The sequence below is a fragment of the Ictidomys tridecemlineatus genome, chromosome 1 (genome assembly GCF_052094955.1).
Source record: "Ictidomys tridecemlineatus isolate mIctTri1 chromosome 1, mIctTri1.hap1, whole genome shotgun sequence".
In the NCBI taxonomy this organism is placed as follows: Eukaryota; Metazoa; Chordata; class Mammalia; order Rodentia; family Sciuridae; genus Ictidomys; species Ictidomys tridecemlineatus.
Window position 1 is genome coordinate 31,665,336 of NC_135477.1, and position 127,163 is coordinate 31,792,498.

Sequence of the window (127,163 nt, forward strand, 5' to 3'; positions counted from 1 at the left end):
TTTGTCTATATGTTCAGAGAAGTAACCCTTTATTACATTGATCCTTCATTCTCTAGTTTCAATCTCTATTTCATTTATTCTTAGTCCTTATTATTTCTTTTCTTATGCTCACTTTGGAATTGGGTTTCTCCTTGTTTTTCTAATCTGTGACATACATCATTATGTTATTTACTAGAGATCTGTTTTTCTAGTTTAGGCACTTATAACTATAACCCTCCCTGCTTTTGATGTGTCCAAGGGTTCTGATAGATTCTGTTTCCATATCCATTTGTTTCTATGAATTTTTTAATCTCCCCTGGTTTCTTCAATAACCACTGCCTCACTGTGCCTACCATTATGAGAACCAAATTGGATCTTGGGTCTCGTATTTTCTTACCTATACTGCACAAAAGAAATTTGAGAACTGACCCAGAAATCAATTATGTATTTTATTAAGAACATGCATGGGATAGATGGTTCTGACAGATCATATTCTAAATGACCATGATGTTTTACACTGATAATGTATCAATAACTCAGCATTAGATCCATGTTATTACTTGGGGTGGTCAATACCAGTATTACAGAACACAGGAAAGAGCAGGTATATCTGTACAATGAACAGAAAGGAAAAAAAAAAAACTCTATAAAGGAAGATGTGTGCTCCCTTACTGTCTAGAATGGGGAGATGCAGAGGAGAGGTCAAGAATGCATCACAGATGGGGAAAGGATGTGGACGATGCCCTGGGGGAAGGGACTGCAGACAAGAGCACAGCAGCAGCCACATGGTCTGCTCTGTTTCACACAGGAATGAAGCAGAGCTTGTATAGGGGAGGAAGAGAGGCAAATCCATTAGCTACTGGGGTGGTATCAAGTTCCTTTGGGTCAATTTGAGATTTCAGATGAAAGTGCTGTAAAATGGTAGTCAGAAATAAAAACAGCTCCATGCGGGCCAGGCTCTCTCCCACACACATCCGTTTTCCTGTGACAAACAAAAAACACAATATGCTTATGTGTCATTTGGACAGTGACAAGCACTGTGCTTCTTATGTAAAAATGAGAAAATAAACAAACATTTAATGAATGATTGAATGTTTGGATGGACAAATGGAAAAAGAGCAGACACTTATTGTCCATCTTAACAAATATTTCATTCAGACAGTATTTTTGGAAGTATCAGCTTTGTGACAAACACTTTATTTAGAATTCCTACACTGGAATGATACTTTTTGAATTTGAAGTTTCTAAGTATATTTTTTCTGAAAAGAACTCTGTTACTTGTATTTTCTATTCCCATTCTGATGATCCATGACCTTGCCCTCATTCTTCAACCCTCTAATCTCACCTCTAACAGAATCTTTTGGAATCTCCAAAGAACCATGAAAGTTTATCTTTTATATCATGCTAATCTTCTTGTATAAAACTCAATTTCCCTTCATTCCATTCAGGACACAAGTGGAAATTCATGTCCTCTTTACACTCTTTATGATCCCCTCAAGCACTAAAATCTTTGCCCTCAACATCATTCTCATGCTCTTTTGGAACCATGAAACACCTGGAATCATTGTTTTCCATGTCCATCTTAATTTTCTAACCTGTTGAAATGTGAGACTTGAAGAGTGGTTCCTTGACTTATCATCATGGGATGTACAGTGCAAGATATAAGACAGACATCTAGAGTCATGGAATCAAGGAAGGAGAGTCCATGAGCAAAGAATCAGTAAACACATTGCAAATGGGAGATTCAATAGTCAAGACACATAACCATAACTGGAGGAAGAGCAGGATGCTCTGTGGTCATTGTAGGGTCTCTTCCCTCATCCCCAATTCTTCCATAAGCTCATGGTTATCAGGCAATTTCTGATATCCCTGACTGAGAACAAAAGGTCTTCTGTGGTGATTCATTGCTTCCTTAAAAATGTCCTGCCTTTTCTTTTCCCCATTATTTGTGACTCTTTTCAATCAGCTCAAACATAATTAATTATGAAGACACAAACTCCATTTAAAATCCTCAAGTGCAATATTATAGTCCAACATCCTGGAAGCCTATCCTGGTAAGCCAGCCAACCCAGAAATCTTCCCTACCTCAGCGCACTAAGCACACCAGAGTACAATCATTTATTCACTAAGCTGCTTCCCTAGAGGCCCTTTGCTATGTGATCTCATGCTTTTGGAGACTACCATCACCACAGCGGAACAAGAGGGGTGTTGAGCAACAACATTTAGAAACCAACCAGCATCATGGAGTGAGATGCCTTTCACTTAGTGGGTGAGGAATATTTAAATGAGATTGACCTTACAGAAGAAAAGCTTAGCAGGGAGAGTGCATTGGTAACACAATGGGGCTCTGCTCATGTAAAGAACAAATGTTCTAACACCACACAAGGCACCAGGTAAGAAGTAGCTGATCTCAAATATTTCTCTTACCTGATGAGAAAGGCATGAAGTAGTCACTTTTCTTCAAGTTGCCATGCTCATCCAGAAAGTGCCCAGGGTCAAATATCTCTGGGTGGGGGAATTCTTGGTTGTCCTGGAGCACTGATGTCAGTGAGGCCCATATGGCTGTGCCCTGGAAATAACAAAGACAAATCAATTAAAGCAGGAATTCAGGAGCTGAAAGGCACAATGGAAATTACTTAGCTCAATCTGCTGGTCTGAAAAATGGAAACTGTGTCCCAAAACAAGCAGTGACATTTTCAGAGAGAGTAACCATATGACAAAACTACATAAAGCAAAAGGGAATAAAATCAGCAATATCATTTTACAATGCCTTCCGTCTGAATATCAGTTCAAGCAAGGAGCATCAATCAAAGCTAGAATAGTTAGGTGAGTGATTTCATAAGCAGGATGTTTACATAGTCCTGAAGGACCATGATGTGATGTCTATCACTTACTTACAAGAGCAGAAGCTCTGTAATGGAGAGATCTGTTGGATACCACCTTCTTTCCTGAGAAAATTAGCATAAGCTATATTGAATAAGTGACATGATGTGTTCCCACCTCACCATGTGATTCAGTGACACTTTCATTGACATTTATTTTGTTTTATTCCCAAATTCACAATGAGAATCTAATCCCTAGGAAACTACCATACAAAGCCAGCCTCAGGAATGTTTGATTTCTGTCCTGGATTCCTTGGTAAGGCGAACATGATGAAAGGAAACAAACAAGTACAGGAAAGGGAACTACTAACCCTGATTACGGGAGAGTAAATAGAAAAGATAATCACATTACATGTCTGTTCTTTAACTGGACACTAAATTGTATAAGAAAAATCTACAAGGAGATTGTAAAATTAAGGGCTAATTTAAACATAGGCTTCTGTTAGTATTATAGTGTGAATGATGTCTGAGTATAAATGCAATGACTACTGTGTAGGAGAAAATCATCATTCTTTGAAATGACTTGAGGCACCAGTCTATAAGTAAATAGCTTAATGGACAGATATTAAAGTATAAATACACTTCTAAATTTTATTTAGATTCCAATTTTTTAAAAAAAAAATGTACCAGTGGAAAAAATTCAATCCCCTAATATTTAAAAAAAAAAAAAACCACAAAAGCATTTGCCTAGCCTGAACAAGGCCCTGGCTGGGTTCAATCCCAGAACCACAAAAATAAATAAATAAATAAATAAATCATGTATCAATTTGCTTTTAAAATTCTTTCTTTAAGCATAGTTAAAGTAGTGATATATGACAAGGTTTTCTCATGATGCATGTGGATACATGTTTAGAAAAAGTTGTTTGAACATATAGAAATTTACAAATAAAAAAATGAAGCAGAATAATACCACCATAAGCAAAAGATAAAAGAAAAACTGAACAATTAACTAAGAGCTAAACAAAACAACTTTTACAAAAAGACAAGGTAAAATCTTTGAGAACTGGTTTTTGCAAATTCTCTTCAGATAGGACATAAATCCACAAATTGACCTCATATGAATATAGAGTGTCTAATGGAACAGTATGTCTCATAAGAGGGTTGAACAACAAAGTCCATAAAATGCAGCCTGCCATGTGTTTTCATATAACTAGTGAGCAAAGAATGTTTAAATTGAAAGAAAAAGAAGAATATTTTACATGAAAAAAATATTTGTGAATTTATTATTTCAGTTTCCATAACATTGAACTTGGTCATGTTCTATAGAATGCTCTATAGATGGCCTATAACTGCTTCCATGTTACAATGTTAACAGAATCCTGGTATCCTGCAAAGTCAATATTGGCTGTAGACAATTACAAAAGGAAGTTAGTCAACTCTATTAAAGTGTTATCTCAACTGACATCAGTGATTTCAGCCTGTGGAAGAAAAAATAATTTATCTAATTGGAAAATGGCAACTAAGGATTGAAAAATTTTATATCAGACTGTTCCAAGAAGAGCATAAATGGACCATTCTCTTGAGGCTACAGTTGTATAAACTTCAAAGATACAATCCATATCATAACCTGCCAAGCAGTGAGCTGAATGGGATCATCAAGCAGGCCCACAAGGCAGATGCTTTGTTGGATAAGGAGGACTGACAATCCCTGATTCGTCAGTCTATTACCCATTTAGTTGCACAAAAGGAGGCAATCAACTTTCATTAATTTTATCCTCTCATCCCAATAAGAAATTAATGCCATCTCCTCTTTGTTTCCCTGCTAGAAAAAGAGTAAGTTCAGGTCCTAATCCTTACACTTAATACAAGAGCAAGTCCCATGACCTTCCATCCCCTGAAGCCATCAGTCTTCTCCCTAAGACAGCCTTTATAGGTGCAACCTAACGAATCTTACCAGATTTTTCCAATGAAAAGACAATTCTTATTTGTATTATTTTAAATATAATAGTGATATTTTCTAACCTCAAATTTTTTTAAGAGAGAGAGAGAGAGAGAGAGAATTTTAATATTTATTTTTTTAGTTTTCAGCCGACACAACATCTTTGTTTGTATGTGGTGCTGAGATCGAACCCAAGCTGCACGCATGCCAGGTGAGTGAGCTACCGCTTGAGCCACATCCCCAGTCCTGACCTCAAATTTTAAAATCTATTTTGTAACAGCAAGTAGGTTTTCTGGGTGAACACAGAAAGCAGGTGGTAGAAAGAATGTTAGCGATTCACAGATAAAAATCATCTCAAGACTTCAGATGTGGATGCTGGAAATGAGGCCCAGTGGTAGAATGTTGCCTGGTGTGTGCAAGGTTCTGTATTTGATCCCCTGTGTGGATAGATAGAGAGATAGATAGACAGATAGACAGAAAGATAGATAGATAGATAGATGTATTCCATCAATGGGAGACAGAGAGGAAAGGAAATGGCATAATTTTTATTATGTTCACATGCTGTCCTACTAAAGATGAGAAAAGGAAGAGTTACAACCTTCTTTCCATTTATGGGAAAGAAATTAACACTTTCTGGAAGAATATAAGCTCTGAAATTTTACCATTTTTCCCCTTGTGATGCCCGATTCTTCACCAAAAAAAGATTTGGCATTTCAAGCATATGACATAGTGGCCATCAGAAGGAAGAAACATACTTACTTCAAGGAACATTTCTCACATATTTTTATGCAGCCAGCACTATCTTGGTATCTATTATCAATGAAATTTTTTGGAGGAAAAATTATTGACAAAAAATCTGTTATAAGCACTGAAGACATGAAAACATGTGATAGGTCAAATCCAGCTCTGTGTATGTATTTGCAATTTGTATATTTACTGCAGAAAATCCATTCAATATCATATAATGTATCCCCCAGATGCTGAAAATCAATTTGTGTATACACATTCCTGACCAAAGTTTATATGAAATTAAGGGAAGAAAATTTCCCTATTTGAAAAAGAACATCTACCACATTGTATGTAAAACAAGCTTCTCTGCAATGAGATAGTAAGCCTCTAACCATTCCTGTAGATAAGAAATAAAACAAGAATGACTGCAATCATGTGTTCTGTTCAATGTGATGGAGAAATCCTATAAAGGTCAGTAATGCAATAAAGAGAAATTAATGATATAAAAACAGGAAATACATCAAATGGACTCAGATAAGAGGATAAAAAACACTGACATTTCAAATGTATCTCAGACAAACCATTGGCAATTACTAGGAAAGTTATTAAGTTTACTAGATGTAACATCATCACAATGATAAAATCAAATATAATCCCACACACCAGTTAGAAAGAAGAGGCAAAGATGTGTTTAAATGACATAGCATGAACAAAAATATTTATTTTACAGGAAAAAATAACAAAATATTTATGAGCCACTGAACTGAAAAAAACATGACTGAGAATATTAAATGAAGCAAAAATAAATTGAGAACATTATCATGAATTTAAAGAATCAACAGGTCAAGATATCAATTCTTACTTAATTTTCTATAGGTTTATTGTTCTCATGAGGAAAACCTAAGAAATTACTTGGGGAATTAACAAACTAGTTTTTTAATCAGAAATTGAATGCAAAACTACTTCACTACTGAGATACATCCTCAGCCATTTTTTATTTTATATTTTGAGTCAGAGTGTATCTAAGTTACTTAGAGCCTTGCTAAATTGCCAAGACTGGCTTAGAACCTGCACTCCTCCTGCCTCAGACTCCTAAGCTACATGAGCCACCACACCTGTGACAACAAAATTTTTAACCTTGGTATGGAAATGCAAGACATTTAATAATGGCAAAAACAATGTTTAAAATGTAAAACCAATTTAGAAGGCTCACATGGCCAGATACAGCCACCTCTTAGAAAGCTTTATACCCAAACTAGAAACTGCACACAGGTCATTAAGTAGCCAAATGTTTTGCAACTTGTCTCATCCTGTATGTTAGAGAATTACAATCCTGCTATGGATTTGGGACCAGGAAGAACACTGAGGCGCAGCCCAGAACAAACAAGCTTACCTTGGGAATGAGGTAATTTCTGAATTTAACGTCACAAGTCACTGCATGGGGCAGGTTGACTGGAAGGAGATCAATGTATCTCTGGATCTCATACAACACAGCATCTGTGTAGGGCATGCGGCTTCTGTCCTGCATGCAGGGACTGCGGTGTCTGCCAATCACACACTGAATCTCTTCCTGGACTTTAGCTGTTAAGACACAAAAAAAGAAATGAGGGGATAGGAGAGAAAGGGCACGTTTGTCATAGCAACTGAGTATCATGAGAAGCAGGACAAAGATGTCCCCAACAGCATTATGAATACAAATGATATGCCCAGAGGCACACTTACATATATAAACAGTGCCACTACTGTGTGTATATACACACAAACACACACACACACACACACTTCATTAAACTACATTTTAAAGTAGATAGAAGCAGAGAAAGTAAAGAAAATAAAAAATAGGACCACACTTATGAATTAACATCCCACAGAATTAATATAAGTAGAACTAAATAATATTTTCAAAAAATGTAACAGAATATAAACACATCAAGGACTTACACTTCTGGCAGAAAGAAAATGGGAATCAAATATTAAATTTACATGAAAATAATTTATGTTTAATATAAAGTACAATAGATTGATATATATGTATGAAGGTTTTGTATGGGAGCAATTTGCAGTGGAACTCTCGTCATATTCCCACATCTTTTTTTTAAATACTTTTTTTAGTTATTGACGGACTATTATTTTACTCATTTATTTATATGTGGTGCAGAGAATCAAACCCAGTGCCTCACACATGTCAGGCAAGCGCTCTACAAATGAGCCAAATCCCAGCTCTATCCTCCCACATCTTAGCCACAGACACTCAGCACTCTACCACCTTGTTCTGAAATTTAAAGTCATATTCAAATAATGATTCTCTATTTCTTGTGTGTGCATTATTACACAACACTTAATGATTTCCAGGTATGTGGAAATGAGAGTTTGCATAGCTCAATGAGTTAAGCACAAAATTGGGAAAGGACACACACACACACACACACACACACACACACACATACACACACGATTGCCCACCAGACTCTATTCACAAGGATATATTAGACTGCAATTTTTGCTTATATCAACATCCATAAGGTACCACCTTCTGATAGTATACATATACTATCTGTTATATGAAAGTATGATTATGTTACATTGTTGGTGCTTTCTTGGTCTTCTCAAAGTTGCTCTATGTGAGCTCATCATTTTCCAATTTTGAGTTAGGATTATTCAAGATGCTCAGGTAGATGTTTTATACTGCAGGTATCATTGTCCAGCTGTTGGAAACCTCAGACTATTCCTCACATCCCTTTGGCTCCTGAGTTCTCTCCTGTGCTCTGCATCATCCACCTTCATGCTGAAGGCTGCTTCCTAGGTCCAGCACCCAGCAGTCTCCCCAACACTCTCATCCCATTCCTGGAGCCCATGGCTTCCTGACTTATAGACATTTAGATGCCACATTCTCCAGTAATTTTCTGAGATATAGGGGTAATGGTATAACATTTTCGCAAATGTGTAGGTCTGAAATACACCTATTCTATGAAATAACAAGATATTAGTTACTTGTAAGAATTCTGGTGCTGCCCTGGTGTTTCACATAAGTCATGGGATATTTCTCTGAATGTTGTAATGAATTCTTCATCCCTTGTGATATGCAATGCTACAACCCTGTGTTTTGGGTGAATGCTTTTATTTCACTCTCTCTGATGGATGATTGGAAGAATTTTCTGCAAAGATGGCAAATGATGAAAGTCTTTACTCCACAGTTCTTCCCTCTCTTGAGAGGACATGACTTTTCTGATGTTGAAGGAAGAGCTCAGATTCTCCAAAGTTTCCTTTCAGCCCCACACCTCAATCTTTCTTTGCCACTACATAAGGACCCTTAGGAAATGGATTCTCAGGCTCAATATGTTCCCTTGCAGTTCTTTGCCTGCATATAAAATATTTGTCACCTGATGAGTGAAGATGTGAAAAGAATGGTTTACTGCTATTAGCTGACAAGGGATTTGCCTGAGCAGAAAAGCCTCCCTTTTCAACCTCACTCTCCCTTCATTGATTCCTGTTATTTCCAAACAAGAGAATCTTGTTGGAATTTTTAGAACAGAGTTTGCTTTTCTTTCTTCATAAGTTTTCCTCTTCTAATATTCAGGTTACCAGACCATCCTCCTTTTAGATTCCATCACCACCCTTGAATCTGCCTTCTATGATTTAGAAACTTGGTGAAGAGTATATAAAGTGTTTATTGTTCCCGTCCTCTCTGGCTTGAAAGAGAATGAGTCTAACAATTAATTGTGTTGCCATCCTATTAGTGGAATCCTCACACAATACTCAAAAAAAAGTATGCTTATTGCTACTGCAGGAACAAAATTCCTTTAAAAGTGATTTTAAAGTGGTATTGATAAAACATAAAATTTTTGACATCCTCTGAAGAAAGGTTCTTACTCCATGAAACACAAGTTTTATGGAAGCAGTCTGTTGAAACGATGAATTAAAAAATTAGGAACAGATCTGACAAAATTAAAATACCTTTCTGACATATATACATGAATAGAATACTTCCAAGTGAGGAATCATCTCAGGAAGCTTCATTACATTCTAGGATTTCCACCAAGGCTTCAAGAAGGAGTTTCCTTTTCCCTACCCCAGAATTAGAATTAGCAAAATTAGGAGAGGCATCTTCAAGTCTTTATCTGCTGAACCAAGTGGTATTTAGGGATACAAAGAGGAGACATTCCCATGCCGGTGGATGCTGGCTCCACCACCACAAATCACCTCCAATGAAATGCAGACACTGCACCAGGGTTCCACTGCCTCTCCTACTGCCATGCTCTCTTCGCTTTCTCAGCCCTCCTCCTGATCACACTTGGTGGCAGAGAAAACTAAACAGTGAAGCTTCTCTAAGACAAACAAGTGAGGACCAAGCACTTCTTCCCAACATCTCTCTCAGTTCACTTGCTTGTCATCTGTGTTCATACCTGTGACCTGTGGGTGCTTCAGCAGGAGCAGGAGAGCATATCTCAGTGTTGTGCTTGTTGTCTCTGTGCCAGCACCAAACAAATCAGAGGCAGCATATACCAAGTTGTCATACGTATACTCCAACCCTTGATTGTCCTTTTCCTAGGAATGATTTGATACTGTTACATGTCATGTCATTTGCCAATGGATGAAAATACAGTGAACCACATTAACTCATAATATTGTAAAGTTGGCCACCACAGACCCTGAAGCATGCAGAACTACAAGCATTAACTGGTTGTTATGGCAGAGACTCTATATCCCTTGACCCAAACTTCATTTCCTACACTCTATTTCCTACCTGAGATTCTTTGCAGTGTGATCCATGAGCTGTGTAACATGTTTATTTCCCCAAAACAGAAGGAGCATGTCGGGTGGCTCTCACCCTGGACGTGGAGGCTTAATCATAAAAGTGAAAGCCCCAATCATAAATAGGGAGTCAAAAATGAAAGGCTTTTTTATTTGTATTACAGAAAGTAGGTGAATGAGTACTACATCGTGGTAGATGTTATAAATCTGAACAGGAGTTTTCAGTTCTTTTCTGTCAAAAATTGAAAAAGTCTCAATACAACCCACAATTTTCATGAAGTACAAATTATGAGAACAGCATGGCAGCAAATCCAAGAAGTTATCAGAGGGAAAGAGAACAAATTTACCAAGATAGGATGGGCCATCACTAATGTAATGAATAAGGGAGAGAACAGATATAATGGTCTAGGGGACAAGAATAAGAATGCACTAATTGAAAAGACACTAAACCATAAAGACAAGAAGTTGAGACATTAATTGTCCAAATGGGATATATGACAGCGAAGGGGTAATGAGATGCCAAGGATAAAGTTTTGGACTAAAAAGATTATAAAAATGAATTGAAAACATCATAGCTGTTTAAATACTGAGTAAAGGGGATCATTATTATAAAAAATACATTATTTGACAGCTAGCTCCAGGGCCAGCATGGTACATTCATAATCTCTATGTGGCTGTGTTATGCTTCACATATGTAATTAACACCATCAAAACAAACTAATCTCTTTCAACACACACACTGGGTAACCAAACTCAGTGTATGTCTTGGAAATACCTACTTCATATTGAGCCTGTCAAGTCAAAGTTCATCAAGTAAGTCTCAAGTTATCGGTCATAGACCAATGTTAACTGGTGTGCTCTAAAACCAATGTTAATGTTTCTATCACCTAAGATGAATTTGGAGAGTTAATTTGATAGGCACATATGAAATCACAATTAGCCTTGTTTATATAAACCATATAGAAAACTCTTTTTTTAATACTTATATTCATTTTTTTCTACATTTTTATTTATTTTTATATGGTGCTGAGGATAGGACCCAGTGCCTCACATGTGCAGGGCAGATGCTCTTCCGCTGAGCTATAGCTCCAGTCCCTAGAAAATTGTTTTAAAACTACATAAATAGGCACACATTCCATGCTACACAATCAAATATTAACATTGTTATGGAAGTATTACTTAGTGATGTCACAAACATCATAGATCAGAACATCCCGGAACTGGCATTTCCAAGAAAGCAACTGTCAACCTCACGTAACCCATTTAAAGAAACTTCTAGGGAGCTGTGGAGTCTAGGCAAAGATCTTCATCATCCAGCAAGAGTTGATAAAAAAAAAAAGTGTCTGAAAAATTACAGTAAATTTGCATTTCAAATAGAAGCTGACACTCCCTATTCCCCAATTCTGGGACAAACAGTTGTGGGCATAGTGTAGTGTGTTTCTGTGCAGCCTGCTTGTTCCTCACCAAAACTAGGAACAGGTTCTTTCAGTAATCAGTGTTGCATCTTTTGATTGTTGATGGTCCACACTGAGCCTGGCCACTGCTTCAAACATTATGGGCTCCAGAGACATCCCCACTGCCAATACATGAAGAATTTAAACAATGATTTCCTCTTGTTTACTTATTGGATCACAGGACTTAGGGAAATCACCATCAGCCTTCTTTTACTGCTTCTGACATAACAGAAAAATGTGATTAATTGTCTCCAGAAATATAGATTTAGCAAAAATTATTTGGAACAACTATCAAGTAAATTAATTTCTGTAGCCTTCATCATGCTATTCAGCAATTGCTATAACAGAAAAATGCTCTTGATTAATGAGTCCACCAATTGCAATGGTAAATTCCAATCCTCAACAATAAATTACAAAAATTTTTTATTCACATCCTCTACTGACTTCCTTAATTCATACAGCTGTTTTTCTACATTTTCTTGGTATTTACTAATCAAATTATAGTCATTCATTTTATTTATTTATTAAATATTTCATCCAATTTAGTATCTTTGGGGTCAGTAGCTAGTGAATTATGAACTTTTTGAGCTATGTGTTATCTTGTATTTTCATATATCTTGTATTCCTGTGTTGTTGTAGGCATCTGTTCAAGTGGATTGATTTACCACTCTTATGTATAGGCCTTTTTAAGGCACAGTCTTCTCTTGCCAAAGTGTCCTGGACTTCTTGAGATTCAGACCCCCTCACAGTTGGGATATAAACAAACTTTATGTTAATTCACTGCTTTTGCTGTAGAAATGAATTTCTATGAGTGGGACCTAAAGGCCCACCATTAGCTGTTCCTACTTAGGGCTATTACTGGTTTTTCTCTTCTATTTATTGTAATATACTAGAGATGAACTCTGGTTATTCATGCATACAGGAAGGTGCCTTTTCATCATCAGGTTTAGTTCACCAGCAGAATTTCTATCCCATAAATTTCTACTTCCCTGTAGATTACCATCATCTCACAGTAAAGAGGGAAACAAACATAGCAATAATCAAAGCAAAAGCAGACAGTAGTAAAATTGGTGCCTGCTGTCTCTCTATAGAGTAAATGATGCTGAAGAGAGATGCTGAAAAAATGGTCAGTCTTGAAAATTCAAACATTGTTAAAGAAAAGAAAAGAAGTATCCAGGACCAGAATATACAAAAACTCTGGAACAACACTAAGAAACCAAATTTAAGAATCATTAGAATTGAAGAGGAGTGAGAACTGTGGGCTAATGGAATTGATAGCCTTTTCAGGTACATAATAACAGAAATTTTTCCTAATGAAGAGAGCAAGATGGCCATCAAGACACAGGATACATTAGGAAACCAAAATATACAAGATTGAAAAAAGAAACTCTCCACAAAACATTATAATGAAAATACCTATCATATAGACCAAGGATAGAATGTTAAAAACACTCAAGAAAAAAAAATTATGTCACATGTAGAAGAAAGGCAATCAGAGTTACTTTGAATTTCTGAGGCCACACTCTAAAATACAGAAGGACTTGGAATGATGTGTTCCAAGTGCCTGAGAGAAAATAACCGTCAACCAATATTGCTACATTTAGGGAAACTATCCAGCAGAATTTTAGCAGAACAAAAACCTTCTGAGATAAGCAGAAACTAAAAAAATTAATGACTACTAAGCTGTTACTAGTGAAAATACAGAAAGAAATACTATACAAAAAAATCCAAGTCTCACAAAAGAATAAATTTCATTTGAAGATATGCTAAGCAAATGTGGAAAAGAACCAAATTAAACATTATAAATAAAGCAAAATTCCAGCAATGAATAATCAACTCTATACAATAATATTCAATGTAAATGGTCTCAACTCCCCTAATTAAAACACATAGGATGCCAGAATGGATTTTTTAAAAAATATCAAATTATATATGATTTGCAAGAGACTCCAATTATAGGCAAAGACATTCACAGGCTGAATGTAAAAAGATGGAAATACCATGTAAATAGAGCCTGAAACATGCAGAAATTGCTATTCTCATATACAGCATCAGAGAATTGAGTGTCATGTGTTTTCAGTCATATGTGAAAGCTACATGGAAAAAGGAAAACATGTTATGGTGGGATCTCATGAAAATGGAAGAGATATCAGTAGAGTAGAGGAAAGTGATCATGGGGAGGGAAGAGGGGAGGAAAAGGGGAAATACTGGGGAATGTTATTGGCCAAATCATAATGTTATACTGTGTGCATGTGCATATATGAAAAAATGAATCCCACCATTAAATACAACATTATGCAACAATAAAATATGGGAGAAAATAAAAAGCAAAAGATCATTAGATAATAAACCAAGGCCATATTAAGAAATAATTAACATTATTAATAATAACTACATGGTTTAATAGAAAATATGCTCCGATACTCTTTGATGTCTATGTAGTTCTTTGAATTTCTATAATAAAGAAATATGCAAAATAAACAACTCTTTTTTTAAAAAACTGGGAACATATTTAAGATATAGATTGTGACTAATAACAAGAAAAAAGAGATGAGTTTGCATGGGAGTAGACTATCTCTATGCAATTTGAAGCTTAGAATTAACTCAACCTGGACTATTAACATTGACTATGTTAAGAGAAAACCACATGGTAAATAATAAGAAAAAAATTAGAAACAAAGAAAAAGAGAGGAAATTTAAAAGTTTCAATAGAAAAATGTTGATCAGTTAAGACATTATTAAAAATATGTAATGCTATTGTGCACATGCATATCCATCCATCAATAGAGCTCAACATGTATGAGGTAAACATTGACAAATGAGAGAAACTAGAAGAATATGCATTCTTCTCAAGAGAACATAAACCCTTCTATTCTCCAGGAAAGTCCTGGTGGTGGGACATACACAATTCTCGATAAATTTTAAAAACACAAAATCATAGAAAGGATCTTCCATAATCACAATAGAATGCAACTAGAATTCAAGGAGAGAAGGGAAATCTTCCATTACACAATATGCTATTCTACAACTAATGGATTAAGTAGGGAATCACTAGGACAACTAGATAGGACTGAGATGCAAAGGAAACAAAATACAACACAACTAAACACTGGCACGAAGCAAAAAAACAATTCTTAGTGGGAAACTTAGAGGGACAGAACTTACAATGAAAGGGAAGACAAGAGCTCAAGTACAATGTAACTTCTCAACCTGGGACTAGGAAGATAAGAGCAGGCTGAATGGAAAGCCCAAAGAAATGAAAAACAGAGTGGGAAAACAGCTGAACACTCACTCAAACCAAATACTGCTTCTCAGAAACTGTAGGCAAATTTCCCAAATTATTAGCTGGACTAAGCACAAATAAAGAGAAGACACCAACCACTAAATTCAGACATGATAGCAGGAAACTACTGATTTTATACAAATAAATATGGCAACAAGAGATTACCTTAAATTACTGTGCAACAGCAAATAAGAAATCTGAAAAACAGAAAAATTTAATAGAAACACAAATTACAGACACTGATTCAAGGTCAGTATGCAAAATGTGATCAACTGCAACAACTTAACATAGACAATTTGTAATCAAAATCCTCCCAAGAGAAAGGTGGATTTTTGTGATATACTGGTGAATTCTATCAAAAATTTTAATCATAGTATGGACACTAGTAAAAAAAACAAGCACTCAGCCACACAAAAGAGCAAAATGGTGATACTTGCTACAACTTAGATGAGTCTCCAATGCATTATATAGAATAAAAGAAGCCAGAAACAAAAGTTTGCATGTGCCACAAGTTCTTTCATTATTTATCCATGATAGGCAGATCCATGCAGACAGAAATCAGAGTGCAGGGATGTGGAAGAGTGGTGTGTTCATTTGATGATGCATATACATTTGATAAAAAATGAATAGGTTTTGAAAACTGGATACAGATACAATCACAGAACACAGAAAAGCCATAAATACCAATAAAGTTAACATCAAGAAAGTTCACTGTATGGTATGTTAATTTCATCTCAATTTTCTAAATGACAATGATGAAACACAAATTTATTACAATTCATGTCAGAATTCCACACTGGTTTTTGGTGAAACTGACAATCTCATCTTGAAATTGATATGGAAATTCAAGGAACCTAGAATTGCCTAAAAGTCCTGAACACCAACAACACAGTTGGAGAACTCACATTCCTATTTCAAAACATGAAACACAGAAATACTGAAGGGGACAAGATGTCAGGATGGTGAACCTCCTGGCATAGGGTGGACATATCCATCATGGAGCAGCATGAAAGTCCACATACAAAGCCTCACATTTATAGACAACTGATCGTTGACAGGGTGCCAACGAAATTCAATGGGAATAAATAACCTTTTAACTCATGCTGCAGTGACAACCCATTCCTGCTTGCAGGGTCCCTGACAGACACCATCTCTAACTCTGTGTTCTATGTGACTTCATTTAAAGCTGCATTCAACAAGGCCTCTCTCGTCTCTGCAGCTACTCTTGCCCACACCACCACCTACAAGACTCAACCCATCTGCAATTTGCTCTGCTGTCCATGCTGCACATGTCAAGGTCTGCTTCAGTCCACAGGACATGCAGGTGGTGTACCTGGGGTAAGCTGCTCCTTTCCATGTCCTCAAAGCTGTGCAGTGATGAACTCCATCCTCATGTCATGGCATGGTATTTTATATGTTATAGCTTGACTGGAAATTCTCTCTTCGGCAGCCACATCCTTCCTTTTGTTTCATTATTAATTTGTGTCATCTCTTCTTTCTTTGAGTCAGTCTAACTGACAATTTGTGTATTTATTAACACTCTCAAAAACCTAGGTGTGCATTCTTTCTCCTCACATAGATTTTTATCTAAAGAATAGAGTCAGCATATTCTAATTATTTAATAATTGCATGTTTTCCATGATGCTTCCTGGAGATTCATGATACACTGAGTCATCAAAGTGCTTCAGAATCACTATTGTCCTGATCATGTAACATTTCTACAAATGTAAAAGGGTTCAGAAAACCACAACATAATCAAGGAATCAAAAAACTAGGCTGATGGCAACATTGTACCTGAGCCATTTTTATCAGGAAACAGTCAATGAAGTCTCGAGGATCATTAACATCCAGGGATTCTTCATGTTCTTTTACTTTCTCCAATATATAATTTATCATATAATCAATATTTTTGGATAAAATGTGATGACTCCCTGGCAGATAATCAATGAGAGCAGGGAAATTATTGTAGACCTAGAAGAGAAAACAATAATATATTTATAAAAAAGAACCTAATTAACACATAGGTGACATGTTGCCAGCTCTCATGAGAAATTATTGCTCTATATGTAAATAAAATTTGCCTCTATCTTGAGGTGTCATTGTTACTGAAAAATATATAATTCAATCATTCTTATAGAATGATTTATGGGAGAATTTTCTTACTGGAGCATCACAAGGGATAATCATTCCTGAAATTTAAAAACTTCTTTATTCTAAAACTTAATTTTATACAACTTCACTTCTTTACTACATCAATTTTCCCCAAAACATGAAATATGACAGCATGAATTAATGTGATTCACATTCCATAGATAACAAAAGACATTAAGGGATATGGGAAACATTGATTTAGAACACAACATTAGTCCCTGTTTTTTTATTTCTATCAACCAGCTTCAGATGATGAATGAGGTGGCCCAAAAAAACATGGAGCTCAACTGTCCTCTAGATCAGTCTCCTCTAACCTTTTTAGCTAGGATAGCAGCTGCACATCAAAACCCCTACCCCACTCAGTGATTCCTCAAAGTTTCATTGTCCCTATTATTCTCTTTACTTGCAGAAAATATACTTTTTCTGAATTGAGATATTCCTGCCATGTTTGGATGAAAAGTCCTCCAAGTGTTGATTGATGGGCGGGCCTTGTGGGCAATGGGAGCTTTCAAAAAGTCCTAGATGTCCACGGAGTGGCATGGTCATCCCTTTGGCAGTCACCAAGAGCGTTACAAAAACAAGGCTTTTGATACGTAAAGAAATATCCACTCACTGGAGTGGGCTAAAACCCAACTCTATACATGCACCTTAATATTTCTGCATGCCAAATAAAGAATTCAAAAGCTTTCTCAGATATTTGCTCCATGGCTCTAGGCAAGACAGTACAATCCAAGCAATCACATCACCTCAAGCACCATATACTATTTTGGATGTCTCTAAAGAAAAAAGACTAAAGTGTTTCTAAGGCAGAATGGATCTTGGCCTCACTTGCGCCCATGCAGAGCTCATAATCCTGACGTTTTCATTTAACTTTTTCACCAAGGTGAGAAAAACTGGATCTTGGTAGTCAAACCGGTTCTTGAAAATAATGGAGCAGATCACATTGCAAGGAGCACAGCCCAGGATGAAGGTGGGATCACAGGGTGAGCCTAAAGAATTGGAAATGAGTCAAAATACATTCTATGATCATGTATAAATTAAAAGAACAACTATCAAAAAAATTAATAAAAATATTTCAATAAAAAATAATTGGAAATGATTTTAAAATATTTTTAAAATTGGCTGTTATACCTTGTTGCCTAAATAAATGAGTTTAATATACTCAGGTCATATCCACTGCCTTGACTTATACACTTTATACTGAAACATTCTGCTATTTGGGAAGATAAAGACTTATCTTTCTGGGGCTGGGGTTGTGGCTCCATGGTAGAGTGTTCGCCTAGCATTTAGGAGGCACTGGGTTCGATGCTCAGCACCACATAAAGATAAAATAAAGATATTTTGTCCACATAAAACTAAAAAATAAATATTAAAAAAAGACTTAACTTTCTACTTAACAAGTCCAGCATCCAGAGCAGAAACCCAGGTATATACTATGTACACATTTTAAACAGTATATTGTACACAGAGCAACTGACAGCAAAATATTCACATGCATTAAAACAAAGAATTCCCAAGTGCAATAGTACATGCCTGTACTTCCAGAGGTGTTGAAAGATGAGGGAGGAGGATTGCAAGTTTGAGGCCAGCCTCAGCAACTTAGTGAGGCTCTAAGGACTTAACAAGGCCCTAAGAATTAGCAAGACCCTGTTTCAAAGTAAAACATGAAAGGGGCTGGAGATATGGTTCACTGGTAAAGTGCCCCAGGTTCAATCTTCAGTACCAAAAAGAACAAAGAATCACTTTTACCTAACTCTGAGTAGGCCCTGAAAACCTAACATGTTAAATAATGGAGTTTACAATACTTAGTTCACATCCATTGCTTTTCCTTACACTTCTTTAGCCCTTGGGGTTTTCTGGACTGAGTATTGAACCCAAGGGCACTTTAGCACTGAACTATGTCCCCAACCCTTTTTTTCTTTTATATTTTTAGACAGGGTCTTGCCAAGTTTCTTAGGGTCTCCCTAACTTGCTGAGGCTGGCCTTGAACTAGCCATCATCCTGTCTCAGCCTTTCAAGTCACTGCCATTACAAGCTTGCCCAACCGTGCCCAGCCAAGGAATAATTCTTAAAGTCAAAACACCATCTTAAACATAATAATTCAAGTATTCAGAACATCATCACATCTGTCTGTAAAGCCTATGGAAAATACAGCAATTAGACAGATAAGGAGGCTATACTGTGGGCCTGGAAACTTTTTTATGTGTAATGAATGGAAGAAAGAATTCTGTGTTGAACCAGTGGAGAGGAACTAAAGTGGGATTGTGGGTGAGTTCATGCATATAAAGGGAAAAAATGAGAAAAGTATAATGTGTGTGATCTTTGAGAAGAAAGTGTAATATCAATAAGTGGGTTGGATTTCTTTGCTAAAATAAACAACTTTTATTCAAAATATAAACCCCAGGTAAGGCAATCAGAAATGTAAAACTAATATACACATATTATTTCTCATTTAAAAGTTTAAAAAGTGAATGTTACTGTGGCTCAGTGGTAGAGCACTTGCATAGCATGTGTGAGGCACTGGGTTCTATTCTCAGAACTGCACATATATACATAAAATAAAGGTCTATCAAAATTAAAAAAGAAAGAAAGAAAAGAATGGTATATTTTAATCTTTTTGAAATCTGTCCATCTCATACATTAAGTATATTATTTTATAGGAAATGAAATCAAAATATAGGATGTGTTCCTTTTGTGGGGAATCTGTAAGATAAATTGCTATAATCAAATAATAGGTATCAATTTATATGTATGAGCTCGCAAATTCATACCTGTGGACCTTAAATAAGGGAGACAAGAATAAAGGCCACTTTGAAAAAATAGGAGGGCATTTGAAAAATAGAAAAAGTTTCTGTTAGATCCTGTGTGCAACCATCGTTAAATATTGCAGGGCTCTAAACTTTTAGAAATGTGATATTTTCATCCATGTAGGTGGAAGGTAACTTGCAAAGTCTTGGAAATTTGGAGTGTGTATACATGTGTGTCATGCACTGGTAAAATTGAATTTTTAATCTTTTCTTCCATTTCATTTGAAACAAAAAATGTGAAAACAAGGTCATTTGGTATCCAAGCTGATAATCACATTCATGATGACAGACACTTCACAGGTGAGTAGAGTTGGCAGTAGGAGGAAAATAAGGACCATAATTTCTAACACCAAATAAAAGGAACGGGGAAGAAACAAATGGAAAACTGAAAATAGAGTAAACATTCTATTAGGAGAGACTATGTAAGGAGACACTGATAGTCTTCAAAATCTAGTTAAAGAAATCATTTTATAAATGTCTGTGTTATTTGTAGAAGTACAGATATTTAACCAAAGTATGTAAATCAAAACCCTAAATATAGGTAAGAAGATGCAGTTTGTGATTATTTATAAAAAATCATTCTGTATTTAGAGAGAAATAATTGATGAGAATTTTTTGAAGAAAAAGCTAATCAATTAAAAACATACATTACACCATGACTGGCCAAAGCTGCAGCCTGGACCTGGAAGAAATCCTGAGCCATGTTGGTGAAGCTGCTCACACAAGTGTCGTCCAACTTAAGGAAAGCAGATGGCAAAGAGCTGGGATTCCGTGAAGGAGTGGTGGAGTCACTGCTTCCCCATCACTAACCAAGTGTTTTCTACTGGCATGATAGGGAATACGTTGCCCTCATTTACACTAAGGGAAAACACTTCTCCTTAACTCTTCAGAGAAGAAAAAAATACTCACATACTAAGTTCATAATTTCTGATTGGAAAGAAAAATAAAAATATTCAGAACAGAAACAGATCAAAAGAACTTTTACTCCCCAACTGCAGGCCAAAGCACATCACTACCCAGGCAACATTGATAAACAAACATGTCCTGTCCCTTTTTAAAACCATCCCTGTCCCACATGGGGTCACAACCAAGGCCCATCATGAGAGCTCTCACTCAACTGAAATGCTTCCAAGAAAGTCACTAGAGAAGAGGGCACTCTGTTAAGGTCAGTGACACAAACAGGCACCCACCATTGGTTTTCCTCAACTCCTCCACAAGGCAGCGGGCTTCCTCTTGAACACGGTCCTCAATGCTTCTCTTCCCCATCCCAAAATTCCTCAGGGTCATGAGGGAGAAGCGTCTTAACTCCTTCCATGTCTTTCCATTGCTAAAAATGATACCTATCAGTAGAGGAAAGAGATTAGAAGGGAGACCCAACAAGGCAGAGGAGCTACTAGGGGACACCACAGGGATGGCCAAGCTCTGCCTCAGGAGCCCTTCTGGTCTCTTTTCTTCACGCTGCTCATCCCAATGAACACTGCACAATACACACACACACACACACACACACACACACGTGCACTTACCAATGTTTTTCTTACTTCTTTTAAAAATTGGGATAGAGTCTCTTCCAGCAAATTCCTCCCCATGATCAACCAGGGCTTCCTTCACAGCTTCATATCCATGCAACACCACAATGGGCTTCATGCCCAAATACAGAGTGAACACAGGGCCATAGACTTTTGACAACTGGAAATGGGGAAAAAATGCAAATATTAACAAACCAAATCACTACCTAAACCATGCATCATGCTGATTCTGGCTGATATCATTATCATCATTTTATGGTTTTATTCTACCCCACAGAGATGGAAATATTTCTGCATTTCATATGTAAATGATTGATAGCTGCCATTGTTGGATGACTTCTGATGTACTACACAATTTCAAGGCTTTTCATACACAGATTAAAATTTATCCTCACATCAATGCATTCAGCAGTCTTATTTGCCCTGTTTCATTAACAAAGAAAATGAGATCAGTGAATGCAAATTCATTTCCACTGTTCCGAGCTAAGATAAGAGAACAAAATTGGAATATCACTGAATCAACATTTGATGCTCAAGCACTTTATCGCATCCCTCTGCCCACCTTGGAATCAATACTGAAGAGACTGCCCAGGATCACCTTCAAAGCTCTTTCCAGAAGACGCTGATAGCCCTATGGTGACCCCCTAGAAATTTGTATTTTTAAGTTAGCACGCTTGATCCTAATGCCCAGCCATGGTTGGGGTCTGCAGCTATTACACAGAGTACACAGTGCAGAGGCAGAAACAAGACATGAACATCCACTGGAAGAACCATTTCTTCTACCCTTCTCCATTCCCAGCCCCAGGCAAAGAATTTCTGCAGCAACCAAAAGATTCTGATATCATTAATTGGACACTGACTCATTGTGTCTCTTTCATTCCCTTTACTGTATGTGACCTCATGCTATTGCAGAAATCCTTACGCTATTTCTTTGCTTTCAGGCATAATTGTTGATTCTGCAGAAAAGTTCTATATTCATAGCAATCCTGTATAAAACATGGAGCTAATGTGGCACATGACATCAAGGTTTACAGGGAATATTTTCTTTTACAATCATCTGTTTAAATAGTGTGCCTCCAGAAGTATACTATTTTTATAACCAGGGGTCAACTGACTTGCCTTCACAAGTAACTGAAGAAGCACAAAGCATACTTACATGCCTTAAGGATTTGCTGATGTCCTTAACATCTATCTGCAGGATATTTCCAATAATTGGGAGAGGAGTTGGGCCAGGAGGGAGCTTCCCCCTCCCTGATCTGTGTCTCCAGACTGAGAGGAGAAGCAGACAGGAGACACCAAGAACCAGGGCCACCACTGGATCCATTGGAGTCTTCTCTTCCTACTGAGATAACTGTGACCTTGCTATCCAAACTTTTATGGTCTCCTGCTAATCCAATATGTAACTCTTTGACACATAAACAAACAGTAAGCTGAGTGGACTTTCATCTCTCTAGAGGAGGCTTTCTTCCAATAACAGATAAAACAGAAAATATTGATATTTCTTGTTTTCTAGAAAGCACCCTGAAGATTATGATTTAAATGTACTAGGTTGCTGTCCAGTTATCAGCTAGTAGAAAAAAGAAAGAACAAATATTTTCATGTGCTGCTATGATTGATAAATACTTATGCTAATAATTTTGTGCAAGAAAATTACTTGTCATGCTAAATTGACACACTTCAGGCCAATTCGGAATCTATGACTTTGAGGAATTCAGTATATTCCATGACTTGTATGTTTTGAAAACATACAGTTGGAGATGCAGTGTCCAGGATAGGACAAAGACACAGAGACTGCTCGTGGTAGACCTGAGCCTAGGAACTACCATCAGTGCATCTTGCACCCTTCCCCAGAGGGAGAAATTCACTTCTTATATACTGGTGGAAGGAATTAAAATTAGTAAGGACATTATAGAGAACAGTATAGAGGTTTCTCGAAACCAAAACCCCCCCCAAAAAACAAAAATACTTGATCTACTGCTGTAAAATGTAGATATCTCACCTGTGAGTAAACATAAAAGGAAATGAAATCAGCATATGAAGAGATGTTTATCACATGCCCATGTTTATTATGGAACTACCTGCAATAGCTAAGATAAGAAATCAATTTAGACTCCCACTGTCAGATAACAGATAAGGAAAATATGGCATAGATACACATTCTAATATTATAGAGACATAAAACAGAATGAAATAGTGTCCTTTGCAGCACAATAGATGGAAGGAGGGAAGACATTTTATTCAGTGAAATAACTAGACACAGAAAGATAAGGACTGCATGTTTTCTCATGTGTGGAAGCTAAAGAAAATTGACTGGAAATTAGGATCCTAGTTAATACAGGCTGCCAAATGAATGGGAGAAGGGTTGATAAGAACAAACTGCATTTCATCAACACACCCTGGATGTGTGCATAGAAATATCACAATGAAACCCATTAAGATGGACCACCAATATGTTAATCAAAGAGCAAAAGAAAAAAGACATTCACTTCTACTGTGTTCACCAACATTTCCTGATTGTGCATCAAGGTTCAGTATTTCATGATTCGTCATAATCACTGACTTTCAAAGTAAACATGAATTCTGTTAATAATTATACAAATGATTGACTAAATAGGGATCAAAACAGTTCAGTTTTATGACCTGCAGAATATGGCAGGATCCCAAGTCATGGCAGGGCATGACTACCTGCAAGGCAAAACAAGTAGTAGTCTGTTGCTTGACCTACAGAGCTCTGAACTCTAAAAAGAATCTGATTGACTTATTTTGGGTAAAAACACCTCAGTTGCTTTTGTCCCAGGAATCACTTTATTCCTAAGAGGTGTGTGTCCCTGATCACCCCTTCTTCTCCTGTTGGCCTGACAATACTGTCTGGCCCTTTCAATTGATAGATGAAAGAATACACAATAATTAAAAGATACACGAGTTCTCTGAGATCAAGAGTGTGAATGTTACTTTTAAGCAATGAGGAACAATCAGTGACCAAGTGAGATGAAGTGTCACTAATGCAGCAGTGCAAGATCTTCTCTCAGAATCCTGGTTTTCCAGCTCCCCAGTGATTTCCTACTTCCCATGGCACACAATTCTCAACCAGTCCAAATACTCAGGAGGGTATCAGCAGGAAGCCCTCAGGATTCATAGTATACAAACCTCAACTTTGCCAGAATTGTGGATTAGAATGTGTTCTTTTTAATTAACAAAATTTAACTTCTAAAGAAGTTTAGTAACAGCAAACCTAAATGTAAAGTTCCTAGGCACACCCTGCTCACATCTACTCACAGCTCCTCCCACAATTAGGGAGCCTCAGGAGGGTGGTTCATTAGATACAGTCAAACCAACATGGACACTCACAGATCATAGACTACATAGGGTTGACTCTTTGTCCTGCACATTCTGTGGGGTTTGACTAATGTACACTAACATGTAACCACTAGTGTACTGTCACGCAGATTACATTCGCTGTCCTAAAAGTCCTCTTTGCTCTCTCTATTCATCCCTTCCTAGCCTACAAGCTCTTGGCAACAAATGGTCATTTCAGTCTTACCATAATGTGGCATTTTCCAGAATGTTACATATTGGGAATCCTACAATATGCAGCCTTTTTTGTTTGGATTCTTTCAATTACTAATATGCAAAGAATCCTTCATGGGTTTTTTCATGCTTTCAGAATTCATTTCACTTTAACACAAATAAGATTGTATTGTAAATTTACCACCATTTGTTTGTACATCAATCTATTGAAAGACTTCTTGCTGACTTCTGCTTTTTGTCAGTGATGAATCAAAATGCTTTATACACACATTTGCAGATTGTTGTGAGAACCCAAGTCTTCAATTCATTTGGATAATTACAGAGAGCACAACTGCTGGATCACATGGTAGATGTGACTACTAAAATGTCTTTCAAAGTCTCATCACCATGGCTGGAGGAGGTGGGTCACTGGTGATGTGCCCTGGAATCATGAGCTGAGCAACTTTCCTCCACTGGACCCTTCCCCCATCATCTGCTGCCTTGGCAAGACTCAAAGTAATGCAGTCAGCCATCTATGGACTGGGACATCCAAAATTGTGAGCCCCAAATAAACTTTCCCTCTTCCAATTTGTTCATGTCAGCTATTTTAGTTAACAAAAGTTAACTAAAACACACCAACAGTGATTAATAGTCCCCATTAAACCAAATCCTTGCCAACTTTTTAGTTTGATCAGTGGTTTGGTTTTAGCCATTCTATCTATGTGGAGTCTCATCTTGTTTTCAGTTTGTATCAGGGGATGGTGTACGATATTTAAGCATTTTTTCACGTGCTTATTTGCCTTTGAATGTCATCTTTGTTCAGATGTCCCTTCAGATGGTTGTGCCCAATTCTACTTGGGTTGTTCAATTCCATAATATTCCATTTTGAGAGTTCTTTGTATATTTAGAATAATGGTCCTTTCTCAGAGATGTCATTTACAAATGTTACTTCTAATGGATGGCTTGTCATCTCATTTCTTTGGTTATATCTTTTGCAAAATAGAAGTGTTCATTAATTAAAAGTAATTAAACAGTTCCTCCTTTTATGGACAGTGTTTCTGTTGTGTTTTAAAAGCTATTTTCTGAACAAGGGCATCTCGATTTTCTCCAAATTTTATAGTTTTGTGCCTTATGTGTAGATTTACATTCCATCTATGGTGACTTATCCTTCCTGGTGGGTCTTAGGTCTCCAACTAGATTCACCCTTTCATATGTGAATTTCCAGTTGTTCCAGTCACCCTTATTGAAAAACATCTGTCTTCTTCATTATATTGCCTTTGGGTTTTTTTGTTTTGTTTTGTTTTGTTTTGTTTTGTTTGTTTGTTTGTTTGTTTGTTTTTGTGAAACCCCAGTTGATTGTATTTATATATTTTAAGCCTTCTGTTCTGAACATCAATTGTCTACTCTTACACCAATATCATACTGTTGGGTCTCTGTGGGATCTGCACCTATCTTTCTTTCCTTTTCCTCTCTTGCTTCCACATAGGAAAGAAAACATACAACCTTTTAACCTTCTGACTTTGACTCATTCTGCTTCACATAATGATCTCTAGTTCCATCCACTTTCCTTCAAATGACATAATTCCAGTTTTCTTTATGACTGAATAAAAGTCCATTGTATATAATATACATATCATATACATATGTATATAAAATGCCACATTTTCTTTATCCATTCATCCACTGATGAACACCTGTGCTTGTTCTATAGTTTGACTATTATAAATTTTGTTGCTATAAACATGGGTATGCATATATAACTGTAGTATTATGACCTTAATTCTTCAGTATAAATACTGAGAAATGGTATAGCTGGGTCATATGATTGCTCCATATCTAGCCTTTTGAGAAAACACTATATGGATTTCCACAGTGGTTGTACTAATGATCTTTGTACTAATGATCTGTTGTACTATGATCTGTGGGGCTATTTTAAACTATATATATATATATATATATATATATATATATATATATGCACAAATATAATAGATAGATAGATATACATTCCTATTCATTCTTTTCTAAGGGAGAGAGAGAAATTTTTAATATTAATTTCTCAGTTTTTTGGTGGACACAACGCCTTTATTTTTTATTTTTATGTGGTGCTGGGGATAGAACCCAGTGCCCCGCACATGCCAGGCAAGCATGCTACCACTTGAGCCACATCCCCAGCCCTGCTAATCATTCTTTTTGCAAGGAATTGCATTTCTGTTCAGTATATACCTATGAGAAAATGCTAACTAGATACATGTTCCCTTTCAGTAAATTATGCCTGAGAAATGTAAAAATGGTTGAATCAATTTATAATTTTTTCTGACAATGCCACTTGCTTCACATTCTGGTCAACATTTTGTGTGTGTTTTTAAATTTTGATCATTCTGTTAGATTATAACAATTATATCTTATGGAAATTTTAATTTGTATTTTCATAAACCCTAATGATGCTTAGCACTTTTTGAGATGTCCTTTGGAAATATCAACTCTTTGTGAAAGACTATTGTATTTATATTTATAAATATCCACAATTAGTTTCCTTTGGTGTGTGTGGAAGTGGGGGGCGGGGTCTTGGGATTGAAGCCAAGGCCTTGTGCAGGTGAGACAATCACTCTAACATCTGAGCTCTATTCCCAGCCTGGTTTCCTTTTTTTAAAACTTTATTTAGTTAATTATATTTATGTGGTGCTGAGGATTGAACCCAGTGCCTCACACATGCTAGGCAAGCGCTCTACCACTAAGCCACAACTTCATCAACCCCGGCTTCCTTTTCTAACAACCACAAGTATTTAGAAAATGTTCTAGTATGTACAGAATTGTTTTACTTTGAAACATTTGAAATGGAAAAAGTGTCATTATATGGATTTTTCTGGCAGAAATACATAAGCTGAATTGAATAATTAGGCAACATCCAACAAGCTCAAAGGAAGGGGTATTTTATAAATATTGGGTCTAGGCTCTAAGATTGTCAAGGTCATGGTAAATTGGAAATATTTTAGTATGTATTTCCTAAAAACAAGACAATTTTTCTACATAACAACAATCAAGCCACCAGAATATAAAAATTAATATTGATGAACTGAGACTTACTAAACCTTATTCTCTTTGGTGTTTTATCAGTAAATCCCAGATTTTTTTATATCCAATGAAAGTTCATTTCAGAATCCAGAATCACATGGTACAACTGTGTGTCCTGTCTCTTCAGTTAACTTCAGTCTAGAACACTTCCTCAATCTTTCCTTGACTCCCATGACCTTGACAATCTAAGAGCCTAGACCCAATGTTTATAAAAGGCCCCTTCCTTTGAGCTTGTTGGATGTTGCCTATCATTCAATTCAGCTTATGCATTTCTGCCACACAGGTCCATATAATGCCACTTTTTTCCCCTCTATAGGTGACAATTTTGATTAGTTTCATTACAAATGATGTTCATCTGATTACTAAGAACGGAGAGGGAGATCCAAGATGGTGAACTTGAGGGAGGCTGCAATCCTTTTTGCTCCATAACTGGGGTTTCAAGCAGAGGAAATTCTGCTTCTCTGCAAGGCAGCCATTGCAGCCCACTGATTCCCGACTGTTTGCCCCCCCCCCGTTCATCTACGCAATTGGCCACACTCTACAAGCATGTTGCCTGCCTTTTGAGCACAAATCCTGACTGATCACTGCCTATCATCAGCCATTCGCCCACCTCTTGCCTGCTCATCACACAACAACTGATATCCACTCACAGATCGCCTGCCATTAGCCTACAGATTGTCTGCTCCCCACTACCTCCTGATGCCTGGAAGTCCATTGTCACAGTACCCACAGGTTTGGTTACATGTCCCCTGCCATCTTGGGATACCCACAAAGGCCTGAAGGTTTGCCGCCACCACTGCCACATCTCAGGGCATGGCCACCTCAGTTTAGGGACACCAGCCAGGGCCTGGAGATATATTCTTGGGGTACCTGCTGGTCTGGTTGCACCTGAGATTTTTCTGCTGGTTGTGCTAGTGGCTGCCATCTGGCTGCCTCTTTGCAGGGTCCCTCCTTTGTGTGAGCACATCCCTAGTAGTCTCTCTGCAAGTTGAAAAGGCAGTGAGATCTTGGGACCACAGCAAGTCAGAGCCTAGGGAATCTGAAGCCCAAGTTCATTAGATTGCATCTGGGTTTGTGTGGGCCAGTCTGGTTCTAGCAAGCCCATAGAATGCCAAAGACTAGGAGCAGTTCCCCCAAGGTGAGCACAGGTTGGTGAAACTGGAAAAAAACTGGGCTGTCTCCAGCTCAGTGAGTACTGAAGTGCACAGGGATGGGGCTGTCTACAATGGGTTAGAAAACTGGAAGAGTGTGTGAGATAATCTTGCTATCAGCTCACTCAACCAACTGGTCTGGCAGCCACCAGACTGGAGCTACCATCAAACTTCACACAACCCAGGGGAGAAGGGAAGCTGAGAAAATTTTTGAAAGCCGATGGAAACTACCTTTCAATTTTCTATTGAGACATTCCTTTTTGTTTCTTTTCACCTCTCACAACTCTACCATCTTTGATTCCAAATATTTTTATGCATCAATTTATTGAAGAGTGGGATGTCTGAATAGTACATGGCAGTTTTGTTGTGATCCTTTTTTTTCTTTTTTCTTTTTTTTTTTTAATCTGCACAGTAAAGTTACATGGGAATGCACAAACCCTTCCTGAACACGCTCTAGTCCCACGTTGCTGGAGAAGGTCACAATGAGAAGGGTGCTTCCCAGAACAAAAACCAACAATAGTCCCTTGAATCAACACAGAAACTTAGTCAATTCATATCTTCTTTAGGGCCACTGGGCTGGAACTCACACCAACCAATGTGAGGGAGATAAAATGTAGAACACCTACGTTCTAAAGAGATTACTTGCAAAACCCTGGACACTTGAGACACCAAGTTTTCTGGGATTCGAATACAATCTCAGTCCCTATCTTAAAGAATTATTTTCCTTAGAACAAAAGAACATCTAGTCACAAAATGGGAGAGCCATCTGCCTTCTAACAAGTGTGGACTTTTACAAATAAAGCTCGTTTTAATTATAATAATCAGCAAATATTAATTGTATAAAATAGTGGGTTTCCAACATATATATAAGGTACTTTGATAATATTTATCCTCCATATTTCCTTCTTCTTCCCAGTTGTGTCCTTTCCCTTCCCTAATAACACCCCATAACTTTCATGATATCTTTTTATTTTTTATAGATTCCACATAAAAGAGAAGACATGTAATATATGTCTTTCTAAAGTCTGGATCATTTTATTCAAAATAAGATTCTCCAGTTCCATCATTTTTTTTCCTAAATGTATGGAAGTCCATGGTTTCTATCTTCTTTTTGACAGAATAATTATCCATTGTGTTTGTATACCACATTTTCTTTATCTATTCATCTACTGATGGGTGTCTAGGCTAATTCCATAATGGCTATTGTGACTCGTTCCCCAATAAATGTGGGTGAGCAAGTATCTCTATAGTATGCTGACTTTGACTCCTTGGATACAGTCACACTGGTATAGCTGGCACCTACATTAGATCCACTTTCAAACTTTTAAGGAATATTCATACTGTTTTCCACATTGGCTGGACTTATTTATATTCCTAACATCAGTTTATAAAGTTTCATTTTTCCCTTCATCCTTTGCAAGATTGTTTTTTCCTTGATTATAACCATTCTACCGGGGTGAGATGAACTCTCAATTTTGTTTTTATTTCCATTTCTCCAGTGCTTAAAGATGCTGAACCTTTTTTAAAAATATGCATATTGGATATGTATACTTCTTTTGTAAGGAGATTGCCCAGCTCTTCTCATTCATTAATGAATTAATTGGTTATTTTGATTATATTTTTGAGTTCAATGATTATTCGGAAAGTACTCGTCCCTTGAAGAATAAGCTGACTGGCCCTAGAGCAGATTATGCTTAGTGAAGCTAGCCAATCCCTAAAAAACAAATACCAAATGTCTTCTTTGATATAATGAGAACAACTATGAACAGAGCAAGGAGGAAGAACAGGAAGAAAAGATTAACATTAAATAGAGACATGAGATGGGAGGGAAAGGGAGAGAAAAGGGAAATTGCATGGAAATGAAGGGAGACCCTCATTGCTATACAAAATTACATATAAGAGGCTGTGAGGGGAATGGGAAAATAAACAAGGAGAGAAAAGAATTACAGTAGATGGGGTAGAGAGAGAACATGTGAGGGAACGGGAGGGGGGATAGTAGGGGATAGGAAAGGTAGCAGAATACAACAATTACTAATGGGGCATTATGTAAAATTGTGGATGTGTATCCAATGTGATTCTGCAATCTGCATTTGGGGTAAAATTGGGAGTTCATAACCCACTTCAATCTAATGTATGAAATATGATATGTCAAGAGCTTTGTAATGTTGTGAACAACCAATAAAAAAAATAAAATAAAATAAAATTAGTGTCTAGTAAAAAAAAAAAAAAAGAATAAGCTGACTAATGTATTCTCCCAGGGCTGGGGTTGTGGCTCAGAGGTAGCATGCATGAGGCTGGATTTGATCCTCAGCATCACATAAAAATATGCAAATAAAATAAAGGTATCCTGTCCATCTACAACTACAAAAAAAATTTTATTAAATTTCTTCTCCCATGTGTAAATTGTCTCTCCACTTTCTTGGTTGTTTCCTTTGCTGCCAGAAACTTTTGAATTTGATGTAAAACCATTATTAATCCTTAGTATAATTTATTAAGCTATTGGAGTAGATGGCAGGAAACTGTGGCATCTTCCCACATATTAAAGTATTTCCACTACATTTTACTCAAGTAATTTAAAGTTTCAGGTCTTCCATTAAGGTCTTTGAATCCTATTTAGCTGACTTTTCTGCAGGGTGAGAGATAGGGATCCAATTTCAATCTTTTCTATATGGAAGTCTGTCTGCCCCAGCAAACTTTCCTGAAGAGGCTGTCATTTCTCCAATGTATAATATTAGCTGCTTTGTAGAAAATAAGATAACTGTAGATGAATGAGGTTATTCCTCATTCCTCTGTTGTATTCTATAGGTCTATGTGTATAGTTTTATGCCGATATAATGATGTCTTATCACAGTGTTTGTACAGTGTAATTTGAAGTCATGTATTTTGATGCCTCAAACATTCCTCCTTTTTCCCAGAATTCCATTGGCAATTTGGGGTCTTTTATACTTCCATATAAATTTTTTAGTTCTGTGAAAAATACCATTAGCATTTTAATTGATATTGCAGTGAATCCATAGATTGCTTTTGGAAGTTTGGCTATTTTAATAACCAAATCTTCCTAACCATGAATATTGGATATATTCCCATCCTCTTGTGTCTTCTGTTTCTTTCTTCAGTATTTGGTCATTTTCGTTGTACTGGTCATTCATCTCCTTTGTTATCTTTATTTTGAGGTTCTTATTTGATTTTTGTTTGTTTGTTTTTATGAGTCCAATTTTATTGGAATCACTTTTTTTGATGCTCAGTGAGTTTATTGTTAGTGTAAAAGAAAGCAATTGACCTGGTATGTTGGTTTTCATTCCTGCAACATAGGTAAAGTTCTCAGTTCCCAGAGATTTTTGATAGACTCTTCAGATTATCCTAGGTATAGAAGTATATCATCTAAAAGCATGGATAGTGTTATTTCATACTTTTCTATTTGTATACATTTTATTACTCTCTCTGCCTGATTGCTCTGTCTAAGGTGTCCAGGATTCTATGGAATAAAAACAATGAGAGTATACACCCTGTTTTTTATTTTTAAACATTTTCTTCAATTTTATCTTACTTATGTTTTATTTTATTCTTTTTAGTTATGATACAATACCAGGATATACCTTGATATAATCACAAAAGCATAGAACCCAACCCAATCCAATTCTGTCACCCAGCACAGCACCTCCAGCCCCCACTCCCCTCCTTCCAATCCATCTATCATACTTCATCATCATAGCAACTGGGCAATCTTGTGAAAGGAAACTTAAAAGAGACACAGAGACAAGACCAGAGAGCGGAAAGATGGCAGAATTGCAAAGAGGCCAAACTGCAGAGCTTTATTTATATCAATAGGTTACTTTAGGTCATTAGTGTCATAACTACATTATTGTTTGGTGTTCCTCTATTCCCAGGAGCTGAATGTCTGAAATCAAAGTCTAGGCTGATAAGACTCTAACCAAGAGTCTCTTCATGAAGAAAATGACATAGCAACTAGATACTACACCTGTATTAGTTATCTTACTAGCTTCTAGGAGAAGCTGCCAAACATTCCAAGCATGGGAAACAGAGTGCCAGAAACCCACTGAGAGTTTACTCACCAAAGGAACACTTCCCTGTATATTTCCACAGATAGAATCCCTAAAATCTTGTCCTGCACCTTTGCACAGAAAGTTCCCAGAGCAGCACAACCACAGGCATTCAAAGACCATAATCCAAGTCACGCCTCTCCACATCTCTCCCTTTTTATTATTTAAATATAACTGATGCATCTCTACTCTGAAGTGAAGGAACTTGTATCAGATGAGCTTGCAGCTGACTGTGAGAACAGAACACAGAATTAAGAGCAAAAAATAAGTCCTAAGAGATTCCATGCAGCATGTTTTAGCCTGTTTTATGAATTGAAACCATTCAGGTCATTTAACAGGTTTTTCTTTAAAACTGGCAGGAAATAACTTGGGAATCTTACTTTTTGTATGACTTGGATGTAATTGTGCATTTGTAAGAGATCTAAACTAACATTGTTATGATTCCAAACTCCTAATAGATGCATCTCTATCTCTTCTCAGTTCCATTAGGATCTATGTCATGGAAGAGGTGTTACACAAATAAACTGGCAAGTGACATGGCATTGTAATTGTTGTCCTACCTAAAGACTTTATATCTGATCATCCAAGCCAACTATAGTAACCTGTAAAGCATTCAACTTAGCTTCAAGTTTATTATCAATAGACTCCAGATCTCAGAAGGCTTTTAAAGTATTTTGTGCCAAAGGGTTACTTATAGGGAGCACTATATACCCATTTCCTTCTCTTTTTTAAATGTAAAAAAAATCAGTTACATGTCCCTTGTTCCAGTCTCATTCTCACTTCTGAGTAGGAAACTCTTATGGCTATAAGGGGAAATGAGCGATGACTGTTTTGGCTGCTTCAGGCTGAGAGGAGGTAAAGTGGGGAAGACAGTTTGGGTTTTCCTTTTAGGAATGTTTTGGCCAGTCGAGGGATATATGGTGAAAGTCTGGTTCAGAAAAAAAAAAACAGGCTGTAAAGTCATCTGTGAGGTGAGTGCTTCTATGAGAGAAACAAGAAGACATGAGTACGAGAATGAGATAAATACAAAATAAATAAATATAAAAATGACAAAGGGACCAGCAATTTTTTACCAGATGGGCAACAGCTTAGAAATTAGACTTCTGAGAGGCACTAACAGAAAATAGTCATAAAGTTTAAAATGATAATACAAATGAAATTAACAAGATAAAACTCATATTGAATTTTATAATAACTATGACCCGAGAAATATAACTTTTATGATTCCAAATCTTTACTTTAAACTTTAGTTTGAAGAAAACCAGAGTGGAAAAATGTCCCTTTAAGAACTTTATTATAAAAGATTTGTATACTTGGAAGATATGAACACATTTAGTATTCTAAGAGGCCAGTATCAACACCACAATTACACTGATGTTTTTAAATTTACCAAGTTTAGCTTTTAAAGAAAAATTTAGACTCCAAGCCAACTATAGTAGCCTGTAAGGCATTCAACTTATCTTCAAATTTATTATCAATAGACTCCTGATCTCAGAGGACTCTTAAGGTATTTTGTGCCAAAGTGTTAGTGATGGGGAGCACATAATAGAGTATAATACTCTAAAATAACAGTTGTTGTTTAACTAGAATTGTACAAACCCTAATTCCCTTAAGACTACTTTTTCTAAATCATAAAACTTTACAGACATAAGAAATTATCTTGATAGATAAAAACAGATTAATGTTTTAAGAAATCCTTATCATTTTAACACACAGAGGATTAAACTTTAGTTTATATCAAACATTAATATTAGACTTGGGAAAAACCTTGGATAACTTTAACTGATTGTGCTATTTATATATAGCCAATTTAGTTGCACACAAACCTTTTGAAATTTACGCTCTACAAATGTTACGTAAAATACGAAGACATTTTACAACTTTTTACTTTACATTTTACTTTACCGCACAAAAGACTTTCTTATCCAGAAACATTTCTTTTTCCTTCTACTTTCCATATTAAAAATCTTTCTACACCTAGAGCTTTCCTTATATCTCTTTTCTAGCTCTTGACCCCTCTTTTAAATTTACATTTTAAAACAGTCCTTATGAAACTTCTGAGTTTAGACAAATTACTCTACTTTAATAAAATGGAATATTTTGTTTTTTATGGTACCTTAATTAAAACCTAATTGAAATTTTTGAACTCTTTGTATATAAAATTATACCTGGTAGAATCTTAATTCTTAGTACACTTGTTTTACTGAAGACACAGAAAAAAATCAATATAAACCTTTTTTAACTTACTGATTTATGAAAACTCATATAATGTTTAAATATATTCCCCTGTGGAATTTTCAGATGTCTCCTCTTTAACAAACACATGTATAAAGATTGATTCCATCTACTGTAATCTAATTTACTAATTTTAACTGTAAAATCCAGGATATCAGACCAGTGTAGTTAACAGTATAAGCCATCAATTCGCTATTGAAGAAAAAAACTAGGAACAATCAATATTACATTTTAGACATTTTACAGAAACCAACACTTTATTGTCTGACCACTTAGAAAAACTTGAGTTAGTAATTTTAAAAACATCTTTACTCTCATCGGTTTACCTAATTTAAATTGAACTTCTTTTTTTTAAGTCACATGGTATTTGAATCATTTTCTTATTTAAATTTTAATTTATGAATGCTCATTTATCTATATGCCAATTTTGATACAATGTGCATGATAAATGGACACAAGCACATATGTAGAAACAACAATACAATACACAGGTGTACACACATACACAAAACAGACATGAAACAAATACCTTGTAGCTTTTTGTAGGTAGATTCCTACAGGTAGGAGGCAACAGGTAGACCCCCACCGGTAGGAGGTTTATTAAAACCTCTATTAGATATGACCTTTAAGAAATTAAAAGGGAGCCTATCAGACTTTTACAGTATGTCTTAAATATAGGGCGATCCTCTATACTTGGAAATATTAGGTGTAAAGCCTGACAGCTGTGGCAGACACAGAAATCAAATGTTCAGTTGGCCACTTATCTCCAGTAGCTATCAGACTTATTCCCAACACCACCATGTCAGTTACCATTTAGGATTTAGTGAAAAGAGATTTCCCAATGAATTTAAGAATCAACTCTTGAAAAGTTAGCCTCTGAACAAAGACAGAGTGCAAAATTCTCTATAGTTAGATACAGGACTGATTGGGAAAATATACTAATTTAGGCATGAAGGATCAAATGTGAATTCACCATAAAACCATGAGCTCAAAAATGTACAATTTTAGAAAAAAAGATGTTTAAAAAAAAAAAAGAAGACACAGCCATTAATTATTCTAGTAAAGGAAGATGCAGAACATCTTTATCAGATCAGAGTGTACTTTGGCATCAGATTACAGTCAATCCTGATATTTAAAGAATGTGAAAGAATTGAAATCCTCAAGTAAAGAAGACTTGTATATATGAGATCTTCCCATTTTTCTCCCTGTGATATAGTATTTATGGAGGAATTCAATAAGAAAGCAGAATGGTAGAGAGTGAGAGGAGATAGAGCCAGCCATTTAGGCCCCACAGCAATTGAATCTAAAAGTGACACTTTTTTTCTTTGGCCTCAAACAGGTTTTGAATCATTGCCTCTTCAATTTACATTTCAAATGCAATCCCAGGAGAGATAGATATCTGGAAGAAGCTAAGAAGTAAGGAGAGCTGCTGTCTTGAGCTTGAGAGGAAAACCTCATGCATAGAGCATTTTAGCCATTTTTTTCTATTGCAAAACCAATATCTTAAGGTGTGGTGCTATAGTTTATGTTTTCTCTGGAGACCCCTTTTTGCTTCTTTGTTTTCATTCTTTGAGATTTAAACATTACTTTAAGCATTTGTACACAAAGTTTCCTCTCTTTGGAACCTATAGGTATAGCTATACACTTGAAGTCCTTACCTTTCTTTAACTGATGTGATTCCTCAGGAGTGTACCCTCACCTAATCCATAAAGTTCCCCCTGTGTCCTGCTCGCGAGCCAAATGCCACAACCTACATGGCTGAACTTTAGAGTATGGCAAAGGGCAATGGGAGACGAAGAAAAACAAACAGACACTTAGAGAGAAATCTAGAAACACATGGGACACCATACTATGATGGAGAACCAATGACCCGTACCTAGCTCAACAGGTTTGTTATATAGGTTTTATCATCAAAAGGCTCTCTGTGGAAAAGTTTCCTCAAAGGAGGCAGGCTTACAGGTCAAAGCACTCACAATCAATTACAATTATCTTGCTATGCTTATGATTCTCTATCTCTGGCAGCTGGTGTCTGAACTTAGAGTCAAGACTCATAGTCCCATGCCTTGCAAAGAATTTCCTCAGGCAAGGCATCGCCATAGCAACTGGGCAAACTTGTCCTGCTTCATCACACAGAAATTTCCTACAGCAGTGTAGCTATAGCACAGAGGCAGTCAAAGTCCATGATCCAAATCACTGTTCTCCTTCTGTAATTAGGTTTTTGTCATGAATGTATGCAGAATTTTTAAAAATATATATTTTCTAGTTGGTGATATATCTTTTTTTTATTCATTTATCTGTATGTGATGCTGAGAATTGAACCCAGTGGTGCACCCTTATGAGGCAAGCACTCCACCATTAAGCCATAACACCAGCCCCTGTATGCAGGATTTTATTGATGGAATTTACTGCATCAGTGAAATAATCCTGAGATTTTTACCCTTGATTCAATTTATGTGGTATATTACATTTATCAATTTGCCAAGGTTAGCAAAACATATGTCCCCGGAATGAAGTCAACATGATCATGGTACATGACTTTTTAATATAATGTTGAATTGGACATATAAGTATTGTAATGAGGATACTGGTCTCTGTGTTCCTCAAGGATATTGGTTTAGAGTTTGTGCATTTGTATACAAAGTGTGCTTGTGTTTATGTGCACACAAGCCATCACATTTGATGAGAGAATAATAATAGAATTATAGAATGAGTTTGGAAGCATTCCTTCCTTTTCTCTTTAAGGAATAGTTTTAGGACAATTGTACTTCTTTTAAAGTCTAGGAAAACTGAATTGTGAGTCTATCTGCATTTATTTCTTCTTCAATATCCTTGCTTTTTATTGATATATTTAGGCTTCTTAAAATTTCTTGGTTCCACTTTGGTAGGTCTTATGATTAGAACTTTCCACATTATCCAATCTACGGACATATAATCTGTCAAAACATTCCATCATGATCCTCCAGATTTCTGTGGTATCTGTTATAATATGCCTTAATTATGTTTGATGTAAGTAAAATTGGTTATCCCCTTTCTTTTGGTTAGTTTGGCTAAAGGTTCCTCAATTTTGTCTATCTGTTCAGAAAAGAACCATTTATTGCATTAATCCTTCATACTCTGTTTTCAATCTCTATTTCATTTATTTCTTGTCAAATCTTATTATTCCTTTTCTTATGCTCACTTTGGAATGGGGTTTCTCCTTGTTTTTCTAATTCGTGACATACATCATTATGTTATTTACTGGAGATCTGTTTTTCTAGTGTAGGCACTTATAACTATAACCCTCCCTCTTAAGCCTGTTTTGATGTGTCCCAAGGGTTCTGATAGATTCTGTTTCCATATTCATTTGTTTCTATGAATTTTTTAATCTCCCCCGGTTTCTTCAATGACCACTGCCTCACTGTACCTACCATTATGAGAACCAAATTGAATCTTGGGACTCTATTTTCTTACCAATACTGCACAAAAGAAGAGAAACTTGAGAACTGACCCAGAAATCAATTATGTATTTTATTAAGAACATGCATGGGATAGATAGTTCTGACAGATCATATTCTAAATGACCATGATGTTTTACACTGATAATGTATCAATAACTCAGCATTAGATCCATGTTATTACTTGGGGTGATCAATACAAATATTATAGAACACAGGAAAGAGTGGGTATATCTGTACAATGAACAGAAAGAAAAAAACTCTATAAAGGAAGATGTGTGCTCCCTTACTCTCTAGAATCGGGAGATGCAGAGGAGAGGTCAAGAATGCATCACAGATGGGGAAAGGATGTGGACGATGCCCTGGGGGAAGGGACTGCAGACAAGAGCACAGCAGCAGCCACATGGTCTGCTCTGTTTCACACAGGAATGAAGCAGAGCTTGTATAGGGGAGGAAGAGAGGCAAATCCATTAGCTACTGGGGTGGTATCCAGTTCCTTTGAGTCAACCTGAGATTTCAGATGAAAGTGCTGTAAAATGGTAGTCAGAAATAAAAACAGCTCCATGCGGGCCAGGCTCTCTCCCACACACATCCGTTTTCCTGTGACAAACAAAAAACACAATATGCTTATGTGTCATTTGGACAGTGACAAGCACTGTGCTTCTTATATAAAAATGAGAATATAAATAAACATTTAATGAATTATTGAATGTTTGGATGGACAAATGGAAAAAGAGCAGACACTTTTTGTCCATCTTAACAAATATTTCATTCAAACAGTATTTTTGGAAGTATCAGCTTTGTGACAAACACTTTATTTAGAATTCCTACACTGGAATGACACTTTTGAATTTGAAGTTTCTAAGTATATTTTTTTAAATAACTCTGTTACTTGTATTTTCTATTCCCATTCTGATGTTCCATGACCTTGCCTTCATTCTTCAACCCTCTATTCTCACCTCTAACAGAATCTTTTGGAATCTCCAAGAACCATGAATGTTCATCTTGTACATCACGCTAATCTTCTTGTATAAGACACAAGTTCCCTTCATTCCATTCAGGACACAAGTGGAAATTCATGTCCTCTTTACACTCTTTATGATCCCCTCAAGCACTTAAATCTTGCCCTCTTTGATATCCTCAACATAATACTCATGCTCTTTTGGAACCATGAAACACCTGGAATCATAGTTTTCCATGTCCATCTTAATTTTCTAACCTGTTAAAATGTGAGACTTGAAGAGTGGTTCCTTGACTTATCATCATGGGATGTACAGTGCAAGATATAAGGCAGACATCTAGAGTCATGGAATCAAGGAAGGAGAGTCCATGAGCAAAGAATCAGTAAACACATTGCAGATGGGAGATTCAATAGCCAAGACACATAACCATAACTGAAGGAAGAGCAGGATGCTCTGTGGTCATTGTAGGGTCTCTTCCCTCATCCCCAATTCTTCCATAAGCTCGTGGTTATCACGCAATTTCTGACATTCCTGACTGAGAACAAAAGGTCTTCTGTGGTGGTTCATTGCTTCCTTAAAAATGTCCTGCCTTTTCTTTTCTCCATTCTATGTGACTCTTTTGAGTCAGCTCAAACATCATTAATTATGAAGACACAAAGTCCATTATAAACCTCAAGTGGAATATTATATTACAACATCCTGGAAGCCTATCCTGGTAAGCCAGCCAACCCAGAAATCTCCCCTACCTCAGCACACTAAGCACACCAGAGTACAATCAGTTATTCACTAAGCTGCTTCCCTAGAGGCCCTTTGCTATGTGATCTCATCCTTGTGGAGACTACCATCACCACAGCGGAACAAGAGGGGTGTTGTAACATATAACATATAACAACATTTAGAAACCAACCAGCATCATGGAGTGAGATGCCTTTCACTTAGTGGGTGAGGAATATTTAAATGAGATTGACCTTACAGAAGAAAAGCTTAGCAGGGAGAGTACATTGGTAACACAATGGGGCTCTGCTCATGTAAAGAACAAATGTTCTAACACCACACGAGGCACCAGGTAAGAAGTAGCTGATCCCAATTATTTTTCTTACCTGATGAGAAAGGCATGAAGTAGTCACTTTTCTTCAAGTTGCCATGCTCATCCAGAAAGTGCCCAGGGTCGAATATCTCTGGGTGGGGGAATTCTTGGTTGTCATGGAGCACTGATGTCAGTGAGGCCCATATGGCTGTGCCCTAGAAATAACAAAGAGATCAATTAAAGCAGGAATTCAGGAGCTGAAAGGCACAATGGAAATTACTTAGCTCAATCTGCTGGTCTGAAAAATGGAAACTGTGTCCCAAAACAAGCAGTGACATTTTCAGAGAGAGTAACCATATGACAAAACTACATAAAGCAAAAGGGAATAAAATCAACAATATCATTTTACAATGCCTTCCGTCTGAATATCAGTTCAAGCAAGGAGCATCAATCAAAGCTAGAACAGTTAGGTGAGTGATTTCATAAGCAGGATGTTTACATAGTCCTGAAGGACCATGATGTGATGTCTATCACTTACTTATAAGAGCAGAAGCTCTGTAATAGAGAGATCTGTTGGATACCACCATCTTTCCTGAGAAAATTAGCATAAGCTATATTGAATAAGTGACATGAGGTGTTCCCACCTCACCATGTGATTCAGTGACACTTTCATTGACATTTATGTTGTTTTCTTCCCAAATTCACAATGAGAATCTAATCCCTAGAAAACTACCATACAAAGCCAGCCTCAGGAATGTTTGACTTCTGTCCTGGATTCCTTGGTAAGGCGAACAAGATGAAAGAAAACAAACAAGTACAGGAAAGGGAACTACTAACCCTGATTACAGGAGACTAAATAGAAAAGATAATCACATTACATGTCTGTTCTTTAACTGGACACTAAAATGTACAAGAAAAATCTACAAGGAGATTGTAAAATTAATGGGCTAATTTAAACATAGGCCTCTGTTAGTATTATAGTGTGAATGATGTCTGAGTATAAATGCAATGACTACTGTGTAGGAGAAAAATCGTTATTCTTTAAAATGACTTGAGGCACCAGTCTATAAGTAAATAGCTTAATGGACAGATATTAAAGCATAAATACACTTCTAAATTTTATTTAGATTCCAGTTTTTTTAAAAAATGTACCAGTGGGAAAAATTCAATCCCCTAATATTAAAAAAAAAAAAAACATAAAAGCATTTGCCTCGCCTGCACAAGGCCCTGGGTTCAATCCCCAGCACCAAAAAAATAAATAAATAAATAAAATCATGTATCAATTTGCTTTTAAAATTCTTCCTTTAAGTATAGTTAAAGTAGTGATATATGACAAGGTTTTCTCAAGATGCTTGTGGATATATGTTTAGAAAAAGTTGTTTCAACATATAGAAATTCAAAAATAAAAAAATGAAGCAGAACAATACCAACATAAGCCAAAGGTAAAAGAAAAAGTGGTCAATAAACTAAAAGCTAAACAAAACAACTTTTACAAAAAGACAAGGGAATATCCTTGAGAACTGGTTTTTGTAAATTCTCTTCAGATAGGGCATAAATCCACAAATTGACCTCATATGATTATAGAAAGTCTACTGGAACTGTATGTCTCATAAGAGGGTTGAACAACAAAGTCCACAAAATGCAGCCTGCCATGTGTTTACATACAACCAGTGAGCAAAGAATGTTTAAATTGAAAGAAAAAGAAGAATAATTTACATGACAAAATATTTGTGAATTTATTATTTCAGTTTCCATAACATTGAACTTGGTCATGTTCTATAGAATGCTCTATAGATGGCCTATAACTGCTTCCATGTTACAATGTTAACAGAATCCTGGTATCCTGCAAATTCAATATTGGCTGTAGACAATTACAAAAGGAAGTTAGTCAACTCTATTAAAGTGTTATCTCCACTGACATCAGTGATTTCAGCCTGTGGAAGAAAAAATAATTTATCTAATTGGAAAATAGCAACCAAGGATCAAAAAATTCTATATCAAACTGTTCGAAGAAGCGCATAAACAGACCATTCTCCTGAGGCTACAGTTCTATAAACTTCAAAGATACCAGCCATATCATAACCTGCCAAGAAGTGAGCTGAATGGGATCATCAAGCAGGCCCACAAGGCAGATGCTTTGTTGGATAAGGAGGACTGACAATCCCTGATGCTTCAGTCTATTTCCCATTTAGTTGCACAAAAGGAGGCAATCAACTTTCATTAATTTTATCCTCTCATCCCAATAAGAAATAAACACCATCTCCTCTTTGTTCCCCTGCTAGAAAAAGAGTAAGTTCAGGTCCTAATCCTTACACTTAATACAAGAGCAAGTCCCATGACCTTCCTTCCCCTGAAGCCATTAGTCTTCTCCCTAAGACAGCCTTTACAGGTGCAACCTAATGAATCTTACCAGATTTTTCCAATGAAAAGACAATTCTTATTTGTATTATTTTAAATATAATAGTGATATTTTCTGACCTCAAATTTTTTTAAAGAGAGAGAGAGAATTTTAATATTTATTTTTTTAGTTTTCAGCCGACACAACATCTTTGTTTGTATGTGGTGCTGAGAATCGAACGCAAGCCGCATGCATGCCAGGTGAGTGAGCTATCGCTTGAGCCACATCCCCAGCCCTGACCTCAAATTTTAAAATCTATTTTGTAATAGCAAGTAGATTTTCTGGATGAACACAGAAAGCATGTGGTAGAAGGAATGTTAGGGCTTCACAGATAAAAACCATCTCAAGACTTCAGATGTGGATGCTGGAAATGAGGCCCAGTGGTAGAATGTAGACTGGTGTGTGCAAGGTTCTGTATTTGATCCCCTGTGTGGATAGATAGATAGAGAGATAGATAGACAGATAGATAGACAGATAGATAGATAGATAGATAGATGTATTCCATAAATGGGAGACAGAGAGGAAAGGAAATGGCATAATTTTTATTATGTTCACATGCTGTCCTACTAAAGATGAGGGAAGGAAGTGTTACAACCTTCTTTCCATTTATGGGAAAGAAATGAACCCTTTCAGGAAAAATATAAGCTCTGAAGTTTTACCATTTTTCTCCATGTGATACCCGGTTCTTCGCTAAAATAGATTTGGCATTTCAAGCATATGACAAAGTGGCCATCAGAAGGAAGAAACATACCCACTTCAAGGAACATTTCTCACATATTTTTATGGAGCCAGCACTATCTTGATATCTATTATCAAAGAAATTTTTGGAGGAAAAAATATTGACAAAAAAATCTGTTATAAGCACTGAAGACATGAAAACATGTGATAGGTCAAATCCAGCTCTGTGTATGTATTTGCAATTTGTATATTTACTGCAGAAAATCCATCCAATATCATATAATGTATCCCCCAGATGCTGAAAATCAATTTGTATAGACACATTCTTGACCAAAGTTTATATGAAATTAAGAGAAGAAAATTTCCCTTATTTGAAAAAGAAAATCTAGCCCAGAAGAAACAAGCTTACCTTGGGAATGAGGTAATTTCTGAATTTAACATCACAAGTCACTGCATGGGGCAGGTTGACTGGAAATAGATCAATGTATCTCTGGATCTCATACAACACAGCATCTGTGTAGGGCATGCGGCTTCTGTCCTGCATGCAGGGACTGCGGTGTCTGCCAATCACACACTGAATCTCTTCCTGGACTTTAGCTGGTAAGACACAAAAAAGAAATGAGGGGATAGGAGAGAAAGGGCACATTTGTCATAGCAACTGAGTATCATGAGAAGCAGGACAAAGAGGTCCCAACAGCATTATGAATATAAATGATATGCCCAGAGGCACACTTATATATATAATTAGTGCCTCTGGGAATATCATTTATATTCACACACACACACACACACACACACACACACACACACACACTTCATTAAACTACATTTTACAGTAAATAGGAGCAAAGAAAGTAAATAAAATAAAAAAATAGGACGATACTTATAAATTAGCATCCCAAAGAATTAATATAAGTAGAATTAAATAATATTTTCAAAAACAATAACAGAATATAAACACATCAAGGATTTACACTTCTGGCAGAAAGAAAATGGGAATCAAATACTAAATTTACATGAAAATAATTTATGTTTAATTTAAAGTACAATAGATTTATATATATGTATGAAGGTTTTGTATGAGAGCAATTTGCAGTGGAACTCCCATCATATTCCCACATCATTTTTTGGATATTTTTTTAGTTGTTGACGGACCTTTATTTTATTCATTTATTTATATGTGGTGCAGAGAATTAAACCCAGTGCCTCACACATGTCAGGCAAGCGCTCTACAAATGAGCCCAATCCCAGCTCTATCCTCCCACATCTTAGCCACAGACACTCAGCACTCTACCACCTTGTTCTGAAATTTAAAGTCATATTCAAATAATGATTCTCTGTTTCTTGTGTGTGCATTATTACACAACACTTAATGATTTCCAGGTATGTGGAAATGAGAGTTTGCATAACTCAATGAGTTAAGCACAAAATTAGGAAAGGACACACACACACACACACACACACACACACACACACACGATTGCCCACCAGACTCTATTCACAAGGATATATTAGACTGCAAGTTTTGCTTATATCAACATCCATGAGGTACCACCTTCTGATAGTATACACATACTTTCTGTTACATAAAAGTATGATTATGTTACATTGTTGGTGCTTTCTTGGTCTTCTCCCAGTTGCTCTATGTGAGCTCGTCATTTTCCAATTTTGAGTTAGGATTATTCAAGATGCTCAGGTAGATGTTTTATACTGCAGGTATCATTGTCCAGCTGTTGGAAACCTCAGACTATTCCTCACATCCCTTTGGCTCCTGAGTTCTCTTATGTCATCTGCATCATCCACCTTCATGCTGAAGGCTGCTTCCTAGGTCCAGCACCCAGCAGTCTCCCCAACACTCTCATCCCATTCCTGGAGCCCATGGCTTCCTGACTTATACACATTTAGATGCAACATTCTCCAGTAATTTTCTGAGATATAGGGGTAATGGTATAATATTTTCGCAAATGTGCAGGTCTGAAATACACCTATTCTATGAAATAACAAGATATTAGTTACTTGTAAGAATTCTGGTGCTGCCCTGGTGTTTCACATAAGTCATGGGATATTTCTCTGAATGTTGTAATGAATTTTTCATCCCTTGTGATATGCAATGCTACAATCCTGTGTTTTGGGTGAATGCTTTTATTTCACTCTCTCTGATGAATGATTGGAAGAATTTTCTGCTAAGATGGCAAATGATGAAAGTCTTTACTCCACAGTTCTTCCCTCTCTTGAGACCACATGACTTTTCTGATGTTGAAGGAAGAGCTCAGATTCTCCAAAGTTTCCTTTCAGCCCCACACCTCAATCTTTCTTTGCCACTACATAAGGACCCTTAGGAAATGGATTCTCAGGATCAGTATGTTCCCTTGCAGTTCTTTGCCTGCAAAGAAAATATTTGTCACCTGATGAGTGAAGATGTGAAAAGAATGGTTTAATGCTATTAGCTGACAAGGGATTTGCCTGAGCAGAAAAGCCTCCCTTTTCAACCTCACTCTCCCTTCATTGATTCCTGTTATTTCCAAACAAGAGAATCTTGTTGGAATTTTAAGAACAGAGTTTGCTTTTCTTTCTTCATAAATTTCCTCCTCTAATATTCAGGTTACCAGACCATCCTCCTTTTAGATTCCATCACCATCCTTGAATCTGCCTTCTATGATTTAGAAACTTGGTGAAGAGTATATAAAGTGTTTATTGTTCCTGTCTTCTCTGGCTTGAAAGCGAATGAGTCTAACAATTAATCGTGTTGCCATCCTTTTAGTGGAATCCTCACACAATACTCAAAAAAAAAGTATGCTTATTGCTACTGCAGGAACAAAATTCCTTTAAAGGTGATTTTAAAGTGGTATTGATAAAACATAAAATTTTTGACCTCCCCTGAAGAAAGGTTCTTACTCCATGAAACACAAGTTTTAGTCCGTTGAAACAATGAATTAAAAAATTAAGAACAGATCTGCCAAAATTAAAATACCTTTCTGACATATATACATGAATAGAATACTTCCAAGTGAGGAATCATCTCAGGAAGCTTCATTACATTCTAGGATTTCCACCAAGCCTTCAAGAAGGAGTTTCCTTTTCCCTACCCCAGAATTAGAATTAGCAAAATGAGGAGAGGCATCTTCAAGTCTTTATCTGCTGAACCAATTGGAATTTGGGGATACAAACAGGAGACATTCCCATGCCTGTGGATGCTGGCTCTGACACCACAAATCACCTCCAATGAAATGCAGACTCTGCACCAGGGTTCCACTGCCTCTCCTACTGCCATGCTCTCTTCGCTTTCTCAGCCCTCCTCCTGATCACACTTGGTGGCAGAGAAAACTAAACAGTGAAGCTTCTCTAAGACAAACAAGTGAGGACCAAGCACTTCTTCCCAACATCTCTCTCAGTTCACTTGCTCATCATCTGTGTTCATACCTGTGACCTGTGGGTACTTCAGCAGGAGCAGGAGAGCATGTCTCAGTGTTGTGCTTGTTGTCTCTGTGCCAGCACCAAACAAATCAGAGGCAGCATATACCAAGTTTTCATACGTATACTCCAACCCTTGATTGTCCTTTTCCTAGGAATGATTTGATACTGTTACATGTCATGTCATTTGCCAATGGATGAAAATACAGTGAACCACATTAACTCATAATGTTGTAAAGTTGGCCAGCACTGACCCTGAAGCATGCAGTACTACAAGCATTAACTGGTTGTCGTGGCAGAGACTCTATATCCCTTGACCCAAACTTCATTTCCTACACTCTATTTCCTACCTGAGATTCTTTGCAGTGTGATCCATGAGCTGTGTAACATGTTTGTTTCCCCCAAACAGAAGGAGCATGTTGGGTGGCTCTCACCCTGGACAGGAAGGCTTAATCATAAAAGTGAAAGCCCCAATCTTATATAGGGAGTCAAAAATGAAAGGCTTTTTTATTTGTATTACAGAAAATAGGTGAATGAGTACTACATTGTGATAAATGTTATAAATCTGAACAGTAATTTTCAGATCTTTTCTATCAAAAATTGAAAAAGTCTCAATAGAAACCACAATTTTCATGAAGTACAAATTATGAGAACAGCATGGCAGCAAATCCAAGAAGTTATCAGAATGAAAGAGAGCAGGTTTACCAAGATAGGTAATGGTAATTACCAAGATTACTAATGTAATGAGCAATGGAGAGAACAGATATAATGGTCTAGGGGACAAGAATAAGAATGCACTAATTGAAAAGACACTAAACCATAAAGACAAGAAGTTGAGACATTAATTGTCCAAATGGGATATAAGACAGTGAAGGGGTAATGAGATGCCAAGGATAAAGTTTTGGACTAAAAAGACTATGAAAATGAATTGAAAACATCATAGCTGTTTAAATACTGAGTAAAAGAGATCATTATTATAAAAAATACATTATTTGACAGCTAGCTCCAGGGCCAGCATGGTACATTCATAATCTCTATGTGGCTGTGTTATGCTTCATATATGTAATTAACACCATCAAAACAAACTAACCTCTTTCAACACACATAATGGGTAACCAAACTCAGTATATGTCTTGGAAATACCTACTTCATATTGAGCCTGTCAAGTCAAAGTTCATCAATTAAGTCTCAAGTTATCAGTCATAGACCAATGTTAAGCGGTATGCTCTAAAACAAATGTTAATGTTTCTATCACCTAAGATGAATTTGGAGAGTTACTTTTTATAGGCACATATGAAATCACAATTAGCCTTGTTTATATAAACCATATACAAAATTGTTTTATGATACTTATTTTCATTTTTTTCTATATCTTTATTTATTTTTATGTGGTGTGGAGGATCGAACCCAGTGCCTCACATGTGCAAGGCAGATGCTCTACCGCTGAGCTATATCTCCAGTCCCTAGAAAATTCTTTTAAAACTAAATAAATGGGCACACAATCCATGCTACTCAATAAAATATTAACATTGTTCTGGAAGCATTACTTAGTGATGTCACAATCATCATAGATCAGAACATCCCGGAACTGGAATTTCCAAGAAAGCAACTGTCAACCTCACGTGACCCATTTAAAGAAACTTCTAGGGAGCTGTGGAGTCTAGGCAAAGATCTTCACCATCCAGCAATAATTGATAAGGAAAGTGTCTGAAAAATTACAGTAAATTTGCATTTCAAATAGAAGCTGACACTCCCTATCCCCCAATTCTGGGACAAACAGTTGTGGGCATAGTGTAGGGTGTTTCTGTGCAGCCTGCTTGTTCCTCACCAAAACTAGGAACAGGTTCCTCCAATAATCAGTGTTGCATCTTTTGATTGTTGATGGTCCACACAGGGCCTGGCCACTGCTTCAAACATTATGGGCTCCAGTGACATCCCCACTGGCAATACATGAAGAATTTAAAGAATGATTTCCTCTTGTTCACTTATTGGATCACAGGACTTAGGGAAATCACCATCAGCCTTCTTTTACTGCTTCTGACATAACAGAAATGTGATTGATTGTCTCCAGAAATATAGATTTTACAAAAATTATTTGGAACAATTATCAAGTAAATGAATTTCTGTAGCATTCATCATGCTATTCAGCAATTGCTATAACAGAAAAATGCTCTTGATTAATGAGTCAACCAATTGCAATGGTAAATTCCAATCCTCAACAATAAATTACATAAATTTTTCATTCACATCCTCTACTGACTTCTGTAATTCACACAGGTGTTTTTCTACATTTTCTTGGTATTGACTGAACAAATTATAGTCATTCATTTTATTTATTTATTAAATATTTCATCCACTTTAGTATCTTTGGGGTCAGTAGTTAGTGAATTATGAAGTTTTTTAGCTATGAGTTACCTTGTATTTTCATATATCTTGTATTCCTGTGTTGTTGTATGCATCTGTTCAAGTGGATTGATTTACCACTCTTATGTGTAGGTCTTTTTAAGGAACAGTCTTCTCTTGCCAAAGTGTCCTGGACTTCTTGAGATTCAGACCCCCTCACAGTTGGGATATAAACAAACTTTATGTTAATTCACTGCTTTTGCTGTAGAAATGAATTTCCATGAGTGAGACCTACCGGCCCACCATTAGCTGTTCCTACTTAGGGCTATTACTGGTTTTTCTCTTCTGTTTATTGTAATATATTAGAGATGAACTCTGGTAATTTATGCATACAGGAAGGTGCCCTTTTCATCATCAGGTTTAGTTCACCAGCAGAATTTCTATCCCATGAATTTCTACTTCCCTGTAGATTACCATCATCTCACAATAAAGAGGGAAACAAACATAGCAATAATCAAAGCAAAAGAAGACTGTAGTACAATTGGTGCCTGCTGTCTCTCTGTAGAGTAAATGATGCTGAAGAGATATGCTGAAAAAATGTTCAGTCTTGAAAATTCAAACATTGTTAAAGAAAAGAAGTAGCCATGACCAGAGTATACAAAAACTCTGGAACAACACTAAGAAACCAAATTTAAGAATCATTAGAATTGGAGTGAGAACTGTGGGCTAATGGAATTGATAGCCTTTTCAGGTAAATAATAACAGAAATTTTTCCAAACGCAGAGAGCAAGATGGCCATCAAGACACAGGGTACATTCGGAAACCAAAATATACAAGATTGAAAATAGAAACTCTCCACAAAACATTATAATGAAAATACCTATCATACAGACCAAGGATAGAATTTTAAAACACTCAAAAAAAAATTCATGTCACATGTAGAAGAAAGGCAATCAGAGTTACTTTTAATTTCTGAGGTCACACTCTAAAATACAGAAGGACTTGGAATGAGGCACTCCAAGTGCCTAAAAGAAAATACCTTTAGCAAAACTATCCAGCAGAATTTTAGCAGAACAAAAACCTTCCAAGATAAGTAGAAACTAAAAAAATTAATGACTACTAAGCTGTTACTAGTAAAAATACAGAAAGAAATACTATACAAAAAAATAAAAAAACAAATCCAAGTCTCACAAAAGAATAAATTTCACTTGAAGAACAGCTAAGCAAATGAGGAAAAGGACTAAATTAAACATTATAAATAAAGCAAAATGCTAGCAATGAATAATCAACTCTATACAATAACATTGAGTATAAATGGTCTCAACTCCCCTAATTAAAACATATAGGCTGCCAGAATGGATTTTTTAAGAAAAACCAAATTATATATGATTTGCAAGAGACTCAAATTTTAGGCAAAGACATCCACAGGCTGAATGTGAAAAGATGGAAATACCATGCAAATGGAGCCTGAAAACATGCAGATATTGCTATTCTCATATACAGCATCAGAGAATTGAGTGTCATGTATTTTCAGTCATATGTGAAAGCTACATGGGAAAAAGGAAAACATGTTGTGGTGAGATGTCATGAAAATGGAAGGGATATCAGTATAGTAAAGGAAAGTGATCATGGGGAGGGAAGAGGGGAGGAAAAGAGGAAATACTGGGGAATGTTATTGGCCAAATCATAATGTTATAATGTGTGCATGTGCATATATGAAAAAATGAATCCCACCATTAAATACAACATTATGCAACAATAAAATATGGGAGAAAATAAAAAGCAAAAGAGCACTATATAATAAACCAAGGCCATATTAAGAAATAATTATCATTATTAATAATAACTACATGGTTTAATAAAAAATATGCTCTGATACTCTTTTATTTCTATGTAGCTCTTTGAGTTACTACAATAAAGAAATATGCAAAAAAAAAACACCTTTTTTACATTGGGAACCTATTTAAAGATATAGATTGTGACTAATAACAACAACAAAAAAGAGATGAGTTTGCATGGGAGTAGACTATCTCTATGCAATTTGAAGCTTAGAATCAACTCAACCTGGACCATTAGCATTGACCATGTTAAGAGAAAGCCACATGGTAAATAATAAGAAAAAAAATTAAAACAAAGAAAAAGAGAGGAAATTTAAAAGTGTCAATAGAAAAATGTTTATCAGTTAAGACATTATCATAAATATGTCATGCTATTGTGCACATGCATATCTATCCATCAATAGGGCTCAACATGTATGAGGTAAACATTGACAAATGATGAGAAACTAGAAGAATATGCATTCTTTCCAACATGGCGGCCGGCGTGGAGAGATCAATTCTCTGACCTCTTCAACTGTGCGGGCATAGGGAGTCGTAAACAATCTAAATTCTGTTTGCTCAGGATGACTAGGCAATGCTGAGCTGACATGGATCTGGGGTGATCAGTCTGGGCCTCTCACAACACACACTGAGCCCGGATCGGCTGAATTCAAGCTCCCATTCACCTGCTTCCCGCAGACAAACAGCTGTGACTCAGCACTAATCCATCCAGCTGAAACAACTGGTCAGCCCTTCTGATCCTATGGAGGTAAATGCCATCCGAGCCTTCATAGGTAGTGGCCACAGGTTTGAAACGGGGCTTGGGAGAGACAGTCAGGACCCACCCGTTGCATTGGTCACCCAGCAAAGGGAAACGAACTGTCGCCATTTACAAGAGATACCACCATGGCAGAGAACTGACGTCACCAGACTGCGGCGGAGGAGATAACTTCATTGAAACCTGAGGCTACAGGTGTGTAATCCCCTAGCCTTCCCTCTCCACACATCGCACAGAAACCTTAAGGGCCCCTCCCAGCTCTCCTGTGAGCGAGATAGCCAGACCGAGGGAAGCAGACATGGCGTGGGCCCCGCGGCTCGGAACTCCCGGCTACCGCTCCCACCAGTGCTGACAGCTGAGGTCTCTTGCACCAGCTACTGGGGGCATGGCTACCGGAGCGCAAGTAAAATTCATTGAGGATTCTCAGCCCCAAGCTCTACATACTTAGGGTCTGAGGGAATGGCAAACAGGGAGAGTGTGCCCAGTCGTTCATGAAAACAGGGCTCCCGGGAGCAGCAGACCTGGCGTGGAGCCAGTATTGTAGTGAGCGGCACCTGTGAGAGGGGCCTGCCTAGAGGAAAAGTGGGAAAGTGACTAGACACAAGAGGAGGCCCTAGGCACTCAGGATTGGAGACTCGCCCAGGCTGGGAGGAGGAGCTGCTGCACAGTGATTGGTTCCTGCGTATTGACAGGAGAAACTTGGCCTGGTGGGCACAGCACCACCTACTGGAAGAGAAGTTAATCAAACTCTAAGATTGCATTTATTAGGTTTTTTTCTTTTTCCTCTTTTTTTTGATTTGGTTTTTTTCTTTCATTTTCATTTTTCTTTCCTGTTGTTTTTTAATTTTTTTTCAATTTTGTTTCTTCTAATTTTAATTTTTTTATTTTTTTTTATTTTTATTCTTTTTTTACTTCCTATTTTTTTCTTCTTTTGTCATTTCAATTTTCTTATTCCCCCTTCCTTGGATTCTACCTGCTTACTCTCATTCTATTTAGAGACTTCTTCCCTTCCCTTCTAATACCTTTCCTCCAAAGCATCAAATTAATTTATAGGAGTAAACAGTAACTCAGCAGTCAAACAGAACAAGAAGTAACATGAGCAGCTTCAAAAAGCAAGGAAGAAAAGGAGTACAAACAATACAGGACAGCCTAAATATTCAGGAGGACCTAGAGTCATCAGAAAATAGTCATATAAAGAACTCAAGGAACACCTTAGACAGATGGAATGGAACCTTAAAGAGGATAGGAGACAGCAAATTCAAGCAGCAAAAGAACACATTGAGAATGAATTACGTAAACAGATAAAAGAAGAAGTTAAGTATCTTTATCAGGAGATAGAGATTATAAAATATAATCAAACAATAATTCTAGAAATGAAGGAAACGATAAACCAAATTACAAACTCAATTGAGAGTATCACTAACAGAGTGGAGCAAGTAGAAGCCAGAACGTCAGATAATGAAGACAAAATATATCATCTTGAAAAGAGTCTAGCCAACTCAGAAAGGCTGGTAAAAAATCACGAGAAAAACATCCAAGAGTTATGGGATAACATAAAAAAACCAAACTTACGAGTCATCGGGATAGAAGAAGGTACAGAGATTCAAACCAAGGGAATGAGTAACCTGCTGAATGAAATAATTACAGAAAACTTTCAAGAAATAAAAAAGGAAACAGATATACAAATTGAAGATGCATACAGGACACCGAGCACACAAAATCACAGTAGACCAACGCCAAGACACATTGTTATGAAGATATCCAATATACAGAACAAAGAGAAAATATTAAAAGCTACAAGAGAAAGGAGGCAGATTACATTCAGGGGTAAACCAATAAGGTTAACAACGGATTTTTCATCATAGACGCTGAAAGCAAGAAGGTCACGGAACAATGTATTTCAAACACTGAAAGACAATGGATGCCAACCAAGAATTCTGTATCCAGCAAAATTAAGCTTCAGGTATGACAACGAAATAAAAATCTTTCATGATAAACAAAAGTTAAAAGAATATGCAGCCAAAAAACCAGCATTGCAAAGCATCTTGAGCAAAACACTACACGAGGAAGAAATGAAAAACAATAACCAAAACCATCGGTGGGAAGTGCCTCGGTGAAGACAGAGGGAGAGGGGAAAGATAATCATGGATAAACAAACAAAATTGTTTTAAAAAAGGATAAATAATCAAACATGGCTGGAAGTACAAACCATATATCAATAGTAACTCTGAATGTTAATGGCTTAAACTCTCCAATAACGCGATATAGGCTGGTATCATGGATTAAAAAAACAAATCCAACAATATGCTGCCTCCAGGAGACACATCTGATTGGAAAAGACATACACAGGCTGAAGGTGAAAGGATGGGAAAAAATATACCATGCACATGGTCCTCGTAAGCAAGCAGGAGTGGCCATCCTCATATCTAATAAAATCGACTTCAAGACTAAGTTAATCAAAAGGGATGAGAAAGGACATTATACACTGTTAAAAGGAACCATTCACCAACAAGACATAACAATTATCAATATTTATGCACCAAATAATGGTGCCGTGACATTCATAAAACAGATTCTCCTCAAGTTCAAGAATCAAATAGACCACAACACAATAATTATGGGTGACTTCAACACACCTCTCTCACCATTGGACAGATCCTCCAAACAAAAGTTGAATAAAGAAACTATAGAACTCAATACCACAATCAATAACCTATACTTAACTGACATATATAGAATATATCAACCATCATCAAATGGATATACTTTTTTCTCAGCAGCACATGGATCCTTCTCAAAAATAGACCATATATTTTGCCATAGGGCAACCCTCAGTAAATATAAAGGGGTGGAGATAATACCATGCATTTTATCTGATCATAATGGAATGAAACTGGAAATCAATGATAAAAGAAGGAAGGAAAAATCCTATATCACATGGAAAATGAACAATGTGTTACTGAATGATCAATGGGTTACAGAAGACATAAAGGAGGAAATTAAAAAATTCTTAGAGATAAATGAAAATACAGACACAACCTATCGGAATCTATGGGACACAATGAAAGCAGTTTTAAGAGAGAAATTCATCGCCTGGAGGTCATTCCTCAAAAAAAGAAAAAACCAACAAATAAATGAGCTCACACTTCATCTCAAAGCCCTAGAAAAGGAAGAGCAAAACAACAACAAATGTAGCTGAAGGCAAGAAATAACTAAAATCAGAGCGGAAATCAATGAAATTGAAACAAAAGAAACTATTGAAAAAATTAACAAAACTAAAAGTTGGTTCTTCGAAAAAATAAATAAGATCGACAGACCTTTAGCCATGCTAACAAAGAGAAGAAGAGAGAGAACTCAAATTCCTAAAACACAGGATGAAAAAGGCAATATCACAACAGATGCTACAGAAATACAGAAGACAATTAGAAATTATTTTGAAAACCTATATTCCAATAAAATAGAAGATAGTGAAGACATCGATAAATTCCTTAGGTCATATGATTTGCTCAGACTGAGTCAGATGGATACACACAATTTGAACAGACCAATATCAATGGATAAAATTGAAGAAGCAATCAAAAGACTACCAACCAAGAAAAGCCCAGGACCAGATGGGTATACAGCGGAGTTTTACAAAACATTTAAAGAAGAATTAATACCAATACTTTTCAAGTTATTTCAGGAAATAGAAAAAGAGGGAACTCTTCCAAATTCATTCTATGAGGCCAACATCACCCTGATTCCAAAACCAGACAAAGACACCTCAAAGAAAGAAAACTACCAGACCAATATCTCTAATGAACCTAGATGCAAAAATCCTCAATAAAATTCTGGCAAATTGAATACAAAAACACATCAAAAAAATTGTGCACCATGATCAAGTTGGATTCATCCCTGGGATGCAAGGATGGTTCAATATAAGGAAATCAATAAATGTTATTCACCACATCAATAGACTTAAAGATAAGAACCATATGATTATCTCGATAGACGCAGAGAAAGCACTCGACAACGTACAGCATCCCTTTATGTTTAAAACATTAGAAAAACTAGGGATAACAGGAACTTACCTTGACATTATAAAAGCTATCTATGCTAAGCCTCAGGCTAGCATCATTCTGAATGGAGAAAAGTTGAAGGCATTCCCTCTAAAATCTGGAACAAGACAGGAATGCCCTGTCTCACCACTTCTATTTAATATAGTCCTTGAAATACTAGCCAGAGCAATTAGACAGTCAAAAGACATTAAAGGCATAAAAATAGGAAAAGAAGAACTTAAATTATCACTATTTGCAGATGACATGATTCTATACCTAGAAGACCCAAAAGGGTCTACAAAGAAACTATTAGAGCTAATAAATGAATTCAGCAAAGTGGCAGGATATAAAATCAACACGCATAAATGAAAGGCATTTCTGTATATCAGCGACAAAACTTCTGAAACGGAAATGAGGAAAAACACTCCATTCACAATACCCTCAAAAAAATAAAATACTTGGGAATTAACCTAACAAAACAGGTGAAAGATTTATACAATGAAAACTACAGAACCCTAAAGAGAGAAGTAGAAGATCTTAGAAGATGGAAAAATATACCCTGTTCATGGATAGGCAGAACTAATATTATCAAAATGGCGATATTACCAAAAGTTCTCTATAGGTTTAATGCAATGCCAATCAAAATCCCAACGGCATTTCTTGTAGAAATAGATAAAGCAATCATTTAATTCATATGGAAAAATAAAAGACCCAGAATAGCAAAAGCAATTCTAAGCAGGAAGAATGAATCAGGTGGTATAGCGATACCTGATTTCAAACTATATTACAGAGCAATAGTGACAAAAACAGCATGGTACTGGTACCAAAACAGGCGGGTGGACCAGTGGTATAGAATAGAGGACACAGAGACTAATCCACAAAGTTACAACTATCTTATATTTGATAAAGGGGCTAAAAGCATACAATGGAGAAAGGATAGCATCTTCAACAAATGGTGTTGGGAAAACTGAAAATCCATATGCAACAAAATGAAACTGAATCCCTTTCTCTCGCCATGCACAAAAGTTAAATGGATCAAGGAGCTTGATATCAAATCAGAGATCCTGCATCTGATAGAAGAAAAAGTTGGCTCCGATCTACATATTGTGGGGTCGGGCCGCAAATTCCTTAATAGGACACCCAGAGCACAAGAGTTAATAACAAGAATCAACAAATGGGACTTACTTAAACTAAAAAGTTTTTTTTCTCAGCAAGAGAAACAATAAGAGAGGTAAATAGGGAGCCTACATCCTGGGAACAAATTTTTACTCCTCACACTTCAGATAGAGCCCTAATATCCAAAGTATACAAAGAACTCAAAAAATTAAACAATATGAAAACAAATAACCCAATCAACAAATGGGCCAAGCACCTGAACAGACACTTCTCAGAGGAGGACATACAATCAATCAACAAGTACATGAAAAAATGCTCACCATCTCTAGCAGTCAGAGAAATGCAAATCAAAACCACCCTAAGATACCATCTCACTCCAGTAAGATTGGCAGCCACTAGGAAGTCAAACAGCAAGTGCTGGCAAGGATATGGAGAAAGGGTACACTTGTACATTGCTGGTGGGACTGCAAATTGGTGTGGCCAATTTGGAAAGCAGTATGGAGATTCCTGGGAAAGCTGGGAATGGAACCACCATTTGACCCTGCTATTGCCCTTCTCGGACTATTCCCTGAAGACCTTAAAAGAGCATGCTACAGGGACACTGCCACATCGATGTTCATAGCAGCCACTAGGAAGTCAAACAGCAAGTGCTGGCAAGGATATGGAGAAAGGGTACACTTGTACATTGCTGGTGGGACTGCAAATTGGTGTGGCCAATTTGGAAAGCAGTATGGAGATTCCTGGGAAAGCTGGGAATGGAACCACCATTTGACCCTGCTATTGCCCTTCTCGGACTATTCCCTGAAGACCTTAAAAGAGCATGCTACAGGGACACTGCCACATCGACGTTCATAGCAGCACAATTCACAATAGCTAGACTGTGGAACCAACCCAGATGCCCTTCAATAGATGAATGGATAAAAAAAATGTGGCATTTATACACCATGGAATATTACGCAGCACTAAAAAACAACAAAATCATGGAATTAGCAGGGAAATGGATGGCACTAGAGCAGATTATGCTTAGTGAAGATAGCCAATCCCTAAAAAACAAATACCAAATGTCTTCTTTGATATAATGAGAGCAACTATGAACAGAGTATGGAGAAAGAGCAGGAAGAAAAGATTAACTTTAAACAGAGACATGAGATTGGAGGGAAAGGGAGAGAAAAGGGAAATTGCATGGAAATGAAGGGCGACCCTCATTGCTATACAAAATTACACATAAGAGGTTGTGAAGGGAATAGGAAAATAAACAAGGAGAGAAATGAATTTCAGTAGGTGGGGTAGAGAGAGAAGATGGGAGGGGAGGGGAGAGAGGATAGTAGGGGATAGGAAAAGTAGCAGAATACAACAGTTACTAATAGGGCATTATGTAAAATTGTGGATGTGTAACCGACGTGATTCTGCAATCTGCATTTGGGGTAAAATTGGGAGTTCATAACCCACTTCAATTTAATGTATGAAATATGATATGTCAAGAGCTCTGTAATGTTGTGAACAACCAATAAAAAAATAAATTAAAAAAAAGAATATGCATTCTTCTCAAGAGAACATAAACCTTTCTATTCTCCGGGACACTCCAGGTGGTGGGACATACACAATCCTCGATAAATTTTAAAAACACAAAATCATAGAAAGGATCTTCCCTGATCATAATGGAATGCAACTAGAATTCAAGGAGAGAAGGGAAATCTTCCATTACACAATATGCTCTTCTACAACTAATGAGTTAAGGAGGGAATCACTAGGAAAACTAGATAGGACTGAGACGTAAAGGAAACAAAATACAATACAACAAAAAGCTGAGGGAAGCAAAAAAACAATTCTTAGTGGGAAACTTAGAGGGGCAGAACTTACAATGAAAGGGAAGACAAGAGCTCAACCTGGGACTAGGAAGATAAGAGCAGGCTGAATGCAAAGCCCACAGAAACGTAAAACACAGCTTCATTACCTCTTAGAAAGGCAATGTGATTGTGAGAGGAGAAAAAAAAAGAAATGAAAAACAGAGTCGGAAAACAGCTGAACACTCACTCAAACCAAATACTGCTTCTCAGAAACTGTAGGCAAATGTCCCAAATCATTAGATGGACTAAGCACAAATAAAGAGAAGACACCAACCACTAAATTCAGACATGACAGCAGGAAACTACTGATTTTACACAAATAAAAATGGCAACAAGAGATTACATTAAATTACTGTACAACAGCAAATAAGAAATCTGAACAACAGGAAAATTTAATAGAAACACAAATTACAGACACTGATTCAAGGTCAGTATGCAAAACGTGATCAAGTGCAACAACTTAACATAGACAGTTTGTAATCAAACTCCCCCCAAAAGAAAGGTGGATTTGTGTGATATACTGGTGAATTCTATCAAAAATTTTAAACCATAGTATGCACACCAATAAAAAAGATAAGCACTCAGCCATACAAAAGAGCAAAATGGTGATACTTGCTACAACTTAGATGAGTCTCCAATGCATTATATAGAATAAAAAAAAGCCAGAAACAAAAGGTTGCATTGCCACAAGGTCTTTCATTATTTATCCACGATAGGCACATCCATGCAGACAGAAATCAGAGTACAGGGGTGTGGAAGAGGGGTGTGTTCATTTCATGGTACATATACTTTTGAGAAAAAATGAATAGTTTTTGAAACTGGAGACATATACAATCACAGAACACAGTAAATGCTATAAATACCAATAAAGTTAACTTCAAGAAGGTTCACTGTATGGTATGTGAATTTCATCTCAATTTTCTAAATGACAATGATGAAACACAAATTTATTGCAATTCATGTCAGAATTCCACACTGGTTTTTGCTGAAACTGACTATCTCATCTTGAAATTGATATGGAAATTCAAGGGACCTAGAATTGCCTAAAAGTCCTGAACACCAACAACACAGTTGGAGAACTCACTTTCCTATTGCAAAAGATGAAACACAGGAACACCGAAGAGGACAGGACGTCAGGATGGTGAACCTCCTGGCATAGGGTGGACATACCCAACATGGAGCAGCATGAGAGTCCACATACAAAGCCTCACATTTATAGACAACTGATCAGGGTGCCAAGGAAATTCAATGGGAATAAATAACCTTTTAACTGATGCTGCAGTGACAACCCATTCCTGCTTTCAGGGTCCCTGACAGACACCATCTCTAACTCTGTGTTCTATGTGACTTCATTTAAAGCTGCATTCAACAAGGCCTCTCTCGTCTCTGCAGCTACTCTTGCCCACACCACCACCTACAAGACTCAACCCATCTGCAATTTGCTCTGCTGTCCACGCTGCACATGTCAAGGTCTGCTTCAGTCCACAGGACATGCAGGTGGTGTACCTGGGGTAAGCTGCTCCTTTCCATGTCCTCAAAGCTGTGCAGTGATGAACTCCATCCTCATGTCATGGCATGGTATTTTATATGTTCTAACTTGATTGGAAATTGTCTCTTCGGCAGCCACATCCTTCCTTTTGTTTTATTATTAGTTTGTGTCATCTCTTCTTTCTTTGAGTCAGTCTAACTGACAATTTGTGTATTTATTAACACTCTCAAAAACCTAGGTGTGCATTCTTTCTCCTCACGTAGATTTTTATCTAAAGAATAGAGTCAGCATATTCTAATTATTTAATAATTGCATGTTTTCCATGATGCTTCATGGAGATTCATGATACACTGGGTCATCAAAGTGATTCAGAATCATTATTGTCCTGATCATGTAACACTTCTACAAATTTAAAGGGGTTCAGCAAACCACAACATGATCAAGGAATCAAAAAACTAGGCTGATGGCAACACTGTACCTGAGCCATTTTTATTAGGAAACAGTCAATGAAGTCTCGAGGATCATTAACATCCAGGGATTCTTCATGTTCTTTCACTTTCTCCAAAATATAATTTATAATATAATCAGAATTTTTGGATAAAATGTGATGACTCCCTGGCAGAAAATCAATGAGAGCAGGGAAATTATTGTAGACCTAGAAGAGAAAACAAAATATATTTATAAAAAGTACTTAGTTAACACATAGGTGACATGTTGCCAGCTCTCCTAAGAACTTATTGCTCTATATGTAAATAAAATTTGGGTCTATCTTGAGGTGTCATTGTTACTGAAAAATATATAATTTAATCATTCTTATAGAATGATTTATGGGAGAATTTTCTTACCAGAGCATCACAAGTGATAATCATTCCTGAAATTTATAAAACTTCTTAATTCTAAAACTTAATTTTATACAACTTCACGTGTCTACTACATCAATTTTCCCCAAAACATGAAATATGACAGCATGAGTTAATGTGATTCAAATTTCATAGATAACAAAAGACATTACGGGATATGGGGAACATTGATTTAGAACACAACACTAGTCCCTGCTTTTTATTTCTGTCAACCAGCTTCAGATGTGGAATGAGGTGGCCCAAAAATACATGGAGCTCAACTGTCCTCTGGAGCAGTCTCTCCTAACCCAGTGATCTTTTTAGCTAGGACAGCAGCTGCACATCAAAACCCATACACCACTCCGTGATTCCTCAAAGTTTTATTGTCCCTATTATTCTCTTTACTTCCAGAAACTATACTTTTTCTGAATTGAGATATTCCTGCCACATGTTTGGATGGAAAGTCCTCCAAGTGTTGATTGCTGGGCAGGCCTTGTTGGCAATGGGAGCTTTCAAAAAGTCCTAGATGTCCACGGAGTGGCATGGTCATCCCTTGGGCAGTCACCAAGAGCCTTACAAAAACAAGGCTTTTGATATGTAAAGAAATATCCACTCACTGGAGTGGGCTAAAACCCAGCTCTATACATGCACCTTCATATTCCTGCATGCCAAATAAAGAATTCAAAACCTTTCCCAGATATTTGCTTCATGGCTCTAGGCAAGAAGGTACAATCCAAGCAATCACATCACCTCAAGCACCATATACTATTTTGGATGTGTCTGAAGAAAAAAGACTAAAGTGTTTCTAAGGCAGAATGGATCTTGGCCTCACTTTTGCCCATGCAGAGCTCATAATCCTGACGTTTTCATTTAACTTTTTCACCAAGGTGAGAAAATCTGGATCTTGGTAGTCAAACCGGTTCTTGAAAATAATGGAGCAGATCACATTGCAAGGAGCGCAGCCCAGGATGAAGGTGGGATCACAGGGTGAGCCTAAAGAATTGGAAATGAGTCAAAATACATTCTATGATCATGTATAACTTAAAAGGACAACTATCAAAAAAATTAAAAATTAATAAAAATATTTCAATAAAAAAGAATTGGAAATGATTTTAAAATATCTTTAAAATTGGCCGTGACAGTCTCGCTACCTAAATAAATGAGTTTAGTATACTCAGCTCATATCCACTGCCTTGACTTATACACTTTATACTGCCACATTCTGCTATTTGGGAAGATAAAGACTTATCTTTCTGGGGCTGAGGTTGTGGCTCCATGGTAGAGTGTTTGCCTAGAATGTAGGAGGCACTGGGTTCGATGCTCAGCACCACATAAAGATAAAATAAAGATAGTGTGTCCACATAAAACTAAAAAATAAATATTAAAAAAAAGACAACTTTCTACTTAACAAGTCCAGTATCCAGAGCAGAAACACAGGTATATAGGATGTACACATTTTAAACAGTATATTGTACACAGAGCAACTGACAGCAAAATATTCACATGCATTAAAACAAAGAATTTCCAAGTGCAATGGAACATGCCTGTACTTCCAGAGGTGTTGAAAGATGAGGGAGGAGGATTGCAAGTTTGATGCAAGCCTCAGCAACTTAGTGAGGCTCTAAGGACTTAACTAGGCCCTAAGAATTAGCAAGACCTTGTTTCAAAACAAAACATAAAAGGGGCTGGAGGTATGGTTCACTGGTAAAGTGCCCCAGGTTCAATCTTCAGTACCAAAAAGAACAAAGAATCACTTTTATCTAACTCTGAGTAGGCCCTGAAAACCTAACATATTAAAAAAATGGAGTTTACAATACTTAGTTCACATCCACTGCTTTTCCTTACACCTCTTTAGCCCTTGGGGTTTTCTGGACTGAGTATTGAACCCAAGGGTACTATTGCACTGGATTACGTCCCCAACCCTTTTTTTCTTTTATATTTTTAGACAGGGTCGTGCTAAGTTTCTTAGGGTCTCCCTAACTTGCTGAGGCTGGCCTTGAACTAGCCATCATCCTGTCTCAGCCTTTCAAGTCACTGCCATTACAAGCTTGCCCAACCATGCCCAGCCAAGGGATAATTCTTAAAGGCAAAAGACCATCTTAAAAATAATAATTCAAGTATTCAGAACATAATCACATCTGTCTATAAAGCCTATGGAAAATACAGCAATTAGATAGAGAAGGAGGCTATACTGTGGGCCTGGAAACTTTTGTATGTATGTTTAATGAATGGAAGAAAGAATTCTGTGTTGAACCAGTGGAGAGGAACTAAAGTGAGATTGTGGGTGAGTTCAGGCATATAGAGGAAAAAATGAGAAAAGCAAAATGTGTGTGATATTTGAGAAGATAAAGTAATATCAATAAGTGGGTTAGATTTCTTTGCTAAAATAAACAACTTTTTTTCAAAATATAAACCCCAGGTAAGGCAATCAAAAATGCAAAACTAAGAGACACATATTATTTCTCATTTAAAAATTTAAAAAATGAATTTACTGTGGCTCAGTGGTAGAGTACCTGCCTAGCATGTGTGAGGCACTGGGTTCTATTCTCAGAACTGCACATAAATACATAAAATAAAGGTCTATCAACAATTTAAAAAGTAAGAAAGAAAAGAACAGTATATTTTAATCATTTTGAAATCTGTCCATCTCATATATTAAGTATATTATTTTACAGGAAATGAAGTCAAAATATAGGAAGTGTTCCTTTTTGTGGGGAATCTGTAAGATAAATTGTATGATCAAATAATAGGTACCAACTTATATGTATGAGCTCGAAAATTCATACCTGTGGACCTTAAATAAGGGAGACAAGAATCAAAGCCATTTTGAAAAAATAGGAGGGCATTTGAAAAATAGAAAAAGTTTCTGTTAGATGCTGTGTGCAAGCATTTTAAATATTGCAGGACTCTAAGCTTTTTGAAATGTGATATTTTCATCCATGGGGGTGGAAGGTAACTTGCAGAGTCTTGGAAATTTGGATTGTCTATACATGTGTTTCATGCACTGGTAAAATTGAATTTTTAATCTTTTCTTCCCTTTCATTTCAAACAGAAAATGTGAAAACAAGGTCATTTGGTATCCAAGCTAATAATCACATTCACGATGACAGACACTTCACAGGTGAGTAGAGTTGGCAGTAGGAGGAAAATAAGGACCATAATGTCTAACACCAAATCCAACGAACAGGGGAAGAAACAAACAGAAAACTGAAAACAGAGTTAACATTCTATTAGGAAAGACTATGTAAGGAGACACTGATACTCAAAATCTAGTTAAAGAAATCATTTTATAAATGTCTGTGTACTTTCTAGATATATATGAAAAGAGATATTTATGTAAATCAAAACACTAAATATGGGTAAGAAGATGTAGTTTGTGATTATTTATAAAAAATCATTCTGCATTTATAATGAGAATTTTATGGAGATAAAGCTAATCAATTAAATAATTGGAGAAATAATTGATGAGAATTTTATGGAGATAAAGCTAATCAATTAAAAGCATACATTACACCATGACTGGCCAAAGCTGCAGCCTGGACCTGGAAGAAATCCTGAGCCATGTTGGTGAATCTGCTCACACAAGTGTCGTCCAACTTAAGGAAAGCAGATGGCAAAGAGCTGGGATTCCGTGAAGGAGTGGTGGAGTCACTGCCTCCCCATCACTCACCAAGGTTTTCTACTGGCATGATATGGAATAGGTTGCCCTCATTTACACTAAGGGAAAACACTGCTCCTTAACTCTATTGAAGAAAAAACCACTCACATACTAAGTTCATAATTTCTAATTGGAAAGAAAAATAAAAATATTCAGAACAGAAACAGATCAAAAGAACTTTTACTCCCCAACTGCAGGCCAAAGCACATCACTACCCAGGAAACACTGATAGACAAACATGTCCTGTCCCTTTTTAAAACCATCCCTGTCCCACATGGTGTCACAACCAAGGCCCATCATGAGAGCTCTCACTCAACTGAAATGCTTCCAAGAAAGTCACTAGAGAAGAGGGCACTCTGTTAAGGTCAGTGACACAAACAGGCACCCACCATTGGTTTTCCTCAACTCCTCCACAAGGCAGCGGGCTTCCTCTTGAACACGGTCCTCAATGCTTCTCTTCCCCATCCCAAAATTCCTCAGGGTCATGAGAGAGAAGCGTCTTAACTCCTTCCATGTCTTTCCATTGCTAAAAGCAATCCCTACAAGTAGAGGAAAGAGATTAGAAGGGAGACGCAACAAGGCAGGGAAGCTAATGAGGGACACCACAGGGATGGCCAAGCTCTGCCTCAGGAGCCCTTCTGGTCTCTTTTCTTCACGCTGCTCATCCCAATGAACACTGCACAACACACACACACATACACACACACACACACACACACACACACACACACGCACACACACGTGCACTTACCAAAGTTTTTCTTACTTCTTTTTATAATTGGGATAGAGTCTCTTCCAGCAAATTCCTCCCCATGATCAACCAGGGCTTCCTTCACAGCTTCATATCCATGCAACACCACAATGGGCTTCATGCCCAAGTACAGAGTGAACACAGGGCCATAGACTTTTGACAACTGGAAATGGGGAAAAATGCAAATATTAGCAAACCAAATCACTACCTAAACCATGCATCATGCAGATTCTGGCTGATATTATCATCATCATTTTATGGTTTTATTCTACCACACAGAGATGGAAATATTTCTGCATTTCATATGTAAATGATTGATTGCTGCCATTGATGGATGGCTTCTGATGTGCCATACAATTTCAAGGTTTTTCAGCACAGATTAAAATTAATCCTCACATCAATGCATTCAGCAGTCTTATTTGCCCTGTTTCATTAACAAAGAAAATGAGATCAGTGAATGCAAATTCATTTCCACTGTTCTGAGCTAAGATAAGAGAACAAAATTGGAATGTCACTGAATCAACATTTGATGCTCGAGCACTTTATCACATCTCTCTGCCCACCTTGGAATCAATACCCAAGAGACTGCTCAGGATCACCTACAAAGCTCTTTGCAGAAGATGCTAATAGCCCTATGGTGAACCCTAGAAAGTCGAATTTTTAAGTTAGCATGCTTGATCCTAATGCCCAGCCATGGTTGGGGTCTGCAGCTATTACACAAAGTGCACACTGCAGAGGCAGAACCAAGACATGAACATCCACTGGAAGAACCATTTCTTCGACCCTTCTCCATTCCCAGCCCCAGGCAAAGAATTCTGATATCATCAATTGGACACTGACTCATGGTGTCTCTTTCATTTCTGTTGCTATATCCTACCTCAGGCTATTGCAGAAATCTTTACACTATTTCTTTGCTTTCAGGCATAATTGTTGATTCTGCAGAGAAGTTCTATACTCATAGCAATCCTGTGTAAAACATGGAGCTAATATGGCACATGACATCAAGGTTTACAGGGAGTATTTTCATCTGTTAAAAGAGTATTCCTCCAGAAGTATACTATCTTTAAAAACAGCAGTCAACTGACTTGCCTTCACAAGCCACTGAAGGAGCACAAAGCATACTTACATGCCTTAAGGATTTCCTGATGTCCTTAACATCTATCTGCAGGATATTTCCAATAATTGGGAGAGGAGTGGGCCCAGGAGGGAGCTTCCCCCTCCTTGATCTGTGTCTCCAGACTGAGAGGAGAAGCAGACAGGAGACACCAAGAATCAGGGCCACCACTGGATCCATTGGAGTCTTCTCTTCCTACTGAGATAACTGTGACCTTGCTATACAAACTTTTATGGTCTCCTGCTAATCCAATATGTAACTCTTTGACACATAAACAAACAGTAAGCTGGGTGGACTTTCATCTCTTTCGAGGAGGCTTTCTTCCAATAACAGAATAAACAGAAACTATTGATATTTCTTGTTTTCTAGAAAGCACCCTGAAGATTATGATTCAAATGTTGCTTTCCCGTTAACAGCTAGTAGAATAAAGAAAGAACAAATATTTTCATGTGCTGCTATGATTGAGAAATACTTAAGCTAATAATTTTGTGCAAGAAAATTACTCGTCATGCTAAATTGACACCCTCAGGCCAATTGGGAATCTATGACTAAGGAATTCAGTATATTCCATGACTTGTATGTTTTGAAAACATACAGTTGGAGATGCAGTGTCCAGGATAGGACACGGACACAGAGACTGCTCGTGGTAGACTTGAGCCTAGGAACTACCTTCCCTGCATCTTGCACCCTTCCCCACAAGGAGAAACTCCCTTCCTATACACTGGTGGTAGAAATTAAAATTAGTAAGGTCATTATAGAGAACAGTTTAGAGGTTTCTCAAAACACAAACAAAAAAAATCTACTGCTATAAAATGTAGATATCTCACCTGTGAGTAAACATAAAAGGAAATGAAATCAGCATATGAAGAGATGTTTATCACATGCCCATGTTTATTATGGAACTACCTGCAATAGCTAAGATAAGAAATCAATTTAGACGCCCACTGTCAGATAACAGATAAGGAAAATATGGCATAGATACACATTCTAATATTATCCAGACATAAAACAGAATGAAATAGTGTCCTTTGCAGCACAATAGATGGAAGGAGGGAAGACATTTGATCAGTGAAATAACTGGACACAGAAAGATAAGGACTGCATGTTTTCTCATGTGTGGAAGCTAAAGAAAATTGACTGGAAAGTAGGATCATAGTTAATAGAGGCTGCCAAATGAATAGGAGAAGGGTTGATAAGAACAAACCGCATTTAGTCAACACACCCTGAATGTGTGCATGGAAATATCACAATGAAACCCATTAAGATGGATCACCAATATGTTAATCAAAGAGCAAAAAGGAAAAAGACATTCACTTCTACTGTGTTCACCAACATTTCCTGATTGTGCATCAAGGTTCAGTATTTCATGATTCGTCATAATCACTGACTTTCAAAGTAAACATGAATTTTGTTAATAATTATACAAATGATTGACTAAATAGGGATCAAAACAGTTCGGTTTTATAACCTGCAGAACATGGCGTGATCCCAAGTCATGGCAGGGCATGACTACCTGCAAGGCAAAACAAGTAGTAGTCTGTTGCTTGACTCCCAGAGCTCTAAACTCTAAACAGAATCTGATAGACTTATTTTGGGTAAAAATCACCTCAGTTGCTTTTGTCCCAGGAATCACTTTATTCCTAAGAGGTGTGTGTCCCTGATCACCCCTTCTTCTCCTGTTGGCCTGACAATACTGTCTGGCCCTTTCCTTTGATAGATGAAAGAATACAAAATAATTAAAAGATACAAGAGTTTTCTGAGATCAAGAGTGTGAATGTTACTTTTAAGCAATGAGGAACAATCAGTGACCAAGTGAGATGAAGTGTCACTAATGCAGCAGTGCAAGATCTTCTCTCAGAATCCAGCTCCCCAGTGATTTCCTACTTCCCATGGCACAGAATTTTCATCCCAGTCCAAATACTCAGGAGGGTATCAGCAGGAAGCCCTCAGGATTCATAGTATACAAACCTCAAATTTGCCAGAATTGTGGATTAGAATGTCGTTCTTTTTAATTAACAAAATTTAACTTCTAAAGAAGTTTAGTAACAGCAAACCTAAATGTAAAGTTCCTAGGCACACCCTGCTCACATCCACTCACAGCTCCTCCCACAATTAGGGAGCCTCAGGAGGGTGGTTCATTAGATATAATCAAACCAACATGGACACTCACAGATCATAGACTACATAGGGTTGACTCTTTGTCCTGCACATTCTGTGGGGTTTGACTAATGTACACTAATATGTAACCACTAGTGTACTGTCATGCAGATTACATTCACTGTCCTAAAAGTCCTCTTTGCTCTCTCTATTCATCCCTTCCTAGCCTACAAGCTCTTGGCAACAAATGGTCATTTCAGTCTTACCATAATGTGGCATTTTCCAGAATGTTACATATTTGGAATCATACAATATGCAGCCTTTTTTGTTTGGATTCTTTCAATTACTAATATGCAAAGAATCCTTCATGGGTTTTTTCATGCTTTCAGAATTCATTTCACTTTAACACAAATAAGATTGTATTGTAAATTTACAACCATTTGTTTGTACATCAATCTATTGAAAGACTTCTTGCTGACTTCTGCTTTTTGTCAGTGATGAATCAAAATGCTTTATACACACATTTGCAGATTGTTGTGAGAACCCAAGTCTTCAATTCATTTGGATAATTACAGAGAGCACAAGTGCTGGATCACATGGTAGATGTGACTACTAAAATGTCTTTCAAAGTCTCATCACCATGGCTGGAGGAGGTGGGTCACTGGTGATGTGCCCTGGAATCATGAGCTGAGCAACTTTCCTCCATTGGACCCTTCCCCCATCATGTGCTGCCTTGGCAAGACTCAAAGTAATGCAGTCAGCCATCGATGGACTGGGACATCCAAAATTGTGAGCCCCAAATGAACTTTCCCTCTTCCAATTTGTTCATGTCAGCTATTTTGGTCACAGTGACACAAAAGTTAACTAAAACACACCAACAATGATTAATAGTCCCCATTAAACCAAATCCTTGCCAACTTTTTAGTTTGATCAGTGGTTTGGTTTTAGCCATTCTATCTATGTGGAGTCTCATCTTGTTTTCAGTTTGTATCAGGGGATGGTGTATGATATTTAAGCATTTTTTATGTGCTTATTTGCCTTTGAATGTCATCTTCGTTCAGATGTCCTTCAGATGGTTGTGCCCAATTCTACTTGGGTTGTTCAATTCCATAATATTCGATTTTAAGAGTTCTTTGTATATTTAGAATAATGGTCCTTTCTCAGAGATGTCATTTACAAATGTTACTTCTAATGAATGGCTTGTCTTCTCATTTCTTTGGTTATATCTTTTGCAAAATAGAAGTGCTCATTAATTAAAAGTAATTAAACAGTTCCTCCTTTTATGGACAGTGTTTCTGTTGTGTTTTAAAAGGTATTTTCTGAACAAGGGCATCTAGATTTTTTCCAGATTTTACAGTTTTGTGCCTTATGTGTAGAGTTACTATCCATCTATGGTGACTTATCCTTCCTGGTGGGTCTAAGGTCTCCATCTAGATTCACCCTTTCATATGTGAATTTCCAGTTGTTCCAGCCACCCTTATTGAAAAAAATCTGTCTTCTTCATTAAATTGCCTTTGGGTTTTGTTTTGTTTTGTTGTGTTGTTTGTTTGTTTGTTTTTGTGAAACCTCAGTTGATTGTATTTATATATTTTAAGCCTTCTGTTCTGTACATCAATTGTCTACTCTTACACCAATATCATACTGTTGGGTCTCTGTGGGATCTGCACCCATCTTTCTTTCCTTTTCCTCTCTTGCTTCCACATAGGAAAGAAAACATACAACCTTTAACCTTCTGACTTTGACTCATTCTGCTTCACATAATGATCTCTAGTTCCATCCACTTTCCTTCAAATGACATAATTCCAGTTTTCTTTATGACTGAATAAAAGTCCATTGTATATAATATACATATCATATACATATGTATATAAAATGCCACATTTTCTTTATCCATTCATCCACTGATGAACACCTGTGCTTTTTCTATAGTTTGACTATTATAAATTTTGTTGCTATAAACATGGGTATGCATATATAACTGTAGTATTATGACCTTAATTCTTCAGTATAAATACTGAAAAATGGTATAGCTGGGTCATATGATTGCTCCATGTCTAGCCTTTTGAGAAAACACTATATGGATTTCCACAGTGGTTGTACAAATGATCTGTGTACTAATGATCTGTTGTACTATGATCTGTGGGGCTATTTTAAACTATATATATATATATATATATATATATATATATATATATATATATATTATGAATGAATAGGAATGTATATCTATCTATATAATAGATAGTTAGATATACATTCCTATTCATTCTTTTTTTAAGAGAGAGAGAATTTTTTAATACTTATTTTTAGTTTTTCGGTGGACACAACATCTTTATTTTTTATTTTTATGTGGTGCTGGGGATCGAACCCAGTGCCCCACACATGCCAGGCAAGCGTGCTACCACTTGAGCCACATCCCCAGCCCTGCTAATCATTCTTTTTGCAAGGGATTGCATTTCTGTTCAGTATATACCTATGAGAAAATGCTAACTAGATACATGTTCCCTTTCCGTAAATTATGCCTGAGAAATGTAAAAATGGTTGAATCAACTTATAATTTTTTCTGACAATGCCACTTGCTTCACATTCTGGTCAACATTTTGTGTGTGTTTTTAAATTTTGATCATTCTGTTAGATTATAATAATTATATCTTATGGAAATTTTAATTTGTACTTTCATAAACCCTAATGATGCTTAGCACTTTTTGAGATGTTCTTTGGCAATATCAACTCTTTTGTGAAAGACTATTGTATTTATATTTATAAATATCCACAATTAGTTTCCTTTGGTGTGTGTGTGGATGGGGGGGGTGTCTTGGGATTGAAGTCAAGGCCTTGTGCAGGTGAGACAATGACTCTAACATCTGAGCTCTATTACCAGCCTGGTTTCCTTGTTTTTTTAACTTTACTTAGTTAATTATTTTTATGTGGTGCTGAGGATTGAACCCAGTGCCTCACACATGCTAGGCAAGCACTCTACCACTAAGCCACAACTTCATCAACCCCGGCTTCCTTTTTTAACAACCACAAGTATTTAAAAAATGTTCTAGTATGTACAGAATTGTTTTACTTTGAAACATTTAAAATGGAAAAAGTGTCATTATGTGGATTTTTTTGGCAGAAATGCATGAGCTGACTTGAATAATTAGGCAACATCCAACAAGCTCAAAGGAAGGGGTATTTTATAAACATTCAGTCTATGCTCTTAGATAGTCAGGTCATGGTAAATTGGAAATATTTTAGTATGTATTTCCTAAAAACAAGACAATTTTTCTACATAACAACAATCAAGCCACCAGAATTAAAAAATTAATATTGATGAACTGAGACTTACTAAACCTTATTCTCTTTGGTGTTTGATCAATAAATCCCAGATATTTTTTATATCCACTGAAAGTTCATTTCAGAATCCAGAATCACATGGTACAACTGTGTGTCCTGTCTCTTCAGTTAACTTCAGTCTAGAACACTTCCTCAATCTTTCCTTGACTCCCATGACCTTGACAATCTAAGAGCCTAGACCCAATGTTTATAAAAGGCCCCTTCCTTTGAGCTTGTTGGATGTTGCCTATCATTCAATTCAGCTTATGCATTTCTGCAACAAAGGTCCACATAATGCCACTTTTTCTTCCCCTCTATAGGTGACAATTTTGATTAGTTTCATTACAAATGATGTTCATCTGATTACTAAGAACAGAGAGGGAGATCCAAGATGGTGAACTTGAGGGAGGCTGCAATCCTTGTTGCTCCATGACTGGGGTTTAAGCAGAGGAAATACTGCTTCTCTGCAAGGCAGCCATTGCAGCCCACTGATTCCCGACTGTTTGCCCCCCATTCATCTACGCAATTGGCCACCCTCTGCAAGCATATTGCCTGCCTTTTGAGCACAAATCCTGACTGACCACTGCCTATCATCAGCCATTTGCCCACCACTTGCTTGCTGATCCCAAAAAAACTGATATCCACTCACAGATCGCCTGCCATTAGCCTACAGATTGTCTGCTCCCCACTACCTCCTGATGCCTGGAAGTCCATTGTCACAGTACCCACAGGTTTGGTTACATGTGTCCCCTGCCATCTTGGGATACCCACAAAGGCCTGAAGGTTTGCGGCCACCACTGCCACCATCCCAGGTCATGGCCACCTCAGTTTAGGGACACCAGCCAGGGCCTGGAGATATATTCTAGGGGTACCTGCTGGTTTGGTTGCACCTGAGATTTTTCTGCTGGTTGTGCTAGTGGCTGCCATCTGGCTGTCTCTTTGCAGGGTCCCTCCTTTGTGTGAGCACATCCCTGGTGGTCTCTCTGCAAGTTGAAAAGGCAGTGAGATCTTGGGACCGCAGAAAGTCAGAGCCTAGGGAATCTGAAGCCCAAGGTCATTAGATTGCATCTGGGTTTGTGTGGGCCAGTCTGGTTCTAGCAAGCCCATAGAATGCCAAAGACTAGGAGCAGTTTCCCCAAGGTGAGCACAGGTTGGTGAAACTGGAAAAAAAACTGGGCTGTCTCCAGCTCAGTGAGTACTGAAGTGCACAGGGATGGGGCTGTCTACAATGGGTTAGAAAACTGGAAGAGTGTGTGAGATAATCTTGCTATCAGCTCACTCAACCAACTGGTCTGGCAGCCACCAGACTGGAGCTACCATCAAACTTCACACAACCCAGGGGAGAAGGGAAGCTGAGAAAATTTTTGAAAGCCGATGGAAACTACCTTTCAATTTTCTATTGAGACTTTCCTTTTTTCCTTTTCTCCTCTCACAACTCTACCATCTTTGACTCCAAATATTTTTATGCATTAATTTATTGAAGAGTGGGATATCTGAATAGTCTATTGCACTTTTCTTGTGATCCTTTTTTTCTTTTTTCATTTTTTTAATCTGCACACTAAAGTTACATGGGAATGCACAAACCCTTCCTGAACACGCTCTAGTCCCAAGTTCCTGGAGAAGGTCACAATTAAAAGGGTGCTTCCCAGAACACTAGCCAGAACAAAAACCAACAATAGTCCCTTGAATCAACACAGAAACTTAGTCAATTCATATCTTCTTTAGGGCCACTGGGCTGAAACTCACACCAACCAATGTGAGGAAGATAAAATGTAGAACACCTACATTCTAAAGAGATTACTTGCAAAACCCTGGACACTTGAGACACCAAGTTTTCTGGGATTTGAATACAATCTCAGTCCCTATCTTGGAGAATTATTTTCCTTAGAGCAAAGGAACATCTAGTCATTAAATGCGAGAGCCATCTGCCTTCTAACAAGTGTGGACTTTTAGAAATAAAGCTCGTTTTAATTATAATAATCAGCAACTATTAATTGTATAAAATAGTGGGTTTCCAACATACATATAAGGTACTTTGATAATATTTACCCTCCATAGTTCCTTCTTCTTCCCGGTTGTGTCCTTTTCCTTCCCTAATAACACCCCATAACTTCCATGTCATCTTTTTATTGTTTATAGATTCCACATACAAGAGAAGACATTTAATATGTGTCTTTCTAAAGTCTGGATCATTTTATTCAAAAGAAGATTCTCCAGTTCCATCATTTTTTTCCAATTGTATGGAAGTCCATGATTTCTATCTTCTTTTTTGACTGAATAATTATGAATTGTGTGTAAACCACATTTTCTTTATCTATTCGTCTACTGATGGGTGTCTAGGTTAATTCCATAATGGCTATTGTGACTAGTTCCCCAATAAATGTGGGTATGCAAGTATCTCTATAGCATGCTGACTTTGACTCCTTGAATACACAGTCACACTGGTATAGCTGGCACCTACATTAGATCCACTTTCAAATTTTTAAGGAATATCCATACTGTTTTCCACATTGGCTGGACTTATTTATATTCCTACCATCAGTTTATAAAGTTTCATTTTTCTCTGCATCCTTTGCAAGATTGTTTTTCCTTGATAATAACCATTCTACCGGGGTGAGATGAACTCTCAAATTTGTTTTTATTTCCTTTTCTCCAGTGCTTAAAGATGCTGAACTTTTTTAAAAATATGCATATTGGATATTTATGCTTCTTTTGTAAAGAGATTGCTCAGCTCTTTTCATTCATTAATGAATTAGTTATTTTCATTATGTTTCTAATTTCAATGATTATTTGGCAAGTACTCCTCCCCCAGATGAAAAAGCTGGCTAATGTCTTCTCCAGGGCTGGGGTAATGGCTCAGAGGTGGCATGCATGAGGCTAGGTTCAATCCACAGCGGCTAGGTTCGATCCACAACATCACATAAAATATGCAAATAAAATAAAAGCATTCTGTCCATCTACAACTACAAAAAATTTTTTAAAACATTTCTTCTCCCATGTGTAAATTGTCTCTCCACTGTCTTGATTGTTTTCTTTGCTGCCAGAATCTTTTGAATTTGATGTAAAACCGTTACTTAAGCCTTAGTATAATTTACTAAGCTATTGGAGTATTTGGCAGGAAATTGTGGCATCTTCCCACATATTAAAGTATTTCCACTACATTTTACTCAAGTAATTTAAAGTTTCAGGTCTTTGAATCCTATTTAGCTGACTTTTCTGCAGGGTGAGAGATAGGGATCCAGTTTCAATCTTTTCTATATGGAAGTCTGTCTGCCACAGCAAAATTTCCTGAAGAGGCTGTCATTTCTCCAATGTATAATATTAGCTGCTTTGTAGAAAATAAGATAACCATAGATGAGTGAGGTTATTCCTCATTCCTCTGTTGTATTCTATAGGTCTATGTGTATAGTTTTATGTCAATACCATGATGTCTTATCACAGTGTTTCTATAGTGTAATTTGAAGTCATGTATTTTGATGCTTCAAACATTCCTCCTTTTCCCCAAAACTCCATTGGCAATTTGGGGTCTTTTATACTTCCATATAAATTATTTAGTTCTGTGAAAAATACCATTAGCATTTTAATTGATATTGCAGTGAATCCATAGATTGCTTTTGGAAGTGTGACTATTTTAATAACCAAGTCTGTGAGAACAGAACACAGAATTAAGAGCAAAGAAATAAGTCCTAAGAGATTCCAAGCAGCACGTTTTAGCATGTTTTATGAAGGAAACCATTCAGGACATTTAACAGGTTTTTCTATAAAACTGGCAGGAAATAACTTGGGAATCTTACATTTTGTATGACATGGATGTAATGGTGAATTTTTAAGAGACATAATCTAACATTCTTATGATTCCAAATTCCTAACAGATGCATCTCTATCTTTTCCCAGTTCCATTAGGATCTATGTCATGGAACAGGTGTTACATAAATAAACTGGCAAGTGACATGGCATTGTAATTGTTGTCTGACCTAAAGACTTTGTATCTGATCATCCAAGCCAACTATAGTAGCCTGTAAGGCATTCAACTTAGCTTCAAGTTTATTATCAATAGACTCCTGATCTCAGAAGGCTTTTAAAGTATTTTGTGCCAAAGGGTTAGTGATAGGGAGCACTATATACCCATTTCCTTCCCTTTTTAATTATACAAAATCAGTTACCTGTCCTTTGTCCCAGTCTCATTCTCACTTCTGAGTAGGAAACTCTTATGGCTATAAGGGGACCCGAGTGATGACTGTTTTGGCTGCTTCGGGCTGAGAGGAGGTAAAGTGGGGAAGACAGTTTGGGTTTTCCTTTTAGGAATGTTTTGGCCAGTCGAGGGATATATGGTGAAAGTCTGGTTCAGAAAAAAAAAAACAGGCTGTAAAGTCATCTGTGAGGTGAGTGCTTCTATGAGAGAAACAAGAAGACATGAGTACGAGAATGAGATAAATACAAAATAAATAAATATAACAAGGACAAAGGGACCAGCAATTTTTTACCAGGATGGGCAACAGCTTAGAAATTAGACTTCTGGGAGGCACTAACAGAAAACAGTCATAAAGTTTACAATGATAATACAAATGAAATTAACAAGATAAAACTCATATTGAATTTTTATAATAACTATGACCCGAGAAATATAACTTTTATGATTCCAAATCTTTACTTTAAACTTTAGTTTGAAAAAAAACAGAGTGGAAAATGTCCCTTTAAGAACTTTATCATAAAAGATTTATATACTTGGAAGATATGAATGCATTTAGTATTCTAAGAGGCCAGTATCAACACCACAATTACACTGATGTTTTTAAATTTACCAAGTTTAGCTTTTAAAGAAAAATTTAGACTCCAAGCCAACTATAGTAGCCTGTAAGGCATTCAACTTATCTTCAAATTTATTATCAATAGACTCCTGATCTCAGAGGGCTCTTGAAGTAATTTGTGCCAAAGTGTTAGTGATGGGGAGCACATAATAGAGTGTAATACTCTAAAATAACAGTTGTTGTTTAACTAGAATTGTTCAAACCCTAATTCCCTTAATACTAGTTTTCCTAAATCATAAAACTTCACAGACATAAGAAATTATCTTGCAATTTCCCTTCTCTCTCTCTTTCCCTCCCCCTTCTCATCCCTGTTTAGTGGTGATCTTCTCATGCTCTTCCTCTCTATTCTGTTCTTTGTTGCTCTCCTTATACCAAAGAAGACATTTGGCATTTATTTTTTAGGGATTGGCTAGCTTCCCTTAGCGTAATCTGCTGTAATGCCATCCATTTCCATGCAAATTCCATGATTTTGTAATTTTTTAGTGCAGAGTAATACTCCATTGTGTATAAATGCTACATTTTTTTTATCCATTCATCTATTGAAGGGCATCTAGGTTGGTTCCACAGTCTGGCTATTGTGAATTGTGCTGCTATGAACATTGTTGTAGCTGTGTCCCTATAGCATGCTCTTTTAAGGTTTTTTTTTAACAAGCTAGAATCTTTTATTATTATTATTATTATTTTAATCTGGGAACAAAGCGGGTGTTGCAAAGTATCTTTGTTACTTGTGACAACAATCAACATACATAGAAGCTTTGTACAATCCAGAGTGTTTCCAATGACTGTTGCTTCTTTCAAGGTGAAACAGAACTTATTGCACCCTATGAAAAAGACAACTACTTAGCCTAATTGGGTGGGTGAGGATACTCTCTGTTTCATGGCAACCATAAGCACATATGTGGGCAGATAGACAAGGTCTGCAGGTCTACTTAGGGACCTGTTTTACATGCCTTCTAACCTTATGCCCATTTTTTTTGTTTTTGTTTTGAATGTGTTTTAAAAAAAGAAAAAAGAAAAACAAAATCTAAGGTTGTAGAATGAAAAATTTCTCCAACCTTAGATCCCCTCACTTGGACTTATTTTAGACTTTAAGATAAAAAAAATGTTTTTGCCAAGTTGTGCCTTTCCTTCTGAAATTGTAAATAAGTTGCTGCTTATTTAAAGAGAGTCCATTTGAAGGACCAAGACTAACAACCACTCCCCACGAGTCCAGATGCCTTAATCTTCCCCAACACCAGAAGAGGTAGCACCTGTTGGGGGATTCTCAGGTGATTTGATGTAATTTGCCAGTGTCTACTCTATTGAAGAACTGCATTTTCATTCTTTTTTATTGTTGGTTGTTAAAAAGATTACATAGTTCTTGACATATCATATTTCACACTTTGATTCAAGTGGGTTATGAACTCCCATTTTTACCCCTATACAGATTGCAGAATCACATCAGTTACACATCCACTGTTTTACATATTGCCATACTAGTGTCTGTTGTATTCTCCTGCCTTTCCTATCCTCTACTATCCTCCCTCCCCTTCCCTCCCCTCCCCTCCCCGCTTCTCTCTCTACCCCCTCTGCTGTAATTCATTTCTCCCCCTTGTATTATTCTTCCCTTACCCCTCACTTCCTCTTGTATGTAATTTTGTATAACCCTGAGGGTCTCCTTCCATTTCCATGCAATTTCCCTTCTCTCTCCCTCTCCCTCCCACCTCTCATCCCTGTTTAATGTTAATCTTCTTCTCATGCTCTTCATCCCTACTCTGTTCTTAGTTACTCTCCTTATATCAAAGAATACATTTGGCATTTCTTTTTTAGGGATTGGCTGGCTTCACTTAGCATAATCTGCTCTAATGCCATCCATTTCTCTGCAAATTCTATGATTTTGTCATTTTTTAATGCAGACTAATACTCCATTGTGTATAAATGCCACATTTTTTTATCCATTCGTCTATTGAAGGGCATCTAGGTTGGTTCCACAGTCTTGCTATTGTGAATTGTGCTGCTACGAACATCAATGTAGCAGTGTCCCTGTAGCATGCTCTTTTTAGGTCTTTAGGGAATAGACCGAGAAGGGGAATAGCTGGGTCAAATGGTGGTTCCATTCCCAGCTTTCCAAGAAATCTCCATACTGCTTTCTAAATTGGCTGCACCAATTTGCAGTCCCACCAACAATGAACAAGTATACCCTTTTCCCCACATCCTCGACAGCACTTGTTGTTGTTTGACTTCCTAATGGCTGCCAATCTTACTGGAGTGAGATGGTATCTTAGGGTGGTTTTGATTTGCATTTCTCTGAATGCTGAGATGGTGAGCATTTTTTCATGTACTTATTGATTGATTGTATGTCCTCCTCTGAGAAGTCTCTGTTCAGGTCCTTGATGTGGTGAGCCGTTCCTGTGGACTGTGGTCGCCATTACAAGATGGCACTGGCTCCGCTGTGGTCTGTGAAGGACAACTCCGTATCAGAGAGAGTTGGCGTATCGTCAACTCCTTATCAGAGAGAGTTGGCGTGTTGTTTTCTAGCACCCTGTGAGAAGGGTCCACGTGGCAGCTTCGCATTGGGGTTCCCGGTGCTTTATTAAGGCTGGGAGGGGCATTCGAGAAGGATTAGAAGAATTATTAGAAGAATGTCAAGGGCCTGAATAAACTGCTGAAAGAAGATTCCTGAGTCGCATCTTCCTTGCGGGCAAGGGGGTCGCGACACCTTGGCCCATTTGTTGATTGGTTTATTTGTTATCTTATTGTCTAATTTTTTGAGTTCTTTGTATACTCTGGATATTAGGGCTCTATCTGAAGTATGAGGAGTAAAGATCTGTTCCCAGGATGTAGGCTCCCTGTTTATCTCTCTTATTGTTTCTTTTGCTGAGAAAAAACTTTTTAGTTGGAGTAAGTCCCATATGTTGATTCTAGTTGTTAATTCTTGTGCTATGGGTGTCCTATTGAGGAATTTGGAGCCCAACCCCACAGTATGTAGATCGTAGCCAACTTTTTCTTGTATCAAACGCCGTGTCTCTGATTTGATATAAAGCTCCTTGATCCATTTTGAGTTAACTTTTGTGCATGGCGAGAGAAAGATTCAGTTTCATTTTGTTGCATATGGACTTCCAGTTTTCCCAGCACCATTTGTTGAAGATGCTATCCTTCCTCCATTGCATGCTTTTAGCCCCTTTATCAAATATAAGATAGTTGTAGTTTTGTGGATTGGTTTCTGTGTCCTCTATTCTGTACCATTGGTCCACCCACCTGTTTTGGTACCAGTACCATGCTGTTTTTGTTACTATTGCTTTGTAGTATAGTTTGAAGTCTAGTATCGCAATACCGCCTGATTCACACTTCCTACTTAGCATTCTTTTTGCTATTCTGGGTCTTTTATTTTTCCATATGAATTTCAAGATTGCTTTCTCTATTTCTACAAGAAATGCCATTGGGATTTTGATTGGCATTGCATTAAACCTATAGAGAACTTTTAGTAATATCGCCATTTTGATGATGTTAGTTCTGCCTATCCATGAACAGGGTATATTTTTCCATCTTCTAAGATCTTCTTCTATTTCTCTCTTTAGAGTTCTGTATTTTTCATTGTATAAGTCTTTCACCCCTTTTGTTAGGTTGATTCCCAAGTATTTTATTTTTTTTGATGATATTGTGAATGGAGTGGTTGTCTTCATTTCCATTTCAGAGAATTTGTCGCTGATATACAGGAATGCCTTTGATTTATGCATGTTGATTTTATATCCTGCCACTTTGCTGAATTCATTTATTAGCTCTAATAGTTTCTTTGTAGACCCTTTGGGGTCTGCTAGGTATAGAATCATGTCTACCGCAAATAGTGATAATTTAAGTTCTTCTTTTCCTATTTTTATGCCTTTAATTTCTTTCATCTGTCTAATTGCTCTGGCCAGTGTTTCGAGAACTATGTTGAACAGAAGTGGTGAGAGAGGGTATCCCTGTCTTGTTCCAGATTTAGAGGGAATGCCTTTAATTTTTCTCCATTCAGAATGATGCTAGCCTGAGGCTTAGCATAGATTGCTTTTATAATGTTGAGGTATGTTCCTGTTATCCCTAGTTTTTCTAGAGTTTTGAACATAAAGGGATGCTGTACTTTGTCGAATGCTTTTTCTGCATCTATCGAGATGATCATATGGTTCTTATTTTAAAGTCTATTGATGTGGTGAATAACATTTATTGATTTCCTTATATTGAACCATCCTTGCATCCCAGGGATGAATCCTACTTGATCATGGTGCACAATTTTTTTGATATGTTTTTTAATCCGATTTGCCAGAATTTTATTGAGGATTTTTGCATCTAGGTTTATTAGAGATATTGGTCTGTAGTTTTCTTTCTCTAAAGTGCCTTTGTCTGGTTTAGGAATCAGGGTGATGTTTCCTCGTAGAATGAATTTGGAAGTTCTCCCTCTTTTTCTATTTCCTGAAATAGCTTGAAAAGTATTGGTATTAGTTCCTCTTTAAAGGTTTTGTAAAACTCTGCTGTATACCCATCCGGTCCTGGGCTTTTCTTAGTTGGTAGCCTTTTGATGGTTTCTTCTATTTCCTCAATTGATATTGGTCTGTTTAGGTTGTCTGTATCCTCCCAACTCAATCTGGGCAGATCATATGACTTAAGAAATTTATCGATGCCTTCATTATCTTCTATTTTATTGGAGTATAAGGATTCAAAATAATTTCTGATTATCTTCTGTATTTCTGAAGTGTCTGTTGTGATGTTGCCTTTTTCATCCCGTATGCTAATAATTTGAGTTCTCTCTCTTCTTCTCTTCCTTAGCATGGCTAAGAGTCTGTCGATTTTATTTATTTTTTCAAAGAACCAACTTTTAGTTTTGTCAATTTTTTCAATTGTTTCTTTTGTTTTGATTTCATTAATTTCAGCTCTGATTTTAATTATTTCTTGACTTCTACTTCTTTTGCTGTTGTTTTGCTCTTCTTTTTCTAGGATTTTGAGATTAAGTATGAGATCATTTATTTGTTGGTTTTTTCTTTTTTTAAGGAATGAACTCCAAGCAATGAATTTTCCTCTTAGAACTGCATTCAATGTGTCCCATAGATTCCGATATGTTGTGTCTGTGATTTCATTTATCTCTAAGAATTTTTAAATCTCCTCCTTGATGTCTTCTATAACCCATTGATCATTCAGTAACCTATTGTTCATTCTCCAAGTGATGCGTGATTTTTCCTTCCTTCTTTTATCGTTGATTTTCAGTTTCATTCCATTATGATCAGATAAGATGCATGGTATTATCTCTACTCCTTTATATTGTCTAAGAGTTGCCCTGTGACATAATATATGATCTATTTTTGAAAAGGATCCATGTGCTGCTGAGAAAAAAGTGTAACTGCTTCATGTTGGGTGGTATATTCTATATATGTCAATTAAGTCTAGGTTATTAATTGTGTTATTGAGTTCTATAGTTTTCTTATTCAACTTTTGTTTGGAAGATCTGTCCAGTGGTGATAGAGGTCTGTTGAAGTCTCCCATGATTATTGTATGGTGGTCTATTAGAATCTTGAACTTGAGAAGAGTTTGCTTGATGAACATAGCTTCACCATTGTTTGGGGCATATATATTTATAATTGTTATGTCTTGTTGGTGTATGGTTCCCTTGAGCAGTATGTAGTGTCCCTCTTTATCCCTTTTGATTAACTTTGGATTAAAATCTATTTTATTTGATATGAGTATGGACACTCCTGCTTGTTTCCGAAGTCCATATGAGTGATATGATTTTTCCCAATCTTTCACCTTCAGTCTATGTATATCTTTTCCTATCAAATGCGTCTCCTGTAGGCAGCATATTGTTGGGTTTTGTTTTGTGATCTATTCTACTAGCCTTTGTCTCTTAATTGGTGAGTTTAAGCCATTAACATTTAGGGTTATTATTGAGATATGGTTTGTTCTTCCAGCCATATTTTTTTATTTATGTTACTAAACATGGTTCATTTTCCTCTTTGATTATTTCCCCCCCCTTTACTGTCCTACCTCCCACTGTTGGTTTTCATTGTTATTTTCCATTTCCTCTTCCTGTAATGTTTTGCCAAGGATGTTTTGAAGAGATGGTTTTCTACCTGCAAATTCTTTTAACTTTTGTTTATCGTGGAAGGTTTTAATTTCATCTTCCATCCTGAAGCTTTTTTAAGGTCTTTAGGGAATAGTCCAAGAAGGGGAATAGCTGGGTCAAATGGTGGTTCCATTCCCAGCTTTCCAAGGAAGCTCCCTCATTGTTACACAAAATTACATATAAGAGGAAATGAGGGAAAAGGGGGGAAAAAAACAAGACAGGGAAGTGAATTACAGTCCATGGGGTAGGGAGAAAAGATGGGAAGGGAGGGGATGGGAGGGGAGGGAAGGGGAGCGGAGGGGGATAGTAGAGGTTAGGAAAGGCACTAGTATGGCAGTAGGTAAAAAAGTGGATGTGTAAATAATGTGAATCTGCATTATGTGTATAGGGTAAAATGGGAGTTCATAACCCACTTGAAGCAAATGTATGAAATATGATATGTCAAGAACTTTGTAATGTTTTGAACAACTAATAAAACATGAAAAAAAGAAATTATCTTGATAGATAAAAGCAGATTAATGTTTTAAGAAATCCTTATGACTTTAACACACAGAGGATTAAACTTGGTTTATATGAATACATTAATATTAGACCTTGGGAAAAACCTTGAATAACTTTAACTGATTGTGCTATTTATATATAACCAATTTAGTTGCACACAAACCTTTTGAAATTTACACTCTACAAATGTTACATAAAGTACTTAGACATTTTACAACTTTTTACTTTACTTTTTACTTTACCACACAAAAGACTTTCTTATCTAGAAACATTTCTTTTTCCTTCTACTTTCCATATTAAAAATCTTTCTACACCTATAGCTTTCCTTATATCTCATTTCTAGCTCTTGACCCCTCTTTTAAATTTACATTTTAAAACAGTCCTTATGAAACTTCTGAGTTTAGACAAATTACTCTACTTTAATAAGATGGAACATGTTGTTTTTATGGTACTTTAATTAAAACCTAATTGAAATCTTTTGTACTCTTTGTATATAAAATTATATCTGATAGAATCTTAATTCTTAGTACATTTGTTTTACTGAAGACACAGAAACAAATCAATCTCAAATCTTTTTTAACTTACTGATTTATGAAAACTCATATAATGTTTAAATATATTACCTTATGGAATTTGCAGATGTCTCCTCTTTAACAAACACATGTATAAAGATTGATTCCATCTACTGTAATCTGATTTACTAATTTTAACTGTAAAAACCAGGATATCAGACCAGTGTAGTTAACAGTATAAGCCATCTCTTCACTATTGAAGAAAAAACCTAGGAACAATCAATATTACATTTTAGACATTTTACAGAAACCAACACTTTATTGTCTGACCACTTAGAAAAACTTGAGTTAGTATTTTAAAAACATCTTTACTCTCATCTGTTTACTTAATTTAAATTGAACTTCTTTTTTTTAAAATCACATGAACCAAAAGGTATTTGGATCATTTTCTTATTTAAATTTTAATTTATGAATGCTCATTTATCTATATGCCAATTTTGATACAATGTGCATGATAAATGGACACAAGCACATATGTAGAAACAACAATACAATACACAGGTGTACACACATACACAAAACAAACATGAAACAAATATCTTGTAGCTTTTTGTAGGTAGATTCCTACAGGTAGGAGGCAACAGGTAGACCCCCACCGGTAGGAGGTTTAGTAAAACCTCTATTAGATATAACCTTTAAGAAATTAAAAGGGAGCCTATCAGACTTTTACAGTATGTCTTAAATATAGGGCAATCCTGTATACTTGGAAATATTAGGTGTAAATCCTGACAGCCATGGCAGACACAGAAATCAAATGTTCAGATGGCCACTTGTCTCCAGTAGCTATCAGACATATTCCCAACACCACCACTTCAACTACCATTTAGGATTTAGTGAAAAGAGATTTCCCAATGCATTTAAGAATCAATTCTTGAAACATTGGCCTCTAAACAAAGACAGAGTGCAACATCCTCTATACTTAGATAAAGGACTGATTGGGAAAATATACTAATTTAGGAATGGAGGATCAAATGTGAATTCACCATAAAACCATAAGCTCAAAAATGTAGAATTTTAGAAAAAAAGATGTTTTTTAAAAAAAAGATAACACAGCTATTATTTATTCTAGTAAAGGAAGATGCAGAACATCTTTATCAGATCAGAGTGTATTTTGGCATCAGATTACAGCCAATCCTGATATTTAAAGAATGTGAAACAAATAAAATCCTCAAGTAAAGAAGACTTGTATATATGAGATCTTCCCATTTTTCTCCCTGTGATGTAGTATTTATGGAGGAACTCATTAAGAAAGAACAGTGGTAGAGAGTGAGAGGAGATAGAGCCAGCCATTTAGGCCACACAGCACCTTGAATCTAAAAGTGACACTTTTTTTTCCTTTGGCCTCATACTGGTTTTGAATCATTGCCTCTGCAATTTACATTTCAAATGCAATTCCAGGAGAGATAGAGATCTGGAAGAAGCTAAGAAGAAAGGAGAGCTGCTCTCTTGAGCTTGAGAGGCAAAACCTCATGCATAGAGCATTTTAGCCATTTTTTTCTTTTGCAAAACCAATATCTTAAGGTGTGGTGCTATAGTTTATGTTTTCTCTGGAGACCCCTTTTTGCTTCTTTGTTTTCATTCCTTGATTTAAACATTACTTTAAGCATTTGTACACAAAGTTTCCTCTCTTTGGAACCTGTAGGTCTGGCTATACACTTGCAATCCTTGCCTTTATTTCACTGATGTGATTCCTCAGGAGTGTCCCCTCACCTAATCCTTAAAGTTCCCCCTGTGTCCTGCTCACGAGCCAACTGCCACAACCTACATGGCTGAACTTTAGAGTATGGCAAAGGGCAATGGGCGACAAAGAAAGACAAACAGACACTTAGAGAGAAATCTAGAAACACATGGGACACCATACTATGATGGAGAACCAATGACCCGTACCTAGCTCAACATGTTTATTATATAGGTTTTATCATCAAAAGTCTCTCTGTGGAAACGTTTCCTCAAAGGAGGCAGGCTTAAAGGTCAATGCACTCACAATCAATTATAATTATCTTGCTATGATTATGATTCTCTATCTCTGGCAGCAGGTGTCTGAACTTAGAGTCAAGACACATAGTCCCATGCCTTGCAAAGAACTTCCTCAGGCCAGGCATCGTCATAGCAACTGGGCAAACTTGTCCTGCTTCATCGCACAGAAATTTCCTAGAGCAGTGTAGCTATAGCCCAGATGCAGTCAAAGTCCATGATCCAAGTAACTGTTATCCTTCTGTATTTAGGTTTTTGTTGTGAATGTATGCAGAATTTTTAAAATATATATATTTTCTAGCTGGTGATATATCTTTTTTATTCATTTATCTGTATGTGGTGCTGAGAATTGAACCCAGTGGTGCACCCTTATGAGGCAAGCACTCCACCATTAAGCTATAACCCCAGCCCCTGTATGCAGGATTTTATTGATGGAATTTACTGCATCAGTGAAATAATCCTGAGATTTTTACCCTTAATTTAATTTATGTGGTATATTACATTTATCAATTTGCCAAGGTTAGCAAAACATATGTCCCTGGAATGAAGTCAACATGATCATGGTACATGATTTTTTAATATAATGTTGAATTGGACATATAAGTATTGTAATGAGGACACTGGTCTCTATGTATCTCAAGGATATTGGTTTATATTTTGTGCATTTGTATACAAAGTGTGCTTCTGTTTTTGTGCACGTAAGCCATCATATTTGATGAGAGAATAATACTAGATTTATAGAATGAGTTTGGAAGCATTTCTTCATTTTCTCTTTAAGGAATAGTTTTAGGACAATTGTACTTCTTTTAAAGTCTAGGAAAACTGGGTTGTGAGTCTATCTGCATTTATTACTTCTTCAACATCCTTGCTTTTTATTGACATATTTAGGCTTCTTACAATTTCTGGTTCCACTTTGGTAGGTCTTATTCCTAGAACTTTCCACATTATCCAATCTACGGACATATAATCTGTCAAAACATTCCATCATGATCCTCCAGATTTCAGTGGTATCTGTTATAATATGCCTTAATTACGTCTGATGTAGTAAAGTTGGATATCCCCTTTCTTTTGGTTAGTTTGGCTAAAGGTTCCTCAATTTTGTCTATCTGTTCAGAAAAGAACCCTTTATTGCATTAATCCTTCATATTCTGTTTTCAATCTCTATTTCATTTATATCTTATCAAATCTTATTATTCCTTTTCTTATACTCACTTTGGAATGGGGTTTCTCCTTGTTTTTCTAATTCGTGACATACATCATTATGTTATTTACTGGAGATCTGTTTTTCTAGTGTAGGCACTTACAACTATAACCCTCCCTCTTAAGCCTGTTTTGATGTGTCCCAAGGGTTCTGATAGATTCTGTTTCCATATTCATTTGTTTCTATGAATTTTTTAATCTCCCCTGGTTTCTTCAATGACCACTGCCTCGCTGTGTCTACCATTATGAGAACCAAATTGGATCTTGGGTCTCTATTTTCTTACCAATACTGCACCAAAGAAGAGAAATTTGAGAACTGATCCAGACATCAATTATGTATTTTATTAAGAACATGCATGGGATAGATGGTTCTGACAGATCATATTCTAAATGACCATGATGTTTTACACTGATAATGTATCAATAACTCAGCATTAGATCCATGTTATTACTTGGGGTGATCAATAAAAGTATTATAGAACACAGGAAAGAACGGGTATATCTGTACAATGACCAGAAAGAAAAAAAACTCTATAAAGCAAGATGTGTGCTCCCTTACTCTCTAGAATGAGGAGATGCAGAGGAGAGGTCAAGAATGCATCACAGATGGGAAAGGATGTGGACGATGCCCTGGGGGAAGGGACTGCAGACAAGAGCACAGCAGCAGCCACATGGTCTGCTCTGTTTCACACAGGAATGAAGCAGAGCTTGTATAGGGGAGGAAGAGAGGTTAATCCATTGGCTATTGGGGTGTTATTGAGTTCCTTTGGGTCAACCTGAGATTTCAGATGAAAGTGCTGTAAAATGGTAGTCAGAAATAAAAACAGCTCCATGCGGGCCAGGCTCTCTCCCACACACATCCGTTTTCCTGTGACAAACAAAAAACACAATATGCTTATGCGACATTTGGACAGTGACAATCACTGTGCTTCTTATGTAAAAATGAGAATATAAATAAACATTTAATGAATGATTGAATGTTTGGATGGACAAATGGAAAAAGAGCAGACACTTTTTGTCCATCTTAACAAATATTTCATTCAAACAGTATTTTTGGAAGTATCAGCTTTGTGCCAAACACTTTTATTTAGAATTCCTACACTGGAATGACACTTTTGAATTTGAATTTTCTAAGTATATTTTTTAAATAACTCTGTTACTTGTATTTTCTATTCCCATGCTGATGTTGCATGACCTTGCCTTCATTCTTCAACCCTCTAATCTCACCTCTAACAGAATCGTTTGAATCTCCAAAGAACCATGAAAGTTCATCTTTTACATCATGCTAATCTTCTTGTATAAGACACAATTTCCCTTCATTCCAGTCAGGACACAAATGAAAATTCATGTCCTCTTTACACTCTTTATGATCCCCTCAAGCACTTAAATCTTGCCCTCTTTGATATCTTCAACATAATACTCATGCTCTTTTGGAACCATGAAACACCTGGAATCATAGTTTTCCATGTCCATCTTAATTTTCTAACCTGTTGAAATGTGAGACTTGAATAGTGGTTCCTTGACTTATCATCATGGGATGTACAGTGCAAGATATAAGGCAGACATCTAGAGTCATGGAATCAAGGAAGGAGAGTCCATGAGCAAAGAATCAGTAAACACATTGCAGATGGGAGATTCAATAGCCAAGACACATAACCATAACTGAAGGAAGAGCAGGATGCTCTGTGGTCATTGTAGGGTCTCTTCCCTCATCCCCAATTCTTCCATAAGCTCGTGGTTATCACGCAATTTCTGACATTCCTGACTGAGAACAAAAGGTCTTCTGTGGTGGTTCATTGCTTCCTTAAAAATGTCCTGCCTTTTCTTTTCTCCATTCTATGTGACTCTTTTGAGTCAGCTCAAACATCATTAATTATGAAGACACAAAGTCCATTATAAACCTCAAGTGGAATATTATATTACAACATCCTGGAAGCCTATCCTGGTAAGCCAGCCAACCCAGAAATCTCCCCTACCTCAGCACACTAAGCACACCAGAGTACAATCAGTTATTCACTAAGCTGCTTCCCTAGAGGCCCTTTGCTATGTGATCTCATCCTTGTGGAGACTACCATCACCACAGCGGAACAAGAGGGGTGTTGAACAACATTTAAAAACCAAAAACATCATGGAGTGAGATGCCTTTCACTTAGTGGGTGAGGAATATTTAAATGAGATTGACTTTATAGAAGGAAAGCTTAGCAGGGAGAGTGCATTGGTAACACAATGGTGCTCTTCTCATGTAAAAAACAAATGTTCTAACACCAGACAAGGCACCAGGTAAGAAGTAGCTGATCTCAAATATTTCTCTTACCTGATGAGAAAGGCATGAAGTAGTCACTTTTCTTCAAGTTGCCATGCTCATCCAGAAAGTGCCCAGGGTCGAATATCTCTGGGTGGGGGAATTCTTTGTTGTCATGGAGCACTGATGTCAGTGAGGTCCATATGGCTGTGCCCTGGAAATAACAAAGACAAATCAAAGCAGGAATTCAGGAGCTGAAAGGCACAATGGAAATTACTTAGCTCAATCTGCTGGTCTGAAAAAATGGAAACTGTGTCCCAAAACAAGCAGTGACATTTTCAGAGAGAGAAACCATATGACAAAACTACATAAAGCAAAAGGGAATAAAATCAGCAATATCATTTTACAATGCCTTCCGTCTGATATCAGTTCAAGCAAGGAGCATCAATCAAAGCTAGAACAGTTAGGTGAGTGATTTCATAAGCAGGATGTTTACATAGTCCTGAAAGACCATGATGTGATGTCTATCACTTACTTATAAGAGCAGAAGCTCTGTAATGGAGAGATCTGTTGGATACCACCTTCTTTCCTGAGAAAATTAGCATAAGCTATATTGAATAAGTGACATTGAAAGGTTAATAAAATAGGTACTTGTCACTCTGTTTTTCTATATGCTTAACAAAACACTGTTAAAATCTTGTTCCCAGGATGTGTTGTCCCCAACTGTGAACTCTTTGCTAATCTTGTTCCCAGGATGTGCTGTCCCCAACTGCCAAACTGCAGGATGTACTCCCTCACTCGGTTACAGGCAAACTGCCCACTCACCCTGACCCATCAATGAACTTCCCTCCCTGCCCTCTCCATGGAAAGTATATAAGCTCTGCTCAAGCTGTTCTCAGGGCTCTCTCTCTCTTTGCTATAGAGGGAGCCCCAGCATGCTGGTCTCCAAATAAACCCACCCTTCTGCTTTTGCATAAGACAGTCTCTTGTGGTCTCTTACTCCGACGTTTCGCCATACCCTTACATTTGGTGCATTGGCCGGGAACTGCGCATCGCCGGACAGGGAGACCTCAACAAGACTCCTTTGGGGGGTAAATATGGCGCCTTATCTCCTTCTTCTTCTCCTCCTTGTTTTTCCTTTGTGATTGTCTGGCTTCTGGTTTCTGGCTTCTGGTTTTTGCCTCAGAGAAGAGCAAAAACTCTCAAAGCTTCTGGGGGGAACAGAGGTACCCCCATCTGGGAGGAACGGAGGTGCCCTCATCTGTCTTCTGGTTTTCTGGTTTTAGGTTGGCAGAATGTAATTATCAGCGGAGAGCATAAGTTCTCCCTGGCGGTGGTAAATAGACGTGTCCCTGAAGCCACAAACCACGTCTCCTCAAGGGACGCTTTGGGAGACTCTGGGGGGGACGAAAATACCCCCATCTGGGAAGGACGGAGGTGCCCTCATCTATATTCTGCTGCCAACCCGTCTGGTTTTGCCAACAACTATTCTTTCTCTCAGGTTGAATTCACTGTCTGTTTTTAATCTTTGCCTCTGGATTTGTGTTACACGTTTACTGTTCATTGTGTGTCCATGTTGGTGTCACATTTGTCATTTGTATTGTCCCTGTCTTTGTTCAAGTAACTTTCATTATGGGACAGAGTCATTCCACGCCTCTGTCCCTGACCCTTGATCACTGGGCTGAAGTCCGCTTAAGGGCTCAGAATCTTTCTTTTTCAATAAAACACCGGACCTGGCAGACTCTCTGTGCCTCAGAATGGCCCACCTTTGGAGTTGAATGGCCTCCAGAAGGATCTTTCTACTCCCCACTAATTCGAAAAATTAGAGATATTGTTTTTCAGCCGGGGCCACATAGCCATCCAGATCAACAGCCGTATATCTTAACTTGGCAGGACCTCTATAAATCTCCTCCTCCATGGGTGAAACCTTTTCTTATCCCCATTCCTAGTCCTCCTCCCACGATTCTATCTCTCAAACCCTCTGCTCCTTCTCCACCCTTTGTTCTCCCTGAGTCTCAAGATTTGACTCTGCTGGACTCTCCTCCCTTTCCTTATCCCCTGCCTTCATTCCCCAACCCCCAACACCCTCTAAGAGATTCCCCTGCTGCTGACTCAGCTTCTCCACCACAGGAGGTTAAGCCAGCTCAGTGCCCTACAGATGACCCCCCCACGGCACACATAGCCCCTCCTTCCCTGGAGGAAGCTAACCCGGCTAAAGGAACTCACCAGCAGCAAATGATTAAAAACCCTGAAGCCCCCATAATATTTCCCCTCCATCCTTATGGGCCAATGATAGAGGATAACCATGATGGAGAAATGCAAGCCTACCAGTATTGGCCTTTCTCCTCTTCAGATCTATATAATTGGAAAAATAACAATCCCCCTTTTTCCGAGGACCCCACCCGGCTCACAAATCTAATTGAGTCATTGATGTTTTCACACCAGCCTACTTGGGATGACTGCCAACAACTCTTAGGCATTCTCTTCATGACAGAGAAACGAGAGAGAATCCTCCTAGAAACAAGAAAAAATATCCTCGAACCAGATGGGCGACCGACACAACTTCCCAGCATAATCGAAGCCGACTTCCCCTTGAACCGACCTAACTGGGACCCCAACACCTTTGAAGGTAAGGAACATCTGTCCACTTATTGCCGGGCTCTAATAGCGAATCTCCAAGCAACCACTAGATGACCAACTAATTTGACCAAGATAAAAAAGATTATTCAGGGGCCTAATGAATCACCCTCTATGTTTCTGGAGAGAATTGTGGAGGCACATAGGAGATATACTCCTTTTGATCCTCAGGCAGAGGATCAAAAGACATCTGTCATGATGACCTTTATTGGGCAAGCTACCCTGGATATTAAAAAAAGTTACAACACTTAGATGGATTACAAGATATGACTTTGAGAGATTTAGACAGAGAAGCCGAGAAGGTATACTATAAGGGAGCAAAGGGAAAAAGAGAAGGAACAAAGGGAGGATAAAAGAAACAAAAGACAGACTAAAGCATTGACTAAGGTCCTGGTCACAACAACAAATAGGCCAAAAGTTAAAAGACAGGGAGACAAAAAGAAATACCTGGGTCCACGCCAGAAGCCACATCTGGCCTCAGATCAATGTGCCTACTGTAAAGAAAAAGGACACTAGGCCAAAGACTGCCCTAGAAAGAAACAGCCACGCCAGTCAGCCATTCTAACTCTGGAAGATGATTAAGAAAGTCGGGGCTCAAATCCCCTCCCCAAGCTCAGGGTAACTTTTGAAATGGAGGGGACCCCAATAAACTTTGAAATGGACATAGGGGCAATATACTCAGCCCTCAAGGCCCCATTGGGCCCTCTATCAACTAAAAGGTCTTTAATTCAAGGGGCTAACAACAATAAATATCGGGCTTGGACAACTAAAAGGACCATGGACCTGGGAAAAGGAAAAATCCATCACTCCTTCCTAGTGATCCCAGAAAGCCCCATTAATGGGCAGAGATCTACTCACCAAACTCCGGGCCAGAATAACTTTTAACCCTGAAGGCCCCCAAATGAAATTTCTAAATCCTTCAATAAAAACTCCTATAGTCATAGCTTTAACTATGTCAATAGAAGATGAACATCAACTCTTCACACCCCCCAAGACTGATCAAACAGACAAGCTATCCCAGAAATGGATAACAGATTACCCAGATGCCTGGGCAAAAACTGCTAGATTAGGCCTAGTCGTAAAACAACCTCCAATAATGATGGAATTAAAAACCTCAGCCTCCCCAATTAATATTAAACAATATCCTCTGAGCAAAGAAACTAAAGATGAGATAAAGCCCCATATTCAAAAATATCTGGCCTTGGGGGTCCTAAAACCTTGCCAATCGGCCTGAAATACTCCCCTGCTACCAATAAAAAAACCAGGAACTAGGGACTATCGCCCTATTCAAAACCTAAGAGAGATCAACAACAGAGTGCAGAACATTCACCCCACAGTACCTAATCCATACAATCTGCTTAGCACCCTGAACCCTGAACGAAAATGGTATACTGTTCTGGACTTAAAAGATGCTTTCTTTTGCTTGCCTCTACATAAAGATAATCAATTGCTGTTTACTTTTAAATGGGTAAACCCAGAAACCGGAACGTCCGGTCAACTAACTTGGACTAAACTCCCACAAGGATTCAAAAACTCCCCCACTCTCTTTGATGAAGCCCTTCACAGAGATCTCAACAACTTCAGAACCATGCACCCCGAAGTCACCCTACTCCAATATATGGATGACCTACTACTGGCAGCAGACACCAGAGAAAACTGTAAGTCTGGAACCCAAGCACTACTATCCGAGCTTGCTCAACTCAAATATAGAGCTTCTATCAAAAAAAGCCCAAATATGCCAACAAGAAGTAATCTTCCTGGGCTATTCCCTTAGGGACGATAAACGATGGCTTACTGAGCCCAGAAAACAAACCGTTGTGCAGATACCACCCCCATCTAATAAGAGGCAACTCAGAAAGTTCCTCGGAACTGCTAGCTTTTGCAAGTTATAGATACCTGGGTTTGCATCCTTAGCTGCTCCTTTATACCCATTGTTAAAGGGAAATGCCCAATTCCAATGGAACCCTGAGCACCAACAAGCTTTTGATAACATTAAAAGGACAATGCTATCTGCTCCGACCTTAGCACTCCCAGATGTAGAAAAACCCTTTACTCTCTACATTGAGGAAAAAAAGAAATAACGCGAGGAGTGCTTACTCAAACTCTAGGACCTTGGAAAAGGCCTGTAGCCTACTTATCTAAAAAGCTGGACCCAGTGGCTAATGGATGGCCCCATTGCCTAAAAACTATAGCAGCAGCAACCCTATTAATCAAAGATGCTAATAAGTTAACGCTGAGGCAAAAGCTAACCGTTATAGCCCCCCATGCCCTAGAGAAGATCATCCGCCAGCCACCAAACAGATGGTTATCAAACTCTAGAATAACACACTATCAGAGCCTGTTGCTTGACAAAGACAGAATAATACTGGGACCCCCCGCCCCACTTAACCCAGCTACACTACTACCTGAGCAATCATCAGAACCTGTCACTCATGACTGTCAACATATACTGGCAGAAGAAACCAGTGTACGACGGGATTTAAAGGATCAGCCACTGCCCCACCCTAAGGTCATATGGTTCACTGACGACAGCAGCTTTCTCCAGGACGGTAAACGATAAACTGAAGCAACAATAGTTAACAAAACTAAAGTCATCTGGTCCTCTAACCTCCCGGAAGGAACATCGGCTCAAAAGGCAGAACTAATCGCCCTCACAAAGACATTAAAGCTTGCGGCAAACAAAAAGGCCACCATATATACAGACAGCCGCTATGCCTTTGCTACTGCTCATATACACGGGGCTATCTACCAACAAAGGGGACTATTAACCTCGGCGGAAAAAAAAATAAAAAATAAAGATGAGATCCTCCGCCTCCTCTCAGCAGTGCAAAGCCCTAAAGAACTAACTATAATGCATTATCCAGGACACCAGAAAGGAAATGATCCCATAGCGGTCGGGAACAGAAGGGCAAATAAAGAAACTAAATTGGCAGCCCTAAACGGAATAACTATGTTAACACTTTCCACACGGGAGAAATATAAGTCAAGAAATTTAACTACATCAGAGCATCCCGACAACTTAACAAAGGACAGTGACACTGAACTCCTTGACTACACTGAACCCAGCTTACAATTTCAGAAAGCCCTACACTATGTTAAAAATGTACACCAACTCACTCACCTTGGTTCAAAAAAACTACAGGCATTCCTAAAGGATCAGGAACAGAGTTTTCCACTAACTGACTCACAACGAAAAAAAATAGCTGAACAAATAACAAAAGCCTGTCGGGCCTATCAATTGGTTAATACATACCCCTCCAAACTTCCTGTAGGAAGACACCTTCGAGAGACCAGACCAGAACAATTCTAAGAAATGGACTTTACTAAAATTAAGCCAACAAAGTATAGACTTAAATATCTCCTAATCTTTATAGATACATTTTCAGGATGGATTGAAGCCTTCCCCACAAAAAAAAAAATAAAAATAATGCAAATGATGGTCAAGAAGATCCTGGAAGATATTTTTCCAAGATACGGCCTACCCAAGATAATAGGGTCTAATAATGGACCAACGTTCGTGGCCCAAATAAGTCAGGGGTTAGCCAGGACCATGGGGATTAATTGGAAGTTACATTGCGCTTATAGACCCCAGAGCTCAAAACAGGTAGAAAAAATGAATAGAACCATTAAAGAGACCTTGACAAAATTAAGCTTGGAGACCAACATAAAAGATTGGACTATGCTCCTGCCTTATGCACTATTTCATGTAAGAAATACTCCCTCTATTTCTTTATATAACCTAACCCCCTATGAAATTCTCTATGATGCCCCTCCTCCAATAAGGGACCTGACCCCAACTCTAAGACCTAACAATTCCTTTCACACCCTCTTGCTTGACAGACTTAAAGCTTTTAAAAAAAACTCAATGATACCCATGGAAACAGCTAACCACTACCTACCAACCTAGGGATGAAAGGACTCCACACCGATATCAAATGGGAAACTTCATCTATGTAAGACGACATCAGGTGTCATCCCTAGAACCCTACTGGAAAGGACCATACCAGGTGCTACTTATAACACCTACAACGATAAAAACTATCAAAACCACAAACAGTCATGGCTATATGGGGGAAAATCCAACTTCTTCTGTAAGTCATAAAGATATAAACATACAGGGGCTACCTGATGGAACCCAAACCTCCACCAGTTCTCAGACCATTGCCCCCTTACTGAAGTAACAGGTACTGAGATATCTCTCCACCCATTCACTCCTCTCTTCTCCTCTCAATGCCCACACCGGGACCCACCAGGACTATCCAAAATGTAATGAAAATGGCCTTTAAAATTACTTTGTCATCACTGAAAACAGGTTACTAAAAATTTAAAGTCCCTCACAGGCTTTTTGGGATACTCACTCCAGTCTTCCCCTCTGCTCTACCTGTTCTACTACTCAAGTTTTTATTGCTAAGAAAATCCCAAACCCCTTTCCCATTATTCTTCTACATCTCTCCTTCCTCATTCTCAGATCCACGGAGCTGCTCTCAGCACCGCCTTCCCTGTCCTCCCCCTCTGTACCAGGCCCACAAAAAAATCTTAACTGACCTTCTCCAAAAGTCTTCACTATGGCTGACTTTAGAACTTTCAACAAAAGAGTCCCTATAAAAGAGTTCAGTATAGATAAACTTCCTCTTTTCATGTTGCCCTGTTCTACTTGGCCACTGACTGGAAAAATCAGCACTCCTAAGCTAGACACCCCCTTACTAGTTTTTCACAAAATATATAAACAAGGCCTCTGGCCTTGAACTGAGGCTTCACAGAGATGGCTACATTTCTAAGATAAAAAAGTTATCAACTTGGCACCATGATAACAGCTAACAAGGAAAAAAAAAAAAGTTCTCCCCCTCCCAAATGTCCTTAAAAAGTTAACTTGCCCAGAACAGAAAAAAAAAAAAAAAACAGAAACAAAAACTGCTTTTTATGAACTTCTGCAGACTATGAACTTCTAAGCCCCTTCCCTTACATAATGAATACAAAATTCTAAAAACTACCTAAACTTGGGATTCAAGAAATTAATTGATTACAATAGAACTGTTTCCCTGTCTTCAATGCTATCTTAAGTGCCTTGCCTTGTCCGTCCCTACAACAATATAATTCTATATACTTAAACATTATTTATATTTTCATAAAATAATCAACAGATATGATTAATTATGTAATGGTACAGATGTTTCCCAGAATGCTCTATCATGACGCAGATTCATTTGAAAATCAAATAAAAAGGCATACAACCCGGTTTCGCCGGGAACCTGTATCCCTCACTTTAGCCATCTTATTAGGAATGGGAATTGCTGCAGGGGTGGGCACAGGGACCACCACCCTGGTCCATGGGACACAACAAATGACCCAATTAGAAACAGCAATAGACCAAAACTTAAAGATATTAGAAACCTCCATCACAGCTTTGCAGGAATCTTTAACCTCTCTCTCTGAAGTTGTTTTACAGAACAGGCGAGAATTAGATCTCCTCTTCATGAGAGAAAAGGGCCTTTGTGCTACATTGAGAGAAAAATGTTGTTTTTATACCGACCATACTGGAATTATAAGAGAATCTATAAGTAAACTAAAAAAACGCCTTGAAGAGCATCAGAGAGAAAAAGATGCCCAAAAAGGATGATACGAGTCTTGGTTCACACAATCCCCCTGGTTAACTACACTTTTATCAGCCCTGGCCGGCCCTCTAATAATTCTTATATTGTTGCTAACTCTAGGACCCTGTTTGCTCAATCATGTAATTTCCTTTCTCCAATCCCAAATTAAACAAGTCAAACTTATGGTAATCAGACAACAATATACCCCACTAGCAGACACAGAAGGTGACACCCCCCAATAATCACTTTTATAATTAAAAATAACCAGAAGAAAAAATGAAAAATGAAAGGTTAATAAAATAGGTACTTGTCACTCTGTTTTTCTATATGCTTAACAAAACACTGTTAAAATCTTGTTCCCAGGATGTGTTGTCCCCAACTGTGAACTCTTTGCTAATCTTGTTCCCAGGATGTGCTGTCCCCAACTGCCAAACTGCAGGATGCACTCCCTCACTCGGTTATAGGCAAACTGCCCACTCACCCTGACCCATCAATGAACTTCCCTCCCTACCCTCTCCATGGAAAATATATAAGCTCTGCTCAAGCTATTCTCAGGGCTCTCTCTCTCTTTGCTATAGAGGGAGCCCCAACATACTGGTCTCCAAATAAACCCACCCTTCTGCTTTTACATAAGACAGTCTCTTATGGTCTCTTACTCCAACGTTTCGCCATACCCTTACAACATGAGGTGTTCCCACCTCACCATGTGATTCAGTGACACTTTCATTGACATTTATGTAGTTTTCTTCCCAAATTCACGATGAGAATCTAATCCATAGAAAACTACCATACAAAGCCAGCCTCAGGAATGTTTGACTTCTGTCCTGGATTCCTTGGTAAGGCGAACACGATGAAAGGAAACAAACAAGTACAGGAAAGGGAACTACTAACCCTGATTACGGGACAGTAAATGGAAAAGATAATCACATTACATGTCTGTTCTTTAACTGGACACTAAATTGTACAAGAAAAATCTACAAGGAGATTGTAAAATTAATGGGCTAATTTAAACATAGGCCTCTGTTAGTATTATAGTGTGAATGATGTCTGAGTATAAATGCAATGACTACTGTGTAGGAGAAAAATCATCATTCTTGAAATGACTTGAGGCACCAGTCTATAAGTAAATAGCTTAATGGACAGATATTAAAGTATAAATACACTTCTAAATTTTATTTAGATTCCAATTTTTTTAAAAAAATATACCAGTGGGAAAAATTTAATCCCCTGATATTTCAAAAAAAAACATAAAAGCATTTCACTCCCATGCACAAGGCCCTGGGTTCAATCCCCAGCACCAAAAAAATAAATAAATAAATAAAATCATGTATCAATGTGATTTTAAAATTCTTCCTTTAAGTATAATTAAAGTTGTGATATATGACAAGGTTTCCTTAAGATGATGGTGGATATATGTTTAGAAAAAGTTGTTTGAACATATGGAAATTCACAAATAAAGAAAATGAAGCAGAACAATACCACCAAGCAAAAGGTAAAAGAAAAATTGGTCAATTAACGAAGAGCTAAACAACACAACTTTTACAAAAAGACAAGGGCAAATCTTTGAGAACTGGTTTTTGCAAATTCTCTTCAGATAGGACAGAAATCTACAAATTGACCTCATATGATTATAGAAAGTCGACTGGAACAATGTGTCTCATAAGAGGGTTGAACAACAAAGTCCACAAAATGCAGCCTGCCGTGTGTTTTCATATAACCAGTGAGCAAAGAATGTTTAAATTGAAAGAAAAAGAAGAATACTTTTACATAAAAAAATATTTGTGAAATTATTATTTCAGTTTCCATAATATTGAACTTGGTCATGTGCTATAGAATGCTCTATAGATTGCCTATAACTGCTTCCATGTTACAATGTCAACAGAATCCTGGTATCCTGCAAAGTCCATATTGGCTGTAGACAATTACAAAAGAAGTTAGTCAACTCCTATTAGAGTGTTATCTCCACTGACATCATTGATTTCAGCCTATGGAAGAAAAATAATTTATCTAATTGGAAAATGGCAACCAAGGATTGAAAAATTCTATACCAGACTGTTTCAAGAAGAAGAGCATAAATGGATCATTCTCTTGAGGCTACAGTTCTATAAACTTCAAAGATACCAGCCATATCATAACCTGCCATTCAGTGAGCTGAATGGGATCATCAAGGAGGTCCACAAAGCAGACGCATTGGATAAGGAGGACTGACAATGCCTGACTCTTCAGTCTATTTCCCATTTAGTTGCACATAAGGAGGCAATCAACCTTCATTAATTTTATCCTCTCATCCCAATAAGAAATAAACACCATCTCCTCTTTGTTCCTCTGCTAGAAAGAGAGTAATTCAGGTCCTAATCCTTACACTAAATACAAGAGCAAGCCCCATGACCTTCCTTCACCTGAAGCCATCAGTCTTCTCCCTAGGACAGCCTTTATAGGTGCAACTTAATGAATCTTACCAGATTTTTCCAATGAAAAGACAATTCTTATTTATATTATTTTAAATATAATAGTGATATTTTCTGATCTCAAATTTTAAAATCTACTCTGTAACAGCAAGTAGGTTTTCTGGATGATCACAGAAAACGTGGTAGAAAGAATGTTAGCACTTCACAGATAAAAATCATCTCAAGACTTCAGATGTGGATGCTGGAAATGAGGCCCAGTGGTAGAACGTTGCCTGGTGTGTGCAAGGTTCTTATTTGATCCCCTGTGTGGATGGATGGATAGATAGATAGACAGACAGACAGACAGACAGACAGACAGATAGATAGATAGATAGATAGATAGATAGATAGATGATAGAAAGATGGATTCCATAAATGGGAGACAGAGAGGAAAAGGAATAGCACAATGTGATTATGTTCATATGCTGTCCTACTAAAGATGAGGGAAGGAAGTGTTACAACCTTCTTTCCATTTATGGGAAAGAAATTAACCCTTTCTGGAAGAATATAAGCTCTGAAATTTTACATTTTTCCCCATGTGATACCTGGTTCCTCACCAAAACAGATTTGGCATTTCAAGCATATGACAAAGTGGCCATCAGAAGGAAGAAACATACCTACATCAAGGAACATTTCTCACATATTTTTAGGCAGCTAGGACCATGTTGATATCTAATATCTAAGAAATTTTTGAAGGAAAAATTATTGACAAAAAATCTGTTATAAGCACTGAAGTCATGAAAACATGTGATAGGTCAAATCCAGCTCTGTGTATGTATTTGCAATTTGTATATTTACTGCAGAAAATCCATCCAATATCATATAATGTATCTCCCAGATGCTGAAAATCAATTTGTGTACACACATTCTTGACCAAAGTTTATATGAAATTAAGAGAAGAAAATTTCCCTCATTTGAAAAAGAACATCTACCACATTGTATGTAAAACAACCTTCTCTGCAATGAGATAGTAAGCCTCTAACCATTCCTGTAGATAAGAAATAAAAAAAGAATGACTGCAATCATGTGTTCTGTTCAATGTGATGAAGTATCCTATAAAGGGCAGTAATGCAATAAAGACAATTTAATGATATAAAAACAGGAAATACATCAAATAGATTCAGATAAGAGGATAAAAAACACTGACATTTCAAATGTGTCTCAGACAAACCATTGGCAATTACTAGGAAAGTTATTAAGTTTACTAGATGTAACATCATCACAATGATGTTAGAAAGAAGAGCCATGATGTGTTTAAACGACATAGCATGGACAAAAATATTCATTTTACAGGAAAAAAATAACAAAATATTTATGAGCCACTGAACTGAAAAAAACATGACTGAGAATATTAAATGAAGCAAAAATAAATTGAGAATATAATCATGAATTTAAAGAATCAACAGATCAAGATATCAATTCTTACTTAATTTGTCTATAGGTTTATTGTTCTCATGAGGAAAACCTAAGAAATCTCTTGGGGAATTAACAAACTAGTTTTTTAATCAGAAATTGAATGCAGCACTACTTAACTACTGAGCTACATCCCCAGCCATTTTTTATTTTATATTTTGAGTCAGGGTCTATCTAACTTACTTAGAGCCTTGCTAAATTGCCAAGACTGGCTTAGAACCTGCACTCCTCCTGCCTCAACCTCCTAAGCTACACAAGCCACCACACCCTTTAACACGAAATTTTTAACCTTGGTATGGAAATGTAGACATTTAATAATGGCAAAAACAATGTTTAAAATGTAAAACCAATTTGGAAGTCTCACATGGCCAGATACAGCCACCCCTTAGAAAGCTTTATACCCAAACTAGAAACTGCACACAGGTCATTAAGTAGCCAAATGTTTTGCAACTTGTCTCATCCTGTGTGTTAGAGAATTACAATCCTGCTATGGATTTGGGACCAGGAAGAACACTGAGGCGCAGCCCAGAACAAACAAGCTTACCTTGGGAATGAGGTAATTTCTGAATTTAACATCACAAGTCACTGCATGGGGCAGGTTGACTGGAAGGAGATCAATGTATCTCTGGATCTCATACAACACAGCATCTGTGTAGGGCATGCGGCTTCTGTCCTGCATGCAGGGGCTGCGGTGTCTGCCAATCACACACTGAATCTCTTCCTGGACTTTAGCTGTTAAGACACAAAAAAGAAATGAGGGGATAGGAGAGAAAGGGCACGTTTGTCATAGTAACTGAGTATCATGAGAAGCAGGACAAAGAGGTCCCAACAGCATTATGAATATAAATGATATGCCCAGAGGCACACTTACATATATAATTAGTGCCTCTGGGAATATCATTTATATTCACACACACATACACACACACACACACACACACACACTTCATTAAACTACATTTTACAGTAAATAGGAGCAAAGAAAGTAAATAAAATAAAAAATAGGACCATACTTATAAATTAGCATCCCAAAGAATTAATATAAGTAGAACTAAATAATATTTACAAAAAATTTAACAGAATATATACACATCAAGGATTTACAGTTCTGGTAGAAAGAAAATGGAAATTAAATACTAAATTTACATGAAAATAATATATGTTTAATATAAAGTACAATAGATTGATATATATATGTATGAAGGTTTTGTATGAGAGGAATTTGCAGTGGAACTCCCATCATATTCCCACATCATTTTTTAAATATTTTTTTAGTTGTTGAATGACCTTTATTTTATTCATTTATTTATATGTGGTGCAGAGAATCAAACCCAGTACCTTACATATGTCAGGCAAGCGCTCTACAAATGAGCCCAATCCCAGCTCTATCCTCCCACATCTTAGCCACAGACACTCAGCACTCTATCACTTTGTTCTGAAATTTAAAGTCATATTCAAATAATGATTCTCTATTTCTTGTGTGTGCATTATTACACAACACTTAATGATTTCCAGGTATGTGGAAATGAGAGTTTGCATAACTCAATGAGTTAAGCACAAAATTGGGAAAGGACACACACATACACACACACACGATTGCCCACCAGACTCTATTCACGAGGATATATTAGACTGTAGTTTTTGCTTATATCAACATCCATGAGGTACGACCTTCTGATATATACACATACTATCTGTTATATGAAATTATGATTATGTTACATTATTGGTGCTTTCTTGGTCTTCTCCCAGTTGCTCTATGTGAGCTCATCACTTTCCAATTTTGAGTTAGGATTATTCAAGATGCTCAGGTAGATGTTTTATACTGCAGGAATCATTGTCTAGCTGTAGGAAACCTCAGACTATTCCTTACATCCCTTTTGCTCCTGAGTTCTCTCCTGTCATCTGCATCATCCACCTTCATGCTGAAGGCTGCTTCCCAGGTCCAGCACCCAGCAGTCTCCCCAACACTCTCATCCCATTCCTGGAGCCCATGGCTTCCTGACTTATAGACATTTAGATGCAACATTCTCCAGTAATTTTCTGAGATATAGGGGTAATGGTATAATATTTTCGCAAATGTGCAGGTCTGAAATACACCTATTCTATGAAATAACAAGATATTAGTTACTTGTAAGAATCATGGTGCTGCCCTGGTGTTTCACATAAGTCATGGGATATTTCTCTGAATGTTTTAATGAATTCTTCATCCCTTGTGATATGCAATGCTAAAACACTGTGTTTTGGGTGGATGCTTTTATTTCACTCTCTCTGATGGATGATTGGAAGAATTTTCTACTAAGATGCAAAATATGAAAGTCTTTACGCCACAGTTCTTCCCTCCCTTGAGAGCACATGACTTTTCTGATGTTGAAGGAAGAGCTCGGATTCTCCAAAAGCTTCCTTTCAGCCCCACACCTGAATCTTTCTTTGCCACTACATAAGGTCCCTTAGGAAATGAATTCTCAGGCTCAGTATGTTCCCTTGCAATTCTTTGCCTGCAAAGAAAATATTTGTCACCTCATAAGTGAAGATGTGAAAAAAAATGGTTTAATGCTATTAGCTGACAAGGGATTTGCCTGAGCAGAAAAGCCTCCCTTTTCAACCTCACTCTCCCTTCATTGATTCCTGTTATTTCCAAACAAGAGAATCTTGTTGGAATTTTAAGAACAGAGTTTGCTTTTCTTTCTTCATAAATTTTCCTCTTCTAATATTCAGGTTACAAGACCATCCTCCTTTTAGATTCCATCACCATCCTTGAATCTGCCTTCTATGATTTAGAAACTTGGTGAAGAGTATATAAAGTGTTTATTGTTCCCGTCCTCTGTTGCTTGAAAGAGAATAAGTCTAACAAATAAATGTGTTGCCATCTTTTTAGTGGAATCCTCACACAAGACTCAAAAAAAGTATGCTTATTGCTACTGCAGGAACAAAATTCCTTTAAAGGTGATTTTTAAGTGGTATTGATAAAACATAATATTTTTGACCATCTCTCAAGAAAGTTCTTACTCCATGAAACACAAGTTTTATGGAAGCAGTCTGTTGAAATGATGAATTAAAAAATTAGGAACAGATCTGCCAAAATTAAACTACCTTTCTGACATGTATACATGAATAGAATACTTCCAAGTGAGGAATCATATCAGGAAGCTTCATTACATTCTAGGATTTCCACCAAGGCTTCAAGAAGGAGTTTCCTTTTCCCTACCCCAGAATTAGAATTAGCAGAATGAGGAGAGGCATCTTCAAGTCTTTATCTGCTGAACCAAGTGGAATTTGGGGATACAAACAGGAGACATTCCCATGCCTGTGGATGCTGGCTCTGCCACCACGAATCACCTCCAATGAAATGCAGACTCTGCACCAGGGTTCCACTGCCTCTCCTACTGCCATGCTCTCTTCACTTTCTCAGCCCTCCTCCTGATCACACTTGGTGGCAGAGAAAACTAAACAGTGAAGCTTCTCTAAGACAAACAAGTGAGGACCAAGCACTTCTTCCCAACATCTCTCTCAGTTCACTTGCTTGTCATCTGTTTCATACCTGTGACCTGTGGGTGCTTCAGCAGGAGCAGGAGAGCATGTCTCAGTGTTGTACTTGTTGACTCTGTGCCAGCATTAAACAAATCAGAGGCAGCATATACCAAGTTTTCATACGTATACTCCAACCCTTGATTGTCCTTTTCCTAGGAATGATTTGATACTGTTACATGTCATGTCATTTGCCAATGGATGAAAATACAGTGAACCACATTAATTCATAATGTTGTAAAGTTGGCCAGCACAGACCCTGAAACATGCAATAACTGTTTGTCGTGGCAGGGACGGTATATTCCTTGACCCAAACTTCATTTCCTACACTCTATTTCCTACCTGAGATTCTTTGCAGTGTGATCCATGAGCTGTGTAACATGTTTGTTTCCCCAAAGCAGAAGGAGCATGTCCGGTGGCTCTCACCTTGGACGTGGAGGCTTAATCATAAAAGTGAAAGCCTCAATCTTAAATAGGGAGTCAAAAATGAAAGGTTTTTTATTTGTATTACAGAAAGTAGGTGAATGAGTACTACATCGTGGTAGATGTTATAAATCTGAACAGGAGTTTTCAGTTCTTTTCTGTCAAAAATTGAAAACGTCTCAATAGAACCCACAATTTTTATGAACTACAAGTATGAGAACATCATGGCAGCAAATCCAAGAAGTTATCAGAGAGAAAGAGAACAGGTTCATCTAGACAGGATGGGCCAGCTCTAATGTAATGAACAAAGGAGAGAACAGATATAATGCTCTAGGGGACAAGAATAAGAATGCATTAATTGAAAAGACACCTAACCATAAAGACAAGAAGTTGAGACATTAATTGTCCAAATGATATTAGATATATGACAGCGCAGGGGTAATGAGAAACCAAGGATAAAGTTTTGGACTGAAAAGACTATGAAAATGAATTGAAAACATTATAGCTGTTTAAATACTGAGTAAAGGGGATCATCATTATAAAAAATACATTATTTGACAGGTAGTTTCAGGACCACCATAGTAATTCATAATCTCTATGTGGCTGTGTTATGCTTCACATATGTAATTAACACCATCAAAACAAACTAATCTCTTTCAACACACATACTGGGTAACCAAACTCAGTATATGTCTTGGAAATACCTACTTCATATTGAGCCTGTCAAGTCAAAGTTCATCAAGTAAGTCTCAAGTTATCAGTCATAGACCAATGTTAACCGGTGTGCTCTAAAACCAATGTTAATGTTTCTATCACCTAAAATGAATTTGGAGAGTTACTTTTTATAGACACATATGCAATCACAATTAGCCTTGTTTATATAAACCATATAAAATTTCTTTTATAATACTTATTTTCATTTTTATTTTTTTCTATATCTTTATTTATTTTTATATGGTTCAGAGGATCGAACCCAGTGCCTCACATGTGCAAGGCAGATGCTCTACCACTGAGCTATAGCTCCAGTCCCTAGAAAATTCTTTTAAAACTAAATAAATGGGCACACATTCCATGCTACACAATCAAATATTAACATTGTTCTGGAAGCATTACTTAGTGATGTCACAAACATCATAGATCAGAACATCCTGGAACGGGCATTTCCAAGAAAGCAACTGTCAACCTCACGTAACCCATTTATAGTAACTTCTAGGGAGCTGTGGAGTCTAGGCAAAGATCTTCACCATCCAGCAATAGTTGATAAGGAAAGTGTCTGAAAAATTACAGTAAATTTGCATTTCAAATAGAAGCTGACACTCCCTATTCCCCAATTCTGGGACAAACAGTTGTGGGCATAGTGTAGTGTGTTTCTGTGCAGTCTGCTTGTTCCTCACCAAAACTAGGAACAGGTTCCTCCAATAATCAGTGTTGCATCTTTTGATTGTTGATGGTCCACACTGAGCCTGGCCACTGCTTCAAACATTATGGGCTTCAGTGACATCCCCACTGGCAATACATGAAGAATTTAAACAATGATTTCTTCTGGTTTACTTATTGGATCACAGGACTTAGGGAAATCACCATCAGCCTTCTTTTACTGCTTCTGACATAACAGAAATGTGATTGATTGTCTCCATAAATATAGATTTTACAAAAATTATTTGGAATAACTATCAAGTAAATGAATTTCTAAAGGCTTCATGATGCTATTCAGCCTTTGCTATAACAGAAAAATGTTCTTGCTTAATGAATCAACCAATTGCAATGGTAAATTCCAATCCTCAACAATAAATTTCACAAATTTTTCATTCACATCCTCTACTGACTTCCTTAATTCACATAGCTGCTTTTCTACGTTTTCTTCATATTGACTGACCATATTATAACCATTCATTTTATTTATTTATTAAATATTTCATCCACTTCAGTATCTTTTGGGTCAGTAGCTAGTGAATTATAAACTTTGTGTTACCTTGTATTTTCATATATCTTGTATTCCTGTGTTGTATCCATCTGTTCAAGTGGATTTCTTTACCACTCTTATGTGTAGGCCTTTTTAAAGCACAGTCTTATCCTGCCAAAGTGTCCTGGACTTCTGAAGATTGAGACCCACTCATAGTTGGGATATAAACAAACTTTATGTTAATTCACTGCTTTTGCTTTAGAAATGAATTTCCATGAATGAGACTTAAAGGCCCACCATTAGCCGTTCCTACTTAGGGCTATTACTGGTTTTTCTCTTCTATTTATTGTAATAAACTAGAGATGAACTCTGGTAATTTATGTGTACAGGAAGGTGCCCTTTTCATCATCAGGTTTAGTTCAGCAGCAGAATTTATATCCCATGAATTTCTACTTCCCTGAGATTACCATCATCTCTCAATAAAGAGGGAAACAAACATAGCAACAATCAAAGCAAAAGCAGACAGTACTAAAATTGGTGCCTGCTGTCTCTCTGTAGAGTAAATGATGCTGAAGAGAGATGCTGAAAAAATGGTCAGTCTTGAAAATTCAAACATTGTTAAAGAAAAGAAAAGAAGTAGCCATCATCAGAATATACAAAAACTCTGGAACAACACTAAGAAACCAAATTTAAGAATCATTAGAATTGAAGAGGAGTGAGAACTGTGGGCTAGTGGAATTGATAGCCTTTTCAGGTACATAATAACAGAAATTTTTCCAAATGCAGAGAGCAAGATGGCCATCAAGACACAGGATACATTCAGAAACCAAAATATACAAGATTGAAAAAAGAAACTCTCCACAAAACATTATAATGAAAAGACCTATCATACAAACCAAGGATAGAATTTTTAAACACTCAAGAAAAAAAATTCATGTCACATTTAGAAGAAAGGGAATTAGAGTTACTTTTAATTTCGGAGGTCACACTCTAAAATACAGAAGGACTTGGAATGATGTATTCCAAATGCCTGAAAGAAAATAACAGTCAACCAATATTGCTACATTTAGCGAAACTATCCAGCAGAATTTTAGCAGAACAAAAACGTTCTGAGATAAGCAGAAACTAAAAAAATTAATGACTACTAAGCTGTTACTAGTGAAAATACAGAAAGAAATACTATACAAAAAAATCAAAAACAAATCCAAGTCTCACAAAAGAATAAATGTCATTTAAAGAACAGCTAAGCAAATGAGGAAAAGGACTAAATTAAACATTATAAATAAAGCAAAATGCCAGCAATGAATAATCAACTCTATACAATAACATTGAGTGTAAATGGTCTCAATTCCCCTAATTAAAACACATAGGTGGCCAGAAGGGATTTTTCCAGAAAGATCAAATTATATATGATTTGCAAGAGATTCAAATTATAGGCAAAGACATCCACAAGCTGAATGTGCAAAGACGGAAATACCATGCAAATAGACAATAAAAACATGCAGAAATTGCTTTTCTCATATACAGCATCAGAGAATTGAGTGTCATGTGTTTTCAGTCATATGTGAAAGCTACATGGGAAAAAGGAAAAAAATGTTGTGGTGGGATCTCATGAAAATGGAAGGGATATCAGTAGAGTAGAGGAAAGTGATCATGGGGAGGGAAGAGGGGAGGAAAAAGGGAAATACTGGGGAATGTTATTGGCCAAATCATAATGTTATACTGTGTGCATGTGCATATATGAAAAAATGAATCCCACCATTAAATACAACATTATGCAACAATAAAATATGGGAGAAAATAAAAAGCAAAAGAACAATAGATAATAAACCAAGGTCATATTAAGAAATAATTATCATTATTAATAATAACTACATGGTTTAATAGAAAATATGCTCTGATACTCTTTGATTTCTATGTAGTTCTTTGAGTTTCTATAATAAAGAAATATGCAAAAAAACTGTGTTTTAAAACTGGGAAACTATATAAAGATATAGATTGTGACTAATAACAAGAAAAAAAGAGATGAGTTTGCATGGGAGTAGACTATCTCTATGCAATTTGAAGCTTAGAATCAACTCAACCTGGACTATTAACATTGACCATGTTAAGAGAAAACCACATGGTAAATAATAAGAAAAAAAATTAAAAACAAAGAAAAAGAGAGGAAATTTAAACGTTTCAATAGAAAAATGTTGATCAGTTAAGACATTATCAAAAATATGTAATACTATTGTGCACATGCATATCCATCCATCAATAGAGCTCAACATGTATGAGGTAAACATTGACAAAGGAAGAGAAACTAGAAAAATATGCATTCTTCTCAAGAGAATATAAACCCTTCTATTCTGGACAGTCCAGGTGGTAGGACATACACAATTCTCCATAAATTTTAAAAACACAAAATCATAGAAAGGATCTTCCCTGATCACAATAGAATGCAACTAGAATTCAAGGAGAGAAGGGAAATCTTCCATTACACAATATGCTCTTCTACAACTAATGGGTTAAGGAGGGAATCAGTAGGAAATCACTAGGAAAACTAGATGCAAAGGAAACAAAATACTATACAGCAAAACGCTGACAGGAAGCAAAAAAAAAAACAATTCTTAGTGGGAAACTTAGAGGGGCAGAACTTACAATGAAAGGGAAGACAAGAGCTCAACCTGGGACTAGGAAGATAAGAGCAGGCTGAATGCAAAGCCTAAAGAAACGTAAAACACAGCTTCATTACCTCTTAGAAAGGCAATGTGATTGTGAGAGGAGAAAAAAAAGAAATGAAAAACAGAGTGGGAAAACAGCTGAACACTCACTCAAACCAAATACTGCTTCTCAGAAACTGTAGGCAAATGTCCCAAATCATTAGCTGGACTAAGCACAAATAAAGAGAAGACACCAACCACTAAATTCAGACATGACAGCAGGAAACTACTGATTTTACACAAATAAATATGGCAACAAGAGATTACCTTAAATTACTGTACAACAGCAAATAAGATAATCTGAATAACAGGAAAATTTAATAGAAACACAAATTACAGACACTGATTCAAGGTCAGTATGCAAAACATGATCAACTGCAACAACTTAAGATAGACAGTTTGTAATCATATGCCCCCCAAAAGAAAGGCGGATTTTTGTAATATACTGGTGAATTCTATCAAAAATTTTAAATCATAGTATGTACACCAATAAAAAACATAAGCACTCAGCCACACAAAAGAGCAAAATGGTGATACTTGCTACAACTTAGATGAGTCTCCAATGTATTATATAGAATAAAAGAAGCCAGAAACAAAAGGTTGCATGTGCCACAAGGTCTTTCATTATTTATCCATGGTAGGCACATCCATGCAGACAGAAATCAGAGTACAGGGGTGTGGAAGAGGGGTGTGTTCATTTCATGGTGCATATACTTTTGAGAAAAAAATGAAGAGGTTTTGAAACTGGAGACATATACAATCACAGAACACAGTAAATGCTATAAATACCAATAAAGTTAACTTCAAGAAGGTTCACTGTATGGTATGTGAATTTCATCTCAATTTTCTAAATGACAATGAAGAGATACAAATTTATTGAAATTCATTTCAGAATGCCACACTGAGTTTTTGCTGAAACTGACTATCTCATCTTGAAATTGATATGAAAATTCAAGGGACCTAGAATTGCCTAAAAGTCCTGAACACCAACAACACAGTTGGAGAACTCACTTTCCTATTGCAAAAGATGAAACACAGGAACACCGAAGAGGACAAGACATCAGGATAGTGAACCTCCTGGCACAGGGTGGACATACCCATCATGGAGCAGCATGAGAGTTCACATACAAAGCCTCACATTTATAGACAACTGATCAGGGTGCCAAGGAAATTCAATGGGAATAAATAACCTTTTAACGCATGCTGCAGTGACAAACCATTCCTACTTGCAGGGTCCTTGACAGACACCATCTCTAACTATGTGTTATATGTGACTTCACTTAAAGCTGCATTCAACAAGGCCTCTCTCGTCTCTGAACCTACTCTTGCCCACACCACCACCTACAAGACTCAACCCATCTGCAATTTGCTCTGCTGTCCACGCTGCACATGTCAAGGTCTGCTTCAGTCCACAGAACATGCAGGTGGTGTACCTGTAAGCTGCTCCTTTCCATGTCCCAAAACCTGTGCAGTGATGAACTCCATCCTCATGTCATGGCATGGTATTTTATATGTCATAACTTGATTGGAAGTTGTCTCTTTGGCAGCCATAACCTTCCTTTTGTTTCATTATTAATTTGTGTCATCTCTTCTTTCTTTGAGTCAGTCTAACTAACAATTTGTGTATTTATTAACTCTCTTAAATACCTAGGTGTGCATTCTTTCTACTCACATAGATTTTTATCTAAAGAATAGAGTCAGCATATTCTAATTATTTAATAATTGCATGTTTTCTGTGACGCTTCATGGAGATTCATGATACACTGGGTCACCAAAGTGCTTCAGAATCACTATTGTCCTGATCATGTAACATTTCTACAAATTTAAAGGGGTTCAGCAAACCACAACATGATCAAGGAATCAAAAAACTAGGCTGATGGCAACACTGTACCTGAGCCATTTTTATCAGGAAACAGTCAATGAAGTCTCGAGGATCATTAACATCCAGGGATTCTTCATGTTCTTTCACTTTCTCCAAAATATAATTTATAATATAATCAATATTTTTGAATAAAATGTGATGACGCCCTGGCAGATAATCAATGAGAGCAGGGAAATTATTGTAGACCTATAAGAGAAAACAATAATATATTTATAAAAAGTACTTAATTAACACATAGGTGACATGTTGCCGGTTCTCATAAGAACTTATTGCTCTATTTGTAAATAAAATTTGGGTCTATCTTGAGGTGTCATTGTTACTGAAAATTATATAATTCAATCATTCTTATAGAATGATTTATGGGAGAATTTTCTTACCAGAGCATCACAAGTGATAATCATTCCTGAAATTTAAAAACTTCTTAATTCTAAAACTTAATTTTATACAACTTCTCTTCTTTACTACATCAATTTTCCCCAAAACATGAAATATGACAGCATGAGTTAATGTGATTCACATTTCATAGATAACAAAAGACATTAAGGGATATGGGGAACATTGATTTAGAACACAACACTAGTCCCTGCTTTTTATTTCTGTCAACCAGCTTCAGATGTGGAATGAGGTGGCCCAAAAATACATGGAGCTCAACTGTCCTCTAGAGCAGTCTCTCCTCACCCAGTGATCTTTTTAGCTAGGACAGCAGCTGCACATCGAAACCCCTACCCCACTCAGTGATTCCTCAAAGTTTCATTGTCCCTATTATTCTCTTTACTTTCAGGAAATATACTTTTTCTGAATTGAGATATTCCTGCCACATGTTTGGATGAAAAGTCCTCCAAGTGTTGATTGATGGGCGGGCCTTGTGGGCAATGGGAGCTTTCAAAAAGTCCTAGGATGTCCACTGAGTGACATGGTCATCCCTTGGGCAGTCACCAAGAGCCTTACAAAAACAACGCTTTTCATATGTAAAGAAATATCCACTCACTGGAGTGGGCTAAAACCCAGCTCTATACGTGCACCTTCATATTCCTGCATGCCAAATAAAGAATTCAAAACCTTTCCCAGATATTTGCTCCATGGCTCTAGGCAAGAAGGTACAATCCAAGCAATCACATCACCTCAAGCACCATATACTATTTTGGATGTGTCTGAAGAAAAAAGACTAAAGTGTTTCTAAGGCAGAATGGATCTTGGCCTCACTTGCGCCCATGCAGAGCTCAGAATCCTGACGTTTTCATTTATCTTGTTCATCAAAGTGAGAAAATCTGGATCTTGGTAGTCAAACCGGTTCTTGAAAATAATGGAGCAGATCACATTGCAAGGAGCACAGCCCAGGATGAAGGTGGGATCACAGGGTGAGCCTAAAGAATTGGAAATGAGTCAAAATACATCCTATGATCATGTATAACTTAAAAGGACAACTATCAAAAAATTAAAAATTAATAAAAATATTTCAATAAAAAAGAATTGGAAATGATTTTAAAATATCTTTAAAATTGGCCGTGACAGCCTCGATACCTAAATAAATGAGTTTAATATACTCAGCTCATATCCACTGCCTTGACTTATACACTTTATACTGCAACATTCTGCTATTTGGGAAGATAAACACATATCTTTCTGGGGCTGGGGTTGTGGCTCCATAGTAGAGTGTTCGCTTAGCATTTAAGAGGCACTGGGTTCGATGCTCAGCACCACATAAAGATAAAATAAAGATATTTTGTCCACATAAAACTAAAAAATAAATATTAAAAAAGACTTAACTTTCTACTTAACAAGTCCAGCATCCAGAGCAGAAACCCAGGTATATACAATGTACACATTTTAAACAATATATTATATATAGAGCAACTGACAGCAAAATGTTCACATGCATGAAAACAAAGAATTGCCAAGTGCAATGGCACATGCCTGTGATCCCAGAGCTGTTGAAAGATGAGGGAGGAGGATTGCAAGTTTGAGGCCAGCCTCAGCAACTTAGTGAGGCTCTAAGGACTTAACAAGGCCCTAAGAATTAGCAAGACCCTGTTTCAAAGTAAAACATAAAAGGGGCTGGAGATATGGCTCACTGGTAAAGTGCCCCAAGTTCAATCTTCAGTACCAAAAAGAACAAAGAATCACTTTTACCTAATTCTGAGTAGGCCCTGAAAATCTAACATGTTAAATAATGGAGTTTACAATACTTAGTTCACATCCACTGCTTTTCCTTACACCTCTTTAGCGCTTGGGGTTTTCTGGACTGAGTATTGCACCCAAGGGCACTTTAGCACTGAACTATGTCCCCAATCCTTTTTTCTTTTATATTTTTAGACACGGTCGTGCTAAGTTTCTTAGGGTCTCCCTAACTTGCTGAGGCTGGCCTTGAACTAGCCACCATCCTGTCTCAGCCTTTCAAGTCACTGCCCTACCATACTCAAGGGCTAATCTTTAAAGACAAAAGACCATCTTAAACATAATAATTCAAGTATTCAGAACATAATCACACCTGTCTGTAAAGCCTATAGAAAACACAGCAATGAGATACAGAAGGAGGCTATGCTGTGAGACTGGAAACTTTTTTATGTTTAATGAATGGAAGAAAGTATTCTGTGTTGAACCAGTAGAGAGGAACTAAAGTGAGATTGTGGGTGAGTTCAGGCATATAGAGGAAAAAATGAGAAAAGCAAAATGTGTGTGATCTTTGAGAAGAAAGAATAATATCAATAAGTGGATTAGATTTCTTCGATAAAATAAAAAAAACTTTTTTATATTCAAAATATAAGCCCCAGGTAAGGCAATCAAAAATGCAAAACTAATAGATACATATTATTTCTCATTTAAAAGTTTAAAAAATGAATTATACTGTGGCTCAGTGGTAGAGCGCTTACCTAGCATGTGTGAGGCACGGGGTTCTATTCTCAGAACTGCACATAAATACATAAAATAAAGGTCTATCAAAATTAAAAAAGAAAGAAAAGAATGGTATATTTTAATCATTTTGAAATCTGTCCATCTCATACATTAAGTATATTATTTTACAGGAAATGAAATCAAAAGTATAGGAAGTGTTCCTTTATGTGGGGAATCTGTAAGATAAATTGCTATAATCAAATAATAGGTACCAATTTATATGTATGAGCTCACAAATTCATACCTGTGGACCTTAAATAAGGAAGACAAGAATAAAGGCCACTTTGAAAAAATAGGAGGGCATTTGAAAAATAGAAAAAGTTTCTGTTAGATGCTGTGTGCAAGTATTTTAAATATTGCAGGGCTCTAAGCTTTTAGAAATGTGATATTTTCAGCCATGGAGGTGGAAGGTAACTTGCAGAGTCTTGGAAATTTGGAGTGTGTATACATGTGTGTTGTGAACTGGTAAAATTGAATTTTTAATCTTTTTTTTATTTTATTTGAAACAGAAAATGTGAAAACAAGGTCATTTGGTATCCAAGCTGATAATCACATTCATGATGACAGACACTTCACAGGTGAGTAGAGTTGGCAGTAGGAGGAAAATAAGGGCCATAATTTCTAACACCAAATCCAATGAACAGGTGAAGGAACAAATGGAAAACTGAAAACAGAGTTAACATTCTATTAGGAGAGACTATGTAAGGAGACACTGATAGTCTTCAAAATCTAGTGAAAGAAACCATTTTATAAATGTCTGTGTTCTTTGTAGATTTATATGAAAACAGATATTTAACCAAAGTATGTGAATCAAAACACTAAATATGGGTAATAAGATGTAGTTTGTGATTATTTATATAAAAAAAATCATTCTGCATTTAGAATGAGAATTTTATGGAGATAAAGCTAATCAATTAAAAAATTGGAGAAATAATTGATGAGAATTTTATGGAGATAAAGCTAATCAATTAAAAGCATACATTACACCATGACTGGACAAAGCTGCAGCCTGGACCTGGAAGAAATCCTGAGCCATGTTGGTGATGCTGCTCACACAAGTACCATCCAACATAAGGAAAGCAGATGGCAAAGAGCTGGGATTCCGTGAAGGAGTGGTGGAGTCACTGCCTCCCCATCACTTACCAAGTGTTTTCTACTGGCATAATATGGAATACGTTGCCCTCATTTACACTAAGGAAAAACACTGCTCCTTAACTCTTCAGAGAAGAAAAAAATATTCACATAATAAGTTCATAATTTCTGATTGGAAAGAAAAATAAAAATATTCAGAACAGAAACAGATCAAAAGAACTTTTACTCCCCAACTGCAGGCCAAAGCACATCACTACCCAGGAAACACTGATAAATAAACATGTCCTGTCCCTTTTTAAAACCATCCCTGTCCCACATGGGGTCACAACCAAGGCCCATCATGAGAGCTCTCACTCAACTGAAATGCTTCCAAGAAAGTCACTAGAGAAGAGGGCACTCTGTTAAGGTCAGTGACACAAACAGGCACCCACCATTGGTTTTCCTCAACTCCTCCACAAGGCAGCGGGCTTCCTCTTGAACACGGTCCTCAATGCTTCTCTTCCCCATCCCAAAATTTCTCAGGGTCATGAGGGAAAAGCGTCTTATCTCCTTCCATGTCTTTCCATTGCTAAAAACGATACCTACCAGTAGAGGAAAGAGATTAGAAGGGAGACCCAACAAGGCAGGGAAGCTACTAGGGGACACCACAGGGATGGCCAAGCTCTGCCTCAGGAGCCATTCTGGTCTCTTTTCTTCACGCTGCTCATCCCAATGACCACTGCACAACACACACATGCACGTGCACTTACCAATGTTTTTCTTTCTTCTTTTTAAAATTGGGATAGAGTCTCTTCCAGCAAATTCCTCCCCATGATCAACCAGGGCTTCCTTCACAGCTTCATATCCATGCAACACCACAATGGGCTTCATGCCCAAATACAGGGTGAACACAGGGCCATAGACTTTTGACAACTGGAAATGGGAAAGAAAATGCAAATATTAGCAAATCAACTCACTACCTGAACCAGATATCATGCTGATTCTGGCTAATATTATTTTTATGGTTTTATTCTACCACATGGAGATGGACATATTTCTGAATTTCATGTATAAATTATCATGATAGCTGCCATTGATGGATGGCTTCTGATGTGCCATACAATTTCAAGGCTTTTCCTACATGGATTAAAATCAATCTTCACATAAGGCATTCAGCAGTCTTATTTGCCATGTTTCATTAATAAAGAAAATGAGATCAGTGAATTCCAAATTCATTTTCAGGGTTCCATAGCTAAGAAAAGAAAACAAAATTGGATCGTCACTGAATCAACATTTGATGCTCCAGCACTTGATCACACCCCAGTGCCCACCTTCAAAGCTATACCCAGCAGACTGCTCCGAATCACCTGCAAAGCTCTTTCCAGAGAGATGCTGACAGACCTAAGGTCTCTAAGACCACTAGAAAGTGGTGTTTTTCAATCACCACACTTGATCCTAATGCTCAGCCATGTTTGGAGTCCTCGGCTGTTACCAAAACAAAGTAGGCACTGCAGAGGCAGAACCATGACATGAACATCCACTGGAAGAACCATTTCTTCCATCCTTCTATATTTCCAACCCCAGGCAAAGAATTTCTGCAGCAACCAAAAGATTCTGATATCATCAATTGGACACTGATTCATTGTGTTATTTTCATTCCTTTTGCTGTATCCAATCTCATGCTATTGCAGAAATCCTTATGCTATTTCTTTGCTTTCAGGCATAAGTTGTTGAGTCTGCAGAGAAGTTCTATATTCAGGACAATTCTGAATAAAACACTGCATTAATGCGGCACATGACATCAAGGTAAAATAGTGTGCCTCCAGAAATATACTATCTTTAAAAACAGCAGTCAACTGACTTGCCTTCACAAGCCACTGAAGAAGCACAAAGCATACTTACATGCCTTAAGGATTTGCTGATGTCCTTAACATCTATCTGCAGAATATTTCCAATAATTGGGAGAGGAGTGGGGCCAGGAGGGAGCTCCCCCCTCCCTGATCTGTGTCTCCAGACTGAGAGGAGAAGCAGACAGGAGACACCAAGAACCAGGGCCACCACTGGATCCATTGGAGTCTTCTCTTCCTACTGAGATAACTGTGACCTTGCTATACAAACTTTTATGGTCTCCTGCTAATCCAATATGTAACTCTTTGACACAAAAACAAACAGTAAGCTGGGTGGACTTTCATCTCTCTCGAGGAGTCTTTCTTCCAATAACAGATAAAACAGAAAATATTGATTTCTTCTTTTCTAGAAAGCACCCTGGAGATTATGATTTAAATGTACTAGGTTGTTGTCCAGTTATCAGCTAGTAGAAAAAGAAAGAACAAATATTTTCATGTGCTGTTATGATTGAGAAATACTTAAGCTAATAATTTTGTGCAAGAAAATTACTCGTCATGCTAAATTGACACACTTCAGGCCAATTTGGAATCTATGACTTTGAGGAATTCAGTATATTCCATGACTTGTATATACGTTTTGAAACATACAGTTGGAGATGCAGTGTCCAGGATAGGACAAGGATACAGAGACTGCTCGTGGTAGACCTGAGTCTAGGAACTACCTTCCCTGCATCTTGTACCCTTCCCCACAAGGAGAAATTCACTTCTTATACACTAGTGATTAAGTGTATAAGAATTAAAATTAGTAAGGTCATTACAGAGAACAGTATAGAGGTTTCTCAAAACACAAACCAAAAAAATAATTGATCTAGTGCTGTAAAATGTACTGCTGTAAAATTTCACCTTTGAGTAAATATCAAAGGAAATGAAATCAGCATATGAAGAGATGTTTATCACATGCCCATGTTTATTATGGGACTATCTGCAAAAACTAGAAAGAAATCAATTTAGATGCCCACTGACAGATGAATAGATAAGGAAAATGTGGCATATATACACATTCTTTTTTATTAATTTTTTATTTTTATATGACAGCTGAATGCATTACAATTCTTATTAGACATATAGAGCTTAATTTTTCATATTCTGGTTGTATACAAAGTATATTCACACCAATTCATGTCTTTATACATGTCCTTTGGATAATAATGTCCATGACATTCCACCATCATTTGTAACCTCCCACCCTCTCCTTTCCTCTCCTACCACTATGCCCTATCTAGAGTTCATCTATTACTCCCACACCTCCTCTCCCTACCCCACTATGAATCTGTCTCCTTATATCAGAGAAAACATTTGTCATTTGGTTTTTTGGGATTGGCTAACATCACTTAGCATTATTTTCTCCAACTCCATCCATTTACCTGCAAATGCTATGATTTTAGTCTCTTTTATTGCTGAGTAATAATCCATTATGTATATATGCCACAGTTTTTTATCAATTCATCTACTGAAGGGCATCTTGGTTGGTTCCATAGTTCAGCTATTGTGAATTATGCTGCTATAAACATTGATGTGGCTGTGTCCCTGTAGTTATCCTTTGGGGATAGAGCAAGGAGAGGGATATCTGAGTCAACCGGTGGTTCCATTCCCAATTTTCCAAGAAATCTCCATACTGCTTTCCATATTGGCTGCACCAATTTGCAGTCCCACCAGCAGTCTATGAGTGTACCTTTTTTCCCGACATCCTCGCCAACATTTATTAATGTTTGTATTCATAATATTTGCCATTCTGACTGGAGTGAAATGAAATCTTAGAGTAGTTTTGATATGCATTTCTCTAATTGCTAGCGATAATGAACATTTTTTCATATATTTGCTGACTGATTGTACATCATCTTCTGAGAAGTGTCTGTTCAGGTCCTTGGCCCTTTTATTGATTGGGTTATTTGGGTTTTTTTGGTGCTTAGTTTTTTGAGTTCTTTATATACCCTAGAGATTAGTGTTCTATCTGTGAGGAGTAAAGATTTTGGAGAAAAATTGAAAGCATTCCCTCTAAACACTGGAACAAGACAGGGATGCCCTCTTTCACCACTTCAATTTAACATAATTCTTGAAACACTGACCAGAGTAATTAGACAGATGAAAGAAATTAAAGGGATACACATAGGAAAAGAAGAACTCAAATTGGCACTATTTTCTGATGAGATGATTCTACACCTAGAAGACCCAAAAAGTTCTACCAGAAAACTTTTAGAACTAGTAAATGAATTCAGCAAAGTAGCAGGTTATAATATTAAAACCCATAAATCAAATGCATTTCTGTATATCAATGACAAATCCTCAGAAAGGGTAATAAGGAAAACTATTTACAATAGTGTCAAAAAAATTAAGTACTTGGGAATCAATGAGAGAGGTAAAAGATCTATATAAGGAAAATTACAGAACCCTAAAGAAAGAAATCAATGAAGATCTTAGAAGATGGATAGATCTATCTTGCTCTTGGATAGTCAGAATTAATATTATCAAAATTACCATACCACCAAAAGCACTATACAGATTTAATGCGATTCCAATTAAAATCCCAATGACATTCCTCATAGAAATAGAAAAGGCAATCATAAAATTCATCTGGAAAAATAAGAGATCTAGAATACCTAAAACAATCCTTAGCAGGAAGAGTGAAGCAGGTGGCATTGCTATATCAGACCTTAAACTATACTATAGAGCAATAGTAACAAAAACAGCATAATATTAGAACCAAAACAGACTGGTAGACCACTGGTACAGAATAGAGGACACAAGAGACTAACTCACAAAATTATAATTATCTTATATTAGACAAAGGCACCAAAAATATTCATTGAAGAAAAGATAGCCTCTTCAACAAATGGTGCTGGGAAAACTGGAAATCCATATGCAACAAAATGAAATTAAACCCCTATCTCTCACCATGTACAAAACTCAACTCAAAGGACCTAGGAATTAAACCAGAGACCCTGAATCTAATAGAAGGAAAAGTAGATCCTAATCTCCATCAGGTGGGATTAGGCCCCAATTTTCTTAATAAGATTCCTTTGGCAGAAGAATTAAAATCAAGAATCAATAAATGGGATGGACTCAAATTAAAAAGTTTCTTCTCGGCAAAAGAAATAATCTGTGAAGTGACTAGAGGGCCTATATAAATACACATTCTAATATTATCCAGCCATAAAACAGAATGAAATAGTGTCCTTTGCAGCACAATAGATGGAATGAGGGAAGACATTTTATTCAGTGAAATAACTGGACACAGAAAGATAAGGACTTCATGTTTTCTCATGTGTGGAAGCTAAAGAAAATTGACCTGATAGTAGAATCATAATTAATAGAGGCTGCCAAATGAATAGGAGAAGGGTTGATAAGAACAAACTGCATTTAATCAACACACCCTGGATGTGTGCATGGAAATATCAATGAAACCCATTAAGATGGACCACCAATATGTTAATCAAAGAGCAAAAAGAAAAAAGACATTCACTTCTACTGTGTTCACCAACATTTCCTGATTGTGCAACAAGGTTCAGTATTTCATGATTCATCATAATCACTGACTTTCAAAATAAACATGAATTTTGTTAATAATTATACAAACGACTGACTAAATAGGGATCAAAACAGTTCAGTTTTATAACCTGCAGAACATGGCGTGATCCCAAGTCATGGCAGGGCATGACTACCTGCAAGGCAAAACAAGTAGTAGTCTGTTGCTTGACCCACAGAGCTCTGAACTCTAAAAAGAATCTGATTGACTTATTTTGGGTAAAATCATCTCAATTGCTTTTTCCACAGAAATCACTTTATTCCTAAGAGATGTGTGTCCCTCTTCCACTCCTTCCTCCTGTTGACCTGAGAATACTGCCTGGCCCTTTCCTTTGATAGATGAAAGAATACAAAATAATTTAAAGATACAAGAGTTCTCTGAGATCAAGTGTGTGAAGTTTACGTTTTTTTCTTTTTTATTGATAAAAAAAATGACAACAGAATGCATTACAATTCTTATTACACATATTCAGCAAAATTTTTCATATCGCTGGTTGTATATAAAGTGTGTTGACACCATTTCGTGTCGTCATACATGTACTTTGGATAATGATGTCCATCACATTCTACCATCCTTGCTAATCCCCTGCCCTCTCCCTTCCCCTCCCACCCCTCCGCCCTATATAGAGTTCATCTATTCCTCCCATGCTCCCCCTTCCTACCCCACTATGAGTCAGCCTCCTTATATCAGAGAAAACATTCAGCATTTGTTTTTTGGGGATTGGCTAACTTCACTTAGCACTATTTTCTCCAACACCATCCATTTACCTGCAAATGCCATGATTTTATTCTCTTTTATTGCTGAGTAAAATTCCATTGTGTATAAATGCCACATTTTTTTAATCCATTCATCCACTGAGGTGCAGTTCTAGCCCACATGTGAACATTACTTTTAAGGAACGAGGAACAATCAGTGACCAAGTGAGATGAAGTGTCACCAATGCAGCAGTGCAAAACCTTCTCTTAGAATCCTGTTTTTGCAGCTCCCCAGTCAGTGATTTTCTACTTCCCATTGCACAGAATTCTCATCCCAGTCCAAATACTCAGGAGGGTATCAGCAGGAAGCCCTCAAGATTCACAGTATAAAAACCTCAGCTTTGTCAGAATTGTCATTCTTTTTAATTAACAAAATTTAACTTCTAAAGAAGTTTTTCTTAACAGCAAACCTAAATGTAAAGTTCCTACAAACACCCTGCCCACATCCACCCATAATCAGCAAGCTTCAGGAGGGTGGTTCATTAGATAGAGTCAAACCAACGTGGACACTCACAGATCATAGACTACATAGGGTTGACTCTTTGTCCTGCACATTCTGTACGCTTTGACTAATGTACACTAACATGTAACCACTAGTGTACAGTCACGCACTGCATTCGCTGTCCTAAAAATCCTCTGTGCTCTGCCTGTTCATCCTTACCTAGCCTACAAGCTCTTGGCAACAAATGATCATTTCAGTCTTACCATAATGTGGCATTTTCCAAAGTTTACATATTGGGAATTGTACAATATGCAGCCATTTTTTTTATTCTTTCACTTATTAATATTCAAAGAATCCTTCATGGTTTTTTCATGCTTTCAGAATTCATGTCACTTTAACACCAAATAAGATTGTATTGTAGATTTACCAACATTTCTTTGTACATTAATCTATTGAAAGACTTCTTGCTGACTTCTGGTTTTTGTCAGTGATGAATCAAAATGCTATATACGCACATTTGCAGATTGTTGTGAGAACCCAAGTCTTCAATTTATTTGGATAATTATCAGGGAGCACAAGTGCTGGATCACATGGTAGATGTGACTACTAAAATGTCTTTCAAAGTCTCATCACCGTTATATCCTCCCACCATGTCATGGTTTGGTTAGGAGCTGTCCCACAAAATCTCCAGTTAATGCAGGGATATTCAGAGATGGAATGATTAGACACTGACAGGTAGAACCTAATTAGTCCATCCAGGTTTGAATGGACTGACTGGGTAATAACTGTAGGTAGGTGGAGCCTAGCTGGAGGAGGAGGGTCACTACTGGTGAGGTGCCCTGGAAGCATGCATCTTCCCTGAGGCTCCTTCTCTCTCCCCTCACTCTCTGCTTCCTGACTCCTTCATGAGCTGAGCAGCTTTCCTCCACTGGACTCTTCCCCCATCATGTGCTGCCTCAGCCTGGGTTCAAAGTAATGGAGCTGGCCATCTATGGACTAAGACCTCTGAAACTGTGAGCCCCAAATAAACTTTCCCTCTTCTAATTTGTTCTTGTCAGGTGTTTTGGTCACAGTGACATAAAAGTTAACTAAAACACACCAACAGTGATTAACAGTCCCCATTAAACCATGTCCTCATCAGTGGTTTGGTTTTAGCCATTCTATGTGAAATCTCAGAGTTTATAGTTTTGTACCTTATGTATAGATCTACTATCTATGTTGAATCATCCCTCCAGATGGGTGTAAGATCTCCATGTAGATTCACCCTTATGCATGTGAATGTCCAGTTTTTCCGCCTACTCTTGTTGAAAAAAAAAAACTGTCCCTTCTTCATTGATTTGTCTTTGTTTTCTTCTGTCAAAACTTGGTTGAATATAGTTATATAATACATATTCAGCCCTCTATTCTGTACATAAATTTGTCTACTCTTACACCAATATCATACTGTCTGGGTTTCTGTGGAATCTGCACCCATCTTTCTTTCCTTTTCCCTCCTTTGCTTCCACATATGAGAGAAAACGTACACCCCTTAACCTTTTGAGTTTGACTCATTCTGCTTCACATAATGGTCTCTAGTTCCATCCATTTTTCCTCAAATGACATAATTCCAGTGTACTTTATGACTGAATAAAATTCCATTTTCTTTATCCATTCATCCATTCTGATGGACACCTAGGCTCATTCCATAGTTTGACTATTATGGATTGTGCTGCTATAAATATGGGTATGCATATATCACTATAGTATGATGACCTTTATTCTTCAGGATAAATACTGAGGAATAGTATAGCTGGGTCATATGGTGATTCCATGCCTACCCTTTTGAGGAACCTCTATAGGGATTTCCATAGTGGTTGTACTAATTCACAATCTGTTGGGCTATTACAAACAGTATATGCTATTAGAATATGCTATTTGTAATAGCCCAACAGATTGTGAATTAGTACAACCACTATGGAAATATATATATATGTGTTTGTGTGTGTGTGTGTGTATGTGTGTGTGTGTATATACACACACTCCTATTCATATCTTTTTGCAACGTATTGCATTTCTGTTCAGTATACATGTATGAGAAAATGTTAACTAGATACATGTTTCCTTTCAATAAATTATGCCTATGAAATGTAAATATGTTTGAATCTACTTAAAAATTTTTTCTAAAAGTGCCAGTTGCTTCACCTACTGATCAACATTTTGTGAGGTTTTTTTTTTAATTTTAATCACGCTGATAGATGACAATAATTATATCTTAATGAAGTTTAATTTGTATTTCCACAAAGCCTAATGATGCTGAGCACTTTTTCAAATGCCCTTTGGCAATATCAACTCTTTTTTATTTATAAATATCTACAATTGGCTTCCTTTTTTAACCACAAGTGTATGGAAAATTTTCTGTATGCACAGAATTGTTTTACTTTGAAACATTTGAAAGAAAATTGTTTACTTACTTCCAAAGATCTGAAATAATTTTAGTATGTATTTCATTAAAACAAGACAATTTTCTTATATAATTATAATCAAGCCATCAGAATCATAAAATTAATACTGATGAACTGAGACCTCCTAATCCTTATTCTCAATAAATCACAAGTATATTCTTTATGTCCTCTGAAAGTTCATTTCAGAATCCAGAATCACATGGCACAATTGTGCCAGTCAACTTCAGTCTAGAACAATTCTTCAGTCTTTTCTTGACTCCCATGACCTTGATAATCTAAGAACATAGACCCAAGGTTTATAAAATGCCCCTTTGTTTGAGCTTGTCTGATGTTGCCTAATCATTCAATTCAGCTTATGCATCTCTGGCACAAAGCTTCACAGGATGACACTTTTTCTTTCCCTCCATGGGTGACAATTTTGATTAGTTTTATTACAAATGATATTCCTTTAATTATTAAGAACAGAGAGTTTCTTGCAGTCTTCTCCACTCTAAACTTATTCTTATTAATTATGTAATTTAGAAGAATTTTATGGGTAGATTCTTTGAAATTTCATAACAGTCTGTCACCAAATTTTCAACTTGTTCCTTTCTTTATTTATAACAACAAGGAAACATAGATTTAATGGTTCCAGTAGATTATAATCAATTCATGCCATTATATATTTCACGGTTCAAATGTAATATATGAGACTAGATTTTGCCTCTCTTTCCATGACACAACCAATTCTTGGTCACTTTCCTATTTTCTTTGTTTTTGTTTTGTTTTGTTTTGTTTTTTGACACTATAACATATTCTAGGTTCATCTTACATTTCCTCTGCTTCAACTTTTCAATCAGCCACTTCCCAAACACTACTGGATCCTTTTATTCAAAAATTTGAAATTGGAGTCAATGATTGTACTGGGTATATTTACTGCTGTGAAGATGTCACAAGACCTAGAGCTTCTTAGGGAGCAGAGTTAGGGAATACATGCTTAAGGATACAGTAAATATCCTGTGCAGAGAGAAAACAACATGGTGGGATTTTATTCGGAGAAGAAATAGACATTGGTTATTACCAGTCAAGGAAAATTATGGCTCACAGCAAGAGGTTAAAAGTTTAAAGAGAAATGACCCCATGAGCTTAAAAACATGAAGAGTTAGGGATCTACAGAAAAGGAGTCAAATTCTAGAAGAATCGCTCATAAGAAACATTTTCTCTTCTCCAAGGCAGATTTTGTTACTAAACTAAAACCTCATGATTATTGGTTGAGAGATTGAGATGCAGAAAGAATCTGAGGACAGCATGTGTCAGATACAAGACAAAAAAAAAATCACCCAACTATGATTAAGCAAGAGCTTCCCTGTATGAGTCCTTGGACATTTGATGCTCCCAATGAACCAGCAGATTCAGGGAGCATCTGTTCCTGATTTCTGGTTATAGGACACTCCTCCTAAGATACAAGGGCATCTCATCCCTCTCTTGAGACCTCCCTTTGGCTGCCAATATGCCCTTCAAATTAATCCCCCAATCTATTGCCTAGGGTACAAAAGGGTTGGTCTTTAATTTGAATCTGCATTCCTACTATCTTAGAACCAATTGATGCAACCCAAGTCAGATCCTGAGGATAAAGGACTTTTTAAGGAACCTTACCTCTACATGTGGT

At 37.1% G+C, this 127,163-nt stretch overlaps 3 protein-coding genes across 4 annotated transcripts; all 3 read right to left on the reverse strand.

The window, feature by feature from the left end:
- Nucleotides 1-409: 409 nt before the first annotated feature.
- On the reverse strand, nucleotides 410-22,826 carry LOC101964880 (cytochrome P450 2C5). The gene is made up of 9 exons (XM_078037763.1): nucleotides 22,602-22,826; nucleotides 21,443-21,605; nucleotides 21,107-21,256; nucleotides 17,938-18,098; nucleotides 16,753-16,929; nucleotides 9,873-10,014; nucleotides 6,863-7,050; nucleotides 2,407-2,548; nucleotides 410-961 (listed from the first exon to the last, which is right to left on the reverse strand). The coding sequence occupies exons 1-9, from the start codon at nucleotides 22,767-22,769 to the stop codon at nucleotides 780-782; spliced, it is 1,473 nt and encodes a 490-aa protein (XP_077893889.1). The 5' UTR covers nucleotides 22,770-22,826; the 3' UTR covers nucleotides 410-779.
- A 16,135-nt stretch (nucleotides 22,827-38,961) lies between these two features.
- Nucleotides 38,962-67,400, reverse strand: LOC101962880 (cytochrome P450 2C5). Of its 2 annotated transcripts, none has more exons than XM_078037781.1 (9): nucleotides 67,186-67,400; nucleotides 66,075-66,222; nucleotides 65,698-65,847; nucleotides 62,483-62,643; nucleotides 61,290-61,466; nucleotides 47,394-47,535; nucleotides 44,383-44,570; nucleotides 40,971-41,112; nucleotides 38,962-39,508 (listed from the first exon to the last, which is right to left on the reverse strand). In XM_078037781.1, exons 1-9 carry the CDS (start codon nucleotides 67,351-67,353, stop codon nucleotides 39,327-39,329), a joined length of 1,458 nt encoding a protein of 485 aa, XP_077893907.1. In that variant the 5' UTR covers nucleotides 67,354-67,400; the 3' UTR covers nucleotides 38,962-39,326. The 2 variants fall into 2 exon arrangements, with proteins under 2 accessions (XP_077893907.1, XP_077893903.1); XM_078037777.1 differs by having other exon boundaries at nucleotides 66,060-66,222; nucleotides 67,186-67,399.
- Nucleotides 67,401-88,041: 20,641 nt separating this feature from the next.
- Nucleotides 88,042-118,563, reverse strand: LOC101972028 (cytochrome P450 2C5). The gene is made up of 9 exons (XM_013362155.4): nucleotides 118,350-118,563; nucleotides 117,218-117,380; nucleotides 116,900-117,049; nucleotides 113,688-113,848; nucleotides 112,494-112,670; nucleotides 105,585-105,726; nucleotides 102,588-102,775; nucleotides 90,028-90,169; nucleotides 88,042-88,581 (listed from the first exon to the last, which is right to left on the reverse strand). Exons 1-9 carry the CDS (start codon nucleotides 118,515-118,517, stop codon nucleotides 88,400-88,402), a joined length of 1,473 nt encoding a protein of 490 aa, XP_013217609.1. The 5' UTR covers nucleotides 118,518-118,563; the 3' UTR covers nucleotides 88,042-88,399.
- Nucleotides 118,564-127,163: the final 8,600 nt, after the last annotated feature.

What these genes read in the sequence shown, in the direction of transcription:
- LOC101972028 (XM_013362155.4), bottom strand. Translation starts at nt 118,517, where the DNA reads ATGGATCCAGTGGTGGCCCTGGTTCTTGGTGTCTCCTGTCTGCTTCTC. An exon ending in TCAGCAAATCCTTAAGGCAT is followed by an intron (nt 117,381 to 118,349) that starts GTAAGTATGCTT and finishes TCCCATTTCCAG; the next exon opens with TTGTCAAAAGTCTATGGCCC. An exon ending in TCCTGATAAAAATGGCTCAG is followed by an intron (nt 105,727 to 112,493) that starts GTACAGTGTTGC and finishes AATCATTCCTAG; the next exon opens with GAAAAGGACAATCAAGGGTT.
- LOC101964880 (XM_078037763.1), bottom strand. Translation starts at nt 22,769, where the DNA reads ATGGATCCAGTGGTGGCCCTGGTTCTTGGTGTCTCCTGTCTGCTTCTC. An exon ending in GGAGTTGAGGAAAACCAATG is followed by an intron (nt 18,099 to 21,106) that starts GTGGGTGCCTGT and finishes CCAATTCTTTAG; the next exon opens with GCTCACCCTGTGATCCCACC. An exon ending in TCCTGATAAAAATGGCTCAG is followed by an intron (nt 10,015 to 16,752) that starts GTACAATGTTGC and finishes AATCATTCCTAG; the next exon opens with GAAAAGGACAATCAAGGGTT.
- LOC101962880 (XM_078037777.1), bottom strand. Translation starts at nt 67,353, where the DNA reads ATGGATCCAGTGGTGGCCCTGATTCTTGGTGTCTCCTGTCTGCTTCTC. An exon ending in GAAGTACCCACAGGTCACAG is followed by an intron (nt 44,571 to 47,393) that starts GTATGAACACAG and finishes GTGTCTTACCAG; the next exon opens with CTAAAGTCCAGGAAGAGATT. An exon ending in CTTCATGCCTTTCTCATCAG is followed by an intron (nt 39,509 to 40,970) that starts GTAAGAAAAATA and finishes TGTTTGTCACAG; the next exon opens with GAAAACGGATGTGTGTGGGA.